The 144,179-nt window shown below is 34.6% G+C and overlaps 9 protein-coding genes and 2 long non-coding RNA genes across 14 annotated transcripts; 5 read left to right on the top strand and 6 right to left on the bottom strand.

The window, feature by feature from the left end:
- Nucleotides 1-27,666: 27,666 nt before the first annotated feature.
- Nucleotides 27,667-32,673, bottom strand: LOC144439441 (uncharacterized). The gene is made up of 6 exons (XM_078128730.1): nt 32,524-32,673; nt 31,488-31,709; nt 30,592-30,872; nt 29,379-29,562; nt 28,522-28,624; nt 27,667-27,767 (listed from the first exon to the last, which is right to left on the bottom strand). The coding sequence occupies exons 1-6, from the start codon at nt 32,671-32,673 to the stop codon at nt 27,667-27,669; spliced, it is 1,041 nt and encodes a 346-aa protein (XP_077984856.1).
- Nucleotides 32,674-41,375: 8,702 nt separating this feature from the next.
- On the bottom strand, nt 41,376-43,268 carry LOC144438596 (uncharacterized). Its single transcript, XR_013481068.1, has 3 exons — nt 43,167-43,268; nt 42,480-42,619; nt 41,376-41,434 (listed from the first exon to the last, which is right to left on the bottom strand). It is a non-coding gene; the product is annotated as an uncharacterized LOC144438596 (long non-coding RNA).
- A 6,808-nt stretch (nt 43,269-50,076) lies between these two features.
- On the bottom strand, nt 50,077-55,888 carry LOC144439440 (putative 37.6 kDa protein in cld 5'region). The gene is made up of 8 exons (XM_078128728.1): nt 55,739-55,888; nt 54,729-54,950; nt 53,838-54,118; nt 52,834-53,017; nt 51,988-52,090; nt 51,297-51,393; nt 50,856-50,957; nt 50,077-50,170 (listed from the first exon to the last, which is right to left on the bottom strand). Exons 1-8 carry the CDS (start codon nt 55,886-55,888, stop codon nt 50,077-50,079), a joined length of 1,233 nt encoding a protein of 410 aa, XP_077984854.1.
- Nucleotides 55,889-59,443: 3,555 nt separating this feature from the next.
- On the bottom strand, nt 59,444-63,543 carry LOC144438430 (uncharacterized). The gene is made up of 4 exons (XR_013481060.1): nt 63,478-63,543; nt 61,845-61,913; nt 60,587-60,796; nt 59,444-59,576 (listed from the first exon to the last, which is right to left on the bottom strand). It is a non-coding gene; the product is annotated as an uncharacterized LOC144438430 (long non-coding RNA).
- A 4,767-nt stretch (nt 63,544-68,310) lies between these two features.
- LOC144438531 (ankyrin repeat domain-containing protein 10-like) lies at nt 68,311-78,725 on the top strand. 2 transcript variants are annotated; one of them, XM_078127598.1, is made up of 5 exons: nt 68,311-68,638; nt 69,583-69,735; nt 70,565-70,656; nt 71,500-71,744; nt 74,425-78,725. In XM_078127598.1, exons 1-5 carry the CDS (start codon nt 68,435-68,437, stop codon nt 74,724-74,726), a joined length of 996 nt encoding a protein of 331 aa, XP_077983724.1. In that variant the 5' UTR covers nt 68,311-68,434; the 3' UTR covers nt 74,727-78,725. The 2 variants fall into 2 exon arrangements, with proteins under 2 accessions (XP_077983724.1, XP_077983725.1); XM_078127599.1 differs by having other exon boundaries at nt 73,866-74,560.
- A 5,257-nt stretch (nt 78,726-83,982) lies between these two features.
- LOC144439000 (ubiquitin-conjugating enzyme E2 A) lies at nt 83,983-95,959 on the top strand. The gene is made up of 6 exons (XM_078128239.1): nt 83,983-84,183; nt 84,344-84,424; nt 85,712-85,737; nt 89,840-89,929; nt 92,368-92,456; nt 94,087-95,959. The coding sequence occupies exons 1-6, from the start codon at nt 84,140-84,142 to the stop codon at nt 94,219-94,221; spliced, it is 465 nt and encodes a 154-aa protein (XP_077984365.1). The 5' UTR covers nt 83,983-84,139; the 3' UTR covers nt 94,222-95,959.
- A 2,600-nt stretch (nt 95,960-98,559) lies between these two features.
- Nucleotides 98,560-110,085, bottom strand: LOC144438966 (ufm1-specific protease 2-like). Its single transcript, XM_078128197.1, has 14 exons — nt 110,023-110,085; nt 109,526-109,691; nt 108,879-108,976; nt 108,271-108,484; nt 107,703-107,968; nt 107,076-107,157; nt 106,716-106,867; nt 104,635-104,737; nt 103,631-103,777; nt 102,917-103,095; nt 102,176-102,274; nt 101,762-101,864; nt 100,283-100,407; nt 98,560-99,822 (listed from the first exon to the last, which is right to left on the bottom strand). The coding sequence occupies exons 1-14, from the start codon at nt 110,071-110,073 to the stop codon at nt 99,736-99,738; spliced, it is 1,872 nt and encodes a 623-aa protein (XP_077984323.1). The 5' UTR covers nt 110,074-110,085; the 3' UTR covers nt 98,560-99,735.
- A 308-nt stretch (nt 110,086-110,393) lies between these two features.
- On the top strand, nt 110,394-113,531 carry LOC144439500 (solute carrier family 25 member 43-like). The gene is made up of 4 exons (XM_078128795.1): nt 110,394-110,996; nt 111,562-111,737; nt 112,614-112,748; nt 113,349-113,531. Exons 1-4 carry the CDS (start codon nt 110,477-110,479, stop codon nt 113,514-113,516), a joined length of 999 nt encoding a protein of 332 aa, XP_077984921.1. The 5' UTR covers nt 110,394-110,476; the 3' UTR covers nt 113,517-113,531.
- Nucleotides 113,532-117,695: 4,164 nt separating this feature from the next.
- Nucleotides 117,696-126,916, top strand: LOC144439439 (iduronate 2-sulfatase-like). Its single transcript, XM_078128727.1, has 8 exons — nt 117,696-117,702; nt 121,417-121,559; nt 122,515-122,692; nt 123,135-123,223; nt 124,086-124,487; nt 125,266-125,392; nt 126,102-126,238; nt 126,314-126,916. Exons 1-8 carry the CDS (start codon nt 117,696-117,698, stop codon nt 126,914-126,916), a joined length of 1,686 nt encoding a protein of 561 aa, XP_077984853.1.
- A 3,979-nt stretch (nt 126,917-130,895) lies between these two features.
- LOC144438614 (iduronate 2-sulfatase-like) lies at nt 130,896-137,016 on the bottom strand. The gene is made up of 7 exons (XM_078127712.1): nt 136,889-137,016; nt 135,615-135,757; nt 134,777-134,954; nt 134,402-134,490; nt 133,466-133,861; nt 132,392-132,518; nt 130,896-132,222 (listed from the first exon to the last, which is right to left on the bottom strand). The coding sequence occupies exons 1-7, from the start codon at nt 137,010-137,012 to the stop codon at nt 131,453-131,455; spliced, it is 1,827 nt and encodes a 608-aa protein (XP_077983838.1). The 5' UTR covers nt 137,013-137,016; the 3' UTR covers nt 130,896-131,452.
- A 176-nt stretch (nt 137,017-137,192) lies between these two features.
- Nucleotides 137,193-141,211, top strand: LOC144438723 (thioredoxin domain-containing protein 9-like). Of its 3 annotated transcripts, XM_078127874.1 has the most exons (4): nt 137,234-137,299; nt 137,456-137,516; nt 138,620-139,108; nt 139,791-141,211. In XM_078127874.1, the coding sequence occupies exons 3-4, from the start codon at nt 138,645-138,647 to the stop codon at nt 139,984-139,986; spliced, it is 660 nt and encodes a 219-aa protein (XP_077984000.1). In that variant the 5' UTR covers nt 137,234-137,299; nt 137,456-137,516; nt 138,620-138,644; the 3' UTR covers nt 139,987-141,211. The 3 variants fall into 3 exon arrangements, with proteins under 3 accessions (XP_077983999.1, XP_077984000.1, XP_077984001.1); XM_078127873.1 differs by lacking the exon at nt 137,456-137,516 and having other exon boundaries at nt 137,193-137,299; XM_078127875.1 differs by lacking the exons at nt 137,234-137,299; nt 137,456-137,516 and adding an exon at nt 137,689-137,787.
- The last annotated feature ends 2,968 nt before the right edge of the window (nt 141,212-144,179 follow it).

The following is a 144,179-nucleotide window of genomic DNA, read 5'->3' as shown; positions in this document are numbered from 1 at the left end:
TCTGGTAATTAGTAAGTAAACCTAGTGTTTTAGAACTTGCTGAAAACTTCAAAATTATCTATGTTTACAGCAATCAGTTGCCTGGTAACTGCATTTTAAGATTATAGACCATACACAAGATATCTTATAATTAAAGCTTTCTATAAATCACCCTACACATGAAATGTAGAGTTGGTCAGATTATGAGAAATATAACATTAATGATATGCCCACCTTTACACATGTAAACAATTGAACAACATAATGTAATGCATGTCATTTCATCATTGGCACCAACAATATCAGAAGACAATGTTTAATTTCATTGAATTATATGCACCGATGCTATATCTAATTAAAATTAATCATAATCAATGATATTTGACCCAAGGAACAAACTCATAAAACTAATATGCAATTTTAGGCTCATTTTTTGACATGTACCTACTGGTACTACATTGTCATCTAGTCTCACAGAAATACATATACTGGTGGTGTTGCAGTACACACAACTAAAAGCTAAAATGTATGTTGCATCAACTGTTGACAAGCATACACACTAAAAAGTATACAAAAGCACCTTGGTATGCAGAATCTTCCATTGCCATAGTAACCAGATTGACAAGAGCACTCGAATTGTGCTGGTTTTGTCTTGATACAAGTTGAGAATTGCCCACAGTCATGAAGGTCTGCAGCACATTGGTCAACGTCTGGTGATGACAATAGATAATGTTAAGTTAGTGTTAACGAGGAGAAAACTGAAACCTATTTCTTCTAACAGGAAACCTTCATTTATTTCAATACAGAAAAGTACAACTATCAAGTTTAGTATACAATGTACAAGGAGGTCTAGAGCACACTGATTACACATCTTGTAACGAACAAACTTTAAGGAAATGCCATGATTTAACTGATAAGTGGCTAGTGGACAGGACAAGGGGGTATCATCACTGGGACTATTGCTGCACTGTCTTGGACTAGTATATCTCCTAACAGATAAGTGCATGGTTAGTGGACAGGACAAGGAAGTCCGCATTGGAACAATTGCTGCCGTTGGACTAGTGGCTAGTGGACAGGACATTGGGGGGGGGGGGTGGTCAGCATTGGAACAATTGCTGCACTTGGACGAGTGGCTAGTGGACAGGACATTGGGGGGGGGTGTCACCATTGGAACAACTGCTGCACTTGGACTAGTGGCTAGTGGACAGGACAGGGGGATGTCCGCATTGGAACAACTGCTGCACTTGGACTAGTGGCTAGTGGACAGCACAAGGGGGATCAGCATTGGAACAATTGCTGCATTTGGACTAGTATTTTTCCTCGAGATACTTTTGCTATTTCTCTATTGGAAATGTTTCGTTCTTGATAAAAATCTCTGCAGTGTTGTATAGGGTTTGTTCATTGGTATTTTGTCAACAAAATATCAACATTGTCAAATGATATGTTAATCAATTCTTGACTTCACTGTTATGATACAGAGTTACTTACCAGCCACATATTAATTAATTCTTGTTTTCACTGTCATGATACACAGTTACTTACCAGCCACATAAAGTCCAGCTTCATTCCCCAAAAACTTCTTCTTCCATGTCTTTTGTGGTTCTACTTTGTTTTTCAGATACCCTTCACTATTGAATGCAACACATTCACCAACTTCTTGACATCTCTTCATTAAAGCCTAATGTCCAAACAAGAAATGTTAGTGACAGACATCATAATTATGGTTTGATTTTGTTAATTTACACCTATAGATATTCAAGCATATACAGCATGACTAGACAACACATGTCATCAAAGGAAAGATCACCGTCCACATCACCAAATACTGTCAACCTGGAATTCTTTCCTAAAAGACTTGTTTTCACTTATTTCACTGGACAACAAAAATGCAAAAGTAAGTGTGATGACTATGACTAAAATTTCTTCTTGAACATGAACAAAATATACCAGTCTGGTAATTAGTTACAATTAAGTCTCGAGAACTTCAGCCGGTAGCTGCCAAAAGAACCGCCTACTCTGCAAAATCTGCCAGCTAGTTTTTCATTAATTTGTTTAAAAATTCTGTTTCAACCAGTATATTTCCATCATTAGACAGATTTATGAGTCTTTCTGGTAGAATTATCACCACGTACTTTTCATATTTTACTGGCTACTCACTAAATGAACTACATCAAAAATAACTTCATAATTTGGAATAAAAACTAAACTACAGACACAGTTTTCATAGTTAATAACTATAAACAAGTTGTCTCTCTTTACCTGTATATCTCCACTCTGATTGTTAACTCTCATAATGTCATGGCCAATAGTATCCATGCCTAAATATAAAATTATACTATCATGAAATTGTTTGTAATTTTTTCACAAAATAAAACTCTCAAGGAAAATAACTTTTCAACAAGTACTGGTTAAAACCAAAATCAAATCAAGATGTCTGACAACTATGTTTAAATTTCAGTCAATCACTAAATATTATACATTATTTTAGTAAATTTTGGGTCCAAATTATATGATAGTATAAGTATTAATTATTAAAAGGGGAATGACACATCAAGAAATAAAGGCATTTTCATGAACTTTGGGTTCAGGAAAGTCATTTCGTGATTTAACATTAATGAAATTTACCTTGATGAAAGATGAACCTGTCTTTCTCTATAACTGGAACAGGAATGTTGTGTTTTTGTGCATATTGAAGAAATCTAAGAAATGAGCATATTATGTAACATAAATCAAGAACAGTGAAGAGGATCAGTGTAACCAAAGGACATTTATGTATTGAATAATAATGAATAATGATAATAAACAAGTACTTATTTGTGTTATATGTCCACATTGTGTTGAGAGGTGCTTAACAGAATTATTGAAAGAAATAATATTAAAATATTCAGAGAAATAGACTTAAAAAAAGAATTCAATCCCAAAACCTAAAAAACCAAAAGCTGAACATTTATGAATTGGAAATTTGCTTTACTGTAGAGTAGCAGGAGTATACAATTAAAATCATAAAACCTATAACAAAATGTCGTCTGACTCAACAAGAATCTTACTAACAGTGCTACATTTTGTCATCTTGCTCAACAAATATCTCTGTTGGTGAGATTTCTGTTGACTTTGCTGAGACAGACAATAAAATGTAGATTTTTGTTAAGCCAGACATTTTGTTTCGGGTTTTGTGATTTAAGTTGTAAAACAAACTGAATATAAAGTGACTGATTTTTGATTTAAGGTGAGTAAAAAAGAACAAAGTATAAATCAATATGAAGGCATACATTAGTTTTAAATCAATTCAATTTTTCAAATACTCCACAAATGAAGATATAGGAAAAGGATTGTTACAATTTTGTGTACAAATTTGAATATGTTCTTATCAATTGATAATTTTACTTCATATAATATTTTTTATTTCCTTACTTTTGTTTTCTTTCCATCAGCTTCAAATCTAACTCTTTATTCCTTCTCTTCAGTTTTCTGCTTTCTAGTTTTCTTTGTATTTCTGCGTTCTCAAGGGACAGTCTAAAATATCACAAATGAAATTATATGTAAACCATTAAACAAACAGTATTATGTTCCATGGAATAGGCCTTTCCAAAATTTACCATGGTGGTGCTCTACTTCCTGACTGTGTATACCTTGGGGGCATACATGGTTATAGGTTACTCGGTTAATCATAGTCCACTGCTGCTTTCCTCTGTGTCTGAACAATACAAAAACATCCTTGATTTACACTTCTACAGAATACCAAAGGACAAAGCTCTTAATAAACGGTGCTATGAAGTGCTGATACCCCCAATTTGAGAGAGGGCGCTGTATTATCAATTTCTTGTTTGCAGTGTGGAATGGCCTATTGTGATGAAAAGACAGCTATTATACTTCACCTATTACTAAAATCTTGACCACGCGACTTTCCAGAACTATCTTCCCTTTCTCTGGTTTTCCTATATTCAAGAAACCACTTTATAAATTTCTTAACTCCTAAAATAGAGTCAGAAAAAAAAGGGTGAATGAAAGGGTTAGTCTATTCTAGCCTTTTCTATCCTACTCTATTGTATTGTATTGTATTGTATTGTATTGTATTGTATTGTATTGTATTCTATACTATATCAATTCTATTTTATTCTATTCTATTTTATTCTATACTATTTTATTCTATACTATACTATTCTATTCTTTTCTATTATATTATATTCTATATCTATTCTATATCTATATCTATTCTATTCTATATCTATTCTAAGTTATTCTACTCTATTCTATTCTATATCATATTCTATATACCCTATGAAGCACAAAAGACAGAGAAGACAACATTGACAACACATTTGACAGTAACTGATTCCGTTTTGAATTGACGTTTTCCAAGGCATAATGACCACCTTAAAAGGAACTTTTTGACAAATTTGTCCTCATTTTCACCATACAGAGTTAACTTTTTGACAAATTTGTCCTCATTTTCACCAGAGTTAACTTTTTAACAAATTTGTTCTCATTTTCACCATACAGAGTTAACGTTTTCATAAATTTGTTCTCATTTTCACCAGAGTTAACTTTTTGACAAATTTGTTCTCATTTTCACTATACAAAGTATATTCATATGAAAGGTGTAAGGTGAGTCTCAAATTGAATTCACACACACCGTCAACGGTCATAAATCAGTCTAGACTTCAGTTTCTCTTTCATTAACGTACCACTCACCATCCTTCAATGATGTATAAGGTTTATAGCCCAACCTCTCTGTTGACAATCTGATGTCAGCATAGGTCTTCAACAGTTCAGTTGCTGGTGCTGGTTCTTCTTTCTGAAAAGTCAACGAAAAGGAAAGATTCAGAATTACTAGGAGAAATTAAAATGACAGTTCACACAGAAAAAGGGAATACAAATATAACTAATACTTCGAAAGTGGTAAACTTAAATCCACACTGTAGTTGCAATTAAGAACAGAGATAGCGGATGGAACAAAGGAGGCTATAAATAAGTAGTCTTATCTACCAGTGTGGTATCTACCAATGGTAGAAATACATCAGTTGCTAAATTCCAGATAGATAGAGGGGATGGAGAGGGTCATTTAGAACAGTTGACATAATACGTATATTGTAGTTAGATTTACATTGTCACTTAAAACAATGAGCATTGTCATGCTTCACGTCAAAATCATATATGGTTCTTAATGTAAATTGTCATTTTTGGGGGGTTAGTTTAGATGTGTTGTCAATTTCTAAATCAGGCAATGCTTTCAGATCACCTACTATAATTTGCTTTTATCATTATTTGAACACATACAAGATTGAAATGAAGTTTGGGAAAGGCTTGTATTATATAATGTCCGACTAGACACGTGTACACATGGATGTTGAACATTACATAATAAACATAATTTGCATATATGATTGTTTATAATATTCATTTGCAGCTGTGAATATTGATAAAGACAATTTGCATATCCTTGATTTTTAGTTTGGGTGTTTTGCATATGTGGATTAAATGGTGAATGTTCGAAAAGACTCTTGTAAAAATGTGGAATGTACTTACCATGATTGCTTGTTTATTTAGGGAGCTTTCAAGATATTGTATCAATGCTGGAACACTCTCAGGATGACCGCAACCAAGATTGAAAACTTCATTACACAGTTGTGGGAGGTATGACATTGACCTTATTACACCATCAACAATGTCATCAATGTAGGTAAAATCTCTCATGAGTGGAGCTCCATTACTGTCAAATAGAGCATACAGGCCTATCAATAATCATATGGAGGGAATAACATAACGTGGCTTGTAATGTTTCTAATGTTAACCATATTATATCAAGCAATTGGTGTAGTGGTTGGGCAATGATTGCTGTAATTTCCAGAGTTTGATTGATGGAATATTCTGTCTCGGTAAGTTGATCCATAACTCAATCCTGTCCCTATTGCTATGGGAATGGTCTTGTTGCTAAGCATATATGAGTTCATGTTTATACACTTGCCTACCCATCCCTGTTGTTATCTTTGAAATATACACCATCAGTTGCTAAGAGTGTGTTCATGGATGCTAGGGTCAGTTGTGTACCACATCTGCAGAATGACACCGCTAGAAAATTTCAGCCCAATCTACCTCATGCTTTCGAGATATAATTCTTTGGCCAAAATTCACATTTTATTAATAGAGTCACCATGTCCTGCATGACTATATATTCATCTCACATCCCCAGAAATATTATCACCAAATTTCAGCTCCAACTTCCAAGCACTTTCCATTATACACTTTTAAATCTAATTTAAATATCCATATGAACATCCCCATCTAACCATCCGATCAGCCCAGTCGTTGTTGAGGGTTATTTGACCAAGAATAACATTTTTTTACCCACATCACACACCTGTGGTGGGATCAGATTCATATGAACACCTTTTCACTTACAAGTCCTAGGTAATATCCCCATCTAATATCAATGCAATCAGACTAACGATTATGACTTTATGTTGTTTACACACACACACACACACACACACACACACACACACACACACACACACACATTTTACCATGCCGATAGCTCTACTGAACAAGTTCAAAGTGCTAAAATTACATGTCTATCTATATTTCCCATTCTACAATGTATATAAAATATTTTGATTGCAAACTTGAATGACACCTTAATTATCATATAAATACTTGTCATCTAAGACACTTTCTGAACTGGTCCTTTCCAACACAACTTTTAGACATTTCCTAAAACAGTTAAGGTATATCATACCTGGTAGTAAAAGCTGGAACTTCTTCCTTTGCCATGATTTTGTTGGCAAATTTATAGATTGCCATGTCTGGTCTTCCCCATGGACCATAAACAGTAAAAAACCTTAAGCCAACTGCAGAAATATTGTATTTGTGACAGTAACTTATGCTTTGAATTTCATTGGCCACTTTTGATGCAGCATATACGTTACCAGGAAGACTAAGAGGCTGAGATTCTCTAAATGGCATAGTACTATCTGGACCATAAACACTGGATGAAGATGCATATACAAGCGGACAGGACTGGAGTGAAAAAAGAAATACCCAATAAAATTGAAAATCAATCAAATAAAAAAATTAATATAATTGCAGTCACTAGATGATAGCCAGTGAATCATCTTGTATTTAAAGATTGAATAGTTAAAATCACCAAAATTGAGAATTTATGCAAGTTATACATGTTGAAAAGTTCATATTGGAGATATGTTGATAACACTGTGTAGACAGCTGCATCATCATCTGACAGTAGAATTTTACCGCATTCTGAATCAAATGTAAAGGAAACGGGCATTCTGGTTTGAAGCATGGTTACACTGCAAGTGATAACCCATTACTATCAAAGTCAATTTGCATAGACTTGCTTTTAGAGTTAATTTGTTTTTGACCCAGATGTCTGAAGTCAATATAAATATAAGTTAATTATATCTTGGCAAGAATACCAAAATATTATCTTAGCTAGAAATTCAAGAAAAACAAACATGTAGTCAATGACTCCACCCCGGTTCAAACAAATTTCACTTGATTTCAGACAATCTAATACTGACATTGAGAAAACAAGCATTAAAGTATTTGTCACACAGCTAACAAAAAATTAATATGGCAGCTATAATTTAATCCATCAATTTAATCCTGACTTACTCGATGATTTTTGAGGACTTCCATCAAATTAATAAAACACTGAATATTCTCCCTCACATACATTGTTGGATTTTGCACAGAGTAACGTACACCAGCTTGTGCAGCAAGGTGAATAACATTGGTGAAATTGTATTTTTGGAAAAGGTCTTCTAAAAACAGCGTATCACACACATCTCCCTGATAAACTTTGACACCAATCTTGAATATCTCGTATGCACGGTCCTGGAATTCAAATACAAAATCTATGATGTCCAGTGCTAGGAAAACTAATGATGTACATTAATTTAGTGGTATCATACATGATCTGTCATGTGCAAGATGTTTTCATATAGGGAGACATAGCATCATTTTGTAGGACCTTGAAATTTATCAGTTACAAACTTGTTCCCATGGTATCTAAAATGATAAGAGTTATCAATGCCATTTGTTACATAAATGGTACAGGAGATGGTCAAGTTGAATCTCTGATTTTATATTAATAAGCATTCTCTACAAAAAGTTCAACTGTGTTAAGAATTACATAGTGGTGAAGAGTTTGTCGTTCTTGGTAAATATCACTTATAAACAAGGTCAAAAACTTCCCTACAAAACATATGACCCATCAACATTAACTTATGGCTTGAAAAAGAAATTGTCTCATTCAATGAGAGGTAAAAATTATTCCGTACCATAGCTGTCATTAATCGTGGTAGAATTGTTTTTTTTTCCAGCCAATGGGGTGTATCCAATGACAAATTACCCCCAAAATCTACCAGAAACAGACAATCACACAGTACTTCAGCATGGGCAAATCTGAATAGACTCCCCAGTGGAGCTAAATAGCACATGTAAATGAATAAACATGTACCAAAAACCCATCTTCCTATAAAATACTAGGTAAAATCTACACTTAGGTCTCACGAGTATTTTATTTGGGTTCTCCATTCAAATTGTGGTAGAAGGTGTGGATATTTATGCAAATTCTTACCAGCTTTACCTGCTCTGTTTATGATAGGGTTCCAACTTTTAGTAAAAAAACATTGTCAATTTAATTCTCACCTGTTTAAGCCTTAGATCATAGTAATCATTGAATATGTCAATTCCTATTACTCTATGGTTGGATTTAAAAGCCAATGTTTTAGCAACATGAAATCCTATAAACCCAGCCACACCAGTAACAAGTACAATCCTTGGTTTTCCTCTCTCCATTTGCTTTGTAGGTAAAGCTTGTTTGGTATTCTCCTGTATTCTGCTAAGTTTATAATACTGTAGTATGTACATCAAACCCAACAGCAACCATGTCAACACTAACAGCAGAATGGCTATGTTTATGATGTTTACGTGGCGTCTTCTTGTACACATCATAACCTGAAATATGAAGAGATACACGTGATTTGATTCTGTAGTGAAACTAAGATACCACAGTTTAGCCTACCAATACCCTGTCTTCATATCCTATATACAGCTGCACATCAGCGTCACATGAAACCCTTTTGCAGTGTTTACAGCCCAGTATATTCCGTTCAAGCTCTAATACCATCGTGTCAAAAATGCTGTTATTCGCTCAGTTTCTGGGTGAATAGTGACAAAAATAGGGTTATCCGCCCATCCTCTAACAATCTTCATATCAGAGCCTCATGAATGCCATAGCAATAAAATATTTTCATGTGTTACTATCTTTTCATGTTTTATGACTACTATTGGCAAAAATCCATACAATATGGTGATTTTGGATACCATGGCAACTGTTATTCATGACGTGACCACTTTTTAGCATAACTGAATTGATAAAGTTCAGATTCTGTGCTATATAGGCAGTGTGGTCCATCTTGCTGTGTGTGTGTGTGTGTGTGTGTGATATTTGGTTGGGACATTACTTTTGGTATCTAGTTGGGAAATTGTTCAAATAAAAATACCGCCAATGGCGTTGTAGCACAACTGTACAGTTTTTAAAAATGTTTATCCCTATGCTAGTCCATGCTAACAATTGGTGTTCATTTGCTGAATGACTATCCAGTTGCCTATCCAACCATGTTGCTATCTTTGCGCTATATGTGATCATTTGGCTGTTGCTATGGGCATGGTCATGTTGTTAGATATATTTGTATACATACATTTTTGAATGTTTTTGTTCACTTGTGTATGAATTCCCAATCTGCTTGTTGGTTTTGGAATTACAGATTTTTGACAAAAAAACACATTTTAGCCCTAATTTGCATATCACTTATGAGCACATCATGTCATGAAGAATTCTTAGTAAAACACCCTGAAGAATGTTTCACCCAAATTTCAGCCCAATCTGACCAGTAGTTTTTGAGTTTAAGTTTTTTAACCAAAAATCACATTTTTTTTACCCAAATCACAAACCGGTAAGATCATTTTGATTTGAACAATTTCCCAACTAGACACCAAAGGTAACAGACCCACCAAATATCACGGCAATCGGTTCAGCGGTTTTTGACTTTAAGTTGTTTACACACACACACACACACACACACACACACACACACACACACACACACACACACACAGACAGACAGACAGACAGACAGACAGACAGACAGACAGACAGACAGACAGATACCGGGCGATCCCTATAGCACTACTGAGCCTCAGTTCAGTTGTGCTAAAAAGGAATGCACCACAGGTCTTCATTTTGGGTCAAAAATGTGATTTTTGGTAAAAAAAAAAGAAAGAAAAAGAAACACTGAGATTTAGTGAGGATGGAGATATGGGTGTGTGTGCACAAAGGATTGTTCATGACATGGTGATCCCTTTGGTGATATGTAAATGAGGAATAAAAATATGAATTTTTGGTAGTGTCAGCTGTTTTAGTATTATACATGTTCAGTTCTAACCAAGCAGTGCACTGTGTGAAATATTGTATCAGCTTGTTCGAATTCATTAATTTTATCTTATATGAGAAGTGACTATTAAAGTATCTCAAAGTACAGCCCAATGTGAGACCTTTTTCGCAAAGCCCATATATAATATTTGTAAAGGAATCTCTTATTATTATGTATGGATGCTGAAGTTGATTTTCACTGTTAGTTTGATGTAGTGCACCATACTGTACAAGTCTGGGGTGGGGGGGGGTTACTATGTTTTTCCACATTAAAATATGTGTTATGGTAATATGCTAATTTGGCAAATAGCCGACCAGTTTGTTCTTGGATTAGTTGTGCACTAAATAATTCAAAGTTGGTAAACTCTAATAAGACAATGATAACAGTAGGAATAGGGCAAACAGACAGAGAAAACAATAGATTAGATGGTAATATGTAATATTTAAAACTTTATGATCTCGACATGTAGCATAAATATGTAGAGCTTATCAAAACTTATCTATTTGGATTTAGGCAATCCACAAGCTGTTCTGACTTTTGCGCCTGCAAACACGATTCCCTGGTACAATATACTTTCTAAATATGGGCAAACACATTCATAGCAACCATGACAATGAGAAAAGGGACATATTCAGTACTGTTTTTACCTCCCGTAAGGGGAGGTAATGAAATAGCGATGTCTGTCTGTCTATGTCTGTCTCTCTGTCTGCATCACTATTTCATCTCACCAATTTGCTGTGTTAATTCAAATGAAAAAAATGAAAGAACTGATAAGGTTTTAGTAAACATATAAATATTAAATAGGATATTTGCATAATTAATGATTTTAGGAATTATGCAATATCTTTAGAATGCATTTTGAAATATAATTTGGTATTCTCATTGATGATCACAAAGCACAAGTGACCTATACAGCTTGTTGACGTAGTGGTCTGTCTCTCTGTCTGTAAAAAGTATGTCTCAATAATAATAACAACAATGTTAAAGCACAAGTGTTCTGTAAGGTTTGTAGCTTTGGATTTTTAATAATTAATTTACATAGTTAATGGTTTTCGGCAATACCTTTCTAATACATGCCTCATATCTCATTCCTTGATGTGTGAAATGATGCAGCTGATGACATCGAGTCATTACCAAAAGTGGCATAGACATTTAGATAGACAAAACAAATTTACTCCACCTATATCTAGGCATGCTGGACACTAAAATACCCATTATAAAATGAAAATCGATTTGCAAGTGCAAGTGGAAATGAAAAGGAATTTAAATTGGAAAAGAAACATTTTTCTTCTTTTTAAAAAAATCAAAAATTGATTTGTGATATCATATCATGAGCCTCCTCTGTTCCTGTATCAAAATCAGGACGTCCTGCTCCGCTATGATCGAAAAGAATTCTTCACCCACCCACTGAATAATTGCGTAAGAATAGCTTCGATGACTCGACTGCACCTGCTGATTGGAAGTCGGTACTCACCTATTTCATAAATAGTCTTGATCGAGTCTAGTCTGAAGCTCGTTGTAGAGTAGCTGTCGTTATAGATATCCGCACGCCGGTAGTACAATAACATAACGAGTGCATCCCTAGCGCATAGCCCTACGCATGTATATCATGCAGACGCTTAGTATATCATGTGATAGTATATCAAATAGCGCCACCGTAGTTGAGTCGGGGTTTTCTTTGCTTTTTGCTATAGGATGAGGGGTATGGGTAGGGCTGCACTGCGTAGTCAGATGTATCCACGGGGGACAGCAAATATGTGATTAATTAATTGATCGATCTGTCGATTTATTTATTTATTTACTCATTTGATTGATCGATTGAATGAAATCGAATTAATTTTTGTGGTGAAATAAAACTTATTTTTGTGTGATATTGATGAATTGACTTTTGATTGATTTTTGTTCCTTCTTTCCATCTTTTTCAGCTGTATATAATTCTCTCTTTATTGACTAAACAAAGACAGCTTGTCAATTCTTCTCCTCATATCTAAATTAAGTCCAGTCTATGACGATAGTGTTCAGGCAAATTTGTTGAACAACTTTTTCACATCGGTCTTCACTAGCGAAAGGTCAGACTCTTTACCTCAGCCAAAACAGATGTTTTTCGCCGGAGAGTTAAATGAGTTGGCCGATATTGAAATTCTAAAGTCTAGTGTACTTAATATGCTTAGACTGCTGAAACCGGACAAAGCAGCTGGGGGGGGGGGGGGGACAATATCTTATCAAGATATCTACGTGAAATTCGAGATGTTATTGTAGATCCACTGTGTGATATATTTAGAAAGTAAATTAACGAAGGAGATGTACCTATTGATTGGAGACGTGCAAATGTCACTCCATTGTTCAAAAAGGGGGCAAGGCCCTGTGTGGAAACTATCGTCCAGTGAGTTTGACAACTCAAATATGTAAAATATATGAAAAAGTTATACGTGACTGTATCGTCGATCATTTAGATAAATTCAAACTCATAAAGCTCGCCGAATCGCTTGTAGCACATAAAAATTGTGATTTTTGTGAACTAGGACTGACTCATACGTAATGCAGTTTAGCGTTCTGACGAGAACTTAAATAAACTACTGTATACGTAGCTGCTCGTACACTACCGATATTATTACGTGTGAATAGATAAAAATGCTACAACGCTTGTATTGACCATGCCTAGCATTGTTTTTTCTTCTCCTTTCATCTTCCATACAGTATAATTCACTCCGTGGTCCACGTGACCTTTTATTTGTATGAATGTTTACTTTATAATACATATAAATTATTTTCCATGAGCTAAATCATAAATGTAAACCACAAAGGTTGTCGGTGCTATTTACAGCTCTAATCATAGGCAATGGAGCTCCCCATCTAAGTAAAGACGATAGTCATGCATTCTAGCATCACGAATATATTAGTAGCTATTACTGCACAGACACATAGCTTACTTGTCTCATCACAACCACAGCCTCTTTCACGGCACGACGCACTGTCAAATAGGTGATTTTTCGACGTATTTTGTAGAAAAGGCCTTCCTTACACTTCCATTGTCCACAGACCCTCCACCAACGTTGGTGAAGAGTCACTGATTTACCTACCGTAAGGCCACGTTATGTTATCAAGCCTCAGATTATTTTCGTCACTTCGCGCAGACAAACTTGATTGAACTGTTGGTGATAGGGACACTTCTAGTCCAGTCTCAGGTCAAGTGTAGCTCTGGATGTATTTGCTACGAGCTTCGACACGTCTTCCCTAACAAGTTAACAACCTATAGACGTGTCGAACCTTGTAGCATATACACACAGAGTTAAGTCTAGTCATGGAAGTATAACCCACGTGGGTTATACTTCCATGGTCTAGCTAGTATAGTCCTGCTTGCATACGGAGTAAGTCTTCGGTGTTGAGCGAAACACGTGTACCATCTGCAAGCAGGACTAACTCTATTGCCATCCTTCATCGATTCTTAGGATCTCTCCAGGTGAATCGATACCACAGTTGGCATCCTGACTTGGACCCTCAGGACAGTGAGCTCAACTTGTAAAGAACAAATATCGACACACGAAACATAACATGGAATAAACTTTTGTTTTGTATGAAGATAACTTTATTCGAATTCCCCCAAAATAAAAATAAAGCTGTACCACCCCTCCCTCTCTCTCTCTCTCTCTCTCTCTCTCTCTCTCTCTCTCTCTCTCTCTCTCTCTCTCTCTCTCTCTCTCTCTCTCTCTCTCTCTCTCTCTCTCTCTCTCTCTCTCTCTCTCTCTCTCTCTCTCTCTCTCTCTCTCTCTCTCTCTCTGGTTTTACGGAGGATTCGCATGTAACACTAGTATGTAATATTAGCAGTTGATGATGCGACAAATTCTGCCTTGTTGATTTTCTACTACCCGATCTTTATTTTTCACCTGAAAACAAGTCACAATGGTTTCTAGATCATGTGATGAACTTTAATGTGAGATTTTAAGTACAATAATAACGTGTCAGTACGATCTTCCTGTTCTCTAGAGACCCATAAACTATGCCCATGTACTGGTAACCTTGAGTGCCTTCTGAGGCGTAATTATTCATTCTTTTACATGTATTACATACATATGTGACATTTACACACCCAGAATATTTTATTTAACCATGATAATATGACCCTAATTGACATTTGACACATTCATATACCTTGATGTATTGTTTAATCTTGACAGTATGACCCTGAATGACCTCTATGGCATTCACGCACCCAGTGTGTTTTGTCTAAGTCTGGCAGTATGACCCTGAATGATATCTGCAGTATTCAAACACCCAGAGCAATTTGCAGCTGTCACACACCTAGACTGTAAGATACGTTTCGCCCTCACCGGACTCCTCTCACACGACTGTACTACTCTGCACTAATATGTCGGAAACTTGTAAAGATTTTTCCCCACCCTGACCTAGTGCACACCCAGAGCAATTTGTTGCTGTCACACACCCAGAACAATCTGTAGCTCTCTCACACCAAGAGCAATTTGTGGCTGTCATATCCAGAGCAATTTGTTGCTGTCACACACCCAGAACAATTTGTAGCTGTCACACACCCAGAACAATTTGTGGCTGTCATACACCCAGAATGTTTCATTTACAGCTTGTAGTCTTGACAGTATGACCCCGAATGCTACCTGCAGCATTCAAACACCCAGAACAAGTTGTGACTGTCACACCCAGAACAATTTCTGGCTGTCACACTCAGAATGTTTCATTTAGAGTTTGTACTCTTGACAGTATGATCCTGAATAACCTTTGAGGCATTCACACATCCACAACATTTCATCTTTTGCAACAAGATTGGAGTTGGATACACATGTACCATTGTCTGAACACTGCTGTGGTTGGTATTTCAGCCAGTAGTCTCTGTACAGTGCCTCAGGATACCAAGGTTTGTCTATATGAAAAATATGAATGTAAATGAGAATGTAAGTGTACTGTTGTAAATGAAAACACCAAGGAGCATAAATACAGCCCAGTTTGACTCTTGCTTTTAGGCAAATATCTTACATTATATTTGGCAGTTATTTTTATACTAATGGCTGAACAGTGAATCGATTTGCGGGACCAGCAACCTGCTCAATATTTACACTCAGTTATGGATGGATAATTGTTCTATTCAATCTCATTATCACTATTTCTGTTTACATCCTTGTTAAATTATATAGTCATGTCTTGATCATCTGTAATAGGTTGGTTTAGTTTCCCTCTTGGTTCACCTACCTCAAAACTTTAATTTCTACTCAAGATTTAAGATGAATCATAACCAGTCTGTGGGGTGAATGACTATCAAATCAACTTACTATTGCCACTCCAGTGTAGTATTTTACCAGTATTTAGTAACTCTTTGTCAATATGTTTACTCCATCCCAATCCATCCACATTCCACTGAGAGTCAAGACTGGACCACTTGCCATGGTAGGCCATCAACATGACAGGTTGGGTCGCAAAATTCCACAGATTATGCTGTTTATTCTAAGTTTTGCAAGTTATGAAAATATTACACCATTTTTAGTAACCCGACTAGTCATAAGAAAAATGTCCTTGAAAACATGTCTCATGTATTTAAGGGGACCAGAAAAATTCTTTGTATTAACCAAAAGTTTTATTTTATTGACACCAAGCTGTAACTTTGAACCAATTAATTAGATGTGATACAACATAATAATAGTATACATATATGTAAACATATACACATATATATGTCCTTTGGGGTCCATGTTTATAGGTGTTTGTCACCTGAGTGGACTGGCTGACTATTGTCTCATAATATATATATATTATACATATATATATACTAGTATATATATACTAATATATATACATATATATATATATATATATATATATATATATATACATATATATATTTATATATATATATATATATATATATATATATATATATATATATATATATATATATACACCAAAATAGTGACTAGAAGAGATGAAACAGTTCAAAAGTCGGCCTTACTTCCAATCCCAAGATATATATATATATATACACACATATACTTATACATACCTGACTTAGCCAGAACTCTATCTCATCAATCATTCTTTGTTCTCTGTAGTGCTTCAAATCAATCAGAAAGACACCAGCATTGAAAGTCTTTTCTTTCTTGGAAAACTTCTTTCCATATCTAAATAAAATAAGCCATTTTGTGTAATGTACCTTAGAGGGAAAGGGTACCTTGTGAATTCAAGGTGTTTAATGAAAACATGAATGATCGAACAATGTTACACTTTAACACGAGAATAAAATAAAAGTTTTATCATTATTAGCAACAGAGTCAACTTGAACTCTTATTTTCCTTGTGTTTTGCAGACTTCAAGTACCTGACATAGGTCTCTAGGTACCAAGATGAGACAACAGGAAATATAAAATACTGACTGTTTTCTGAGACTGCATTTATATGTACAATAATGTACCAGGGTTCGATAAGGAAAATTATTAGACAGTGTTTGCAACTGTCTTACAGGGGGATCTGATTTCATAAAAATTACGTGAGAAAATCTTAAAACAAAGATATCAAAACAATAATTATTTGATAACATATTCCAAATTGCATGATTGCACCTTTCATAAAAGATATCCAGGACTCTGTTATGAAAGAAAATTCCATATGGTTTTGCTCTTTGTACTGCCAGCAAAGGTTTTAACTGAGTCAATTGTCCAGACAACATCCATAAATCTTCAATGGGGTGTGTGACAACACAGTCTGCATCAAGATAAATGGCTTTGTCAACAGATGGAAATATCCTGTAACGAAATGTACAATGATTTAAGAACAAAGTTATCTTGGGTCTATAATGGATAGAAATATCCTACAGCATAACATTTTTTTAATCATTGTAAAATTTATGTGCCGTCCTTTTGGTGATGTTTTACAATCAGGAATTCAAAGGCAGCTAGAACTGTCATACATCTCTTTAAAAAGAAGAAGAACATTTCATTTTTTTTGATGGACAACATTCCGTGGATGGGTCTTTGCTGCTATATATTTCCTTCATTTCTGTGTTCCCCATTCTGCTTTTTGGAGTTTCATTTATAAACATCTCTTTGTTCATCACAATTAATGAAATATTAATAAAATCAAAAGATATGATAATGACTCTGAAAAAAACAAAATACTAATTAATACAATAGATGGACATTGATATGTCATTTGAAGGACAACATACTTGTACTTTAGTTTCATTCTAAAATGTGTATCTCATTGGATCATTTCCTTGTGACTGATTAACATACTGTGCCCCTCAGAAGTGAATCTTAAAATTTGGTTGGTCTCCAAGAAAACTCACACCCATTCCTTTATTACAAACCCATAAATTACTTTAACATTTGATAAGGACCAGGAGCACGCTTCCATAGGCAGAGTTTTGAGTGATTTGGATAACTTTGAGTTTTTAAAGATACATTCTGTATATCTGAAGGAAGAAATCAACAGAATTATAATGATTCAGTGACAAAGGTGATATATTGGCATTCATAAACAGTGAAAAAGAAACATATTGCAATATCAAATAAGAATAAGTATGACTAAACGTACCTGTCAAAATAAAATCTGGCAAAATTTGCAGAATTTGACAGACGTATTTGTTTTGTTCTAGTGTATATATTCCTACTGATCCATTCCTCATTCAATTTCTTAATTTCAATCTGTTGAAGATGAAAAGGACACACTCTTGGTGATTTTTACATTTTGATCTGACTTTTCATATTGTCACATTGTCAATTTAATCACATTTGAATAAAAAGATACAGTCTCATGAATTGAATTTTTCTTAAGTATTAAAATGGTAACACTGACCCCTTGCTTTTGTGCAAACTGTTTCTGTGAACAATTATGTTTACAGTCATTCCAACAGTTTCTACGTGGTATACCAAGTATTCATATTAATTAGATATGACTTAATTCATCCATTAGTCTGAGATTTAGTTACCAGCACTGGAGTTAATATTGTTAATACATATAATGTTTATTGATAGTTCTGTTTTGGACTTCTACACAACCTAAAAATGGCTGTATTTTGACCAAATTACAGTCTATTGGGCTAGGTTATGGTGTGATTTTTATGAGAATTAATCTATGCAATACATCTATTCTTCAAGTCAGGATAATTTGTATATATTTGAATTCTGAAGTACATATATACAACTAAAAACTATCAAGGCTTTGTAAAGAATGTCCTCATAATGCAATTTCTTAATGAAACTCCTGAAATATGAAACTAACCATCAAAAATATTATCAATTATAACAGAAATACAAAGCAGTCTCCAAAAGTAAGTAATACAAAACTAATGTAATTAAGGATGTTGTTTGCTTATCAAAACAACTTTTGAATTATGAAATGTAACATAAACTTTACTATACTATATATTTATATTTACGTACTTGTTATCACTCACTCAACAAGATATCTTTACTTTTACTGCAATGTTTATTGATACCAAACTAATAGAAATCTACAGATGCAATACATTACTATTGTTATTATTATTATTATTACATACTATTACACATCACTTTATACATATTTAGTATAATGTACTCACCAGTGATGTTACTGGAACACCATGACATAATAGATACTCTTTGAAACTTCTTCCTGGTTCCCCAGCAACAACAATATGAAAATGAATGTTGCTAGGTGATCTAGCATTCATTAGAATTGAGTTAAGCAGTGTAGCTGCTCCTGTAAATAGGAAAAAAAATGAATAAATGAAATAATAGATAAATTAACATAATGCCAGCTAGTAAGGTGATCTGTTGATAGAGTAAATCATTATAGATGTTATTGTACATAAAAGAGTAAGGAAATAAAGAAAGAAAGAAATAAAACAAGCTAGGTGAACTCTTAATAGAAGCAAGATGTACATGAAAAAGTAAATACGTAAACAAAATTAATAAATGAATATGTAAATGGCAACACCAGACTTCATAAATTGTTCTGCAGTACTTCAATTACTGCATAAAATGTTTAAGTGACCATTACACTTCATGATTGTTCATGAATCAGGCTTGTGCAGGTATGACTATATTACTATTCCTCAATATCTTTACTCATGAAATTCTGAGAAAAAAATTAATCATTGACCTAATGGCTTTGTTACTTCTTGCTTTGTTACTTCTTGCCTAAAATTCGAAGTGACAAGGCCCCTTTGGTCACTCATGTTTTCCTTGGTTGAGCAAATACTATCTGCAGGTTATTAATTATAATTGTACATAAACATGTCAACCATAAGTGGAAATTGCCTTTTCAAAGCAATTATTACTCACCTTGAAAATCCTCTTTGTCTATTGAAATGATGATATGGATTTTGTCCTGTATATGATCCATGTCAGTAGCTGACAACAATTCTTCATTTGGGGTCAATTCTCTGTTGTTACTTTTCTGTTTCAACGGTTCCCTCTGATTTTTCTTGAAATCAGATATTTTTTCTTGATGATGTTCATATTGTTGTCCAGATTCTGTTCTATTACTTGCTGTGTTTTGTTTATGTCTAGCGTCATTTGTAATGGAGTCCTTAGTAACACATCTATAATCAGCTGCAGCTAATCGCTCACACCTAGTATTTTCTGGGCACTCAGTTTCACTCTTTTCACAGTAATTCAAATCTTTAATGGAAGTGAAACAACGTATATCAAATTGATTTGAGTGTTACAGAAATCTGTTGTTCATAGATAATACTGTAATATAAATATAAAAAAGCTGAAGTAAGAAAGAAAAAACAAGTGTTTTTTATGTCATTTTCAGATTTCAATAAAATCAGCACGAACGCGACAATGATTGGCTCCCTGTAGCGTAGTGGTTAGTGCTTCAGATTTGAATGAAATTAGCACGTACATTACAATGACCAGCTCCCTGTAGCGTAGTGGTTAGTGGTTCAGATTAGAATGAAATTAGCACGTACATGAGAGAATGATTGGCTCCCTGTAGCAGAGTGGTTAGCGCTTCAGATTTGAATGAAATTAGCACGTACATGACAAAGAAATTTGCTGAACAGAAAATTAAACAATACTGTAACAGTAATTTACATCTATGACAGTAAAAAAGATTTAAGTGAAATTAGCCTACACATGCCAAGAAATTCGTTGTACATAGATGATATAGTAATTTAAATATGCAAAAAACGTAAATAAGCAAAATCAACTAAGCTTTTATTAGATATTCATATTTGAATATGCAAAAAACGTAACTTGAGAATGATAAAGAAATTTGCTACTAACATAATACTGTCTACTTGAGAAGTAAAAAATGAGGTTTTATCAGCGTTCAATGGACACATGAATTTGATGTGCATAGCCAACACATGAATACAGAAGAGATCCCATCATTGCCAAATGTACATATCTAAATGTGTGTCTGATATAAATCTCTCTGGTTAAACAATTTTGAATTTACTTCAAACGTTATATTTAGAGTGAAATGACAATAACTGCAACTGATGTAGAAGTTGACACTTTACAAAATCTCTTATTTAGGCCCTTCATTTAATCTTGCAAAATTGAATGTATTTTTTTACACAAAGGACAATATTTTCTCAGCAACACCATTTATCAGAACACCTCTCCTACAAGATGGCAAATTGTATATGTTTTTATATAATTGAAAACTAGAAACCAGACAGGGAATTGCAACACACTTTCAACATTTTGAACAATTTGTCAAAAAAATAGCAAACAGCTGTTCTTTACCAGCTATATAAATACCACCAGTGTCCCCTCCAGTCCATTTTACAAAGTTGCCTGGATGATCAACCTTCATCTTGAGCAAACCATTGGTGTTGAAGGCTATAAGAAAAAAAATTATTAAAAGAACAAATGTCACTGATGGCATTGTAGTACAGTTGTATATACTTAAATTCATGATAACTCAAATGGAAAATGGAGAGTGTCAACAAAACTCAATGAGTGGTTTCCAAAATTTCTGCCTATAGCTCTTTGCCCATCATCAGGTCAGTAAAACACATTACAATTCATTATATCTAAAACAATGACATAAATTTGGAGCTTTTGACAAAAAGATAACGTACGTCCACATCTAAATTTACATATGATAAAATTGATCACATCTTATATTTGTTAATTTATCACTTGAACATTCCTAGGAACACACCAACGAACTATCAACCCTATTTCCCCAGAATTTTCATAGTAAGATATTTTTTGACCATATTTGGACATTACATAACTGCCCAAAATAAACACTAATTTTATGAGGGACTGTGTTATTGGTTAGAATTTTGTGATTGATTAACAAAGAAATGATGTTAATGACTGTGTGGGTGGCTGTGGATGAATTTAAATTGCATCTCAGGACTTGTAGAGCAAAAGCTTTGACTATACTCTGAGTGAAGGTATAAATCGCAACAATACTGTATAGGAACTAGATTATGAGTGAGGGTGCCCTGTCACGGCATAGCCCCGAAGTGTAGCTTACAGATTATAGGTTGAATCTGCATCTCCTCAAACATCATGCTAGCTCAACGCAACAGCTGGCATGTATTATAATAATTCTTTCTATGACATCTTTTCAGGACTAATCAACAAAAACCAATTGATTGATTGGAAACCATGGAAATATATTCAAACGTAGCATATTGTGTTTTGATAATGACCATAATTGTTTATATAGTTGGCGCATTTGAGGGCACGAACATTTCCTTTTTGTTCTTAAGGGAAGAAGGTGCCACAGTAGTTACAGCATGTAATTAAAAGGGGGTGAGGGGAATGAAAAAGGCTACCATACTTTTTTTAAATTTCATTCAACATTAAGTCATCAATAATATAACATCTTTTTACTACCGATTACATGATCCCCTTTATGGTAACCATGGAAACATGTCATGAAGGGAATATATGGTCTTATTCCAACACTGGAATGATTGCTTATATAAATCCACCTGTAACATGTTTCATTTAAACAAACATTGGAGTCATCTATAATACGCATAAACTATAATCAAAATTTTGACCTGCCTACAGTTTCAATTCAACTGTTGGTAACAGATTCAAACCAGACTATTGATATACAATTCTGACCTGCCTACAGTATCAACTGTTGGTAACAGATTCAAACCTGACTATTGATATACAATTCTGACCTGCCTACAGTTTCAACTGTTGGTAACAGATTCAAACCAGACTATTGATATACAGTTCTGCATTTAAGAAAAAATTGTCAAATCTATTTTTAAAAAATGTATAGAAATAAACTTGGGGAAAATGTGCAAGGATGGCAACAAGAGAAAAATAACAGATTTTAAAATTTAGTAAGTTCAATAAGTGACTCATATAGGCTGTACTGGGTTAGTGGAATGTGTGGAGCACTGCCAATGAATGACTGTGTTTTGCAGTCTAAGTGCTAAAAGTAATTCTGAATCAATGAATAAATTGTCAATTATCAGCATCATTAGCATATTTTAGATATCACATGATTATAAATTATTATCCCAAATTATCCTTAGTGTGCATATAATTATAGACATTTTGCTCTTCAAATTGTCAGTTTGCGCACCTACCGATACAATGTGTTATATTTCTACACAGTCTTTCCAACTCTTTTCTCTTATTCTTTAATTGTTCAGCTATCAATATATCTCCACCATTAAAATCTAAACCCTGCAAAGAATAAGTAAGATCATGGAGAAATTCACATATCATGAAAATGAAACATTGTCAACCTTGAGATATTGTTAGGAAGCCCGATTGCATTGTAAATGTGTCGGCCATTTTGGATATTTACCATAATCTCTAGCTGTCAAGAGAAAGAGATTGTGGGAATGGGGTAATAATGTAATCATTTCCTGCACGGTTTTCCCACAAACCCTTGCAGGACATCACCAAATTGGCAGTACACATGTAAGTACTGTAGAGCTTCTTCACAAGATTTCAAAATGGTGCAATTTACAAAAGTGCCAATTTATCGTCCAAAATCACAGCAGTATTAAATCAATACAAGTTTACAATGACTAATTTACGGATCTTTCCATAATTTTCCATAGTTTAAGTTGCTTTGCATCATGGGTATATACTTTAATATTCTAGTTACCTTAAAGAAAACAAACTTTGATTCCTTTTTTAGTTTGTCCATCTCAAGTCCATTGAAATGTGGCATCATAGCATCTCGCTGAACATGTATTGGTAAAGGTTTATGTGTATAGTACCTGAAAAATATCAATAAAATCATATTTGTTCCATCCTCATCCTTCTCACGATCATATTGGATTTCATATCTCATTTCCAAGAACTGAATAAGCTGGAAATTTTCACTAAAGATATACTACTTTTGGCTTATTTCGCTGGACAACAAAAATGCAAAAATAAGTACACGTGATGACTAAAATGTACCAGTCTGGTAATTAGTAAGTAAACCTAGTGTTTTAGAACTTGCTGAAAACTTCAAAATTATCTATGTTTACAGCAATCAGTTGCCTGGTAACTGCATTTTAAGATTATAGACCATACACAAGATATCTTATAATTAAAGCTTTCTATAAATCACCCTACACATGAAATATAGAGTTGGTCAGATCATGAGAAATATAACATTAATGATATGCCCACCTTTACACATCTAAACAATTGAACAACATAATGTAATGCATGTCATTTCATCATTGGCGCCAACAATATCAGAAGACAATGTTTAATTTCATTGAATTATATGCACCGATGCTATATCTAATTAAAATTAATCATAATCAATGATATTTGACCCAAGGAACAAACTCATAAAACTAATATGCAATTTTAGGCTCATTTTTTGACATGTACCTACTGGTACTACATTGTCATCTAGTCTCACAGAAATACATATACTGGTGGTGTTGCAGTACACACAACTAAAACCTAAAATGTATGTTGCATCAACTGTTGACAAGCATACAGACTAAAAAGTATACAAACGCACCTTGGTATGCAGAATCTTCCATTGCCATAGTAACCAGATTGACAAGAGCACTCGAATTGTGCTGGTTTTGTCTTGATACAAGTTGAGAATTGCCCACAGTCATGAAGGTCTGCAGCACATTGGTCAACGTCTGGTGATGACAATAGATAATTTTAAGTGAGTGTTAACGAGGAGAAACATATTTCTTCTAACAGGAAACTTTCATTTATTTCTATACAGAAAAGTACAACTATCAAGTTTAGTATACAATGAATTTTAATGTACAAGGAGGTCTAGAGCACACTGGTTACATATCTTGTAACGAACAAACTTTAGGGAAATGCCATGATTTAACTGATAAGTGGCTAGTGGACAGGACAAGGGGGTATCATCATTGGGACTATTGCTGCACTGTCTTGGACTAGTATATCTCCTAACAGATAAGTGCATGGTTAGTGGACAGGACAAGGAAGTCCGCATTGGAACAATTGCTGCCGTTGGACTAGTGGCTAGTGGACAGGACATTGGGGGGGGGGGTGGTCAGCATTGGAACAATTGCTGTACTTGGACGAGTGGCTAGTGGACAGGACATTGGGGGGGGGGTGTCACCATTGGAACAACTGCTGCACTTGGACTAGTGGCTAGTGGACAGGACAGGGGGAGGTCCGCATTGGAACAACTGCTGCACTTGGACTAGTGGCTAGTGGACAGCACAAGGGGGATCAGCATTGGAACAATTGCTGCATTTGGACTAGTATTTTTCCTCGAGATACTTTTGCTATTTCTCTATTGGAAATTTTTCGTTCTTGATAAAAATCTCTGCAGTGTTGTATAGGGTTTGTTCATTGGTATTTTGTTGACTTTATTGAATAGTCAACAAAATATCAACATTGTCAAATGATACGTTAATCAATTCTTGACTTCACTGTCATGATACAGAGTTACTTACCAGCCACATATTAATTAATTCTTGTTTTCACTGTCATGATACACAGTTACTTACCAGCCACATAAAGTCCAGCTTCATTCCCCAAAAACTTCTTCTCCCATGTCTTTTGGGGTTCTACTTTGTTTTTCAGATACCCTTCACTATTGAATGCAACACATTCATCAACTTCTTGACATCTCTTCATTAAAGCCTAATGTCCAAACAAGAAATGTTAGTGACAGACATCATAATTATGGTTTGATTTTGTTAATTTACACCTATAGATATTCAAGCATATACAGCATGACTAGACAACACATATCATCAAAGGAAAGATCACCGTCCACATCACCAAATACTGTCAACCTGGAATTCTTTCCTAAAAGACTTGTTTTCACTTATTTCACTGGACAACAAAAATGCAAAAGTAAGTGTGATGACTATGACTAAAATTTCTTCTTGAACATGAACAAAATATACCAGTCTGGTAATTAGTTACAATTAAGTCTCAAGAACTTCAGCCGGTAGCTGCCAAAAGAACCGCCTACTCTGCAAAATCTGCCAGCTAGTTTTTCATTAATTTGTTTAAAAATTCTGTTTCAACCAGTATATTTCCATCATTAGACAGATTTATGAGTCTTTCTGGTAGAATTATCACCACGTACTTTTCATATTTTACTGGCTACTCACTAAATGAACTACATCAAAAATAACTTCATAATTTGGAATAAAAACTAAACTACAGACACAGTTTTCATAGTTAATAACTATAAACAAGTTATCTCTCCTTACCTGTATATCTCCACTCTGATTGTTAACTCTCATAATGTCATGGCCAATAGTATCCATGCCTAAATATAAAATTATACTATCATGAAATTGTTTGTAATTTTTTCACAAAATAAAACTCTCAAGGAAAATAACTTTTCAACAAGTACTGGTTAAAACCAAAATCAAATCAAGATGTCTGACAACTATGTTTAAATTTCAGTCAATCACTAAATATTATACATTATTTTAGTAAATTTTGGGTCCAAATTATATGATAGTATAAGTATTAATTATTAAAAGGGGAATGACACATCAAGAAATAAAGGCATTTTCATGAACTTTGGGTTCTGGAAAGTCATTTCGTGATTTAACATTAATGAAATTTACCTTGATGAAAGATGAACCTGTCTTTCTCTATAACTGGAACAGGAATGTTGTGTTTTTGTGCATATTGAAGAAATCTAAGAAATGAGCATATTATGTAACATAAATCAAGAACAGTGAAGAGGATCAGTGTAACCAATGGACATTTATGTATTGAATAATAATGAATAATGATAATAAACAAGTACTTATTTGTGTTATATGTCCACATTGTGTTGAGAGGTGCTTAACATAATTATTGAAAGAAATAATATTAAAATATTCAGAGAAATAGACTAAAAAAAAGAATTCAATCCCAAAACCTAAAAAACCAAAAGCTGAACATTTATGAAATGGAAATTTGCTTTACTGTAGAGTAGCAGGAGTATACAATTAAAATCATAAAACCTATAACAAAATGTCGTCTGACTCAACAAGAATCTTACTAACAGTGCTACATTTTGTCATCTTGCTCAACAAATATCTCTGTTGGTGAGATTTCTGTTGACTTTGCTGAGACAGACAATAAAATGTAGATTTTTGTTAAGCCAGACATTTTGTTTCGGGTTTTGTGATTTAAGTTGTAAAACAAACTGAATATAAAGTGACTGATTTTTGATTTAAGGTGAGTAAAAAAGAACAAAGTATAAATCAATATGAAGGCATACATTAGTTTTAAATCAATTCAATTTTTCAAATACTCCACAAATGAAGATATAGGAAAAGGATTGTTACAATTTTGTGTACAAATTTGAATATGTTCTTATCAATTGACAATTTTACTTCATATAATATTTTTTATTTCCTTACTTTTGTTTTCTTTCCATCAGCTTCAAATCTAACTCTTTATTCCTTCTCTTCAGTTTTCTGCTTTCTAGTTTTCTTTGTATTTCTGCGTTCTCAAGGGACAGTCTAAAATATCACAAATGAAATTATATGTAAACCATTAAACAAACAGTATTATGTTCCATGGAATAGGCCTTTCCAAAATTTACCATGGTGGTGCTCTACTTCCTGACTGTGTATACCTTGGGGGCATACATGGTTATAGGTTACTCGGTTAATCATAGTCCACTGCTGCTTTCCTCTGTGTCTGAACAATACAAAAACATCCTTGATTTACACTTCTACAGAATACCAAAGGACAAAGCTCTTAATAAACGGTGCTATGAAGTGCTGATACCCCCAATTTGAGAGAGGGCGCTGTATTATCAATTTCTTGTTTGCAGTGTGGAATGGCCTATTGTGATGAAAAGACAGCTATTATACTTCACCTATTACTAAAATCTTGACCACGCGACTTTCCAGAACTATCTTCCCTTTCTCTGGTTTTCCTATATTCAAGAAACCACTTTATAAATTTCTTAACTCCTAAAACAGAGTCAGAAAAAAGGGTGAATAAAAGGGTTAGTCTATTCTAGCCTTTTCTATCCTACTCTATTGTATTGTATTGTATTGTATTGTATTGTATTGTATTGTATTGTATTGTATTGTATTGTATTGTATTGTATTGTATTGTATTCTATACTATATCAATTCTATTTTATTCTATTCTATTTTATTCTATACTATTTTATTCTATACTATACTATTCTATTCTTTTCTATTATATTCTATTCTATATCTATTCTATATCTATATCTATTCTATTCTATATCTATTCTAAGTTATTCTACTCTATTCTATTCTATATCATATTCTATATACTCTATGAAGCACAAAAGACAGAGAAGACAACATTGACAACACATTTGACAGTAACTGATTCCGTTTTGAATTGACGTTTTCCAAGGCATAATGACCCACCTTAAAAGGAACTCTTTGACAAATTTGTCCTCATTTTCATCATACAGAGTTAACTTTTTGACAAATTTGTCCTCATTTTCACCAGAGTTAACTTTTTAACAAATTTGTTCTCATTTTCACCATACAGAGTTAACGTTTTCACAAATTTGTTCTCATTTTCACCAGAGTTAACTTTTTGACAAATTTGTTCTCATTTTCACTATACAAAGTATATTCATATGAAAGGTGTAAGGTGAGTCTCAAATTGAATTCACACACACCGTCAACGGTCATTATTCAGTCTAGACTTCAGTTTCTCTTTCATTAACGTACCACTCACCATCCTTCAATGATGTATAAGGTTTATAGCCCAACCTCTCTGTTGACAATCTGATGTCAGCATAGGTCTTCAACAGTTCAGTTGCTGGTGCTGGTTCTTCTTTCTGAAAAGTCAACGAAACGGAAAGATTCAGAATTACTAGGAGAAATTAAAATGACAGTTCACACAGAAAAAGGGAATACAAATATAACTAATACTTCGAAAGTGGTAAACTTAAATCCACACTGTAGTTGCAATTAAGAACAGAGATAGCGGATGGAACAAAGGAGGCTATAAATAGGTAGTCTTATCTACTAGTGTGGTATCTACCAATGGTAGAAATACATCAGTTGCTAAATTCCAGATAGATAGAGGGGATGGGGAGGGTCATTTAGAACAGTTGACATAATACGTATATTGTAGTTAGATTTACATTGTCACTTAAAACAATGAGCATTGTCATGCTTCACGTCAAAATCATATATGGTTCTTAATGTAAAATGTCATTTTTGGGGGGTTAGTTTAGATGTGTTGTCAATTTCTAAATCAGGCAATGCTTTCAGATCACCTACTATAATTTGCTTTTATCATTATTTGAACACATACAAGATTGAAATGAAGTTTGGGAAAGGCTTGTATTTTATAAAGTCCGACGAGACACGTGTACACATGGATGTTGAACATTACATAATAAACATAATTTGCATATATGATTGTTTATAATATTCATTTGCATCTGTGAATATTGATAAACACAATTTGCATATCCTTGATTTTTAGTTTGGGTGTTTTGAACAGCATAATCTTAAAACTAGGCATATGTGGATTAAATGGTGAATGTTCGAAAAGACTCTTGTAAAAATGTAGAATGTACTTACCATGATTGCTTGTTTGTTTAGGGAGCTTTCAAGATATTGTATCAATGCTGGAACACTCTCAGGATGACCGCAACCAAGATTGAAAACTTCATTACACAGTTGTGGGATGTATGACATTGACCTTATTACACCATCAACAATGTCATCAATGTAGGTAAAATCTCTCATGAGTGGAGCTCCATTACTGTCAAATAGAGCATACAGGCCTATCAATAATCAGATGGAGGGAATAACATAACGTGGTTTGTAATGTTTCTAATGTTAACCATATTATATCAAGCAATTGGTGTAGTGGTTGGGCAATGATTGCTGTAATTTCCAGAGTTTGATTGATGGAATATTCTGTCTCGGTAAGTTGATCCATAACTCAATCCTGTCCCTATTGCTATGGGAATGGTCTTGTTGCTAAGCATATATGAGTTCATGTTTATACACTTGCCTACTTATCCCTGTTGTTATCTTTGAAATATACACCATCAGTTGCTAAGAGTGTGTTCATGGATGCTAGGGTCAGTTGTGTACCACATCTGCAGAATGACACCGCTAGAAAATTTCAGCCCAATCTACCTCATGCTTTCGAGATATAATTATTTGGCCAAAATTCACATTTTATTAATAGAGTCACCATGTCCTGCATGACTGTATATTCATCTCACATCCCCAGAAATATTATCACCAAATTTCAGCTCCAACTTCCAAGCACTTTCCATTATACACTTTTAAATCTAATTTAAATATCCATATGAACATCCCCATCTAACCATCCGATCAGCCCAGTAGTTGTTGAGGGTTATTTGACCAAGAATAACATTTTTTACCCACATCACACACCTGTGGTGGGATCAGATTCATATGAACACCTTTTCACTTACAAGTCCTAGGTAATATCCCCATCTAATATCAATGCAATCAGACTAACGATTATGATTTTATGTTGTTTACACACACACACACACACACACACACACACACACACACACACACACACACACACATTTTACCATGCCGATAGCCCTACTGAACAAGTTCAAACTGCTAAAATTACATGTCTATCTCTATTTCCCATTCTACAATGTATATAAAATATTTTGATTGCAAACTTGAATGACACCTTAATTATCATAAAAATACTTGTCATCTAAGACACTTTCTGAACTGGTCCTTTCCAACACAACTTTTAGACATTTCCTAAAACAGTTAAGGTATATCATACCTGGTAGTAAAAGCTGGAACTTCTTCCTTTGCCATGATTTTGTTGGCAAACTTATAGATTGCCATGTCTGGTCTTCCCCATGGACCATAAACAGTAAAAAACCTTAAGCCAACTGCAGAAATATTGTATTTGTGACAGTAACTTATGCTTTGAATTTCATTGGCCACTTTTGATGCAGCATATACGTTACCAGGAAGACTAAGAGGCTGAGATTCTCTAAATGGCATAGTACTATCTGGACCATAAACACTGGATGAAGATGCATATACAAGCGGACAGGACTGGAGTGAAAAAAGAAATACCCAATAAAATTCAAAATCAATCAAATAAAAAAATTAATATAATTGCAGTCACTAGATGATAGCCAGTGAATCATCTTGTATTTAAAGATTGAATAGTTAAAATCACCAAAATTGAGAATTTATGCAAGTTATACATGTTGAAAAGTTCATATTAGAGATATGTTGATAACACTGTGTAGACAGCTGCATCATCAGCTTAAATCTAACAGTAGCATTTTACCGCATTCTGAATCAAATGTAAAGGAAACGGGCATTCCGGTTTGAAGCATGGTTACACTGCAAGTGATAACCCATTACTATCAAAGTCAACTTGCATAGACTTGCTTTTAGAGTTAATTTGTTTTTGACCCAGATGTCTGAAGTCAATATAAATATAAGTTAATTATATCTTGGCAAGAATACCAAAATATTATCTTAGCTAGAAATTCAAGAAAAACAAACAATGTAGTCAATGACTCCACCCCGGTTCCAACAAATTTCACTTGATTTCAGACAATCTAATACTGACATTGAGAAAACAAGCATTAAAGTATTTGTCACACAGCTAACAAAAAATTAATATGGCAGCTATAATTTAATCCATCACTGACTTACTCGATGATTTTTGAGGACTTCCATCAAATTAATAAAACACTGAATATTCTCCCTCACATACATTGTTGGATTTTGCACAGAGTAACGTACACCAGCTTGTGCAGCAAGGTGAATAACATTGGTGAAATTGTATTTTTGGAAAAGGTCTTCTAAAAACAGCGTATCACACACATCTCCCTGATAAACTTTGACACCAATCTTGAATATCTCGTATGCACGGTCCTGGAATTCAAATACAAAATCTATGATGTCCAGTGCTAGGAAAACTAATGATGTACATTAATTTAGTGGTATCATACATGATCTGTCATGTGCAAGATGTTTTCATATAGGGAGACATAGCATCATTTTGTAGGACCTTGAAATTTATCAGTTACAAACTTGTTCCCATGGTATCTAAAATGATAAGAGTTATCAATGCCATTTGTTACATAAATGGTACAGGAGATGGTCAAGTTGAATCTCTGATTTTATATTAATAAGCATTCTCTACAAAAAGTTCAACTGTGTTAAGAATTACATAGTGGTGAAGAGTTTGTCGTTCTTGGTAAATATCACTAATAACCAAGGTCAAAAACTTCCCTACAAAACATATGACCCATCATCATTAACTTATGGCTTGAAAGGAAATTGTCTCATTCAATGAGAGGTAAAAATTATTCCCTACCATAGCTGTCATTAATCGTGGTAGAATTGTTTTTTTTTCCAGCCAATGGGGTGTATCCAATGACAAATTACCCCCAAAATCTACCAGAGACAGACAATCACACAGTACTTCAGCATGGGCAAATCTGAATAGACTCCCCAGTGGAGCTAAATAGCACATGTAAATGAATAAACATGTACCAAAAACCCATCTTCCTATAAAATACTAGGTAAAATCTACACTTAGGTCTCATGAGTATTTTATTTGGGTTCTCCATTCAAATTGTGGTAGAAGGTGTGGATATTTATGCAAATTCTTACCAGCTTTACCTGCCCTGTTTATGATAGGGTTCCAACTTTTAGTAAAAAACATTGTCAATTTAATTCTCACCTGTTTAAGCCTTAGATCATAGTAATCATTGAATATGTCAATTCCTATTACTCTATGGTTGGATTTAAAAGCCAATGTTTTAGCAACATGAAATCCTATAAACCCAGCCACACCAGTAACAAGTACAATCCTTGGTTTTCCTCTCTCCATTTGCTTTGTAGGTAAAGCTTGTTTGGTATTCTCCTGTATTCTGCTAAGTTTATAATGTAGTATGTACATCAAACCCAACAGCAACCATGTCAACACAAACAGCAGAATGGCTATGTTTATGATGTTTACATGGCGTCTTCTTATACACATCATAACCTGAAATATGAAGAGATACACGTGATTTGATTCTGTAGTGAAACTAAGATACCACAGTTTAGCCTACCAATACCCTGTCTTCATATCCTATATACAGCTGCACATCAGCGTCACATGAAACCCTTTTGCAGTGTTTACAGCCCAGTATATTCCGTTCAAGCTCTAATACCATCGTGTCAAAAATGCTGTTACTCGCTCAGTTTCTGGGTGAATAGTGACAAAAATGGGGTTATCCGCCCATCCTCTAACAATCTTCATATCAGAGCCTCATGAATGCCATAGCAATAAAATATTTTCATGTGTTACTATCTTTTCATGTTTTATGACTACTATTGGCAAAAATCCATACAATATGGTGATTTTGGATACCATGGCAACTGTTATTCATGACGTGACCACTTTTTAGCATAACTGAATTGATAAAGTTCTGATTCTATGCTATATAGGCAGTGTGGTCCATCTTGCTGTGTGTGTGTGTGTGTGTGTGTGTGTGTGTGTGTGTGTGTGTGTGTGTGTGTGTGTGTGTGTGTGATATTTGGTTGGGACATTACTTTTGGTATCTAGTTGGGAAATTGTTCAAATAAAAATACCGCCAATGGCATTGTAGCACAACTGTACAGTTTTTAAAAATGTTATCCATATGCTAGTCCATGCTAACAATAGGTGTTCATTTGCTGAATGACTATCCAGTTGCCTATCCAACCATGTTGCTATCTTTGCGCTATATGTGATCATTTGGCTGTTGCTATGGGCATGGTCATGTTGTTAGATATATTTGTATACATACATTTTTGAATGTTTTTGTTCACTTGTGTATGAATTCCCAATCTGCTTGTTGGTTTTGGAATTACAGATTTTTGACCAAAAAAACACATTTTAGCCCTAATTTGCATATCACTTATGAGCACATCATGTCATGAAGAATTCTTAGTAAAACACCCTGAAGAATGTTTCACCCAAATTTCAGCCCAATCTGCCCAGTAGTTTTTGAGTTTAAGTTTTTTAACCAAAAATCACATTTTTTTACCCAAATCACAAACCGGTGGTAAGATCATTTTGATTTGAACAATTTCCCAACTAGACACCAAAGGTAACAGACCCACCAAATATCACGGCAATCGGTTCAGCGGTTTTTGACTTTAAGTTGTTTACACACACACACACACACACACACACACACACACACACACACACACACACACACAGACAGACAGACAGACAGACAGACAGACAGACAGACAGACAGACAGACAGACAGACAGACAGACAGATACCGGGCGATCCCTATAGCACTACTGAACCTCAGTTCAGTTGTGCTAAAAAGGAATGCACCACAGGTCTTCATTTTGGGTCAAAAATGTGATTTTTGGTAAAAAAAAGAAAGAAAAAGAAACACTGAGATTTAGTGAGGATGGAGATAGGGGTGTGTGCACAAAGGATTGTTCATGACATGGTGATCCCTTTGGTGATATGTAAATGAGGAATAAAAATATGAATTTTTGGTAGTGTCAGCTGTTTTAGTATTATACATGTTCAGTTCTAACCAAGCAGTGCACTGTGTGAAATATTGTATCAGCTTGTTCGAATTCATTAATTTTATCTTATATGAGAAGTGACTATTAAAGTATCTCAAAGTACAGCCCAATGTGAGACCTTTTTCGCAAAGCCCATATATAATATTTGTAAAGGAATCTCTTATTGTTATGTATGGATGCTGAAGTTGATTTTCACTGTTAGTTTGATGTAGTGCACCATACTGTACAAGTCTGGGGTGGGGGTGGGGGGGTTACTATGTTTTTCCACATTAAAATATGTGTTATGGTAATATGCTAATTTGGCAAATAGCCGACCAGTTTGTTCTTGGATTAGTTGTGCACTAAATAATTCAAAGTTGGTAAACTCTAATAAGACAATGATAACGGTAGGAATATGGCAAACAGACAGAGAAAACAATAGATTTGATGGTAATATGTAATATTTAAAACTTTATGATCTCGACATGTAGCATAAATATGTAGAGCTTATCAAAACTTATCTATTTGGATTTATGCAATCCACAAGCTGTTCTGACTATTGCGCCTGCAAACACGATTCCCTGGTACAATATACTTTCTAAATATGGGCAAACACATTCATAGCAACCATGACAATGAGAAAAGGGACATATTCAGTACTGTTTTTACCTCCCGTAAGGGGAGGTAATGAAATAGCGATGTCTGTCTGTCTATGTCTGTCTCTCTGTCTGCATCACTATTTCCACTCACCAATTTGCTGTGTTAATTCAAATGAAAAAAATGAAAGAACTGATAAGGTTTTAGTAAACATATAAATATTAAATAGGATATTTGCATAATTAATGATTTTAGGAATTATGCAATATCTTTAGAATGCATTTTGATATATAATTTGGTATTCTCATTGATGATCACAAAGCACAAGTGACCTATACAGCTTGTTGACGTAGCGGTCTGTCTCTCTGTCTGTCTGTATAACGTATATCTCAATAATAACAAAAATGTTTAAGCACAAGTGTCCTGTAAGGTTTGTAGCTTTGGATTTTTAATAATTAATTTACATAGTTAATGGTTTTCGGCAATACCTTTCTAATACATGCCTCATATCTCATTCCTTGATGTGTGAAATGATGCAGCTGATGACATCGAGTCATTACCAAAAGTGGCATAGACATTTAGATAGACAAAACAAATTTACTCCACCTATATCTAGGCATGCTGGACACTAAAATACCCATTATAAAATGAAAATCGATTTGCAAGTGCAAGTGAAAATGAAAATGAATTTAAATTGGAAAAGAAACATTTTTCTTCTTTTTTAAAAAATCAAAAATTGATTTGTGATATCATATCATGAGCCTCCTCTGTTCCTGTATCAAAATCAGGACGTCCTGCTCCGCTATGATCGAAACGAATTCCTCCCCCACCCACTGAATAATTGCGTAAGAATAGCTTCGATGACTCGACTGCACCTGCTGATTGGAAGTCGGTACTCACCTATTTCATAAATAGTCTTGATCGAGTCTAGTCTGAAGCTCGTTGTAGAGTAGCTGTCGTCATAGATATCCGCACGCCGGTAGTACAATAACATAACAAGTGCATCCCTAGCGTATAGCCCTACGCATGTATATCATACAGACGCTTAGTATATCATGTGATAGTATATCAAATAGCGCCACCGTAGTTGAGTCGGGGTTTTCTTTGCTTTTTTCTATAGGATGAAGGGTATGGGTAGGGCTACACTGTGTAGTCAGATGTATCCACGAGGGACAGCAAACATGTGATTAATTGATTGATCGATCTGTCGATTTATTTATTTATTTACTCATTTGATTGATCGATTGAATGAAATCGAATTAATTTTTGTGGTGAAATAAAACTTATTTTTGTGTGATATTGATGAATTGACTTTTGATTGATTTTTGTTCCTTCTTTCCATCTTTTTCAGCTGTATATAATTCTCTCTTTATTGACTAAACAAAGACAGCTTGTCAATTCTTCTCCTCATATCTAAATTAAGTCCAGTCTATGACGATAGTGTTCAAGCAAATTTGTTGAACAACTTTTTCACATCGGTCTTCACTAGCGAAAGGTCAGACTCTTTACCGCAGCCAAAACAGATGTTTTTCGCCGGAGAGTTAAATGAGTTGGCCGATATTGAAATTCTAAAGTCTAGTGTACTTAATATGCTTCGACTGCTGAAACCGGACAAAGCAGCTGGGGTGGACAATATCTTACCCAGATATCTACGTGAAATTCGAGATGTTATTGTAGATCTACTGTGTGACATATTTAGAAAGTCGATTGACGAAGGAGATGTACCTATTGATTGGAGACGTGCAAATGTCACTCCATTGTTCAAAAAAGGGGGCAAGGCCATGTGTGGAAACTATCGTCCAGTGAGTTTGACATCTCAAATATGTAAAATATTTGAAAAAGTTATACGTGACTGTATCGTCGATCATTTAGATAAATTCAAACTCATAAAGCTCGCCGAATCGCTTGTAGCACATAAAAATTGTGATTTTTGTGAACTATCAACTATTTTCCATGAGCTAAATAATAAATGCAAACCACAAAGGTTGTCGGTGCTATTTACAGATCTAATCATAGGCAATGGAGCTCCCCATCTAAGTAAAGACGACGATAGTCATGCATTCTAGCATCACGAATATATTAGTAGCTATTACTGCACAGACACACAGTTTACTTGGCTCATCACAACCACAGCCTATTTCACGGCACGACGCACCGTCAAAAATGTGATTTTTCGATGTATTTTGTAGAAAAGGCCTTCGTCAATTCCTTACACTTCCATTGTCCACAAACAGTCCACCAACGTTGGTGAAGAGTCTCTGATTTACCTAACGTATTAAAGGCCACGTTATGTTTCAGGCCTCAGATTATTTTAGTCACTTCGCGCAGACAAACTTAATTGATCTGTTGGTGATAAGGAAATTTCTAGTCCAGTCTCAAGTCAAGTGTAGCTCTGGATGTATTTGCTACGAGCTTCGTCTTCCCTAACAAGTTAACAACCCATAGACGTGTCGAACCTTGTAGCATATACACCCAGAGTTAAGTCTAGTCATGGAAGTATAACCCACGTGGGTTATACTTCCATGTTCTAGCTAGTATAGTCCTGCTTGCATACGGAGTAAGTCTTCGGTGTTGAGCGAAACACGTGTACCATCTGCAAGCAGGACTAACTTTATTGCCATCCTTCATCGATTCTTAGGATCTCTCCAGGTGAATCGATATCACGTTGGCATCCTGACTTGGACCCTCAGGACAGTGAGCACAACTTGTAAAGAACAAATATCGACACACGAAACGTAACATCATCGAAAAAACTTTTGTTTTGTATGAAGATAACTTTATTCGAATTCCCAAAAATAAAAAATAAAGCTGTACCTTCCCCCCCCCCCCCTCTCTCTCTCTTAAGTACAACAACGATAACGTGTCAGTACGATCTTCCTGTTCTCCAGACCCATCAACTATGTCCATGTACTGGTAACCATGAGTGCCTTCTTATGTGTAACTATTCATTCTTTTACATGTATTACATACATATGTGACATTTACACATCCAGAATATTTTATTTAACCATGATAATATGACCCTAATTGACATTTGACATATTCATATACCTTGATGTATTGTTTAATCTTGACAGTATGACCCTGAATGACCTCTATGGCATTCACACACCCACTATGTTTTGTCTAACCCTGGCAGTATGACCCTGAATGATATCTGCAGCATTCAGACACCCAGAGCAATTTGTTACTGACACACCCAGAACAATTTCTAGCAGTCACACACCAAGAATATTTCATTTACAGTTTGTACTCTTGACAGTATGATCCTGAATAACCTTTGAGGCATTCACACATCCACAACATTTCTTTTGTAACAAGATTGGAGTTGGATACACATGTACCATTGCCTGAACACTGCTGTGGTTGGTATTTCAGCCAGTAGTCTCTGTACAGTGCCTCAGGATACCAAGGTTTCTCTATACGAAAAAGATGAATGTAAATGAGAATGTAAGTGTACTGTTGTTTACTGCAAGAAGCATAAATACAGCCCAGTTTGACTCTTGCTTTTAAGCAAATGTCTTACATTACATTTGGCAGTTATGTTTATACTAATGGCTGAACTGTGAATCGATTTGCGGGACCAGCAACCTGCACAATAGTTACACTCAGTTATGGTTGGATAATTGTTCGTTCAATCTCATTACTACTATTTACATTCTTGTTATATTATATAGTCATGTCTTGATCATCTTTAGCAGGTTGGTTTGGTTTCCTTCTTGGTTCACCTACCTCAAAACTTTTATTTCTACTCAAGATTTAAGATTTAAGATGAATCATAACCAGTCTGTGGGGTGAATGACTATAATCAACTTACTATTGCCACTCCAGTGTAGTATTTTACCAGTATTTAGTAACTCTTTGTCAATATTTTCAATCCATCCCAATCCATCCACATTCCACTGAGAGTCAAGACTGGACCACTTGCCATGGTAGGCCATCAACATGACAGGCTGGGTCGCAAAATTCCACAGATTATGCTGTTTATTCTAAGTTTTGCAAGTTATGAACATATTACACCATTTTTAGTAACCCGACTAGTCATAAGAAAAATGTCCTTGAAAATATGTCTCATGTTTTTAAGGGGACCAGAAAAATTCTTTGTATTAACCCAAAGCTTTATTTTATTGACTTTGAACCAATTAATTAGATGTGATACAACATAATAATACTATACATATATGTAAACATATACACATATATATGTCCTTTGGGGTCCATGTTTACAGGTGTTTGTCACCTGAGTGGACTGGCTGACTATTGCCACATAAAAAAAATATATATACATATACTTATACATACCTGACTTAGCCAGAACTCTATCTCATCAATCATTCTTTGTTCTCTATAGTGCTTCAAATCAATCAGAAAGACACCAGCATTGAAAGTATTTTCTTCCATGGAAAACTTCTTTCCATATCTAAATAAAATAAGCCATTTTGTGTAACGTACCTTAGAGGGGAAGGGTACCTTGTGAATTCAAGGTGTTTAATGAAAACATGAATGATCGAACACCACATCCCTGACAACAATTTCTCAATACTCAGCTCCAACCCAGAGAAATGGAAACGTAGAATCCGTGAAGCAATCGAGATTGAACAACATAAACCCAGTCTAAACAGAGACCCTGGACTTGAACTACCCAAAGTCCACTCCAGCATCATAGTAAATCCCACCCACTAAGGGGTGGGGTGGGTGGGGGGTGTTCCAATTTCAAACTACAGAGGGCGCACCCTGGTGGTGAATCACAGCCATGAGATATGGCCAAAACTGCTGTACACCTTTCACATGTACGGCAACGTTTTTGTTCCAAAAGGTATCTTAATTATACAATGTTTTGGTTTCATTCACTTTCACTTACCAGTATGAAATATACAATGTCAATCGTAATGTAGGTGAAGGTGACACACGAGCATAGAGGCAACATCCACCAACATTTTCAGAGCTCTTATCAATTGTTATTAATTGACATGATTTGCCTTAATTCTGTCAGAACTACCTATGTATGTAATTGTAAGAAGTCAACTTCCAAACTCAATTCAAATAATGTGATATAGTAATTATTGTTTTAAAATACCAAATACTATAAAGCTGTGTTTTAAACACACTTAGTTTATCATTTTTAGCGACAGAATCACCTTGAATTCTTATTTTCCTTGTGTTTGCAGACTTACAGTACATGACATAGGTCTCTAGGTAACAAGATGAGACAACAGGAAATATAAAATACTGACTGTTTCCTGAGGCTGCATTTATATCTACCATAATGATACCAGGGTTTAATAAGTAAATTTATTAGATAGTGTTTGCAACTGTCTTACGGAGGGATCTGATTTCATAAAAATTATGAGAAAATCTTAAAACAAAGATATCAAAACAATAATTATTTGATAACATATTCCAAATTGCATGATTGCACCTTTCATAAAAGATATCCAGGACTCTGTTATCAAAGAAAAATCCATATGGAACTGCTCTTTGTACTGCCAGCAAAGGTTTTGACCGAGTCAATTGTCCAGACAACATCCATAAATCTTCAATGGGGTGTGTGACAACACAGTCTGCATCAAGATAAATGGCTTTGTCAACAGATGGAAATATCCTGTAACGAAATGTACAATGATTTAAGAATAAAGTTATCTTGGGTCTATGATGGAAAGAAATATCCTACACCGTAACATTTTTTTAATCATTGTAAAATTTATGTGCCATCCTTTTGGTGATGTTTTACAATCAGGAATTCAAGAGTAGCTAGAACTGTCATACATCTCTTTAAAAAAGAGAAAAGAATTTATTTGTTTTGATGGGCAACATTCCGTGGATGGGTCTTTGCTGCTATTTGCTTCATTTCTGTGTTCCCCATTCTGCTTTTTGGAGTTTCATTTATAAACATCTCTTTGTTCATCACAATTAATGAATTATTAATAAAATCAAAATATATGATAATGACACTGAAAAAACAAAGTAAAAAAATGAAATCTGATTATTATAATAAATACATTTCAAGGACAACATATTTGTACTTTCTCATTTCATCATTTCCTTGTGACTGATTAACATACTGTGCCCCTCAGAAATATGAGTCTTAAAATTTGGTTGTTACTTTCTCCAAGAAAACTCACACCCATTCTTGAGTTCCTTTATTACAAATCCATAAATTACTCTAACATTTGATAAGGACCAGAAACACGCTTCCATAGGCAGAATTTTGAGCGATTTGGATAAATTTGATTTTTAAGATACATTCTATGTATCTGAAGGAAGAAATCAACAGAATTATAATGATTCATTGACAGAGGTGATATATTGACATTCATAAACAGTGAAAAAGAAACATATTGCAATATCAAATAAGAATAAGTAAATAAGAATAAGTATGACTAAACGTACCTGTCAAAATAAAATCTGGCAAAGTTTGCAGAACTTGACAGACTTTCTGTTCTAGTATATCTATACCTACTGATCCATTCCTCATTCAATTTCTTAATTTCAATCTGTTGAAGATGAAAAGGACACACTCTTGGTGATTTTTACATTCTGATCTGACAATTCATATTGTCACATTGTCAATTTACTCACATTTAAATAAAAAGATTTAAAATGGTAACACTGACCCCTTGCTTTTGTGCAAACTGTTTCTGTGAACAATTATGTTTACAGTCATTCCAACAGTTTCTATGCGGTATACCAAGTATTCATATTAATTAGATATGACTTAATTCATCCATTTGTCTGAGATTAAGTTACCAGCAATGGAGTTAATATTGTTAATACATATAGTGGTAGTTTATGTTTTGGACTTCTATACAACTTAAAAATTGTTTTTTTTGACTACATTAGTCTACTGGGCATGGTGTGATGTTTATGAGAATTAATCAGGCAATACAATCAATCAATCAATCAATAAATCTTTAGTGCATAAAAACATGCCATACAATCATGGTAAAGCATACAAAAATAACATACAGAAATAAAGTCAATACAATACAGTCATTTAGTCAACTGCTGGAGGTCTGTTTACAAGAAATTTTCCAAGAGGAAGTTTATCATCATAGGTCAAAATGTGCAAAAATTTACTTTTGTCCATTCAGGAATGAAAATTTGAATTATTTAATGACAGAGAAAAAAAAACTTACTTTCTCTCATTTGTATAATGAGAACAAAGAATTAAATGATGATACACCTATTCTTCAAGTCATTTTAATTGTATATATTTTAATTTTAAGTACATATACATGACATACTCAACCGAAATCTCCAATGCTTTGGAAACAATGTCCTCAATATGAAATTTCTTAATGCAATACCTAAAAATAAGAAACTAACCATCAAAAAGATTATCAATTGTGTATACGTACTTGTTATGACTCACTCAACAAGATATCTTTACTTTTACCGTAATGTTTATTGCTACCAAATTAATAGAAATCTACAGATGCAATAGATTACTATTGTTATTATTATTATTATCATTATTATATACTATTTCGCATCACTTTATACATATTCAAACTTGGATATTTAGTATAATGTACTCACCAGTGATGTTACTGGAACACCATGACATAATAGATACTCTTTGAAACTTCTTCCTGGTTCCCCAGCAACAACAATATGAAAATGAATGTTGCTAGGTGATCTAGCAGTCGATATGATTGAGTTAAGCAGTGTAGCTGCTCCTGTAAATAGTGAAAAAATGAATAAATGAAATAATAGATAAATTAACATAATGCCAGCTAGTAAGGTGATCTGTTGATAGAGTAAATCATTATAGATGTTATTGTACATAAAAGAGTAAGAAAATAAATAAAGAAAGAAATAAAACAAGCTAGGTGAACTCTAAATAGAAGCAAGATGTACATGAAAAAGTAAATACGTAAACAAAATTAATAAAAGAACATGTAAATGGCAACACCTGACTTGATAATTTGTTCTGCAGTACTCCAATTACTGCATAAAATGTGCCATTGTTCATGAATCAAGCTTGTGCAGGTATGACTATATTATTATTCCTCAATATCTTTAACTCATGAAATTCTGAAAAAAAATCATCATTGACCTAATGGCTTTGTTACTTCTTGCCTAAAGTCCAATGTGACAAGGCCCCTTAGGTCACTCATGTTTTCCTTGGTTGAGCAAATACTATCCGCAGGTTATTAATTATAATTGTACATAAACATGTCAACCATAAGTGGAAATTGCCTTTTCAAAGCAATTATTACTCACCTTGAAAATCCTCTTTGTCTATTGAAATGATGATATGGATTTTGTCCTGTATATGATCAATGTCAGTAGCTGACAACAATTCTTCATTTGGGGTCAATTCTCTTTTTTTAATTTTCTGTTTCAACAGTTCCCTCTGCTTTATCTTGAAATCAGATATTTTTTCTTGATGATGTTCATATTGTTGTCCAGAATCTTTTCTATTACTTGGTGTGTTTTGTTTATGTCTAGCGTAACTTGTAATGGAGTCCTCAGTAACACATCTATAATCAGCTGCAGCTAATCGCTCACACCTAGTATTTTCTGGGCACTCAGTTTCACTCATTGCACAGTAATTCAAATCTTTAATGGAAGTGAAACAACGTATATCAAATTGATTTGAGTGTTACAGAAATATGTTGTCCATAGATAATACTGTAATATAAATATACAAAAGCTGAAGTAAGAAAGAAAAAACAAGTGTTTTTTATCGATTTTCTGATTTGAATAAAATTAGCACAAACACGACAATGACCGGCTCCCTGTAGCATAGTGGTTAGCGCTTCAGGTTTGAATGAAATTAGCACGTACATGACAATGACCAGCTCCCTGTAGCATAGTGGTTAGCGCTTCAGATTTGAATGAAATTAGCACGTACATGACAAAGCAATTTGCTGCACAGAAAATTAAACAATACTGTAACAGTAATTTACATCTATGACAGTAAAAAAGATTTAAGTGAAATTAGCCTACACATGACAAAGAAATTTGCTGTACATAGATGATATAGTAATTTAAATATGCAAAAAGGGTAAATAAGCAAAATCAACTAAGATTTTATTAGATATTCATATTTGAATATAATTAACTTGAGAATGATAAAGAAATTTGCTACTAACATAATACTGTTTACTTGAGAAGTAAAAAATGAGGTTTTATCAGCATTCAATGGACACACGCATTTGATGTGCATAGTGAACGCATGAATATAGAAGACCTCCCATCATTGCCAAATGTACATCTAAATGTGTGTCTGATTTAATCTCTCTGGTTAAACAATTTTGAATTTACTTCAAAAGTTATATTTAGAGTGAAATGACAATAACTGCAACTGGTGTAGAAGTTGCCACTTTTCAAAATCTCTTACTTTTGCATAAATAGATGGCATCAGACCCGTCATTCAATATCTTGCAAAATTACAGTATTTTCTTTACACAAAGGACAATATTTTCTCTGTAACACCATTTATCAGAACGTCTCTCCTACATGATGGCAAATCGTATATGTTTTGATGTAATTCAAAACAAGACAGGGAATTACCACACACATTTTAAATAATTTGTCAAATAGCAAACACTGTTCTTTACCAGCTATATAAATACCCCCAGCGTCCCCTCCAGTCCATTTTACAAAGTTGCCTGGATGATCAACCTTCATCTTAAGCAAACCATTGGTGTTGAAGGCTATGAGAAAAAAAAAATTATGAAAAGAAAAATATCACTGGTGGTATATACTTAAATTCATGATAACACAAATAAAAAATGGAGTGTCAACAAAACTCAACTCAAAGGGTTTCAAATGTCCTGGCTATAGTTAACAGAGCATTATCAGGAGAGTTCATTATATCTAAACAATGACATAAATTTGAAGCCTTTGACAAAAAGATAACGTATGTCGACATCTAAATTTACATAATATGATAAAATTGATCACATCTTGTCTTTGTTAATTTATCATTTGAACACCACTACCAACTATTAAGCCTATTTCCCCAGAATTTTCATAGTAAGATATTTGTGACCAAAGATACATGTATCATTTTTTTTGACTAATTTGTATTTTGAGGATCATTTCATCTTGTATGAATAATTCACAATCTTTAACATCTCTAAACAAATTATCTCCACCAAATTTCAGACCTGTATGCCAGAGATCTTTGAAGTTCAAAATGTTTAGATCTAATTTGCATATCACCAATGGGATCATCATACCATGAACAATTCTTCATCTACACACCTCTAGGAAGAAGAAACAACTGGATGAATTCTACCTCCTATCCCCTGCCCCACCAACAGCTGATGTTTGAAAAAAATCTATATGTTAGTAAATTAAATACGGTGGTGTGGCATACAAAGGATTAGTTTTAAGCTACCAGAGCTATAGGTTGAATTAAACTGTAAGATAATGTCACGTTGCTCCACTCTCAACAGCCTGCTCTGTCTGGTGTTGAGCAATGTAAGAGGTAGTCTGGATGCCAACTGTGATCTAACCACAGTCTGGTCAAAGGCTGCAAAGCACAGAAAGTTGTTCATTTAATCAGTGAACCCCAACTGTTTATTGACATAAACAGTGCGTAAGTAACATTCTGAGCTGACAAATATACCATATTTGGACATTACACAACTGCCCAAATAAGCACTAACTTTATGAGGGACTGTGTTATTGGTTACTAGAGAATTCTGTGATTGATTAACAAAGATATGATGTTAATGACTGTGTGGGTGGACGTAGATGAATTTAAATTGCATCTCATGACTTCTAGAGCAAAAGCTTTGACTATACTTTGAGTGAAGGTATAAATCGCAACGATACTGTATAGGAACTAGATTATGTGTGAGGTTGCCCTGTCACGGCATAGCCCCGGAGTGTAGCTTACAGATTATAGGTTGAATCTGCATCTCCTCAAACATCATGCTAACTCAACGCAACAGCTGGCATGTATTATAATAATGTTTACTATGACATCTTTTTCAGAACTAATCAACAAAAACCAATTGATTAATTGGAAACCATGGAAACATTCAAACATAGCATATTGTGTTTTTATAATGACCATAATGTTTATATAGTTGACGCTTTTGAGGGCACGAACATTTCCTTTTTGTTTTTAAGGAAAGAAGGTGCCACAGTAGTTACAGCATGGAATTAAAAGGGGAGTGAGGGGAGGGGGATGAAACGGCTACTTTACTTTTTTAAAATTCCATTCAACATTAAGTCATCAATAATATAACATCTTTTTACTACCGATTACTTGATCCACTTAATGGTAACCATGGAAACATGTCATGAAGGGAACATATGGTGTTATACCAACACTGGAATGATTGTTTATATAAAGCCACCTGTAAATTTCTAAACATGTTTCATTTAAACAAACATTGGATTCATCTATAATACGCATAGACTATAATCAAAATTCTGACCTGCTCACAGTTTCAACTGTTGGTAACAGATTCAAACCAGACTATTGATATACAATTCTGACCTGCTCACAGTTTCAACTGTTGGTAACAGATTCAAACCAGACTATTGATATACAATTCTGCATTTAAGAAATAATTATCAAATCTATTTTTAAAAAATGTATAGAAATAAACTTGGGGAAAATGTGCAAGGATGGCAACAAGAGAAAAATGACAGATTTTATAATTTAGTAAGTTTAATAAGTGATTCATATAGGCTGTTAAAATGTACTGGGTTAGTGGAATGTGTGGAGCACTGCCAATGAATGACTGTGTGTTGCAGTCTAAGTGCTAAAAGTGATTCTGAATCAATGAATTAATTGTCAATTATCAGCCTATTTTAGAGATCACATGATTATAAATTATTATCCCAAATTATCCTTAGTGTGCATATAATTATAGATATTTTGCTCTTCAAATTGTAAGTTTGTGCACCTACCGATACAATGTGTTATATTTCTACACAGTTTTTCCAACTCTTCTCTCTTATTCTTTAATTGTTCAGCTATCAATATATCTCCACCATTAAAATCTAAACCCTGCAAAGAATAAGTAAGATCATGGAGAAATTCACATATCATGAAAATGAAACCTTGCCAACCTTGAAATATTGTTAGGAAGCCCTATTGCACTGTAAATGTGTCGGCCATTTTGGATATTTACCATAATCTCTAGCTGTCAAGAGAAAGAGATTGTGGGAATGGGGTAATAATGTAATCATTTCCTGCACAGTTTTCTCACAAACCCTTGCAGGACATCACAAAATTGGCAGTACACATGTAAATATTGTAGAGCTTCTTCACAAGATTTCAAAATTGTGCAATTTACCAAAATGCCAATTTATCATCCAACATCACAGCAATATTAAATCAATACAAGTTTACAATGACTAATATATGGATCTTTCCATAGTTTTCCATAGTTTAAGTTTGCATCATGGGTATATACTTTCATATTCTAGTTACCTTAAAGAAAACAAACTTTGACTCCTTTTTTAGTTTGTCCATCTCAATTCCATTGAAATGTGGCATCATAGCATCTCGCTGAACATGTATTGGTAAAGGTTTATGTGTATAGTATCTGCAAAATATCAATAAAATCATATTTGTTCAATCCTCATCCTTCTCACGATCATATTGGATTTCATATCTCATTTCCAAGAACTGAATAAGCTGGAAATTTTCACTAAAAATGTACCACTTTTTGCTTATTTCGCTGGACAACAAAAATGCAAAAATAAGTGATGACTAAAATGTACCAGTCTGGTAATTAGTAAGTAACCCTAGTGTTTTAGAACTTGCTGAAAACTTCAAAATTATCTAGGTTTACCGCAATCAGTTGCCTGGTAACTGCATTTTAAGATTATAGACCATACACAAGATATCATATAATTAAAGCTTTCTATAAATCACCCTACACATGAAATATAGAGTTGGTCAGATCATGAGAAACACAGGATTAATGATATGCCCACCTTTACACATGTAAACAATTGAACAACATAATGTAATGCATGTCATTTCATCATCGGCACCAACAATACCAGAAGACAAATGTTTAATTTCATTGAATTATATGCACCGATGCTATATCTAATTAAAATTAATCATAATCAATGATATTTGACACAAGTAACAAGCTCATAAAACTCATAATATGCAACTTTAGGCTCAATTTTGACATGTACCTACTGGTACTACATCATCATCTAGTCTCACAGAAATACATGTACTGGTGGTGTTGCAGTACACACAACTAAAACCTAAAGTTGATGTTGCATCAACTGTTGACAAGCATATACACTAAAAAGTGTACACCTTGGTATGCAGAATCTTCCATTGCCATAGTAACCAGATTGACAAGAGCACTCGAATTGTGCTGATTTTGTCTTGATACAAGTTGAGAATTGCCCACAGTCATGAAGGTCTGCAGCACATTGGTCAACGTCTGGTGATGACAATAGATAATTTTAAGTTAGTGTTAACGAGGACAAACCTGAAAACTATTAGGACTATTGCTGCACTGTCTTGGACTAGTATTTCTCCTAACTGATAAGTGCATGGTTAGTGGACAGGACAAGGGGGTCAGCATTGGAACAATTGGTGCACTTGGACTAGTGGCTAGTGGACAGGACAAGGGGGGTCAGTATTTGAACAATTGCTGCATTTGGACTAGTGGCCTTTTGACAGGACAAGAGGGGGGGGTCACCATTGGAACAACTGTTGCACTTTGACTACTATTTCTCCTAACAGATAAGTGCATGGTTAGTGGACAGGACAGGGGGGGGGGGGGGGTCAGCATTGGAACAACTGAACAACTGCTGCACTTGGACTCGTGGATAGTGGACAGGACAAGGGGGGGGGGGGTTCCTCCATTTGAACAACTGCTGCACTAGGACTAGTGGACAGGACAAGCGGGTATTTCTCCTAACTGGTGTGTGGCTAGTGGACAGGACAAAAATCTCTGCAGTGTTGTATAGGGTTTGTTCATTGGTATTTTGTGGACTTTATTAAATAGTCAACAAATATCAACTTTGTCAAATGAAATGTTAATCAATTCTTGATTTCACTGTCAGGATACAGAGTTACTTACCAGCCACATATTAATTAATTCTTGTTTTCACTGTCATGATACACAGTTACTTACCAGCCACATAAAGTCCAGCTTCATTCCCCAAAAACTTCGTCTCCCATGTGTTTTGTGGTTCTACTTTGTTTTTCAGATACCCTTCACTATTGAATGCAACACATTCATCAACTTCTTGACATTTCTTCATTAAAGCCTAATGTCCAAACAAGAAATGTTAGTGACAGACATCATAATTATGGTTTCATTTTGTTAATTTACACCTATAGATATTCAAGCATATACAGCATGGCTAGACAACACATATCATCAAAGGAAAGATCACCGTCCACATCACCAAATACCGTGAACTTGGAATTCTTTCCTAAAAGACTTATTTCACTGGACAACAAAAATGCAAAAGTAAGTGTGATGACTACGACTAAAATGTCTTCTTCAACATGAACACAATATACCAGTCTGATAATTAGTTAAAATTAAGTCTCAAGAACTTTGGCCAGTAGCTGGCAAAAGAACTGCAATGATCTGCCAGCTACTTTTTCATTAATTTGTAAACTTCTGTTTCAACCAGTATATTTCCATCATTGGACAGATTTATGAGTCTTTTTGGTAGAATGATCACCACATACTTTTCATATTTTCCTGGCTACTTTTAAAATGAACTACATCAAAAATGACTTCATAATTTTGAGTAAAAACTAAACCACAGACATAGTTTTCATAGTTAATAACTATAAACAAGTTGTCTCTCCTTACCTGTATATCTCCACTCAGATTGTTAACTCTCATAATGTCATGGCCAATAGTATCCATGCCTAAATATAAAATTATACTATCATTAATTTTTTTGTAATTTTTTTCACAAAATAAAACTCTCTCAAGGAAAAATAACTTTTCAACCAGTACTGGTTAAAACCAAAATCAAATCAAGATGTCTGACAACTATGTTTAAATTTCAGTCAATCACTAAATATTATATATTATTTTAGTAAATTTCGGGTCCAAATTATATGATAGGATAAGTATTAATTATTAAAAGGGGAATGACACATCAAGAAATAAAGGCATTTTCTTAAACGTTGGGTTCTGGAAAGTCATTTCGTGATTTAACATTTATGAAATTTACCTTGATGAAAGATGAACCTGTCTTTCTCTATAACTGGAACAGGAATGTTGTGTTTTTGTGCATATTGAAGAAATCTAAGAAATGAGAATATTATGTAACATAAATCAAGAACAGTGAAGAGTAACCAAAGGACATTTATGTATTGAATAATAATCAATAATTATAATAAACAAGTACTTATTTATGTTATATGTCCACATTGTGTTCAGAGGTAAGAAATAATATTAAAATATTCAGAGAAATAGAATTAAAAAAAGAATTCAATCCCAAAACCTAAAAAACCAAAAGCTGAACATTTATGAAATGCAAATTTGCTTTACTGTAGAGTAGCATGAGTATACAATTAAAATCATAAAACCTATAATAAAATGTCGTCTGACTCAACAAGAATCTTACTAACAGTGCTACATTTTGTCATCTTGCTCAACAAATACCTCTGTTGGTGAGATTTCTGTTGACTTTGCTGAGACAGACAATAATGTTGTAGATTTTTGTTAAGCCAGACATTTTGTTTCAGGTTTTGTCATTTAAGTTGTAAAACAAAATGAATATAAATAATCTGATTTTTTATTTAAGGTGAGTAAAAAATAAAGTATAAATTAAATATGACGGCATACATTAGTTTTAAATCAATTCACTTTTTCAAGTACTACACAAATGAAGATATGGGAAAAGGATTGTTACAATTTTGTGTACAAATTTGAATATATTCATATCAATTGATAATTTTACTTCATATAATATTTGTTATTTCCTTACTTTTGTTTTCTTTCCATCAGCTTCAAATCTAACTCTTTATTCCTTCTCTTCAGTTTTCTTCTTTCTAGTTTTCTTTGAATTTCTGCATTCTCAAGGGACAGTCTAAAATATCAAAAGAAATTATGTGTAAATCATTAAACTAACAGTATTATATTCCATGGAATAGGCCTTTCCAAAATTTACCATGGTGGTGCTCTACTTCCTGTCATGTATACCTTTGGGGCATACATGGTTATAGGTTACTCAGTTAATCAAAGAGCACTGCTGCTTTCCTTGGTGTCTGAACAATACAAAAAACATCCTTGATTTACACTTCTACTGAATACCAAAGGACAAAGCTCTTGGGGTGCTGATACCCCGAATTTGAGAGAGGGCGCTGTATTCTCAATTTCTTGTTTGCAGTTTGTCATGGCCTATGAAAAGACAGCTATTATACTTCACCTATTACTAAAATCTTGACCAGGTGACTTTCCAGAACTGTCTTCCTTTTCTCTGGTTTTCCTATATTCAAGAAACCACTTTATAAATTTCTTAACTCCTAAAATCAGAAAAAAGGGTGAATGAAAGGGTTAGTCTATTCTAGCCTTTTCTATCCTACTCTATTATATTCTATTCTATTCTATACTATATCTATTCTATTTTATTCTATTCTATTTTATTCTATACTATTTTATTCTATACTATTCTATTATATTCTATTCTATATCTATTCTATATCTATATATATTCTATTCTATATCTATTCTAAGTTATTCTACTATATTCTATTCTATATCATATTCTATATATGAAGCACAAAAGACAGAGAAGACAACATTGACAACACTTCTTAAAGTTGACAGTAACTGATTCCGTTTTGAATTGACGTTTTCGAAGGCATAATGACCCACCTTAAAAGGAACTCTTTGACAAATTTGTCCTCATTTTCACCATACAGAGTTAACTTTTTGACAAATTTGTTCTCATTTTCACCAGAGTTAACTTTTTGACAAATTTGTTCTCATTTTCACTATACAAAGTATATTAATATGAAAGATGTAAGGTGACGAGTCTCAAATTGAATCCACACACACCATCAAATGTCATTACTCAGTCTAGACTTCAGTTTCTCTTTGATTAACGTACCACTCACCATCCTTCAATGATGTATAAGGTTTATAGCCCAACCTCTCTGATGACAATCTGATGTCAGCATAGGTCTTCAACAGTTCAGTTGCTGGTGCTGGTTCTTCTTTCTGAAAAGTCAATGAAATGGAAAGATTCAGAATTACTAGGAAAAATTAAAATGACAGTTCACACAGAAAAAGGGAATACAAATATAACTAATACTTCGAAAGTGGTAAACTTAAATCCACACTGTAGTTGCAATTAAGAACAGAGATAGCGGATAGAACAAAGGAGGAGACTATAAATAGGTAATTGTATCTACCACAGTGTGGTATCTACCAATGGTAGAAATACATCAGTTGTTAAATTCTAGATAGATAGAGGGGATGGGGAGGGTCATTTAGAACAGTTGACATAATACATATATTGTAGATAGATTTACATTGTCACTTAAAACAAGGAGCATTGTCATGCTTCATGTCAAAATCATATATGGTTCTTAATGTAAAATGTCATTTTTTGGGGTCAGTTTAGATGTGTTGTCAATTTCTAAATCAGGCAATGCTTTCAGATCACCTACTATAATTTGCTTTTATCATTATTTGAACACATACAAGATTGAAATGAAGTTTGAGGAAGGCTTGTATTTTATAATATCTGGACACATGGATGTTGAACATTACATAATAAACATAATTTGCATATATGATTGTTTATCATATTCATTTGCATATGTGAATATTGATAAACACAATTTGCATATCCTTTGACTTTTAGTTTGGGTGATTTTGAACATCTTAAATCTGGGTATATGTGGATTAAATGGTGAATGTTTGAAAAGACTTTTTGTAAAAATGTGGAATGTACTTACCATGATTGCTTGTTTATTTAGGGAGCTTTCAAGATATTGTATCAATGCTGGAACACTCTCAGGATGACCGCAACCAAGATTGAAAACTTCATTACACAATTGTGGGATGTATGACATTGACCTTATTACACCATCAACAATGTCATCAATGTAGGTAAAATCTCTCATGAGTGGAGCTCCATTACTGTCAAATAGAGCATACAGGCCTATCAATAATCAGATGGAGGGAATAACATAACGTGGTTTGTAATGTTTCTAATGTTAACCATATTATATCAAGCAATTGGTGTAGTGGTTGGGCAATGATTGCTGTAATTTCCAGAGTTTGATTGATGGAATATTCTGTCTTGGTAAGTTGATCTATAACTCAATCCTGTGCCTATTGCTATTGGAATGGTCTTGTTGCTAAGCATATATGAGTTCATTTTATTAATGGAGTCACCATGTCCTGCATGACTATATATTCATCTCACATCCCCAGAAATATTCTCACCAAATTTCAGCTCCAACTGCCAAGCAGTTTCCATTATACACTATCCAGATGAACATCCCCATCTGACCAACCAATCAGCCCAGTCTTTGTTGAGGGTTATTTTACCAAGAGTAACATTTTTTACCAACATCACACACATGTGGTGTGATCAGATTCATATGAACATCTTTTCACTTACAAGTCCTAGATAATATCCCCATCTAATATCAATGCAATCAGACTAATGATTTTGACTTTATGTTGTTTACACACACACACACACACACACACACACACACACACACACACACACATTTTACCATGCCGATAGCCCTACTGAACAAGTTCAAACTGCTAAAATTACATGTCTATCTCTATTTCCCATTCTACAATGTATATAAAATATTTTGATTGCAAACTTGAATGACACCTTAATTATCATATAAATACTTGTCATCTAAGACACTTTCTGAACTGGTTCTTTCAAACACAACTTTTAGACATTTCCTAAATCAGTTAAGGTATATCATACCTGGTAGTAAAAGCTGGAACTTCTTCCTTTGACATGATTTTGTTGGCAAATTTATAGATTGCCATGTCTGGTCTTCCCCATGGACCATAAACAGTAAAAAACCTTAAGCCAACTGCAGAAATATTGTATTTGTGACAGTAACTTATGCTTTGAATTTCATTGGACACTTTTGATGCAGCATATACGTTACCAGGAAGACTAAGTGGCTGAGATTCTCTAAATGGCATAGTACTATCTGGACCATAAACACTGGATGAAGATGCATATACAAGCGGACAGGACTGGAGTGAAAGAAGAAATACCCAATAAAATTCAAAATCAATCAAATAAAAAAATTAATTCAATTGTAGTCACTAGATGATAGCCAGTGAATCATCTTGTATTTAAAGATTGAATAGTTAAAATCACCAGACTTGAGAATTTATGGGAGTTATACATGTTGAAAAATACATATGTTGATAACACAGTGTAGACAGCTACATCATCAGCTTAAATCTGAGAGTAGAATTTTACCGCATTCTGAATCAAATGTAAAGGAAACGGGCATTCTGCTTTGAAGCATGGTTACACTGTATGTGATAACCCATTACTATCAAAGTCAACTTGCATAGACTTGCTTTTAGAGTTAATTTGTTTTTGACCCACATGTCTGGAGTCAATATTAATATAAGTTAATTATATCTTGGCAAAAATACTAAAATAGTATCATTATATAGCTAGAAATTCAAGAAAAACAAACAATGTAGTCAATGACTCCTCCCTGGTTCCAACAAATTTCACTTGAGTTCAGACAATCTAGTACTGACTTTGAGAAAACAAGCGTTAAAGTATTCATGAGACAGCTAACAAAATTTAATATGGCAGCTATAATTTAATCCATCACTGACTTACTCGGTGATTTTTGAGGACTTCCATCAAATTAATAAAACACTGAATATTCTCCCTCACATACATTGTTGGGTTTTGCACAGAGTAACGTACACCAGCCTGTGCAGCAAGGTGAATAACATTGGTGAAATTGTATTTTTGGAAAAGGTCTTCTAAAAACAGTGTATCACACACATCTCCCTGATAAACTTTGACTCCAATCTTGAATATCTCATATGCACGGTCCTGGAATTGAAATACAAAATCTATGTCCAGTGCTAGGAAAACTAATGAATTACATTATTTTGTGCTATCATACATGATCTGTCATGTGCAAGATGTTTTCATATATGGAGACATAGCATCATTTTGTAGGACCTTGAAATTTATCAGTTACAAACTTTTTCCCATGGTCTCTAAATGATAAGAGTTATCAATGCCATTTGTTACATAAATGGTACAGGAGATGGTCAAGTTGAATCTCTCTGATTTTGTATTAATAAGCATTCTCTAGAAAAAGTTCAACTGTGTTAAGAATAACATAGTGGGGAAGAGTTTGTCGTTCTTCGTAAATATCACTTATAAACAAGGTCAGAAACTTCCCTACAAAACATTGACCTATCATCATTAACTTATGGCTTGAAAAGAAATTTTCTCATTCTAAATTATTCCCTGCCATAGCTGTCATTAATCATGGTAGAATTGTTTTTTCCAGCCAATGGGGTGTATCCAATGACAAATTACCCCCACAATCTACCAGAAACACACAATCACACATGGGCAAATCGGAACAGACTCCCCAATGGAGCTAAATACATAGCACATGTAAATGAATAAACATGTACCAAAAACCCATCTTCCTATAAAATACTAGGTAAAATCTACACAAGGTCTCATGAGTATTTATTTGGGTTCAACATTCAAATTGTGGTAGAAGGTGTGGATATTTATGCAAATTTTTACCAGCTTTACCTGCTCTGTTTATGATAGGTTTCCCAAATTTTAGTAAAAAACATTACCAACTTAATTCTCACCTGTTTAAGCCTTAGATCATAGTAATCATTGAATATGTCAATTCCTATTACTCTATGGTTGGATTTAAAAGCCAATGTTTTAGCAACATGAAATCCTATAAACCCAGCCACACCAGTAACAAGTACAATCCTTGGTTTTCCTCTCTCCATTTGCTTTGTAGGCAAAGCTTGTTTGGTATTCTCCTGTATTCTGCTAAGTTTATAATACTGTAGTATGTACATCAAACCCAACAGCAACCATGTCAACACTAACAGCAGAATGGCTATGTTTATGATGTTTACGTGGCGTCTTATTGTACACATCATAACCTGAAATATGAAGAGATACACGTGATTTGATTCTGTAGTGAAAATAAAATACCATAGTTTAGCCTACCAATACCAGGTCTTCATATCTAATACTTTTCTTTTTTTTAAATCAAAAATTGATTTGTGATATCATATCATGAGCCTCCTCGGTTGTATTCCTGTATCAAAATCAGGATGTCCTCTCCGTTAATGCGTTATGATCGAAAAGAATTCCTCATCCACTGAATAATTGCGTTAGAATAGCTTCGATGACTAGACTGCACCTGATGATTGGAAGTCGGTACTCACCTATTTCATAAACAGTCTTGATCGAGTCTAGTCTGAAGCTCGTTGTAGAGTAGCCGTCGTTATAGATATCCGCACGCCGGTAGTACAGCAACGAGTGCATCCCTAGCGTGTAGCCCAACGCATGTATATCATGCAGACGCTTGGTATATCATCCATGTGATAGTATATCAAATAGCGCCACCGTAGTTGAGTCAGAGTTTTCTTTCCTTTTTTCTATAGGATGCGGGGTATGGGTAGGGCTATAATAGTCAGATGTATCCACGGGGGACAGCAAACATGTGATTAATTGATTGATCGATCTGTCGATTTATTTATTTGTTTATTTACTCATTTGATTGATCGATTGAATGAAATCGAATTAATTTTTGTGGTGAAATAAAATCTATTTTGTGTGATATTGATGAATTGACTTTTTGATTGATTTTTGTTCCTTAATTCTTTCCCTCTTTTTCAGCTGTATATAATTCTCTCTTTATTTGCTAAACAAAGACATATTGTCAATTCTTCTCCTCATATCTAAATTAAGTCGAGTCTGTATAACATGCACCCTAGGTTAGGGTAAAAAATCCTGTATCTTCAGTGGAATTCGAATCCATGTCCTCAAGACTGCTAATCCCACACTCTAATTATTCCGCCATAATATATAAGTACCAATCGCCGGTGTTATAATCTTGTTTTTGAAATATTTGAACGGTGGGGTGGGGTGGGGTGGGGAGGTATATATATGTTTTAGAGAAAGGAAGTTTGGTGATGGCCACTTTTTAGCCCAACGGGATGTGGAGGGGGGGGGGTCACATTAATGACGCAACAGAACAAGCTTGTACCTTGTACCCGATAATTTCTAAGGCCTTCATATTGAAAACTGACGTGTCTGATGTTGTCTAGATGATCGAATTTGATGACGGGAAATTTCCATTAATATAATTATGTATATGTTAGTAGAAAGTTACTTCCTAGGGAGAAATCATCGTTCGTACATACATACATACATACATACATACATACATACATACATACATACATACATACATACATACATACATACATACGTACATACGTACATACGTACATACATACGTACGTACGTACGTACGTACGTACGTACGTACGTCGTATTTGTAGTAGTGATTTGGATTTCAGAGAAAGGTCTGCTGAATTTTGCACGTACTTCCATCAACGTGGTTATCCAGAGTCGGTTACCAATACGGCTTTACTTATGTCATCTTTGTCTAGGGAAGCTTGTATCAAATCACATGATCAGAAGAGTATCAACGATCGTCCCATATTAGCTCTAACATACCATCCCTTTTCCACTAGAGGTAAGAACTAGAACATTATATGCAGGCATTTTAATATCTTACTTTCTAATAGGGTTACCAATTAATCATTTCCTGAAGTACCTTTAACAGCTTGGCGTCGTGATACCAGTCTTAGAGATATGGTTGTCCATACAGAACAACATGAATTGGAAGTTAATGCTGGTTCATTTCCATGCGATCGTACTCGATGTGGTACATGTCGTTTCATTATTAATACTAATCATGTTTTGGGCCCAAAGATCAGTGTGCCTGTTACGAGTAGATTTACTTGTATTAGTACTAATGTAGTGTATTGCATTACATGCCAGAAATGTGGGTTTTTTTATATAGGTTTGACTGTACGTCGTCTTGTGATCGTTTCGTCGAACATCTCCGTCTGACCAGACAAAAGAATCGTAACTATATATCCCGTATCTATGCATTTTATTACCAACGATCACAGTGTATCAGATATGTCTATTTCAGGAATTTGTAAGGTTTCTGGTGATGAGAAAGTGTTGAGGTTGAAGGAAGAGGGAATCATTTTCCGTCTCGGAACGCTGGAACCACTTGGAATTAATAGATTATTCACGTCATTTCCGGTCTAATCAGGTGGTGTTTTTTTTAATTTCAGGCGTGTTCTATTGGGTTCTATTTGGTTCTATTAGAACTTTTCACACGTTATAACCGTTAATCACGCGCGGTTGGCGTTCTGTTCTAATTCCATAACATTCAGATATATTCAGGTGTTTACCTAATATGTCTGAAGCTTGCCGATAAATACATTGAAAAAGAATTTTTATTCGAAACGTCGGATTTTACATCTATTTTTTCGGAGTGTGTACAAGACAGAGAGACAGAGAGGCAGAGACAGGCAGAGAGAGAGAGAGAGAGAGAGAGAGAGAGAGAGAGAGAGAGAGAGAGAGAGAGAGAGAGAGAGAGAGAGAGAGAGAGAGAGAGAGAGAGAGAGAGAGAGATTGTCAGCGGAAAATCACTGTCTTGGGTATGTGGAGCCGGATGGAGGGGATGGGGGCTGCAAATCAGCAAGTCGGTGATTGGTTTAACAGCAATGACAGTTCAACAATTGCAAATCACCGTGTCTGTTGAACTTCTAGAAACTACCAATAGCATGATACACGTACATGTACTAGTATTTTGTTTCAACTAAACCTATATATCATGTGAGTAGAACTGCAGCTGGTCATGCATATCCATGCGGCTATCTTGTCACAGTATGAGACGACAACTAGTATAATTATAGCATGCTCAATACTGTTTAAGTAAAGGCCCCTGTCGGATTAGAATGAAAGCTGGCAGTGAAAGACATATGTCTGGCAGAGATTTCGAAAAAAAGTCGGCCCTGGGGAAAATAATGACCCTATAGTAATCCTGGCCTCTAATATATGGGAGAGCAAGGGAAATGAACCGCAAGCAACTTTTGTTTATGTGTCAAAGAGAATTTTGTCTTACTATACCCAAAACTTTGGAAAGTCATGAATACATAATGATGAAAGGTAGGATTCCTATTCGTAATGGCTCTCATTGTCAAGGTCTTGACAAAAGTGAACATGATTTTGAACGATGAAGTTCGCGGTGTCAGTATGAACTTAAGATGAGTTTTATGTACTCTCGATTATTTCAAAAGTAGATCTCAGAACGTATTTTCTATAATGGTCTGAGGGTAGATTAAACAACACAAAACAAAACAAAATATATACAGAATAAACATCAAACGCATTATCTCAACAATAGAAATCAAACCGACTTTCTTGCAATGACTGAATTACCAATATATACTCGCTCTTCAATATGCTGTTACATAATTCATATTTATTGAATATAATCTAAAGGTACGACACGGGAGAGTAAGATAAATAAAGAGTAGGTAATCATGTCTTTTCTTCTTCCAGTATTATCCGAAGCCATGTATGGATAAGTGTAACCTGCAATACAACGAGAATAGAATGCTGTTATTAGCATTTTTACAGTGAGAAATGATGGCTTGAAGTTTCACTGATGAGACGTGATGTTTGTGACTCAAAGATAGACTGATTTCAACCATAGACTAACATTATAACAGAGACAAAACACACAGCAGGGCCCTTTAACAAATCACATTCATATACATAACATACACACAAAACTAAATAATACACCACAGAATTCAGAATTATTTTATTTACTTGGATTTGTTCCCATAAATATTGATGGCAATGATCGAAAACATGGAAACTCCATTCATAAACTCAATTTCTTGAGTATATTTGCGTACATATAATTAGCCTATATTTCTGAGTTCTCCTGTCTAATTTGAACTGTATATTGTATTTGGTTACATAACTGTGTGTGTAGGTTTTAGAGAGGTTTAGATACACGTTAGAACGCCTACGTGTAAGGGAGCAAATCTAAATTAAAACTACTAATCTTGTAATTGACGAGAGATCACTTACATTAACAGTTTGCTTTATCTCTCATCTGCTGGGAGATTATCACACTGGACAAACATTCGATCATGCATATACTGGTAAGAAAGAGAATTTCTTTCTTACCAGATAAGAGTGAAGAATGGACAAGCAAGGCGTCTTTATTTAGTCAATAAAGCAAAGAGAGAATTACATACAGCCTCAGACTTTTAGTGGTCTGAGATACATATAGCTGAGAGCAAAGTAACCAGGGAAAGAAAAAGAAATAGTTTTAAAATTCAATGAGTCAATTGATCAATATCACACACAAAATAAGTTATATTGCACCACAAAAATAGATCATTCAATCGATCAATCATTCAACCAATGCTCGCTGCCCCCTGTGATCGCACAGGCATATACGTAATGACGCGTACAAAGTTGTGTTTGCAAAAATGTGAAACAATATGTTACGATGTGATACAAACAATTATAATATTGTAAAAAATATGATATATGACATGATATGATATGATATGATATACACTGACCTTTTGGGCTGCTTCACCGTTACTAGCAATATAAAGCAGAATTACATCCAGCAAAACATGCACCTGTTGCGCACTGATGAGGCGGAACATTACAGCAATCAGAGGCTACATTAGCACCGCCGGTCAGAATAGTTTCAAGCATTTGGTCATTCAGTTTGTTTTCAGGCGTCAGCGTAATAACAATACCGAGGGATGCTTCTTCCAGCTTTACTGAAAGGATAAAAGATATATATATATATCCATTAGAGCAGAGTCATGCCTGTGATTGTATATTTCGAAGTATTTCAGAAGAGGTAAGAAATCCATGATTTTACGTTAAAGATCGAATTTAGACCTGGAAGCTAGCTGCTGTGTATTGAAAAGATGAAAGATATTATAAAACGTGTACGATCACAGTCATGCTGAAACCAGTAAGGGACATATTTGAAAGGATGAAAGATATTACTTATCAGATATCGTTGTGGTTGTTTTATTTATCTATTTTGATACATTGTATATTATTTTGTAGAAAAGATTTTGATATTTTTGTACGTTTTACATTTTCTACCAATATATATTATAATTGTTATTATGAAGATCAAAGCCATGCATTTTGACTATTGGTCACTCAAGCCGCAAATGAAAATGTTGTCCTTGTTTGTACACTCTTTATCATTATTGTTGATTTTAAAATTATTTTAATCAAACCAAAACAGATAGCTAATATCGAAAGGAGGTTGTGATACTGATCAACACAGGAATGGAATTACAAAAATTGACAGGTGTCCTTTTATGTCCTATTTAGAAATTTATATTTAGACAATATCTGATGAATGCACGTTTTAAAACTCAGTATTTGCATCGATGATCAACAAATACACGTGGCCTACAAAAATTCGTGGTGCATCGCAGCCAGTCGTGATCAATTTATCAATTTTAAATTGCAATAAAGGAAACTAAATTTAGGCTAATCACTATTTTTGAGAACTTATTTCATTGTAAAGATCAGTTACTGTAGATTTTTTTGTTTGTTTTTTATGTTTGTTTTTGTTTACTTCTATTTTCACTTAAAATTAAGTGAATACAATGGATAATGATGAATACCATGTAATTTCAAACCTTCACACCCCCCCCCCAAAGAGATAATGTATCATAGTATATCTTGTCTTTTTAAACAATCAATCGACAAAAGGAAAGCAGTGGTGACACACAATAGATTAGTGAATAGTCAGTTATTTTAGCAGAAAATAAACAGAACAGAAATACACTATGTTTTTACCTGCACTCTCTACAACCACCACAACCAAACACAATGCAAGTAAAACACACAGAGTCTTCATGATTGATGCTAGAATTAAATAAAACAAGAGGTGATATATAAAAAACTAAAAGGACACTGCAGTCACCCTACGAACCGTTTATCTATATTTCCTCCCAAATGAATGTATGTATGTATGTATGTATGTATGTATGTATGTATGTATGTATGTATGTATGTACGTACGTACGTACGTGTGTGTGTGTGTGTGTATGTAATGTATGTATGTAATGTATGTATGTATGTATGTATGTATGTATGTATGTATGTATGTATGTATATATGTATGTATGTATGTACGTACGTACGTATGTATGTATGTATGTACGTACGTACGTACGTACGTACGTACGTATGTATGTATGTATGTATGTATGTACGTACGTACGTACGTGTGTGTGTGTGTATGTAATGTATGTATGTAATGTATGTATGTATGTATGTATGTATGTATGTATGTATGTATGTATGTATGTATGTATCATTCTCGCAAACCAGAGTTATTATTTCTACCACTACATTTCGAAATAAGTGGGAGGCTCGTTAAGAACGTTGCCGTAAAACAGGCCGTGGTTTGCGACGATGGTATGTATGTATGTATGTATGTATGTATGTATGTATGTATGTATGTATGTATGTATGTATGTATGTATGTACGTACGTACGTACGTACGTACGTACGTACGTACGTACGTACGTACGTATGTATGTATGTATGTATGTATGTATGTATGTATGTATGTATGTATGTACGTACGTATGTATGTATGTATGTATGTAATGCGAGACATAAAGTAGCTAAGTGATATCGGTATATCATATCACTTGGGCCACTTTATGTCGTTTTTATCTTTTCGAAAAATGAATGGTCGTGTGTACATTGAATTTTTGAAAAATCGCAATTGGATGAAATTTATCCAAGATATTTAGAAAAACGCAAATGAAGATTTTGCCTAAATATCGATATTCTATTTGACATTTTAAATAGTTCCAAAGCTAAAGCCATCCAAAACTGTTAATGCTCGAACCTGCAGAGTCCAAGTTGTCTACTCTAACCAATTGACCATCATGACTCCATAACTATGATTCAATTTATACATGTAAATCATTATTGCGAGAAGGGAAGGTAGACGTCCAACTCCATCGCTGATTTACTCTACACTGGATTTTTGGAGTGAGACATGTCTTGGTCAAACACATACTCCATGCACAATTTGTTAAGACTTATCCGCTATATTAGTACTCTCTGTTTAAAGCCTAGATACATGTGATAAATGGACGTCTCTGTATTCGTAACATCATCTGCATTGAATCTTTGTTTAGACATCTGCCCTATATCTAATTGGACTAAAACCCAAAGAGATATATATAAAGTCAGACAGTAAACTACCTTAGCCTCTGCCCGATAGGTTAAATTTAAATCTCATTTTGTGCGCACCCCCACCTCCTCGCCATCGCTCAGACTATCTCGTGGTTTATCCTTAATGTGAATATCTACAAATCCAAGTTGTCATTCACACACTTGTATTGAAGGAAGACGAACTATGAAAATCTCACGAATATAGACTAACGTGCATAAAAAGTGACGACGTACCTGAACTGGCGAGAATAATCGTCCTAGCAAGTAAGTATAGAACGGTGGTGATGACGTCGTGGGAGGTAGACACGGTATAATCTGAATGTGTGAGACTGGTCCTTGTTCTTATATACACTATATATGCGTGACAAGAGCATCGTTTCATAGTCGTTAAATTGACTTCTTTCAGTAACAAAATACAAAACATGACATGTTAAATGGTATTTTTTGCATGCTATGATTAGCCTTTCTTTTAAACTTCGCGTGCCGTTTTATTTTATGAGTAGTCATAAATATATATATATATAACATGAACAGTCATTTATGGACAATTTATCAACAGTGTAACGTATTGAAAAGCTATCCACGTCAGTGAATTTACGAAGTTTAGCAGAAAATGCTTGGAAACACGCAAACGTTTTTGATATGGGGGAGGGGGGAGGGGGCTGTTGAAGTTTACAGTAATTTACAATTTGAGTAACCATCAATACTGGTACATGGTAATGTGGTGTAATATCAGACGTCTCAGTACGTATGTGGTATGATCGCGTTAGCAGAAGAAAACCTTGTACTCTCCAGCATTATTAAATGCATGCATATCTTTTGAAATGATGTAGAAAACAATAGTAGCAGCAGCAGCAGCAGCAGCATCAACAACAACAACAACAACAACAACAACAACAACCACAACAACCACAACCACAACAACAACATCAAAGTATCCCACCATGGGAGAAGAAGTCTGACTCGTGGATATGTATAAATACTGATAAGGCGTTTAGAGGCACCTGAATAAGAGCAGTAAACGTTGAGTGATTGTTTGCATTATATCAAGAAATATATATACTATCATATTCAGCCAGTATTTCCTTCTACAAACTATCCTGTTATTCACCTATCAAAAAACTTGTGTATCATAAGTTTGCATCTCCGCCAAAAAGTTATATCGTGCTTGTGACCATAGACTTTACTCCCCAGTGCTAGTGTCTATGCTGGAACAAGGTCCAACATTGACATTACTGATGACAGAGTATTGAGGTTGATATTTGTCTTGTAGTGATTAAACTGGAGTGCCATACAATATAGTTTTTTTTCGAAATCCACTATTAAACAATCGTTGGTATGTTTCGACATCGTAGGCCTGAGTATAATAAATAAATGACTGCTAATATGTTATGTTACCATTTTCAATGATATATTAAATGCAATAAAAATGAATGATTGCACACACTTGATTATTGTCGACGTTTATTACACTTAATAAGTAAGTAATTTAAATTTACTACATCGTAGTATTGTCCGGTGGTATCAGTTTTTATCTACTCTTCGTGATACGATGTACAATCATATTTGTCCCCATTTTGCTCTCACGATATTTCAGAGTGATAATCACGAATATAGTGAATAGCTTTTGATTTCCGATTTGGTCGTTTGGCTTTATGGGAATCATTCAGAACAATGGAATGACGTCATCATGCGCGAAGACAGAAAACAACTTTTGGCGATGGTTATTAGTACATTATATGCGACCAAATACAAAGATTATCTGTGTAATATGGTGGAAGTGAAACTCGACAATTTCTTTACAGGGTCAGTAAGACGGTGGGCAACGTTCATCTAAAAAGCATTTAATTGAAGAAGAGAGATATTGTACACTTGTTTGTGACTTAGTACTAGACTAGTGTATTGAATTTTGCATTTGGAATAACTTCTTCATATCATCGTACCCTATCTAAACGTATCCTAACTGGTTGAAGGTTGGGGAATTAACACATCGGATGTTTCACTTCAAAAATAAGGGAAAGTTTAGTAGCTTGTACTAGTTGTAATTCTAATGCGTTACTTATAATGAGTTCAGTATTTAAATTATATTTTGAGAGTGCACACTTAGTGTGTACATTATTTACAGTTTTAACGGGTCGTTTGCATAATTAATAATTTTCAGTAAGTAGGCAATATCTTAATAATAAAATCAATTCCGTCATAATTGTGTACAAAACGTCAAGAATAAAAACGTGAACACGTCCTATAAGGTTCGTTGACGTAGCTTTTAGTTTTAACGGGTCATTTGTATAATGATTTTGGTAATTACATGTAGGTTATATCTTATAATTAAGAATGCAAGATTCAAATTTCATACAATTTGGTACACACATTACTAGTAACAAACCGTACGTGTCTGATATACTTTGTTGAATGTACTTTTAGTCATTTTGTATAATTAATTATTTTTTGATTATTAGGTAATATCTTTAGAATGCAAACTTCAATTTTCATATAATGTGTTTGATACACTAATGAAAACGAAGTGTCCTATAAAGCTTGACGAGGTATCTAGTATCTTAATGATTTATTGGCATAATTGATTATTTTTCGGTAATTAAGCAATATAGTAAATTTGTAAACTTCAAATTTCATATAGTTCACACATCATGTATGATATATCCATATCTCAGGATTTTGCATTCCAACAATATGTGTAGGAATTCGAACAAAACTCCAAAGACTTTGGCATTCAGTTTATACATCTGGTCACACTGGCGTTTGTTTTATTTAATTCATGCTGACTGCCATCTGTCATATCGCAAATGTTAGCTAGCTATAGCCGGAAGATGGATAGTTGAAAATAATGTGTGCAGCTATGAGGGCGGGAATGGGCATTTTCGTACTTTTGTCTGAGACCAGTATTTCAATATTTAAGCTTATCATATCAGCAATTTCTAATAATATTACACTTCTAAAATTGAGCTACCAGACAAATAATTTTAACCCCGACTCTAATCGGTTATAAAAATGTTTACAACAACTTAGAAATTTGTTGACGAGCTCGTGTTGGGCCAATCATCATAAACAACCCGATGACGTCATCGTCACCTTGTATCCAATGATATTGAAGATACTGTGACATCATTGACAAATAATAGAAAACCACGTAATGTAAACTTTTAGTAAAGGCCAGAGAAGAGAATGAACTGGGTTAAGAATAAGTTACCATCTCTGCTTGGGAGGTAAACTAGCGAACCTCATGCCTCGGCCGGTCTGTTGATTAATTCCTGGGTGCTCGTACGCGTATGTTCTCGGTATGGGAATGACTTGATTTACATAGCATTAGCACTGTATTAAAGCTTACAGTTGTGTGTACATTCGCCACATCGTTACATGTAAGTATATGGTGTCCAATCCATGACAAAATTACAACTCCTCATTTTGCTATTCTTATTTCAATTTTACAACTCAAATATCTATTTTTCTGTTCTATATTCCATTTTACAATTCGTCATTCCAATTCTTATTTCAATTTTACAACTCAAATATCTATTTTTCTGTTCTATATTCCATTTTACAATTCGTCATTCCAATTCTTATTTCAGTTTTACAACTCAAATATCTATTTTTCTGTTCTATATTCCATTTTACAATTCGTCATTCCCACTCTTATTTCAATTTTACAACTCAAATATCTATTTTTCTGTTCTATATTCCATTTTACAATTCGTCATTCCAAAACTGAATGCAACTAAACAACTGAACTTTCATTTCTGAATGAAATTTTACAACTCAACTTTCCATTTTTTAATTTTGTATTCTATTTTCCATGTTTAATTCTCTTGTACAGTTCGACATTCGATTACTCTGCTTCCTGTTTCATTCGACTACTCATTCTTTCCATGTCAAATTCAATCTGTAAGTCAAGTGTATCAGCGCATTTCGAATATCCAAATTCAAATTTGTTATGTTAATTGTGAAATCAAATTTAGAACACTAAGATTGAAGGTAGTGATGTTGATTTGTAAGATAAAATGTTGAATCGTAGAACCGTGAAATCAAAATGTTGAACTGAGAAATAGAATGTTGAACTGTGAAATACAATGTTGAACTGAGAAATAGAATGTCGAATAGGGAACCCTGAAATCATATGTGTAACTGTGAAAATTGGGTTTAGAAGAATGAGTAGTCGAATGAAACAGGAAGCAGAGTAATCGAATGTCGAACTGTACAATAGAATACAGAATTAAACATGGAAAATAGAATACAGAATTAAAAAATGGAAAGTTGAGTTGTAAAATTTCATTCAGAAATGAAAGTTCAGTTGTTTAATTGCATTCAGTTTTGGAATGACGAATTGTAAAATGGAATATAGAACAGAAAAATAGATATTTGAGTTGTAAAATTGAAATAAGAATAGCAAAATGAGGAGTTGTAATATTGTCATGGATTGGACACCATACTAAGTATAGAGAGAAAGAGTAGCGACTCTTTCATACTCTCGTAAAATTATACAACAATGCAAGAAAGCCTGTAATATTGTAATTCAGTGGGCGCAGTACTGCGAAATCAACTGTCTAGTTTCACATTAATCCGTAGAAAAGCACTAAATTGTTCGTAGACGGTGATCATTCGTACTATGCAATCGGGCCATTTAATTTTTTCCGGGAGAAAATTCACCCTCTGCCCTTGAAAATCCTCAATCCCTTCCCCCAGAAGTTAAAAGTGATTACTCCCAAAAGTATTAATCAATAAATTTACATTATTTCATTATTTTTAGGCCTCGCATGGTTTAAGCCCTATGAATAGAGAATATTTTCATGTTACATGTAATTGTTTATCTGAACTTCAATGAATAACAGACAACATATTTTCAAGTACCCCCTTTCATCTCACAAGTCAGTATGTCCGCCACCGCCACATAGGTTTCAAAAATTGTAATAGTAAATTTAGTTTCGGTCGTATGACAAATGTTTACTACTAACCAACCAAAGAGGGCGATAACACAAAGGGAAGCGCAGCAGCCTTGTTGAAGGCTTACAAATTACAAGACCCGGATGCTCAGTCATCAAATATGCACAAGCGTGGTTATTGTTTATTTGGGTAATTCACGATCTCGCTGATCGTGCAGTCTGTTCCCCCAAATTGACAAGATTTCATTTCTTTTATCCCCAGTTACATTTTAGAGATTTAGATAAATATATCCCACATGGAAGTATCTCACTCATTCGGTTCTTGGGGAGCAGAAAGTGAGGCCATTTTACGTCGTATTTATCCAGTGCATAGAGCATGCCGTGATGGAGACACGGAAACACTCGCGTTATTGATCGCAAATGGCCAGCATTCTGGAATTTACCAAGAAGATCAGTTCTATGGTTGGACGCCGGCACATTGGGCTGCTTATTTTGGCAAGGTATGGAATTTTATTTTATTTTATTGACACTCAGTCGGCAACTTTAAGTTTTCACACACACTGGCCACCCTTTTTGTTTATTGACAAGCAGTGAAACGTGCTTCGGAGGACACTATATATACACAATGTACGCCAGACGGCGAGACAGTTGGTCGTTTCTATTTCGGCGCCAAAATGGCGGTAATGAAGTACCATCATGGGTTAGCTTTGTAATACTTGATAATGCCATCAACCTAAATGTTGCCTCTACATTCAAATATCTATAGTGTAAACAAAAAAGAGTAAATTTATTTAAAAGTTTACCGTCGTATTGATATGCTAATTTATGGCGCTGTATTTGAATTTTTTGAAAAGAGGCACATCGCGGCATGTACACCGCCACCTACAGGTGAAGTGTTTATGTTTTTTGATATGGTGATATCCGCTATCCACAGATCACCTCACAGACATCAGACGGTTTGGAGGGGTAGACTCTCTTGTTATGTTCAGCATGTCTCTTGCTCAGTATCATTTTTTTTATCAGACAACCGCAAAATACAATGTATTCACTGAAAATTATTAAAATAACAATAATTCGACATTGTTATTGTTAATCTGTGATCGATATTATTATTATTCCATGAGTAGTACATAAACAGGTTGAAATCGTGATTACCATTAGTGCTGATTTTGGATGTGGACCGAAAAATAAATTTGATTTGATTTATTATTATGTGTATACACAAGACTGCACTAGAAAATATGTGTACTCAGTGAGTCACTGACAGGAGATCCAATATTTCATTAAGAGTAAGTTATTGTACCTAACAAAAATTTAAAAAAAAAGAAGAAGTCTAAATTGCAGTTAGTGTAGGGTTTTAAATAAGATATTTGGTTATATTCCATGTTTGTATAAAATTGAATTAGAATGATTGTTTTTATTTCATTCTGATAATTCTATATAGTTGGAATGCTTGTGTAATCTGGTCAGCCATGGTGTCAACATTGATATTGCGACCAAAAGATTCAACCAAACACCCACCCACATTGCATCATTTGCAGTACAACCACACTGTCTTCTGTGGTTGATCAAAGCAGGTGCTGATATAAACAGACAGGTATGGTTTTCACTTTCAGCTGTTGCCAATGGTTTCACAAACATGCTTTGTAACTGATTTGAGATGTTGCTGCTATTTTAGAATGTTTTTGTCTTAGTTCTTACACTTAGCATTATTACAGTATATATAGATGTGATTTCAAAAACGTAGGTCTCTAAGATAGAAATGTTAACAGAAAGCATGGATAGACACTATACATGTATACAGTATAGGACTATTTTATGTTTTGATGAAATATCATTTTAAACTAAACTCATATTAATTATATATTATATATATACATTGTTATATATATATGTAAGTATATACGGGCCTGTATACTACTGAAATAATATACTATGTTTCTATATACATGAATACTCACCCACACAAACAACTTGTATATGGATGAGTGTGTGTGTGTGTGTGTGTGTGTGTGTGTGTGTGTATTAGGTATGAATGAAAAGGGGGGCATTCAAATCAAATACGTGTCTACATTACATCCATTCTCAATTCCCTCTATTTCAATTATAGGTTCTTACATTACTGTTCGTTTTTCAAGGGCGCCATGAGGATTATTCTTTCATTTTGTACCAACTTTTTCCATAGTGCTGCTTGACAGTGGTTTTTCACACCTAAATTTTAACTCATAAAACAGGGTCGTTAATAAAAATTTGAAAGTTGACTTTCATAGTACCTTATACATTTTAGCCTAAAACAAGATTGTATTAATATTTATAGGCCTTGTCAGATTATTATCTACGTTTGAGAACTTGGGATTTAGATATTGGATTTCAAGTCTATGAAACTTTAATTTACCCACCTTTGCATTTGAAAAACCTTTGCTTAGGATTACCTGGGTGAAACAGCAGTCCACAAAGCAGCTCGAAGTGGTACAGTAGAGTGCCTTGGACTACTTCAAGCCCAAGGAGCATATCTTCGGTAAGTACAAAATCTCTGTTGAAGAGGGAGTTCAATCCCATAAATTAATCATGTGCTGGGGAATAACCACCAATCTTACAAATACCTTCTTTCATTTTGATGCTTGGTGGATGCAATTCTCATGACTTTGAAAACGATTTTACCTTTCACTCAAAATTTGTAGATATTTCTTGAGCATCTTTATTATGTACATGTGTTACGAAATTTTTAGATGGATGCAATTCTCATGACTTTGAAAACGATTTTACCTTTCACTCAAAATTTGTAGATATTTCTTGAGCATCTTTATTATGTACATGTGTTACGAAATTTTTAGATGGAAGAGTGGACCCATGTTTAGTAACTTTTAGATAGAAGAGTGGACCCATGTTTAGTAACTTTTAGATAGAAGAGTGGACCCATGTTTAGTAACTTTTAGATAGAAGAGTGGACCCATGTTTAGTAACTTTTAGATAGAAGAGTGGACCCATGTTTAGTAACTTTTTAGATAGGAGAGTGGACCCATGTTTAGTAACTTTTAGATAGAAGAGTGGACCCATGTTTAGTAACTTTTTAGATAGAAGAGTGGACCCATGTTTAGTAGCTTTTCATGAAACGTGACCCTTTTGAATGACGACTCATTATGATCTGCCTTTATCTGGGCATATCCAACCCCCAACCCACCTAACACCCCCCCCCCCCCCACCCACTGACCTATGAACCCCCTTTTTCTGTGACTACAAATGTATGGGAGAGAAGTCTGTGTAAGTCCAATACTTAACATATGTGTAATTTAGAGTATTTGTTTTAGTAGATTTTATAACATGTGGTGTTTAGGATTTACATATTTATCCTTTATTCCAGTGCTCCTAATAATAATGGACACACACCTTCACAATTGGCCATTTCATGTGGAAACCAACACTGTGCTTTGTATATTGAACAATGCAGTCCTAAAGAAATCACCCACAATGGGTTTCATCACAATGGACACCAAAGTAATGGTTTCCATCCTTGTAACGGAGTTAACAAACTACCACAGTTTATAAGTCGGAAGAGAGCTTTAGAGGAAGAAGAACCTTGTCTCTTTAAGAAATCCAGAACAGACGGTGAGATAATCTCTTATCTCGCATCTAACCACAACACTTCTGTTAGTAGTCTTGTAGGAAATGGATACTATTAATATCTCATCATATGCCGTGAACAACTGCATCTGGTGAACTGCTTCATCCAAGGAACTTTTAACTTTAAAATCTGTCAAGTGAGGGCGCTATAGGACTTACGACCTGTTTAATCACTAAAGTTGGTTTCAGAGTATTTAGACCACAAACATTTTGTATGTCAAAGAATCTAATTTCCTCTATGCATCAAAACCAATTCAAGATTATTGATCCAAGGGATGGTGTTTTCTATATGAAGGAAACCCTTTTCTATTGTTAGCAAGTCGTTGCAAAATAATATAATTTTATTATTAAAATTTGTACACAAATTTAATTAAAGTCATATTCTTTTTTTGCTATTTAGATTCAAGTACATGAAAACTGTATGTTGGGCTCTGATTTTGAATAACATAATGTTTTTAAAGCAACCTTGAAGTCTTGAATATAGAATTATTTAAAGTCAATGTTGGTTGAATATGTTTAGGCATTTATTGATAAAACTATCAATTTTCGACAAATATGCCACAAGTGTGTTCTTACAAAAAATTGAAGATCTGTCTGTCGGAAACTCGGGTAAACTGAAGGTATCTCTTGCATGTCTGTAAAATTTATGTCATATTGAAAGTGATGACAAATGATTTTTATTAGTAATTGTATTTCAGTTTGTCTTTTTATATCTATTTAACATCGCATGTAGATTTTTGGTGATTTTGATTTTCTGTCAGTGTGCCCTTTTTTATGAGAATATATGTTTAGTAAAATCAAATGTGTCAGTAATTCAGCACATAGCCACTTCTCAGTTTACAAATGTTATGTACATATAGAAATCATCTGATTCAAAGTTACTTGCACAGACTTCACTTGTATTTGGTGTGAGTTACTAAAACATACCACAGTTGCAATCAAAGCTTGGTGACTTTCGAAGATAGAAGCAAACTAAAACTACCGTTGCAACATGTTGATATAAGCCATTGAATTGACACTGGATTAATTAGATTCACAGTAGGGTAGTGTTTCTGATAGCTAGATTTTCTCAAGTGGCCACACACTATCGTGATTACAGAGAATTCCATCCACACAATAGAGGCTGCATTATCACCCACTTGTGGAACATACCACATCAAACAACAATAATTTTAGTTTATGTCTATAGCCGAAACCTTGATTGCCAGAGTAGTAAATCATTAGTTACAGACCTTTTTTAATAGCTCCAGTGTTCAAATGAGTTGATAGGATACAGACCTATACCATATCATTTCAGCAAAATAAATATGTAGTGTTTCCTCAATATTTTTCTTCATTCAGCCAAGGAAATATGAGTGAGCTAGGGGCCTTATCACTATGATTTTATAGCCAAGTAGTGACAAAACCCTTAAATTACCCTTAGATTATGAAGAAAAATATTGGGGAATGATGTCATATATATCCTCAAGCATAGTGTATGAAAACTAGGAAAAAGAAGTGTGATTTGGAACATTTAAACTCAGCACCATTGAACCAATGATGTAGGTGTAAGTTGTCATGATGTAAAATGACCAGGGTATAAAACCCAAATGTTTGTAAGATCTTGTTCACCCTGGGTTGTGTTTAGTACAATAGACATTAATCAACATAAGAAAAGATGGCATTCATATGCAAATTAACTAATATGCTATGAGAAATTCCTGGAGAGAAGAACACTGGGCTCATTTCTGTATTTTTACAGTATTCTGACATTATAGGCATGTGCTGTGGTTTGTATTACTGGTATACTGTAAACTGAGATATTTTCGCCACTAGAAAATTTCATTATTTTACATATCTTAAAATTAGTTCTGAAAGACTAATTTTTACAAATTACTTAGCCAGGTGCAGTGTGTTTATACACAAGAAGGCATTTTTAGCCACTTCTTATTTTCATGGTTTTCAGTGAAATAAGCAAAAATAACTTGAGCGAAAATTTCCAGGCTTACAGTATTTGTGTAGTCACCGTTGTCTAAAACCTTTGATATACACATGTTGCATGTCTTGCTTCCAAACTCCGTAGGAAGCTGACCATACATGTCTTTGTCTTTGACGTTTCATGTCCAGATTCAAGAATTGGGGATATTCATGATGTAGCAATGACAAGTGCTGAGCCAGCAGAGTACACCAAATGCTGCAGCACATCATCAACACCATCATTGGGAGTGAAACGACATATTACATCTATGCCACAGGCTTTGGGTGGTCATTTCATGTAGACACCTTATCATACATAAGCTGTAGATGTATGTTTCTGTCCCAGGTGTAAGCCACTTGATAAAGCCCTACAATATGCCCCAGTTGGGGTTTAGTTATTGTTTGATGAACTATCATGAAATCATTTTCCAAGAAAGGCAATCCACAGTAAAAGGAATATCAGTTGATAACTCTTTATGGATGATTTCATATCATACAGGACATTGTTCCAACATCTTGTTTTGTGTACAATATGCAAATTATATGCATATTAGCAGTAGTCAACCAATCAAATTTAAATCCTGGTTTTATAATTACTGTAGGAAATAAATATAAATACTATGTTATTTTTGAAGTGATAAGAAATGCCATAAAACTTCAACAAAATATTTTCAAATTTCTACTTTCCTTTTATATGGTTATTTCTTAGGTTTCTGTAATGATGGGCCTCCAGTGGCTGCACACTGTGATTGTGGGACAGAGGCATACAATGCTATAATCACAAATAACAATTCACATGAACCAAGAGATAGTAATTTGGAAAACCATAAGCTATCTTTCCAAAATGGATGCCATCCAATTGGACTTTCTTCACATGGAGTGGAGTTTTCAAACAGCATGCTCAGTGGAAACAATACAGAAAATATCTTTTCTACCAGCAGAGTGGAACATCAGAAAAGTGTCCAGTGTGAACAGAGATACTACAATATGATGATAAACGGATTGTTTTGACTCTAGATGAAAAATTGAAAAATGTGTAATCTGACCAGAGCAGGTATAATGCAGTATTTGTTGAACGTACTTGTATTTAGTATTGTTCACCTCAGCTATGCATCAAGGCATCAATAATGTCATAGGGCGCCTGTCGTGTAATCTGGACATTCATAATGTTTATCTGGGTATATATGATGGTGTCATCTTAGCATTGATGATATCATCCAGGTATCTATGATGTCACCCCGATCTCTATGATGTAATCTGGACATTTAAGATATCATTTGGGCACCTGTGGACGTGACAGAACTAGGTGTTATGATGTCATCTCAACATCTGTGATGTTATTTTAAGATGTATGATGTCATAGAATTGTAGATTGACTTAAGGATAAAGTTATTGTGATATGAATACATGGTGATGCACTATGTATTCCTGTTATCTTTTTTTCATTGTCTTTGAAGATGAAAATATAGGATTGCTATCAAAAACTGTACTTTACAGTTTAAATTATGCACAGATATTAAAATAGAATTGTTAATATGTACTTTTAAATCACTGAGACAACACAAAATGCACCCATACTCTGTCCTGATATAGGAATTTTTCTTAATCAACAGGTCAAATGCAAACAAAATTATTAAACTAAGTGTGACCTCTCCAACCTAAGTCAAAGATATGTCAAAAGTATTAATGATTATATTGTATGTAAACTTGTGCCCAAATAGAAGTTGTAATGACACAAGATGGTCGTTGAGTTTATAAATAATGATATCTTTTGAAACACTTCCATTTGATAAAAGTCATCCTAAAGCAGTTACATTGCATTTATGGATGTTTGTGTATGTCCTCATGGCTAACTATTTTGAAGAGTCAGAGATGGCAATATCACTGTCTACTTAATCTGATATGCACCTTGCACTGCCATTGTCACAAATTATCCTGAGTGCCACAGTGTGTTTATCACATGTATATCACCATATTAGATATTCTCAGATGTGTAAAGAAAAAATTCAGTTTATTTTCATTGTGTGCTGTTGTGATTATGTGTCTGTAATACAGCTGTTGAATGACTAGCATTAACTTTGCTGGTATGAAGTGACATAAGGAAGGACTTCAAACAAAGATCACTGACACAAAAAACACTGGATTCGTGTGATGTAGATAAATATGACATTCTTATCAGCTTGTTAAATCTGTGAAAACTTAACACAAATAGTGCATCTATCTACATTTTATCATAACTGCACAAACAATCGACTTCTCAAGTATCAATAAACGTGATAGGATCCCTGGTGTTTTTGCTCTGATCAATTACCTGACTCACACAACATGAATATATCTCAGCATGAAACTTATCTCATTTCTTATGGCCATGGATAGACAAAGTCATTGCTATTCATTCCAGCGTTGTAATTTGGGAACATGAGTATGACAACTGTGTCTGAGTGCGATAATGGAAATGTGAAAGATATATTTGTACTCAATGCAAAATTAATCAAAATATGATTATTCATATTAAAAGGTCACATGGCAATCAAGAATCCAAATATACCATCAGGAGCAGTGATTAAATGATTTCTTGCAATTAAATTTAAGCCATAGCAGAATTTATTTATTAGGTTATTATTTTACATCACAACAATTCAAAAAGTATGTTATTTCCCTGTAGTTGGAGATGCCAATAAATGTAATTCAATGCTTCACTGCATAAAAACCCTGTGATGTGTGAGTAGGAGTGTGCTGTACTTAGGAAATATGTGCAAATGCTTATGATGTTCTCTGCAACTGTACTTTCACAAACATAACAAGTGAAACTATAGAAGAAGAAATGGCACAAGCATGCGTGCAATACTGACAGGTTACCCACACTGACACTTGCACTTCATGGGGTTTTGTCATTTTTACACATATTTATCCAAAGCAGCAAATTTTCTGTAAAAAATACCTTGTTTGGGTGATTTTGTCTGCGTGAACTGATAACATGCTCTTTTGCATACATGTATACAGTAATGTTGTCGATTTTGCACTTCAATGCAAATACTTGTACCATAGTATGTGCACACACTGATGTAAGTTATACATATGTAACAAAAGTGACTGAAACTCACTGTACATTATTTTGAGTTAGAATAATTTGATGTTTTAATAATTTAGTATTTTAGTACATGAGCAATAAGTATCCATCCAATTTTCCAATATAAATGATATATTGTTTCAATTTCTTTAATTGTGAAAAAAATCTGCCAATTTTGTTTGCCAACACTTTCTCAGTATGGCAAACCTGTATTGACTGTCTTTTTTTTAAGAATTTGTTTTATACTTTCAAAACTGAATTGCTCACTTATCAAATACTAACAAGGTATTCATGAATATTAGTAGAACTCTGTCAATTGAATATTACAAGTGCTCTGTCAAATGATAGTGTAAATGTCAATCATGCATATGGCTGGTTCATAGTGCAGGCTGTAAGCTTGAGTACATTCCATTGCCAAGGATTTTGCTGTGTGTGAAATGTAAGTTACTGGGCACAATCTCTAATGATATCACAGAACCCCATGGTGCTTGAGTGCAAGTGTGGTATACTGGAGGTATTTGCAAGAGAGCTTGTGGCTACACTTAAAGGTTGCAACAGAAACACTGCAAGCATGAGTGTAAATACTACTGGCTACCCACATTGGCAATCAGGTGTTATGGGGTAGTTATCAGTATTATGTGTATATATATAGCAAATTTCTGTAACAATCATACTGTGCTATGATGCAACTTTGTGCACAAGGAACAATCACACATTTGCATATGTTTTCGACATTGCACTGCCATTCAAATACCACTAGTATGCAGGGCACCGATGCAAGTAATGACGGATATACATGTAAATAATACAATTTATTCTCTGCATGTAAAAGATAGAGAACCAAGTTATCAACAAGACTGTTCTTGCTGTGCACATGGACATTTTACAGTGTATCTATGTTTTGGCAACATGTTGACACAATTAGCATATGATATGATAGAGTGCCAACCTAACAACCTTTTCTTTCCTGGTCAAGAATCAAACTATACATCCACCATGTAAAACAACACACACATAATCAAGAAAAAAGCTTTTTATGTGATATGTATGTTTGAAAATTGATACAAAGATGTGAGAGAGAAATACAGTACATGGAACGTTATGAAATTATATAACGAAGAAATTTAGTATGAAATATTAGTAATAAATTTATGAAGTTTTGCTTTCACATGCCCTCTTGCAATGTACTAGTAATTTCAAAGATTATATTGCTATAGTATTTGTATCTCTATACTTGATCATATCAATGCCATTAAATGTTACAATTATAATTTTTACCTCTCAGTTTTAAAATATATGAAAACACATAAATTGTCTAGTGTCTCTGTTTACGGGTGACAAACCTGGTAAAATTTGCAGTAAAATCTGCCATAACTTTGGTGAGGAACCTTTTTTGAATTGTATAAGCAACTTATTTAGATTTTACAGATTTGTCACCCTTAACAAAGACACTGTTGTAGTACTTAATAAATACAATCATTTTTATTGAACTTAGAGTTGATACCTAAACTTAAAAATAGTTACCACTCTCACTGATAGTACTATGTGTTTTGTTTTCCATTTACACTTAGATTTTGTTGTATTTTCACAAATTTTGAGTAAGGTCATTCTGCTTTATTGTAGTACTGTAATATATATATTTTTTTGCCTTCTAGTACTAGATTTTGTAACCTTCACTAAGCCAAAGAGTTCATTCAAACAATCACAACAATTTTATGAAACTTATACAGGGATTATATAGACCTTACCTACTGATAGTTGTATTTCCCCCAGTAGATATGGAACTCAGTAATTTCTGTTTGTATACAGACATTTCAAAAATCCTGGGTCTACCAGCAAAAGCCCCACTACTGATCCCTCTAATGACAAAAAATGGACATTTAATGTACAGTGGGTTGTACACCCTAATAAATATTATGTATTTTTACTTATATATGCAAATGCAGTGATGGGGGGGGGGGGGGGGGGGGGGGCTATATCAGCCTGTTCCAGTATACGATATACAACTTACTACTCCAAACCTCTGCCTCATTTTTGTTTTTAATTTCTACAGACATGGTTATAAACCTTTTTATGCCTTTTGTGTGAAGCGTTATGTTTCGTGTAGGGTCTATGGTTTGTCCAAAAGAACTGATTATCATACACTTTGTTATAGCTGTGAAATGGTTAAGTAAATACTGAATTTATGTCAATTCCTACATTCAATCAGTTGGAAGATTGGCCAAAACTATACTTTACGTTTAGATGAAGATAATCATAATAGTTAACAAAAGTGAAAAGCAAACCACATTGATGTATGAATGGTACTTTTGAAAGTTTTCAAAGCTGAACCCTGCCAAGTTCTTTTTACATGTTTCAAACATGTACACATCTGGAAGTACAAAGATATACTTTATGCTAGTATTTTATGGACTGTTGAAATACATCTATAGACAAAAACTTAACAGTTTTGAAGTGAATTGTGTTCTTTTATTTTGCAATGTTGATGAAATGCTCATTGGATAGTTATTAATTAGAAGGTTCTTATAAACCAAATAATGTATCTATCTGGTCACCCTTACAGTTCAATCAATTTCAATGTATTATTACTCTGAAATGTTTGTGTTGAAGGTATGGAATGGTCAGTCAATGCCATTTTTATATATACGGTATTTACTCCTAGCTTTCGATCTTCAAGAGAGTTTCCAGGCCTCGTTGTTTTAACAATTGAAAATCTAGATTATTTGGTTAATAGAGGTATTTTATGAGGGCAACAAATTTAATGTTAGATAATTTACAACTTGTGTCAGGTCACACAAAATGAAAATTTTGTTGGTACTTTTCAATTACTAGCATTTTAAAAATGATATTTTCATAACACAGCCTAAACCTTGAACTGTGTCAACTGACCATAGTTTTACCTATGATTTTAATTGTCATACATTTTTGAATAAAATGTTGGTGTACAGTAGATTTTAACATTGTTGGCAATCACTATCAGTATATAATCTACACCTTAAAGGTCCAAAACTGTTGTTTGCCAGAGCTATAGAAAAAGTTGGTGCAGAACAAAAGTATGATCCTATGTATTCCTTATGGCTCCAGTGATTACACTGGTGTGAGAACCTGGCATTCAAAGACTGGCTTTTATTAAAAAATGGTAAAAATAGTTAAATATTATGTTTGTGTTTGGGTGAAAATATGTTCTATTTATCATGCTACACAACAAACAAATTGCAGGTTATTAATACATGTATATTGCCTTGTTGAACACCTTTTGTATTTTTGAGTACTTCTGTAAATAGTCATATTACTTGAAAGTATATGTGAACTTTTTAATGTTTATGAAAATTTGCCTGAAATATGTTTTTTTGGTATGTTTCTGCCCTGTCAATATTATTATAATAAGAAATAAATATCTCTTATGTAAAAAGTTGTGAAGTGCTGTGTTGTAATGTATTTCTCCTGCATAAGTTTGCTTAGTCTGTAAGGTACACCTTGTAAAACGCCCTCGTGCATTGGTGGCCAACACTGTTGAACGCAGAGTGTATCCACAGTCTTTGCTTTGTCACATGAAAGGAAATCATTAAATTTCACTTGAAATCTCATTCCACTGATGATGTGTGATGCAATAACTTGAAATCTATTCCATTGATTTGTGATACAGTGTATGTCAATTGAAATTCAAACCTACTGAAGTGTGATAGTGTGTATCTCACCTCAAATCCATTCCACTGATATATGATAAAATGTATCTCACTCAGATCCATTCTGATGTGTCGTACAGTATCTCACTCAGATCCATTCTGATGTGTCATACAGTATCTCACTCAGATCCATTCTGATGTGTCATACAGTATCTCACTCAGATCCATTCTGATGTGTCATACAGTATCTCACTACAAATGCATGCTACTGATGTGTCATACAGTATCTCACTACAAATCCATTCTACCGATGTGTCATACAATGTATCTCACTACAAAGTTTGAATTACTGCTATGATTTATTCACCCTTAATATACTGAATGAGTCGTAGGTATTTGAGTGATCATGTAAACAGTAGGAAAAATGCATTGGACTGTTTTTTTGGAATCACAGGGTCATTCATATTCATGTTTGTTGTTGTTAATCTATTTTCTGTGTTGTTTGTTTGTTTGTTTGCGTGTTAATTTTTCGTGAACATAACCAATTAAGACTGCCTGGAATCCATGCGGATTGGTTTCCCCCTCACTATGTTTATATATATATATATATATATATATATATATATATATATATATATATATATATATATATATATATATATATATATATATATATATATATATATATATATATATATATATATATATATATATATATATATATATATATATATATATATATATATATATATATATAATATATATAACTCGGTGAGTATCAATCTGCTAAGACAGTGCTCTATACCGCAGTGGCAGAGCGCAATAGTTTTGGTAGTACTGGAACTCTTTCTTGGTTGTAACTCGGAGTTTCACACATAGTGCGATCATCAGACAACTGAAACTCCGAGTTACAATTAAGAAAGAGTTCCAGTATTACAAAAACTATATATATAGTATCATTTTAAACTAAACTCGTATTATATATTATATATATATATATATATATATATATATATATATATATATATATATATATATATATATATAATATATATATATATATATATATATATATATATATATATATATATATATATATATATATATATATATATATATATATATATATATATATATATATATATATATATATATATATAGAATATATAATACGAGTTTAGTTTAAAATGATATTTCATTTACCCATGCATATTTGTTTGGTTGTTTGTAAGGCAAAAAAAATATATCTGGTTCTGGTCAGCGCGCGCGTGCCCTGAATACACTCGCGTCGATCCTTTTTTCCCGATAATTATTGCTTTCCCGTTCCTTATTTATTCCTGATATCAGGAGAACAAGCAGCTGAAATCTACCCTACATGCCAAGACTGCTTAAATACAAAGCCTAAACTGCTTCGAAGAAAAAGGAAGTTTTTCAAGAGATAGATATGATAGAACAGAGTATGTAAAGTGTCAAAAAAATGTGTATTTACTAATTTGGAAAAAAAAAAAATTACCGTAGGAAGAAAAAAAAACTCGCGTCGTCGCACCACTTTAGAAAGTTTACTCTGACCAGAACCAGATATTTTTTGGGGGGCCTAACATGGTTCCTGGGCTCCCTATGGTTTACCTGGAAATCTATGTCACATATTTATACCTTGTAACAAATTCCTATTCTTGTGTGGAAAAAATAATTAATTAGTGAATTAATGCTCACCACAAAATAGACTAACCTACCTGTAGACTTGAGAACGGTTATAGCTACAGACATTTTGAATTTTTGAATTTACGTTCCGTTCCGTTAGTTCAAGCCTACAGGTAGGTTAGAAATGGACTCACTCAAACATCGATTTATGTCAAATAGCTAAAGTTGTATTGAACATTATAATATGCACGTGCGTGATACACGCATACCTGAAGGAATCCGTCGACCCTTTGTATTTTACTTCAATGCCAACAATCAAACAGTGTCAAGTGAAGGTGGTGAACAATTCCTCACTTCTCTGATTTTGATTGGTAAATGCACAATATCGCAGATACTGAAAAATATTTCAAGTGGTGGTTTGTTGAAGTATTAGTCTAGGCCCTGACAGGGACCGTATTACTTACTACTGTACAGTGTACTTCATCACTATATCCCATAGTGCTGTGATGAAGTACATTGTAGTACGTAATACGGTCTCTGTCAGGGCCTCAGTACGCTACTGAAGTATGAACTAGTGCACAGTTTACATTAGTCTTGCTGCTAGACGTTCGGGCTTTGATCTTTCGATACTATATGCGAACGAGGTTCGCAGTGAGGGCTTGCCCGAACAGTCTAGCAAATGTCATTTTCAGACCGGACATTCCATTGAGATTAGTGGGTTGGGCCATGTATGCATATACCGGGGGGGGGGGGTATATACTTTAATATATTCAATCTCTGCATGCAGGTGTTGACAAACACATTTACGTCATTACTATGTCTTTATCAGTTTATGGTAATTGTGTTTGATGAGTGTGTAGACGTTGTCATTCACGCATTGGTGGTTATTTTTACAAGCTCCTCCTTGAGATGAATATGCATGCAATTTGGCTATTGTCCTCTGTTTGTGCTTGTCGCTAATACGGATCTCTGATTGGCAGTTATTTATATCCTGATGACATTTGCTAGACCTCGGATGTTCCATCCTCGATTGCGATGTTCGGGCGTGTGTCGTATTCTATCGGAAGAACATCCGACGGTCTAGCAGATAGACTAAGTTTACATGTAAAATACACTTTCTATTATAATGATACATATAAACACATGATTAATTAACACTTGAACTCGGAACTATTTATCAACAATATGTATTTTATTTCGTATATATTGTAGGGTTTTTTTAATTTAAAAGATATGAAAAAATATATACCAACAACATACACAAATACACAATGTTATGTAAGCTTATGTATGTACGAGAGTTATGCTTTTTTCGTCACATTTCTTCCTTCTTTTTACTTTCGAAATATTAAGTTCTGTGAGCGATATTAATTTTAAGATTTACTATCGCCTACTCAAACTCAATGCATTTCAGTTCTCGATGTCTTCGTTTTCGTAAAAAAAAAAATCGATATCGAATTTCACCCAAAGAGATGTCATGTTTGCGACTTTTATATTAATTATTACGAAACGGAGATTGGAAAATGCACTTTAACTACTAAAATAAAAACAAAGCCCTTTCCCAAACACAGATATGCCAACTCGACACAGTCACTTGTGAGCTAATACTCTATTCCAGGATGATCATTATACAAAATAATGACGAATTTACGAATATCATCATTGGTGATTGCATTGGAAAAATACCAATGTACTAGTATTTTCCGATGCAATCACCGGTGGCGGTATTTATTGAATATTCAGAAATACCTAAAAAACTTCCTTATTTGTATTATGATCATCCTGGAATAGAATATTATAATCCAGTGGTATAGAATATTAGCTCACAAGTGACTGTGCAACTCTAGAGTCAGTCTGAGAGTGAGTTGCGTTACAAGTATCCTCAGACTAAACAGGAAACGTTCCTATCGCATTGTGGGAATGACGCTTGTCATTGTTAATGGGCAAACTACCCGGATGAGTGACGTCATACACCACAACGGGTTTTTACAGTGAGGAAGACGGGAGGAAATACACATTTTTTATTTGTATTTCTCATCTTTTGGTACATAGTTTCTAAGTTATAAATATTTCTATTTTACTTTACAATGTCAACTCCGGCTAGAAGGCGGTTGATGAGAGATTTTAAAAGGTAAGTTGTTGATTTGAAGGCCGAATATCGCATACAGTGTTCGGTGTTTGTTTTGACCGGTGAAGGGAAACCAATATGGCGGAGAATCAGTTGCATTATATCACCGTCGGTATCTTTACGAGACGTCCTCGCAAGTAAATGATACTTTTCTGTTCAACAGGCTTCAAGAAGATCCCCCAGCGGGTGTTAGTGGTGCTCCTTCAGAAAATAATATAATGCTATGGAATGCTGTAATATTTGGGTAAGTGTGCACTGTCTTCATTCGTCAACTTTAAAAATAGTATCTTGCATCATTCCTCGTCGACTTCAACTCTAATTAAACAGGAACGCTTTGAAAAGAACTGCCAAAAGTACTGTCATTTATGTTAAAATTGGATTTGTCAGATATTATTTCAATTAACTATTTCCATGTGAAATCAAAGCAACATTTGTAACGTGATTGTTTTGACATAGTAATCGCCACATCCAGAGCTTTCGAAAAGTCATCAAGTTCGTCTGCTGCGTCACCGCTAGCTTAGATTTCCACCCCTCTATGAACATTATTTTGTTTTGATAACAATAATCAACTTGTTACTTTTATTTTATCTCACAATAAAACAAGTCAAATAAAAACGAATGTGTCCATCATTGCAACGTTAGATACTTGTTGCGTCAAACCTCGTGACTAAGCGTGATTCGTTGTTTTTGTTTTCATCCACCCTATTCTTTGTGTGCCTGGTGAATCACAAGACTTGTCGTGTCATCGTGTTTACATTTGGCTAGTCCTTCCTCACTAACTCTACACGGAAAACCATACAATAAGGAAACATTTCCCAGATCCTTATTGTTCCCTCTATCCTATCATTGTTTATCAGATGTTATGTTTTCTAAGAAAGGGGGGATTTTGTAGAGAAACCACGATGTGGGTGCATGGCATTCCTTTGTATCCCATATTGTGATTTAAATTAAGTATTTAAATGGGCATAGACACAGACATACACAATAACACTGGCATGGGAAATCTCTGATCCTAATGGATTGTTGTATTATTATTCAAGTTAATCATAAATACACATGGAAATTGATTAGTGAAGATATAAATATTTTGCAGTGTAGCTCCTTAACTTATTCCTAAAGATGACAAGATTGGAAACATTTTCTTTGTTGAAATTTGTTATTCAAATTTGCACAAAGGGTTTTTGTTTTCCCTTTTATTTTTAATGTTAAAATTCATTGCATAACTACAACATTCTTGACCTAGTTCAAAAATAGTAAAGTGTGTGTGTCTCCCCATTACTGTGTTGGAAGTAGGTCAAAGCATTTAACAGTTGGTATAACAATTTGTTTCAAGCACATTTATGTGTATAAGGATGTATGAAATTTATATATTTGCTGAAATGTGAAGATTGGGTCGATTCAAGCAGTACTCTGTCTATCACTGTTTATGGTACAGTTGGTTTTTTTTTTCTAACGGTTAAGAGTTTGGTTCAGAAGATCCACCAGTGAAGCCATCCCCTAATGTTAACCATTGTTTTCTTTCCATTTGCAGGCCACATGATACACCTTTTGAAGATGGTAAGGAGCTTTATTAATGGTATTAGATAAGTTGTTAAATGAACTATGATTAGTCCTATTATGATTCAGATTTGATAGATAGACAATAGTCACATACATATTTACAGTAAATATTACAAAGGGATAAAACAAACCACACTTGATTTTCAACAAATATATGTGCAGTTGCTTTTTTTTAGTCAAATTGTGAACAAAGTTGAAAACAAGTCAATGCCTGTCATCAAAATGTCTCTAAGTCAGCATATAGTATTACTTGTTTACTTGTATTTAATGTAGTACTTTGCACTCCTATAGTATAGTTGTAGTTTCAGTTCAGCCTGACACTCTATAGTGTGTTATAAATGTATTTTTATCATATTTCATACAAAATTGGCAGATAAAGACAACATTTCAGACATGAAAAGGGTTGTCGGTGGCCGAGCGGTTAGCTCGTACACCCCTTACCTCTGCAGTCTGAGTTCGAACCTGCCAGGTGTTGGCTGGGTTTGATTAAAATATAACCAGGTCTGTATGTAAGAAGGGTGATGCTCAGTTTGACCCTGCCGAACAACGCAGGTTTTCCCCGGGCACTCCAGTTTCCTCCTGCTTCTTTTACACTAGGGCGCTGCTCTTGCGGCGACCATTCAAAACAAATTTCCGAATTTATTTGGACGAATAAAGATTATTATTATGTCAACTCATTACAAATGAAAACAAAATATAAATAATTGCAGTAGACTACATAAAGTTTAATATGTATATTTTTCTAGACCAATGACTTCGGTGGTAAGAATGTGTTACAATTACTTGTACTTTGTTTTCATTTGTGAAGAAACTATGTGTCTGAAGTGCTGTCGTTATCTACCTAGGCTACGGTGTGTGAGTACACCCTGTTTGGTGAGGTTAGGTGAAATTGGCTGTAACTCAATATCATTTGTAATTGCAGAGAGTCCACATCTGTAGTGGAACGTCATAAACATGATATAGACAATTGAAGGGTTCTCGGTAGCACAGATCTATGTATGTCCACTGTGTGTGTGTCACTATGTCAGCAATAGAAAGTTAAAGTAATCACTCACTTTCCGACCTTTGCCACTACTGTATGCATTTTTAGACTCATGAATTGTTGTAAGGAAGCCAACTCGAACACATTCCTCAGTTTAGAAATAAATTCTTTGGCAGATCAGTTTTCGGTACATGTATATTCATGATGATGTAGTAGTCTCCAGTTGTACACGAGCACAAAATGTGCTGCAGGGTACAGTATCACTATCCAACTTATGGCCAGTACATCATGTAGTGGAAACTGTATTTACCTGGAAATCATGTGTTGTTGATTGTTTATTTATTTCTGCATTTCCATTGTGTTGTTAACTGCTTCTAAGTATTGGATTGAACGATAGTATGTATATGTCTACTGCTTCCTTGCAAGTGGGTTATATTTCCCCATGTTGGATGTTGGCGATATCCTGTATCTATCAAAATTATCAAGAGACTAATTCAGTTATATGTTTAAGCAATCTCAGGTCAGGGAGGTGAATTTCTTGAAGTGTAGAACATCTTTGTTCTTGCTTACTCTGAAAATTCCCTTAGCTGGCTGTTATTCAGCTCCAATAATACGGTGTATTTCTCTTATTTTGATACTGTGGGGTTGTAGTACAAAACCAGTAATACTATGAAGCGAATGAGTTTTTTAGCACAACTGAACTTGTTCAGTAGTGCTATAGGGATCGCCCGGCGTCTGTCTGTCTGTGTGTGTGGATGTGTGTGTGTGTGTGTGTGTGTGTAAACAACTTAAAGTCAAAAACCGCTGAACCGATTGCCACGATATTTGGTGGGTCCATTACTTTGGGTGTCTAGTTGGGAAATTGTTCAAATCAAAATGATCGCATCACAGGTGTGTGATTTGGGTCAAAAAATGTGATTTTTGGTCAAAAAACTTAAACTCGGAAACTACTGGGCAGATTGGTGTGAAATTTGGTGGGAACATTCTTAAGGGGGTGTAAAGTAAGATTTGTTCATGACGGGATGATTCCATCAGTGATATGCAAATTAGGGCTAAAAATGTGTCTTTTTGGTTAAAAATCTTTAATTCTAAAACTACTGAGCAGATTGGGCTGAAATTTAATGGGAATGTATCTAGGGATGTATGGACGAAGAAATATTAAGCATACCATGATTCCATGAGTGATATGCAAATTAGGTGTAAAAATGTTCATTTTTGGTCAAAAACTTATATCTCAAAAAGTACTTGGTCAATTAGTCTGAAACTTGGCAAGATGTTTCTGAAACTGTTATTCTGCAGATTTTCTTAAAAACATTTTGACAAAATTGGCCCTAGCAACCATGACCACACCCTTTAGCAACAACCAAATGGCAGTATATTTTGGTCAAATAACAACATCATCTGGTAAGCAAGTGAGTAAACATTCAAAAAATGTATGCAAATACCCTAGCAACCATGACCACGCCCATAGCAACAGCCAAACGGTGGTGTATTTCACAAAGATAACAATAGGGTTTAATAGATAATTGAATAAACATCCAAAAAATGTATGTAAATTTGCATAGCAACAAGACCACGCCCATAACAACAGCCAAATAATCACGTATATTGCAAAGATAACAACAGGAATAGAAAGACAGATGAATAAACATTCAAAAAATGTATGCAAATACCCTAGTAACCATGACCACGCCCATAGCAACAGCCAAACGGTGGTGTATTTCACAAAGATAACAACAGGGTTTAATAGACAATTGAATAAACATTCAAAAAATGTATGTAAATTTTCCTAGCAACAAGACCACGCCCATAGCAACATAGACTAGCATATGGATAAACATTTTTAAAAACTACAGTTGTGCTACAATGCCATTGGCGGTATTTTTTTAAAAAAAACAGTTGAAAATTCAGCGATAATGAAAAGAAGTCTATGCTGTGTTAGCAGTCCTGTTGAAAACACATAGTACAATCAACAATACTCAGCAGTGTGACCTGTAATGATAGTCAAATTTTGTTGTTGTGAGTCAAAATGAGAAAAACTGGCATTTCTTGTGAATCACCACATAGTAAGAGATGGGGAATACCAAATTTTGGTGTGTCACTAGAAATTGTGTGCGTCAGTGTGCATCAAATTGGCTTGAAGGGCACACAGGTACTTAGACTAGTAAAGTGTCTATTACTGGTGTATAGTAATATTGTCAGATATTTCATTAGACTACAAACACATTTCTCCAAAAGAATTTGGTATTTGGTACAACCTGGATTGTATTTACACTCACACCAACATCGAGAATGTATGCTGACCATCTTTGTTAATTTGGCAAAGATTAATATGGAGGGAAGGGATTTGTTCAAACTGGATGTGTACACTGAGAGATACAGTAGTTGCCTATCAATGATCTCATATTTCCATTATAACCCTTGACCTCCTGGTTTCATTATAGAAACTACTGTGCAGTGACAACCACTTTCACTGGGGGAGACTTGTAGAAAAATCTATAGTGAACTTTTTAAAAACACCCCTTCCTCAGACTTTAAGTACACATTTATGGCTGTGGTAGTCATAAATTTCTATTCTTAAAATGCAAAGTTTCAATCCCAGGTTCTCTAATGAGTTTTATCTTTTGTGAGTAACGACACGAGGATGACTTAGGACTATTCTTTTATTGTAGCTTTGCCAGATGACTTTTTTTTCACACCTTAACTCGGCCTTTAAACCTATTGCCCAAATACAATAATTACTGGTAGATGTTATTCCCCAATATTTTTCTTCGTTAAGTCAAGGAAAATACAAGTGATGAGTTGCTAGACGAGTATTGACAACCCTTAGGTCCTGACTATTTTCCAGGTGAATGAAGAAAAATATTGGAGAGTAACTTAGTTATACCAGTGCCAGTAATATCAAAGGAAAATAATGGCAATTTTGAACGTTTTGACTCATATTTTGAACACAGCAGAATTAGAACCACTAACATAGACACCCATTGTCATGACATCATACAAGTGTTGGTGTGACATAGATCGACTAGAGTATATATTCCATATTTTGTGTTCAACTTGGCTTGTGCATGGTGTAATGTATTTATATCCTTGTCTTGTTATTTTTTTTGTGTGTAGGTACTTTTAAATTACAGATAGAATTTACAGAAGAATATCCTAACAAACCACCTACAGTTAGATTTATTTCTAAAATGTTTCATCCAAATGGTAAGTCATCTCTGGTACAGTTCATAACAATCTGTGATAAAATCTGCCTGAAATCATAATAGCAAAGTAACATGTATATGTTATTATTTTGAAAGTCTTTCTCAGTCAAATACTAGGATTATTCTAATAATCTAATGTTATTTTGTTTATTAGTCCTATTTGGACTTGTCTATAAATATTAAATACAGTGCAAAGAGTCTCAATCACTCCTACAGGCTTTTATAACACATCATGTTCATATACCTTTCAGTGATTGGCTTAGATTGTATCATGTGGTATGGACTCTTGATGACCTCAATTTACATATATGGGTCACTATTTGCATTCTATGTTCCCAAGGTTATTCATGTAGAATGGATCAGGGATATGCTTTGACTATGGAAAGATTAAGTGCCTGAGAATGTGATGTGTTGTAAAACAGTTATTGCCTGGCCTTATTCAGGCATTTGTAGGCATCATAACCCCCCCCCCCCATACACATGCACACACACACACACAAACACACACACACACACACACACACACACACTTGTGTAGAAACTATTTTCCCCTTCAGCTTTCAGTTACTATATAACAGATATTGTGGTAATCGATGTCTACTAGTGCCCTTATAATCCGACAATAAGTGTATAATAGGACACAATATACAAAAAAATGAAGAAATAAATGTTGCATGTTTGATTTGTGCGTGGTATTTCCTTATAGTTCATTGCCTTGTAAATATAGTTTTATGGTATCAATGGGAAATTTTGACCTTTTAAAGACAGAACTGCCCTATATAAAGAGGATTATGGCTAATCTATGCAAATGCGGGAAATTCAAACTGCTGTACTGTGCACTAGCTTCTGGGTCTTGTTTTCAGCATTTTTTCTGTGCTTCGAGAAACACACAGGTCATGTCATCATGTACAAATTGTTTGTGAATGTGGTAGGATGGTAACTTGATACACAAATTAGTTGAAAATCAGTCTGTTTGTTTCGTAGAATGAAAATACCTCTCCAAATGAGACAAATTCCCCTGCAAACAGCTGCTTAGATTGTGTGTCATTCAGGATTATTCAAATATGCGGCATTTGCATGCGAAAAACCCAGATATAGGGAATGTTTATATTTTGGTGATTAGGTGCCAGTGAGTCATCACAAGTTCTCCACCTCCAAACATACAGTCAGTCATATGCAAAAATGGTCCCAGGCGCCGCCAGTTGCATGTTTAATAGTCTGTGTAACTTATCCTGCATTCCTATATGATTGTAGTTTGGCAAATTACAAATGTCTAAAGGTTGGGTAAATAAGCCATCGTTTACTCCACTTTAGGGACTATGGATCGGTGAAAGCTTTAGCTAGTGCATATACACAATGACAAGTAAAGCTGTACAAATGTACTTACAGAATGAAATTAAGTTTGCTTTGTCAGCGTATGCAGTTAAGAAATAGATTTAGTATTATAGTAACTGAAAGTTGTCATTTTGATGACGAATCGTTGCCAATACACATGAAAATCTCAACGTTATTGACAGAGTTGAACTATTTGTACATTATTACCTTTATAATTCAGACAGAGATTTGTTGTTACCGCAGTAAATAATGAAAGCTCTTGAAAATAAAGTAATGATGAAATCAAATGAGTATTTTATCAAAAGTTTTTAAGTAAATATTGATAACAAAGGCGGATTTGAAATGAGAGTCATAGACCTTGTTTACAGATCACCAGATAATGTGCAAAGTTCGCATGCAATGTTTTTCTCGCCATTTGCAGTCAAGTGTTGTGTTTTGAGCAACTTGTTCCCATTTTAGGACATAGCCAGAATAACAACAAATTTTAGAACACACTTATACTACATCCTGTTTGTGTAAGCTGAAATGTTATAATAGATATAGTTGTACATTTCTTATACTTTAACTTTAAAACTTAAAAAAATCATTATTGCAATTATGTATGTTGGCTGCACCAGGTGTATTATGTGAACAATCAGTGTACTTACATGTATTTGCCATTATAGTAATGTGTGCGATAGCAGATAACATATTAATATGCAATGTAGGAGGTAGTCATAATTTGGCCAAGTTCTTGTAGTTAAAACAAAAATAAGAGACTCAGTTTTATTCACTAAAATCCTGCATCATTCACAGTATTGGTATGACTCATTGATGTAAATATTATAGTTTATAAATGCTTTTAACAGATTATTTTAATTTATTACTTCCGTATGGTAGAAATTTTACACTAATTTCACCCTTGTTCTTTGTTTGAAGAAGTATTTACTTCCCTGTCCTGTAGGAATGAGATGTAGTTGAGGTTAAAACACTCACAATATGTCAATATTAAACCTGTGCAGTGCAAACAACCTGCTACCATTATATACCAATAACCATAGATTTTGTCATAAGATACTGTATTATTGCAAGCCATTTTCATTATTTTTCTGTTGGTTGTTTCAGTTTATGCAGATGGTAGCATATGTTTGGATATCCTACAGAATCGTTGGAGCCCCACTTATGATGTTTCTGCAATATTAACATCAATACAGGTACGTCTCATTTCAGAAAAATTACCCACATGATAAGAAATAGATGAAAAATGATATACATGATGTATTTCAGAGTGATAGTTCTACTTTACCAGCAATTTCCTAGTATTGTTAGCATCTGCATGGACTCTATTCTGTTGTGTTCAAATCTTAAAATGAATCAGATTGCAGAATTAGGGAAGTCTGTATTAGTAACTAGGATGAAACAGTGTTTTGGAATGGAAGTGGAACGTGTTCTCCCCACTTACTATAGAGAAAGCATGGTACAAACACTCTGGCCTCACCATCTAGGCCACAATGCTTGGCAGGTTTCAACCATGCTTCAGAAGTATTTTACCATCCTTGAGCTGTAGTAATCTTTGAATGTCAAAATCATAATAATACTTTCACTTGAAGAGAAATGGCTGATCCCCAATGTATATGTGTGTATGTGTTAAAATAAACAGGTCAGAGTTTGTTCCAGTGTTGAAGACATGCACATTATATACTGATCACTATGCAAACCAATATGCAAATTACATGCTATTCATATGTAAATTAACATGCAAATTAGCCACCATCCTTGCAATCTGTCCTTGGGAGAACACTTTATATTCTTTCAGCCCAGACTACATTTCTATATTATAAGACAAACGTGATAAGAGTGTTTAATTTTGTTCAAAATGAAATATTCATGTATATTGTCAATGTTGATATACCCAGTGTCCCTGAAGTGGTATATGATCTATTTTCATGTTGACAGTTGAACAATCTGATTAAAATCTAATGTGGTGAAAGCAGCTGTATTATTTTATTTACCTCTGATTCCATCGCTTAGTGTTGTTTGTTGTCGATTTTTGTTGTTCCGGGTGATCACCAACTTTCCACACCCTGAACAACAAAATGCAAACAAACGACAATAAACGTAGAAATTAGAGGGAATTAAAGAAATTGAGCCATAGTTCACCACATCAGAGTTTCATCAGATTGGCAGTAGAGCTACATGTATTGTTATAGTAGTGTATAATAATAATATTGGGTCCTGAAGTGTGGCAATCCAACATCTGCTTTGCTATTAGCTTAGTAAATTTCAGTAGGGTAATAATATGTCATTCACCTCTACAGCAGAACAAACAGTTGTAAGTTTGGGGTTACCGTACATATGATGTTACACACAGCTTCTTATTGTCAGTGTAATTTCATCTGCTTCCCTGTTTTATCATTTATCATTTTCTCATTGCAAAATATGGTGTGTTCACATTTATATCACTGGAATGTCCTGTGGCCTTCTCCTGTGGATAAACTATTCCATTCAGTTGGCAGCGTGCCCTCTCTCTGCCAGATTCTATTGAAAGCAGCAATGCTAATAAGAACTGTCAAAAATAACAGTGTTAAACAGGTCTGTGTGTGTGTGTGTGTGTGTGTGTGTGTGTGTGTGTGTGTAATAAAAACCAACACTATCTATACTGATTAAATAATATTTTAATTTTATTGAATTTTTTATATCAACAGGCGTAATTGATAATTATTTTTGTTTACTTTAACATTCAGAATGTCACTGTAGTGTCAACTCCCAGCTCTTTCTTTCTCATGATGATGATCGTGGAAATATTTTTCTAATGTAAATTATTTTGCCTTCTTCTATTTTCAGTCATTATTGGACGAACCAAATCCAAACAGTCCAGCAAATAGCCAGGCAGCTCAGTTATACCAGGAAAATAGAAGGGAATATGAAAAGCGAGTGTCGGCCATAGTGGAACAAAGTTGGATGGATTCAAGCTTATGATAACTGCTCCCTGACGTCAAATTTCTATCTGGAACTAACTGTGGACAGCGAGGCCCTGAAATTTACTGAATTGTGCATATGTATGACATGACTGCTACAAAACTCAATCTTAGAGAAAACTCCTCGTACTTGTGTGTCCCTTCACATTGGCTGTTTCACTTCTGCAAGCATTACAGACTTGCCTTTATAAAACCCAACTTTGGGGAAAGGAAATATGAAGCTGTTGTTTTACCTAAAACAAAAGACATTATGTAAGTTTAACAAGAGAATGACTTTGACGGTGCCTTCAGTTGTATGACTTCCACTGTGAATTAAATGGATGCATTGTATGGCATGGTATGATATGGTGTGTAGAAAGAACAAATAGCTTAATTGCAAATTGTAACAACTTAGAGAGTGTACGAAGTGTAGACTGTTGCATTGTCTTGCTGGAAAAAAGAAAATGGATCTCAAAGTTAATATACCACCACCAGGCATATCTTTCACTTTGCTTACTAATATCCCAACCAATCCTGGTGGCTATCTCAACTTTAAAATTGTTTTTGTTTACTAAAATTATTGTTACGTACACAATTATGCAAATCCTGGACTGTTTTTCCACAAGATCAGTACCTTTGGTCAGTGCATGGTACACCACACTTTGAATGTACCAGGTTTTTTTTGCATGCATGAAAGTCTTGTTTCAATAGCAGATGAAATTTGTAAATGGTGAAAAAATGCATACATACTGCCAAACATGAAGAATTTCACATGGACTGGACAGTTTTCAACAATTACCTGTAACCAAAAAATTGAATGAGTGTGAGAAAGTTTGTGGTCCAGTTTACGCTTTAGTATATAGTTGCCATCTAATATTAGACTTACAAGATACTGACAGTTCAGCTTGTTCAAAGTTTATCATTATTGTCATGAGAATGTTCTGAGTTAATTTGAAGAGTTAAGTAAATCTAATATCCAATCAGCTGTCTGCACTACTTGATTGACAGTTACAGTAACCAATCATACTGCAGCATGTGAGTGAGTTACAACACTCTTTTTTGTGCACCTGAAAGCTTACATACGTATCTCAGGTTATTATGATTTAAGTTTTATTTGTTACATCCCAAGTGACAAAAATTTCCTGCTAGCTGTACTCTGTGTTGAGGCTGACTTACCATAGTACCATGTAAATGGTCTTTGATGCTTGTGATGTGTGTTCAAAAAGTACCAGTATATGCTGTCACAAACGTTTTGTTACTAAAATGCTTCCATTGATCAAAGAGTGTTGTGTTCATGAACAATTTATAATACTAACAGTCAGTTTTATCAGATGATATGTATTCCTCTAAGATACATACACAAATTCTCAGGACCTCATGACAATAATGTAACTTTCACTTAGCCAATCCATGAAACATTAACCAAGTACAAACAAGTAAGAAATAAAAAGAAATATTGAGCTTCATCTGTTCAAATTTAGCAGCTGGCTAGTCGTAGATGGTAACTTCTAATGCTTCAGTTCAAACTGTTTTCATGACAGAATGTTAATACACAAGCTAAATCATGTTTAATTTATTTAACAAGATTTGTTATTTATGATGAAGAGACCTGTATGGTTGAAATGAAGTCATACTGAGTGTATTCATGGCATCTAAAAATGTATCACCAGTTTCATCCTGTATATAGTCTCATTTACTCTGCTGTGATAATATTATTTTGGTCTTGTATCATGTAGGGACAAAATTCAAATAAAACGTTTCATCAATATGTAAACTTGTTTGTCTTGCTGTCTGTAGATAGGAACTGTGGTTGATGTATGTCCAGGCTTGTCCTTTCTACTCTTTTACCACCTATATGTACGTGGCTCAAAGGCCTAGTTCAGACTAGACTAGGATTAAAATTTAGGCGAGTTGGTCCTGAACAGAAGAATGTTGCTCTTTTATCCTTTAGGGCTCCACAGATTCTATAGTACTAATGTGAGATCCAGTGTTTGAATCATGGGCCGGTAAATGACTGTTGTCGTTAAACCACTGCCTTAGTCCAAAAGAAATAACTGCTTTGGTTTGTAAGAATGGTAGATGATCTCTGCACAAGGGTATAAGAGTTGATCTTTGTAGATTAGGGAATATTTTCTGGGTGATGACCAGGGATTTAAACCTAGCCCTTTAGAGGAACATGTTGGTGAATAAGATATACCCGGTATCACATGTGTCGGTATCTGTAAAACAAAGTTGCGTACAATGTCACTTTGCTATCCCTGAATCAGGCATCTGAACATTTCCAATTTGGAATTTTGTTGACATACTAGAGATTTTCCCAGGAAAATTAAATCGTAATGGGAGATTCCTTGACCTTAGTTATTTTTTTTGTGTCTGTGGAAAACAAAGTTGTTATGGTACTTTTCATTGACATTTGATAGCAGTCCTCATAAACCTTGGATGTTTCCTCTGCTCTGATAACCTTGTATTAATTCATCAACTTGTCTACTTAGTAGTAGTTGTGAGAAATGTCTGACATCTAATGTCAGCATAACATGTATCTGGGTCACAATTTGTGTACAAGCACTTCTCTGTCAACTATTCATCTCCAATATACAACCCTTTAGTTTCATTCTCAGCAGATAGAATGTTCAAGCCCTAGCTTAGGCAAACCCAATGTACCAGCCCTAGCTTAGGCAAACACAATGTTGAAGCCCTAGACCCCACCCCAAGCAAAAAGTGTACCAGCCCTAGCCTAGGCAAACCCAATGTACCAGCCCTAGCCTAGGCAAACACAATGTTGAAGCCCTAGACCCCACCCCAAGCAAAAAGTGTACCAGCCCTAGCCTAGGCAAACCCAATGTACCAGCCCTAGCCTAGACAAACACAATGTTGAAGCCCTAGACCCCACCCCAAGCAAAAAGTGTACCAGCCCTAGCCTAGGCAAACCCAATGTACCAGCCCTAGCCTAGGCAAACACAATGTTGAAGCCCTAGACCCCACCCCAAGCAAAAAGTGTACCAGCCCTAGCCTAGGCAAACCCAATGTACCAGCCCTAGCCTAGGCAAACACAATGTTGAAGCCCTAGACCCCACCCCAAGCAAAAAGTGTACCAGCCCTAGCCTAAGCAAACCCAATGTACCAGCCCTAGCCTAGGCAAACACAATGTTGAAGCCCTAGACCCCACCCCAAGCAAAAAGTGTACCAGCCCTAGCCTAGGCAAACCCAATGTACCAGCCCTATTCTAGGCAAACCCAATGTACCAGCCCTAGCCTAGGCAAACCCAATGTACTAGCCCTATTCTAGACAAACCCAATGTACCTGTCTTGTCCCCATCCTAGACAAACCCAATGTACCTGTCTTGTCCCCATCCTAGGCAAGTACAATGTACCACCCATGGGCAACACCAATGAACAACCCCTCCCAATCCTTCAATACCTCCAAACATAAACCAAGGAAAACTTACCACTACCACCTTTATACCCCACCCTAGACATCCAACTACTTTTCAAGACACAGATTTAGATATATGGTATAACTAGATCTAAAATGATAACATGGGGTGTGTGTATTTGTCACACGGACAACACACACCAACAAAGTCTGAACAAAGGTGACCCCCCCCCCTCCCACCACCACAACCGCACCAATCTCCACACCACACACACATGGTGGGGGGAGGGGGGCATATTTGAATTGACTGACTTAATGTCATTACCATGGTTGTAATTTAATAACCAAGGCTAGACTGGGAAGAAAGCCTCAAAGGTTCATATAATCCCTTCTAGTACTCATGTACTGGTCCAGTCTAATTTTAAAGTCTACAACAGTTTTGGCTTGGATGATGTGTTCTGGTAAATTGTTCCATTCAGATATGACGTGCTGTGAGAAAATTTTTTTCCTGATGTCCAGTTTGACTAGATTTTGCAAGTCTTTTGTGAGTGTCCTCTTGTTCTGTTTATTTTCATACTTGAATAATAATCCCTGGTTAATTTTGTCAAATCCCTTGATAAAGCAAAACACTTGAATCAAGTCACCTCTACTCAATTTCTGCCAATGTAGCGAGGTTTAGTGTCTTCAATCTGTCCAGGTAACCTAAATTTCTTTGTTCTGGTATTAGCGTTGTCATTATAATGTTTATTTTATTTTGAATAAGTCAATGTCTTGCTGAAAACTCTATTCTCAAATTCAAATTGAAATTATAAAATGCTGTTCATATCAACATTGTATATAAATCATCCACAAATTACAAAATTAATCATTTGAAAATATTAAAGTTTTGAATATATATTTTAATATTTTCTGAGAATTCATATATTTTACATTGCAGTCTTAGAAAGGTAAATTTTCTAACGACAAAGATTACTAGGACACCATCTCCTTTCAGTTCCATGATTAATGACTGAATTTATTTCACAATAGTCTACTAAACATTGTGACAGTATATTGATGAATGTGAGAAAGTGCTGCAAGCTGAGAATTCTATGTGTTTGTTTCCATGCCACATCTGCAGACTTACTGAGGCTTGTATGTTGATTGCATGTCATTTCCCTACAGAACCAGATGTTTTATCACAGTACCTCATGTCATTGATTATTCATACAAATGTAACAACAAATTGTGATTAAATTCCAACCCCTGGGTCACATTATGTCCTTGATTGATTCATATAACAAATTAGTAATACACAAGTCTAAGTAATGACCTTGACCTACTTTCTGTAAATACAGAAATAGAAAATGGCCTTGATGTATTTCTTTTCACCACACAGCGCCCTCTATGGTTGGAATGTTGGAATGTGTAGCCAGATGACCAACATTTTGTACTGAGTTACACTATGCAACTCAATATGCTAGGCACCTATTGTGTGAAAAGGAGACTTTGCATAGTATTTCTGGTTTACTGGTGATAAGCATATATTGATAATTCAAATGTATAAATTTGTAATACAAGAATGAGACTGAGATAAAAATGCATTTGATATTTTTAATGACATACACGATAGTATATGCTAGAATTTACAGCTGATTTCATCTACAAAATATCCTTTGACATACAGTAGACTATAGATTTAGAACCCCAGTACCTATAACTTATTCTGTTCCTATTTCAACTAAATGTTGTACTTGTAAGTTGTACACACTAAAGCATGTATGATTACCTTGTGATCCTTGTCAGTATCCAACAAATCATAATTTGTTGACAAATAATTTTATTTGTACTGTTTACACATGGACATCAAGCATGAGTACACAGTATCAGAAATGACTAATAGACAGGTAATTCAAATGTTTTTATTTCCTGGAGTGGCATTCTACTTTTAAATTGATTGAACTGACACCATGATGAAGTATTTGGTGTGTTTTTTATCAGATAAAATTTGACAGAAAATAGTAAAAAGCTACCACTGCCAGGGCTTTACAGGATAATATTTATTTGGTAATCGTAGTAACATCTGTATTATCAACAAACCTCACTGATTCTGAGAATCAAAATATAAGTTGTTTTTTGACATTGATTTGTCTGCAATTATTTACTAGTAAGTTTCTATATATTTTCATATCACAGCAGGACTTTGTGGCATACATAAATTGTAGTAAGCCTGTTGATCCCAGAAATCACTGCCTTTCCATCCACACCAACCCTGTGAAAAATTAGAAGGAAAAATATGAAAATATACATAGCCATGAATTTATACATTACTGAGAACTCATGTAGCATTACAATGAAATTGTGTACATTACATTTTTTCCCCCCAAGTGATTGAAGTACAGTGTATGCTCTACTTATAGTGAGTTTTAAATCATTAGTTAGACTTTAGGACTATGAACTAACACATTGCAGTCCAGTATAGATGTACAATTTTGTTGGTGCAAGGGGTTAGAGGTTACAGATGGGAGGGTAAAGACCACCTACCATAAACCATGTGTGTATAGCATACCATTGTATACTGTTCTACAGAAGCTAAATCTTAGTTTGTTTTGTTTTAGTTTGGATACAAGGACTATACATGTAGTTTGTGATAGCAGTCTATTTATCATGTTTTATTAGATGTAACCTAGACAATGCCTAAAATGAATGAAAAGTACCCATCACAACCTTACCTTATCTTGGATAGTCTTCAAATCTTCACTTCCAGTATAATGAGGATCAAGAATCAGAAACTTGACTTCACCAGTGATATCGCTAAACTCTACACCAAGTATTGTATGTGCCAATACTCCACCACCTGGGGATGGTAAACAATAATTGTAATGTCCTTTACAACTGTATGGTACTAACACACAGATATTGTATTAGCCAATACTCCACCACCTGGGGATGGTAAACACTAATTGTAATGTCATTTACAGCTGTATGGCACTAACACACAGATATTGTATGTGCCAATACTCCATCACCTGGGGATGGTAAACAGTAATTGTAATGTCCTTTACAGCTGTATGGCACTAACACACAAATATTGTATGTGCCAATACTCCATCACCTGGGGATGGTAAACAGTAATTGTAATGTCCTTTACAGCTGTATGGCACTAACACAGATATTGTATGTGCCAATACTCCACCACCTGGGGATGGTAGACAATAATTGTAATGTCCTTTACAGCTGTATGGCACTAACACAGAGATATTGTATGAACCAATACTCCACCACCTGGTGATGGTAGACAATAATTGTAATGGTGTTTACAGCTGTTACACACTTGTATGAGCCAATACTCCACCACCTGGGGATATTGAATAATCCATTTCAAATGGTGAGAGGGACTGGCTTGTTATCTGCACAGTGCTGGTTTGATCCTCATCACTACTATTTGTACTATTCATTGCCATTGGCAAGATTGGAACTACTGTAAATATATGGGAACTTGGTAGGAGATTAAATCGTTTGTGCTTATAGAGGCAGTATGGTTGGTTAACCGTTTCACCACCGATTCCCTCAATTGAGGGAACGCGCTAGGGCGCCCACCGATTCCCTCAATTGAGGGAACGCCAAAGTTCATTCACCTACCTCGTCATTATGCCGTTAAACGGCTGCTATTGCTGCAAAAATTGCTGCCATAACTAGTTCCACACATGCGTATTAGCCTTGTTTATCTACACAGCCATTTCAAAAGCATGACAGTGAACGATATCGAGAGTACGATCCAAATGATGAGCGATCGTAATTTTATGTGCGTTTTTCGCTCACAAAATCGAATTTCAACATGGTGGAAGTAATTAACGGCTCTCATAACATGGTCTACGATATAAACTATGTCACTATCTTTGGATATTTCGACAGAATTTGACTCGAAATACATCATTGAATACAAGTATTTAGGTATGGAAACACGTACTTGAGTGTAAGCATCAAATTCCCGCTAAGGCCGTGTGAGCTGCCGACGGTTCAAATTTACGCAATCTTGTGACCGCGCCGACGCCCATGCTAACGTTCTTGGGGTAATTTTTGGCTATATCATGGATTATTTTGGTTTTATTTCTTTTTGTTACGGCTCAATAATGACTTGTATTTGTATTAGCTCACTGTGTAGAAAAATGTATATTCAGTCATGATTATTATTTATTTATTTCACATACCTATCATTATTGGAGTACCTTGTATTTGGAAGTGGAGTGCAAGTTCCCTTCCTTTATTTCCCAACTCAGCACCATTGTTGACAAACATTATCTTTGATGTAATCTACGAATGATGAAAATCACAACAAAACAAAGTTAAACCAATGGCATCAGGTATTTTTTGAAATGATAATTTATCGTATAATGTGTCAGCTTTGTGGCATTGCAGTCAAGTCTTTTGATATAGTATACCACACACAAGCCAAGTTGAACATATTCAAACAAAAATATGGGATTTATACCCTGGTCTGATGATACAATATACCACAGCTGATAGGTATACAGTAAATGAATGACATGGTCCAAAAAGATATCAATTTTTCTAAATTTTGAAACCTAAGGACTTGTTCACTGGTGTGATTAGACAATACTTACACCTAGTATCTGATCTAGACATGTACTGACTTCAATAGAACCAATCCACTGTCTGCTACCAACAAACTTAGGTGTTTTATCACCAACATCAACAAGTGCCTGAAATACAAAAATATTGGTTGTCACTATGACTTCACACACTGTGATCACTTTATTTATATCTGGTGCATACTTTAAACTTAATAGGAAAATATGAGTGTACAAGTCACACAGTTGTAATACCCTGTGAAAGTAACTATAGAAACATGTTTGCACAAATTTAACAGCATTAAATCCCCTGTGACAGTAACTAAATATGAGACTATGTGTTTATAATTATAACTTGCATAGCTTACTCTGCACAATCACCTATACTATAATTAGGTAAATAGAAAGCCATAACACAACACCTGATCACCTGAGTATCATCCTCACAAAACTACAGACTGTTTTTATGACAACTGTACAAGACCTGCTGCCACAAGGTATTATTGTTCATTGTGTCAGTGGAAAAATATGCTTTGGCACACTTTGAACTATAGGATCCTACAGGACCAAACATGCAAACATTGGCTTACAAAAATGTTGAGTACATGCAACAATGAAGTAACATGTGACTTGGTCTGGTGAGTGCGCCCTCTATGTTGAATGACTACAAACTGTACTAATGTAGCTACACCTTAGGCAGTAAGGCTTTTGATGAAACATAGAAAGTGTTGTTTTTGTTGAAAATAATACTGAAAGGCTAGTTATATATCCAACCTGTTGTATCTCTCTATGTGTTGGTATTGATTTCTCTGTGTAACCTTGGTGACGAAACCAGGAACAGATAGTCTGTAATGATCTGTAAGCACATCCCCAGCCATTGTCATCCATATGGTCCTGCATATAATGATGGTATGCATATGTTCCATGTACTAAATATACTCTGCCATCATCAACTGTAAAGAAGGGTAACTGTTAGCCTATACCTGTAGTCTTGAATGCTACTTCATTATTTCAGCTATCCTAACTGCCATTTTGATTTTTTTGAATTTTGCCTATCCTTCAAACCATAATCTTGAAGGAATAATGATACTACACTATTTCAGCTATCCTAACTGTGGCCTACCTGTAGACTTGAAGGACTAATGCTACTACACTATTTCAGCTATCCTAACTGTAGTCTACCTGTAGTCTTGAACTGAAGGACTAAATGCTACTACACTATTTCAGCTATCCTAACTGTGTCCTACCTGTAGTCTTGAAGGACTAACACTACACTATTTCAATGATTCTAACTGTAGCCTACCTGTAGTCTTAAATTGAAACTACTAAATGATGTACACTTGAAATGAGAGCATTTTGTTGGAAATCAGTAAGTGGTCTGAGAAAAGTAGTCCATGGAATGATTATCAACAATCTTTATAGTTGGAAAAGTTACATCCAAAGGAGACTGAAATAGGAAGAATTGAGAGAGAGAAAGAGTGTACATACCTCCTGAGGGCGGTAGACCTACATGAGTGTTCTTCAAGTAAACACTCTTGTTTGGGTCATCTGCAAATACAAATCTGTTGGCCCTTCTCAACATTGGTCTGTCAACGGGTAACAACAACTTACAATGTAGATCTTTTCGGTAAGACTCTGAAAATATGACAGAAGGAAGTTAAAATATGTTTGAACCTGTTTGACATATTACATGAAAACTCCCAAGACAAAATTTAATAGCAATCACTTTATATGTGGTAACTGTATAATAATACTAGATTCCACAAAAAGCCTACTTAGGTGTGCTACAAATCAGAATGCAAACCATTTATGGACTCAATTACTGCAGATATATCATGTATAAGTAATAATTGTACTCTTTCAGATCTGAATTTGTCATAATTCTTTACTGCTATATTCACTGATTGTTAGTATTTAGTTTAATAATTTAAGACTGAAACTGAGAAAGAAAATGAATTGCTACTTGATGTTTTGTTCATCAGCACATGTCCTCAATTACAATTCAATGTTTTTGTGAGTGGAAAAAAATACCAAACACACACAACACTGTAGTTCTCAGTACTTGCAATAGCATTTTACCCCATGCTAGAGGGTCAAAATAGAACAAGAAGGTTGACTTAATCTCAGTACTTTCAATAGCATTTTACCCCATGCTAGAGGGTCAAAATAGAAAAAGAAGGTTGACTTATTCTCAGTACCTGTAATAGCATTTTACCCCATGCTAGATGGTCAAAATAGAACAAGAAGGTCTACTTATTAACAAGCATGCACCTAAAGTAATGCATGTGAAGCAGAAGTTATGACACTGACCAAGAAATTGAATGTTTGTTATTTTTATAATGCGTCTAGGCAGTAATATTCTATTTCAGGTACCGAGAATTGGTCCTCTTTCTACCAGGAGGTGTTTGTTTGTGCACAAACAAACAAACAAACAAACAAACAAACAAACAAACAAACAAAACTACAAATTTGGAAAGACAGGACTAACATACCTAGTTCATCTTCTGACTTCCCCTTTGGATAAACTGTGGTTATAAAATGAGGGAAAGTGGGCAGGCTAAAATGAAATACCTCTGGTAGTGAAAACTCTCCAGCCTGAAATATTACATAAATAAAATACAGTTCATCAAATTACTGCTTCACAGACAAGGATGACTTCATTACTTATTACTGTCAAAATAATTCACATACTTTATCAATATCGCCATTTTGACATTTATGTAACTTGCCTGGCCCTCGTTTGACCTTGACCTTCAATCACCAAGGTCATATGCTCAATGTCTATATTGAAAGTATATGTACACAAATTTACATCATGCAAATACTAGTATCTATCCTAATTCAAAGATATTGAGATTTACAAGGGGAACTAGTTAGGTAAATTTGGAAGGCGGTTGCCATAGTACCTGTTTAGAAAGCTTAATGTCACTTTTTTGAAAAATGTAGCAAATATTTTCAAAAATTTTCATATGGAGTTTTCGGAAAAGGTATGACAACCTTTGCCCCCTTGAGTAGTACCGACCAACCCCTCTAGCACATGGACTTTGTATGTATGTATGTATGTATGTATGTATGTATGTGTGTGTGTATGTATGTATGTATGTATGTATGTATGTATGTATGTATGTGTGTGTGTGTATGTATGTATGTATGTATGTATGTATGTATGTATGTATGTATGTATGTATGTATGTATGTGTGTGTGAATGTGTGTGTGTGTGTGTGTGTGTGTGTGTGTGTGTGTTTGTGTGTGTGTACATGTATCTAGTACATGCATTTATTACTAGATTTGAGATAGAGAAACAAATGAAGTGCGTGTCGTAATTAAAGATCTAAGAGAACACACAACACCAAATCATTCAGTTTCTACATCAATTTATCACATTGTTTTCACTCATTGGTTTGACCTTTATGAAATATCATGTTTTCGCCAACTATCAACTTTCGGGAAGTAAACATGTGCTTACTTATTATCAAAAGATCATTTTTGTAAAAGAAACTGTAATTCTCATCCACAAACAATATTATAGAACAAAGGGTGAAACACATCCCATGACCAAGTCAAAGTTTAAACAACAATAAAAACAATTTAGGCCTTGGTATGCACTGTAAAACATACACAGTAGGGGACAGACTGTCTTTACTATAACAAAGCCAGTTATCTCAACTTTATCACTACTGATTTCATTTCATGATACTTTGTGCAGTATTTTGTTACATTGAATGGCTCATTATTAAACTGATGGCTTTGACGTCAATGTCATGAAATATACAAGGATTGTTTTCGGTTGTTCCTTCAAAAGAACAGACAATAAACATTTTATGATCAGTTGAATGGATTCAATCAATATTGTATAATAGTTTGGACAAAATAAATGAGAAACTGTCTGTTTATGATACTATGGACCAATGTAAACAGTATTTATCATCTATGTACAGCTAGTAGAGACAGAATAATACACTCAAGGTAAATCTGACTCACTATTTCTAGTGTCATGTGACAGTCACATGATTCTTTCCACTAGAGGTGACTTACTGTAATAAATTTCATGAGAGTGTGACTTACTGTAATAAATGTCATGAGATAGTCACATGATTCTCTTCAATGTCTGGCATAGTGCCATAGAAGATGACTCCAGTCAAGCAAAAACCAAGCTTGCATTTCTTGTGGCACACTCTATAGGGTGCTATCCCTAACCCTTACTAATGTCATGTCATTTTCTCTCTTTTATTGTGAATAGGTCTGATGTCCAGATTTGGATAAGGATACAATAAAGAATTATTTTTATTAATATATTATGTGGTGACTCACAAGAAAACCCATTTTTCCCCATTTTTAAATCCACAATAGAAGTTTATCTGCCAGAGTTGACACTTGTAGTCTCGCTGCCAGACTCGCGACTATCGTCCCTAATCTTTTTATGTATGCCGAGCAGCTTAGCTGTGAGAAGAGAAGGACTTGTCCCGACAAGTTCCTCTCTTCTCGTGGCTGTGCCGCTTGGCATACAAAGCTTTGGGATGATAATCACGAGTCTGGCAGTGAGACTAAGACACTGGTTACTTCCATACATACCTTATAGTATAGAAATAAACACTCCTGCATTGCTTTCAATTGATTACATAATCCATTTGAGAATAGTGAAGGTAACTGTGAAACTGGTGTATTTTTATCTGTTATAATGACAGCATGGCAAGGTAGATTGATTGCTATACTCTTCAAATCTCCTATAACAAATGGACAAGAGACATGAAGAGTTACAGAAAGTATACTCGAACTGTGTAAGACAGTAAAAGTCTGTCAGTCGAATCTATAGATGTAAGGTATGACATGCCATACTGACATATCAGGTATGACAAAAACACATCATATCTTGCACACTGAGCCTAATACACGTGAACACTTCCTGTGAGCCTAATACATGTGAACACTTACTGTTTTCATACTGCAGTAGTGGTGTAGTATTGGTACCATTAATCCTACTAAGGTTTGACAACACTTGGACATTGATACTTTCCTACAAATAAAGATTCACATTCAAATTAGGAAATGACTTCAACAAAAAACATATACAGTCAAGTTATGGACAAACCATTGCTAAAAAAAAATGTTTGATGAGGTAAATTGTGGAAGCTAAGAGTTTTATACTTGTTTTCAGCAAGTTTAAGTATCCTCACACCATAGCCTTTATTAGTACTTCTCAAATAATAGATTATGTTATATTATGCTATATTATGTTAATGTGTGTTATGTTATGTTATGCTATGTTATGCTACCGGTATATTATGTTATGTTATGTTATGTTATGTTATGTTATATTATTTTATTACATTAGCTACATTAGTTATGTTGGTTCGCTGCATCACATATCCCATCACACCACATTACATTACACCGCATTAGATTACATCACATCACATCACATCACATCACATCACATCACAGAATATAACACTACTATTAAACTCCAGAAATTGACAGAAACCATAAGCAATAGAGCAATAACTGTTTGGTAGGAATGATAGTACAATAAAAGTAGTGTTTTTAACACTTTACACTTACCACTGTTGTTTTAGTTTTTTTGCCTCCTTTTTTACCACCTTTCCCCTTCATACCAGGCACATCAAAGCCATCATCATTTTCTATCTGTATGTATTCCAGTATTTTTACACATGGAGCATCTTCAGATATTTCAGTAACTCGACTTTCTTTTTTCTCTTCATCACAGTGTATAACAATGTTGCTATTCTTAACATGATACACTGTATCCAATGATGACACCTTTTCTTGCAATATTTCCATCTCCAGAGCCAGAGATTCTAAGACGTCTGTAGTTAAAAAGACAACTACTTGTCACCTCCAATTCCCACATTAACAATCACATAGCAGGATATATCGCAGGATATATCCAAAGTGTTTTATGAAGTTACTTTCATAGCTGGAAAACAGAGTAGGTATTGTAACAGGATAGACTGCAGGAAATAATTATAGCGTCAGAGATCATGAAATAAACTGCAATGTGAATCCTCATGGTACTAAATCTATAATTCTCATAAAATCAAATATTTAGCATTTTAATCAAGTTGTATATGAATCAACGATAACATTTGAAATTAAAAATCTAGTGTACCTTGTTTCTTTTCAAAAGCAAATTCTACTGTAAATGTAGGTTGTACACGGAACATCAACATTGAGTCATGGAGAGGAGCATCATCTATAATTTCAATATTACAATCATCAGCTTGGTTTTGGTTGCTATGATACCAGAAGAAACTTGATTCTTCTGTAATCTCATTTCCATGTTGAAGATGAAGAACCAGAAGTTTATCTACATTAATGAGATCCTGAAAAAAAAATACAGGAGTATTCTGACATACTGTGAAATAACAACATTTTCATTTTGCAATTTATTTTCACTATTTTTTCACTAGATGTTTCCCATCTATAAAAACAACATCCTATCAAATATTTTTTCTTCCTTTTCTTGTCTGTAGTCATAGTGACAATACACGTCTTCCTAAAGCTACCAATTTCTGTTTACAATGAAAATACACCCATTAAAATGCTGTACTTGTTGCCATGGTAATTAAAAATATGGTTAGTTGAACACCTTTTCACAGTACAAGTATTTATATATCTATCTTTATACAGTAGTCTAATTAAATCAAAGAAACAGAGATTCAGATATAGAAAATTTACTTTCAAGACAACACATATTTTCTAGCTGACATAACTTACCTGACATTTACTGGATAATAATTTTTTACATTTCCTTAACACATTTGCAGGAGATGGTGGACATCTTTCAACATAAAATAAACCACAAATTTCCAAACCTGATAAAAAATAGAGAATGTACTCCCAATAATGTATACAAACACACACACACGTACACACACATATCCATACATACATACATACATACATACATACATACATACATACATACATACATACATACATACATACATACATACATACATACATACATACATACATACACACACACAGATGTACATATACATGCACACACAGAAACAGAGACTGACAGACAGACAGACAGACAGACAGACAGACAAACACACAGACAAACAAAGACAGACAGACAGACAGACAAACAGACAGACAGACAGACACGTGCATGCATATATTTTGTATATATACTGTATTGGTTGAAATATAAGAGTTTGGGGCTCAGTCTCATTGTTTGTTACGTTTCAAGTGGTATCTATCTAAAATACACATTGGATAGTGTGTGCATGCATGTGTGTGTGTGTGTGTGTCACTGTGTGTGTGTGTGTGTGTGTGTGTGTGTGTGTGTGTGTGCATGTGAACGTATACCGTAGGTGCCTTTGTTTTTGTCTGTGCCATTGGTTAACACTTACCAGCTGGAATGAGATATTGTGTCTTTTTCAGTTCTTCACTAAAACTTTGCAACTGTTTACAGGCAGTACAGCTCACAATGACACGACTTGTATTGGTTGTAATACCAATCAGAAAACCTATGACATCATCATCCTCATCAACTGTAGTTACATATCTATTTACTTTCTGTACAAAAAGAAGCAGTTAAAATTGTTACTAATTGACAGACTGACTGACTGGTTTGTGGAGAGTAACAGCTATTATCATAGACAGACAAAAAAGGTGACAGACAGACAGACAGACAGACAGACAGACAGACAGACAGACAGACAGACAGACAGACAGACAAACAGACAGACAGACATGTTTTGATCTAAAATTAAAAATAACCATATGTTGCATCCGTTTACTGCACACACCATGTAATAACATATTTTAATAAAAATTTTCTTCAAAGTCACCAATAATATGAATGAATCACAGTCAAAGTGTTACTACAGGTATCTACGTTACGTACATTAATGACACTATCCTGATAAATTTTCACGCTGCCTTTGGACGTTGCCATCTCAGCTGCCGACTAAACTCCCAGATATGGAACGAATCACCCCTCTAGAGAAATTGTAAAATTACGCTATGAGAAAATATTATTTTGAATAATGACTTCCTCGAATCTTTTTAAAAGAATTTTATTTTCGGTAATAGAAATAACTATCAATATATATCTGAAATGTATATTGTCACGAGTGACGACGCTAAATATGCTAAATATTGCACAAGATGCCCTTGCGTATGAATCAGTAGGGAGGTCACCGTGTGAGCGGGTCGATATAAAGTTGAAAGGTTGACCCACTGAAGTTAGAAAACGTGAGCTGTGTGTGCATCTCATTGCATGTATTGCGAGTAGCGAGCGGTGACGTTGTTACGCAAGTTTGAAGCGGAAAGGCCTACGGGAAAGCGAAACCGTCGGCATGGGAAGGCCAAATAAGGACCACAGGTTGACACATCTTCAAAATTTTGCGTGTGGAGGAATTGCGGGTATTGCTAGCCGAACGTTAACCTCTCCTCTCGATGTTGTAAAGATTTTAGCTCAAGTCGGTACCAAAGATACGAAACAGGGATTCTTGAGAACATTTCCTAATTTGGTGAGAAATGAAGGTATCAGGGCGTTCTGGAAAGGAAATCTATTGGGGTGTCTTAGACTGTTCCCATTTTCTGCCGTGCAATTCGCAGCTTTTAATTATTTTAGGGAACATCTCCACGACGAGTACGGACGTTTGGGTCCTGCCAATGCTTTGATAGCGGGAACCCTTGGTGGCGCTGTTGCAATTATCGTGACTTATCCAACTGACATGGTCAAAACTAGACTTATAGTTCAGCACCTCCACCCAGATAAAGCTAGGTATAATGGCATAGTACATGCTTTCAAATTGATCCTGAAACAAGAAGGATTTTTTGCATTTTACAAGGGAATGTACACGTCACTGATAGGTAAGAAATATTTGAATGACATCCATCAATTCAAAAGTGGCACAAGCTGAGTTTATAAGTTATAACTTTTTTTTTTTGATTTGGGGGTCTACCCAGATGTGATTCCTGTAGTACAATGTTAACATGGATGCATGCATTATAGATTTACTGAAGTATGCTATTGAATTCAGTGTTCTTGTTAATTGTGGTAAACAGGTAATCTACCCGAGTTCCCCAATCATTTTACTGCGGTTCCCACCAAAGTTGTGGCACATACTATGGAAAGCTTTGCAAATTTTACCAGCTTTCCTTCTTCTGTTACCAGTGTTCACAGACGTTAAAAAACCACTGGAATTGTTCATATGTTGTATTGAATAACAGGTTTTTATTGAATCTCCCCCACCATCACCACAACCAAGTATGAAGCCCATCGATGCCCTATCATGAAATGTTACATTTTATTTTATTTCATATTATATTGAAGTAGAAAAGTATATAAGTATAATTATATCCCATTAATGCAACATCAATATTTCTATATGATTATTTAAAAGGCTGAAATAATTTGTATGTTCACTATTCACAGGTACACTTCCATTTGCTGCAACATATTTCATGGCATATGAAGTTATTCATGAGGATATTTGGAGGAAACCCAGATACCTAATGACACCTAAAGAAAATTTCTTCACAGGCTGTATGGCAGCTGCTTTTGCTCAGACTGTCTCATACCCTTTTGATACTATTAGGAAAAAGTTACAGGTAGGTATCCATGGCAACATGATTTGAGATTTAATAACTGCACATTTTGATGTGTGTCAGCTGACTAAAGTTTTGTAGTGTTCAACAGAAATAGTTTGGTGTTTGGTTCTGAATAGTTGAATTTTCAGAATAATTTGAAAGTAACTGCATTCTTAGAACATAAAATGTAGTGTTTGATCACTTTTCATATAAGTTTGTCCGATAAATCGTAATACTTCAAAACAAAAACACACAATGAAGTATGATTGGACAGGCGACATTTAAAATATTGATTATATTATACCTGTATATTGATGGTGCAAATTGAGAGATCTGATTGGTCTAGACATCGAACTAGTGTGTCTAACTCTAAAATGGGCGATAATGCACAGTTGGCACGCGTCCAAATTTTGATGTTCACTGTTCATCTATGAACGAACAGTGAACAGTCCATGCAGGGATGGGGGTGCAAATGAAACCAGAAAACATTGCGTCTTATCTTGTTTCTGATATTTTCAATATACTGGTATAATATAATAGTGATAAACCACCCCTGGCAATGGTATACCACTCGGTTTTGACCAGTGAACTCAATATATGCACTCACTATCGCTCGTGCATATATTTCGTTCACTGGTCAAAACCTCTTGGTATACCACCCCCAGGGGTGGTTTATTGCTTAATTGTATACAGTTACAGACTAGATATTGGTTAATATTTCACAATGGGCATGCCTCATTATGCCATTTCTGTGAATTAGTACTATCATAGTCATGTCATACGATTTCTGTAAATGGGTAATTAGTACAATCATAGTCATGTCACAATTTCTGTCAATGGGTAATTAGTACAATCATAGTCATGTCACAATTTCTGTGAATGGTTTATTTCATATAGGCACAGAGTCGAGTCATACCAGGGGGTGGTGGTGGTGATGTCAGGATTTCTGGTATGATAACAGGATTTAAAGTTGTATTTCACAAATATGGATTAGCTGGTTTATGGAGAGGTATTACTGCTAACTTGCTGAAGGTAGGTAGCAACAAAGTTACCTGTTTGAAAAAATCTTTGTAAATCTCAGTTCAAAGATAAAACAAAAAAATCTGTATATAATTGTGAGAATTTTCACTGAAAGTGAACTTTGACCATGTTTGAAAAGGCCCAATCCAACACGTTGAGCATGACAGGAAGCCTTTGATATGATACACTGATCAGGAATGGAGAAAAAATTGTTGCTTATAATGGTAATTTATAATAACAAAGTGTTGTTGTCAGTGTTTGCCAATCAATAGGATCATTATTGTACATATGAAACTCTCTGTAAGGTTTGTTTTGATTGTGTAGAAAGCAATGGAAGATGTGGCGACATCATTTGTCTGTATTATTGATGATAGCAATTGTCGAGTAAGAAAGTATACATACATATGCTTTCCAATCAATGTGATCCTTCCAAGGGCTTCATATAAAGCCTGTCAAACAACTTATCGGTTGGAACCTGAAAGGCATGTATTGTCTGTGAAGGAGACATGAGACCATTTAGCATGGTAAAGAGCACTGAGACATTGTGTAGTGTGCTTTATGATCAACAGACAAGCTTCCCTGACTGACATATCGTGTTCTCTTTCTCGCTAGGTCGTACCATACCATGGTATCATGTTTCTGGCTTTTGATGGAATGAGGACATTCTACCTGTACAAGAATGGATACACAGTATCTCCACTAGACGATACGCCAAAACCTGGTATTGATCAAAGTCTTAAACCTTCTGAACTCAAATTATTTACCAGTAGGAATGCCTAGATGTGTAGTGTACACAGGGCACAGGTAACATGTGTTGAATGGCGCCCTCTATAGTTCATTGCTGCTGCTGCTGCTGCTGCTGCCAGTTCAAGCACCATCATTTTCTAAATGCCTTGGTTGAAATGAACATATTCCAGCAGGTGTAGTGCTGTTGCATGTAAATGCCTGATATGTTATTGATGGAAATGAACTCATCCAGCAGGTGTAAAACTTTGCATGGACATTTTACCAGCTTGCTGTGCACTAGTTTGATGTATCTCAGAACAATATCATAGACTGTCTGACTGAAAGGTTCTGTTTCATATCCTCAAACCAGGGCAGAAATTACGAATTATCTTATGTGTGCTTGGAATAGTTAATGAATGTTTGCTTTACACATTAGTTTATATTTGTGACTGCCCAATTGTTACCTGGGTGAAGTCCTTCCTATAAGTGTGTCTATTTCTCCATGTGAGTGTACCTAACTATATAGAAACAACATGTGTTGGCTGTGATGTTTGTAGTGTTCTGTAAATCAAATCAAATATTGTAACACTTCATTTTCAAGAGAGCATTTGCCACCAAAAACCCCCGTCACCTGTTTTACTCCAATTTGTTTGTATACATTCAACATTTAGTGTAACATTTAAATAATCTTATGTCTTGTATTTCTGAGACGTAAGTAACAGGAACAAAACTAAAAGTCAAGCAATAAATTGAATTCTACAATGTTCAAGTTGTTATTAAATTGGTCAAATCAGTTGACGAATTATATGATAAATCCCTCCTGAGCCAAACCATGAAAGTCAGTTTTAGTATCGGTTTATTTGGTGTAACATGAAATTACACAGATTAAGTCAACTTATTCAGCTTTGTATTTAAAACTGATATATCAAAAACATCAAAATAAAATCAGAAAAGTACACACAGTGGTATTCAGTATATTCATTCATGTCTACCTCATTGAAGGTAGAATGCACCTTGAGAAGACAAAATTCTCTCCAAATTTTGGCATATGAAAGCTTGTTTCTGATCCTTTTCAAATTTGGTTGATTCACTGTCTTGTTTTCAAGGAAATCATCAATTCTTTATTTTTCTATAGAGTATAAACACAGTAATTGGTGGCCATATTGGATTCCAAAATGACTAGATTTTGATGTCAATTCGACAGATATTTAAAATAATTTGTGTGTTTCTTAATGGATTTGAATACTATATATTGTGTGGAACCCTGATAAAATACATTTGGAATTTAGGTACATTTTACCTAGCTACTGCCAATAACAATATTATGATATTATATTCATGAATAATACAAAACAAGAAGTCATATTTAGAATTTTCTAAAGTGTTACTTTATGTATTTCTGACTTAGATTACATTGGTTTGTACATCTTTGATTGCTACATTCAATGATGTTGTCATTTTATTTTTAATATAATGTTATAATTTTAGGTGAAACTTCATCTATATTTGTGTTAAAACTCAGGATGAATCAAGATATACAAAAACTTTAAAATATACAACTACTGTCAACTCTGATTAATGTCATGTTCATTTGAAAATGGCATATTTACAAAGTACACATTTCCAGTACCTCATAGTCATACTAAATATTTGGCATTGATTGCCAAAAATGTGGAAATTTTATTCCAAGAATAAGGGTTGTTTATTGAGCATTATGAATTGTACAGTATCTCAAGTTTCTGCTTAATGTTTGTGTACAACTCTTACATACAAGTACTTTAGTTAAATGCTTTAAAACGCTTGTGAATGATGTGAATTCTGTGTGATTGAATATGCAATTGTATGCATAGCTAAGCATGGCTACCATGTGTAACTTACACACTTTGAGGGGTACACACAAGATGGACACCTCACCAACAATATTCATTTCATTTGCTTTGATTATGCATGGGAAAGCACATTGATAAATAGTGTTCCCTGAGTCAATTTGATTTGACTCTGATGTATATAGAGATTTCTCATGATGCACCAGTCCCTTATTGTGTGGCAGGCAACTCACTAGAAAAGACAGATTTTGTCACTTTGAACATAGACCCTCCACCAACATGGTGGAGGGTCTTATGCTTTGAACCACAACAAAGACTTTCATCAGAGGCCACTGTATGTTGATGACCTTGTTAATGTAGGCTCTGTTTATGTAGGCTCTGTATATGTGGCAATAAAGTTATTATTATTATTTATGCACAATCTGAAGATTTATAATATGTGTTACACTGATGCACCTGTACATGAGGATCTCAAGATTACATGTTAGTCCAAATATCTACATCAACAATATTTCTTGATATAAATGGTGACTTTTGTGTCTTTGTAATCCATCTAAAAATCCCTGTGTGGTGTGTTGATTAATATCAATGAGATGTCAAAAGTCCAGGGTTTGATATAGGCCACATTAAAGTTGCCATATGGATGAGAATTTGGTATTTATTTTGGATATTTATTTGATAAAACAGCTTCACTATGTTTTTCTACTTGAAAAAATAATGTGAAATAACATATACCAAGCCTATGTTTGCAACTCAATAAACTGCAAAAGATTAAACAGTGTGTAAAATGTTTGTTATTGTACGTACAATAACAAACTTTTTGCATCTTTTTGCAATGTATTGAGTTATGAACATGGACTTGGTATATGTTATTTCACATTATTTTTTCAAGTAGAAAAACATAGTGAAGCTGATTTATCAAATAAAAATCCAAAATAAATACCAAATTCTCATCCATATGGCCACTTTAATGCTCTCTCTACTAGAGGGATATTTGGTACACAAAAAATTAGAAATTCAGCAAAACAGGATTAACTACAGAACATTGTATATAGACTACCAAATTATAATAGTAATCTTTATTTATACTGGATATATAAGTGTTTTTCTGTCAAGAAATCCAATGGGCTGTCTTTCATGGATTTAATCTTACTTGTATAAGGTGTTAGTCTGTGTACCAATGGAAATCAATAGAACAAGTTACATTATAGCATGTATTCACCTGGCTGAATCTGACTACCAAGCTTATGTGTTAAATTCTAGTCCTGTAAGAATGACCTGTCCAGTGGAGAAAACCTAATGTTTAGCCATACAAATGTCTCAATAATTAGTATGTATAAATATGGTTAGAAAGCGCATGATACAAAAGACGAATTGCTCTGCTATATTTTGCATTAAGCCTGCTCTTTGCATAGATTTTGCAGTGATTTTGATGGTAAACAAACTCAAGAGTATAGGTTTTTAATACAATGTATATTTTACTTGTTTCTCAGGGAAATAACTCAGTGGTACCTGGAAAGCTGTTTTTATAGTTTTATAAAACTGTGCTGTTGAGTGTAACAAATGGAATGTTGTGGTTAGAATTGTAAAAAACTTTGATTTTGCAATAAAATTTTATTTATATGAAAACAGTGTTGTGACCTGTGATACAGTCTGTGATTGAGATCAATTGCAAAATGCACTTACTTACAGGTACTTACAGGTCATCTTCTGACTCTAGGCCTTGCTTGGCCTCTAATGTCAGCTCTGTTTGATTTTGTCTAGGAGTGGGTTTATCTTCATACATGTTAAATTTAAGGGGTTGATCCTTCCATAGTTGGTCCAGTCTCTTTTCAAATGTCTGAACTGTTCTTGCTGTGACAACGGCATTGGGTAGACTATTCCAGAAGTCCACACTTCTATGGATGAATGAGTATTTTCTAATATTTAGTCTTGTAAATTGTTTGTCATGTCAATTTTGTACTGGTGTCCTCTAGTGTCACGCCTTGTCTTGTGTAGATTGATAAAGTTGGAAACTTCACTGTCATATCATCACTCTGGATACACTGTATATGTATGAGTGGACATAGTATGATAGAGGTAGTTTAGTATTGACACTATAGTATATTGTGTTCTTGATACGACAAGCTGATTGGGCAATTATGCGTTGAGAGATTTTCAAACTAGTAACAGCTTTTGGCAACTATATACAGCTGGTATGGATTGAACATTATTGTTTATGGTAACGTTGGGGGCACACTATTCATCCTGGGTCAAAGACAGGTCAATGAGGAGGTGCCAGAGGATGTCGTATGGTGTTTATTTCTAATGATCGAGGTTTTTCTAATTTGGTGTAATTATGTATTATTTTGGAAGTTACTGTATACTTATTTTACAGTTCATGATAGTTTTTCATATTTCTCAGATAATGAAAGGTAAGTAGGTGATGCTTTCATTCAAGAATTATCGATAGCGGTACATACATAACGTCTTGTACATGTACTTGAAACACCACCGTGACCTGGACAGATCAGGGTACTCTTCCTCCGGGATCCGGAAGGACTTCCACTTTCTACCTTCTCTGCCTTCTACCGCCAAATCGAGTATTGCGATTTTAATAATGCACGTTATGTTTTCCCGTCTAGTATACGCTGATAATTTCATGAGAAGCATGAACGCAATGTGATGATGACTGCTATTGTGTCAAATACATGTTGTATTTCATGAATAGGGGAGAGGGGTCGGGTGAGCTGGAGAGTACATCCATGGATATATCGAGTAATTAGTGCGTACTCAGACCAACAAAGGTCTGGGGTGCGTACGTTACGTCGGACTGAAGGAAGGCTGTATTGTTTTGGAAGTTCCTGTAAATTATTTAGTACTTGGACAATGTGCACACTGCGAGGGACACACAAGTTAAGTCGAACATAGCTGCAATAATTGTAGCGTCTTGTTGCGGTTTTGTGGGTTTTTTCGTCTGTTTTGGTGACTTTTTAAGTTTTTGTGTTTAACCCGCACCTAACCTAACGGTGCGGGTTAAACACAAAAACTTAAAAAGTCACCAAAACAGACGAAAAAACCCACAAAACCGCAACAAGACGCTACAATTATTGCAGCTAAGTCGAACACAGTCCCGCTTAGAGTTAGACTGCGTACTGCATTTCCTCCTTCTACAGTCAAAGCGAGTATGCATGGTACGCTATGTTTTTCCATCAATGCAACTTTCAATAATAGACACTATAAAAGTAATGTATTGTAAAGTAATAATGACTGCTATTGTGTCAGACCTATTGTCTAGTTCTAACTCAGACCACAGGGAACAGAACAACTAAATAATTTTGTTCTTGTGATTTTCTGGATTTCTAAATATTATTTGCTCTATATTTCAAATAAAGTTTTAAATATTGCCATCTTCCTTTGACTGTTTTCCCTACTTCTTACTTCCATTAGTGGATCAATAGATGTTACAGTCATTGCCGAATGTGTTAATTGGGCAAATAAGTTTGTTCATAGACCCTCTGGGGCCATGGTTTGTTCTAGGATCAGCAATCTCATGATTCTACTAATTAATGCAAAGCTGGCAAACTCTGATAAGACCCAGTGATATAATGGGAGGAAATAGGAAAAAACCAGTCACAGTAAGCTTGGGGTAATTATATTGTCAGTATAATTACTCCAAGGAGTAAACAATATTTATGATGGCAACATTGGAAACGTTATTTGAAATATAGACAAAATAAGAAAATAATATTAGAAATCCGGAAAATGACAAGAACAAAATTATTTATTTGTCTTGTTTCCTGTGCTCAGACTACCAAACAAGATCTGAGGTGCATAATGTTATGTACTCAGTGGCCATCTAATAGTAGCAACATACCACATAATAATTGACATATTTGTTTGAAAACAACTAAGTACATGTACAAGTTAGATTGAAAGTGGCACTTGCTGAGTTTAAAACCTTTTATATAAAATCTTGTTTTAAATTCTTATAATATAAAATTAATATTGATGTATGCCTTCTATGACATTATAATGGCCATCTTGCATTGTTAGAACAGTTGATTTCCTGTATGGATCCTGACTTTTTTTGATAAGTATAGAAAATTTCATCATCAGATCGTTTATAAGTTATTTGGAGTATGAGATTTGAGTTCAGTCGATTGCAAGTGAGCTGGATATGATAGTTATGTTTCTTGCACTGGTGTGTGCACATACTAATGGTATTACTACATATATACCAGAGATTACTTACACTGGTGTGTGCACATACTAATGGTATTACTACATATATACCAGAGATTACTTACACTGGTGTGTGCACATACTTGTGGTATTACTACATATATACCAGAGATTACTTGCACTGGTGTGTGCACATACTAATGGTATTACTACATATATACCAGAGATTACTTACACTGGTGTGTGCACATACTAATGGTATTACTACATATATACCAGAGATTACTTACACTGGTGTGTGCACATACTAATGGTATTACTACATATATACCAGAGATTACTTACACTGGTGTGTACACATACTAATGGTATTACTACATATATACCAGAGATTACTTACACTGGTGTGTACACATACTAATGGTATTACTACATATATACCAGATATTACTTACACTGGTGTATTCACATACTAATGGTATTACTACATATATACCAGAGATTACTTGCACTGGTGTATTCACATACTAATGGTATTACTACATATATACCAGAGATTACTTGCACTGGTGTATTCACATACTAATGGTATTACTACATATATACCAGAGATTACTTGCACTGGTGTGTACACATACTAATGGTATTACTACATATATACCAGAGATTATTTACACTGGTGTGTACACATACTAATGGTATTACTACATATTTACCAGAGATTACTTGCACTGGTGTATTCACATACTAATGGTATTACTACATATATACCAGAGATTACTTGCACTGGTGTATTCACATACTAATGGTATTACTACATATATACCAGAGATTACTTGCACTGGTGTATTCACATACTAATGGTATTACTACATATATACCAGAGATTACTTGCACTGGTGTATTCACATACTAATGGTATTACTACATATATACCAGAGATTACTTGCACTGGTGTGTACACATACTAATGGTATTACTACATATATACCAGAGATTATTTACACTGGTGTGTACACATACTAATGGTATTACTACATATATACCAGAGATTACTTGCACTGGTGTATTCACATACTAATGGTATTACTACATATATACCAGAGATTACTTGCACTGGTGTATTCACATACTAATGGTATTACTACATATATACCAGAGATTACTTGCACTGGTGTATTCACATACTAGTGGTATTACTACATATATACCAGATATTACTTACACTGGTGTATTCACATACTAGTGGTATTACTACATATATACCAGAGATTACTTACACTGGTGTGTGCACATACTAATGGTATTACTACATATATACCAGAGATTACTTGCACTGGTGTGTGCACATACTAATGGTATTACTACATATATACCAGAGATTACTTACACTGGTGTGTGCACATACTAATGGTATTACTACATATATACCAGAGATTATTTACACTGGTGTGTACACATACTAGTGGTATTACTACATATATACCAGAGATTATTTACACTGGTGTGTACACATACTTGTGGTATTACTACATATATACCAGAGATTATTTACACTGGTGTGTACACATACTAGTGGTATTACTACATATATACCAGAGATTACTTACACTGGTGTGTACACATACTAGTGGTATTACTACATATATACCAGAGATTACTTGCACTGGTGTGTACACATACTAATGGTATTACTACATATATACCAGAGATTACTTGCACTGGTGTGTACACATACTGGTGGTATTTTTCTTCATACTTTGGAACACAGGAAATATTAATAACCACAATTACCATTCAACTATTCTACAAATTGAAATAATTGGCGAGTCCAAAGCCAAAGTCTGGTTTTTTTGTCGTATTGCTTGCCAAGTAGTACTGAGATTTGTTTGTTGAGACACTCATGTTCCATTCCTAACACCTTCATAGTAAATTTCATAAAATGTTTATATTTTTGTTCACAGCATCACAATACAATGTATTGTTTATTGTAATTGATGATCTAAGACCAACCCTTGGTTGCTATGACAACAAGACACCATATTTTACACCAAACATTGATCAGTTAGCAAAGCAATCTGTTTTATTTACCAATGCACATGTACAGGTAAGTTTTATTTGATACTGCTGGCAAATGTTTTTGATGCTTGTCATTCATTAGTGAGTGTTTTGGTTGGAAATAATTACTTTCAATGATGTTGCTCTTTTCTTAAGCCTTCTAGAAATATTTCTTTCCCAGACAGTTGAGACAGTATACAATCAAGCCAAACAAGCTTAGCTGTAGTACTTTGATTTGTACATAAAACAGATCTCAGTCAACTGCAGATAGTGTAGGCACACCTTATAAATCTTCATGTTGTGACTCAATGTGTATATTACTAGATTTGATCTCAAAATAATATTAAACCTTCCATTTTCAGTGAAATTTTGTTATGAGAGAAATCTTTTCTCAGAGTAAAGATGTTGATGATTTAATGAAGGCTTTGATAAATGATTGATAATGATGGCGTAACAATTTGCACATCTGAAAGACATTGCAGCAAGCATGGACATATGATAACAGTGTTGCATTGGGTGAAGCCTCTAAACAATAAAGCCTGTATTCTAACATCCTTTAACCAGAATGTTACTTGTCTCCTTCATTTTGTATGGATTACAAAAATGGACTATGGTACACGTCATGTAAACAGTCATACCAGGGTCCCTTGTTCTTCCCTACTCTGATGTTACCTGTCTCCTTCATTTTGTATGGATTACAAAAATGGACTATGGCACACATCATGTAAACAGTCATATTGGGTCCCTTGTTCTTCCCTACCCTGATGTTACCTGTCTCCTTCACTTTCCTTGAGTTCTAGACAGGGATTAGATACATGACATATACATTGGGTCCTTTGTACTTTAGTCTTAACATACCATGTTGGGGCGCCCTCACACATTTACCCTTAGAGAGGGCTGAATACGACTGAAAAACATGATATAATTTACAGTCCCTTTATCATGGTGATAGAGAGACTGTAGTCTTGCCTAACAACGTTGTATTTCTTTTTCTTCTTTCAAAGCAAGCATTATGTGCACCAAGCCGTGTGTCGTTCCTAACTGGTCGTCGTCCAGACACAACACGACTTTACGACTTTTACTCCTACTGGCGAGATCATGCCGGTAATTTTACTACCCTACCACAACATTTCAAGGAGAATGGTTACTTTGCATCATCAGTCGGCAAAGTATTTCACCCAGGTTTGTTACCATGGCAATCATTCATTGGTTGAAGAGTATTATGGTGACATTGTTCATTAAAAGGGAAACAATTAATCCGGGAAATGAAGGTTTCATAAACTTTGAATTCTGGAGGAAAATTTCATGATTTCACATCACATAAATTTTGTGCAATTTCCAAGAAACACCAAATTGAACCTCATACTGGTCCACTATTGCATCATGGGATACATACATATTTATTAGCTGCACATTGAATACTGTATTTATGACTATTTACCTAAAGGTAATAAGCACTTATGAGTCATGAATATTCAGTGTGCATCTAACACATATGTATTTCTGCTAAGTTCCATGATAACAAATGCGATTTTTGGCATATGATATTTACAAACACTGTATTCACACTACCCATGGTTTAGTATGTATCATGGTAATAATATAACTTAACTTTTACCAACAGGTTTACCGTCAAATTATACTGATGATTACCCATACAGCTGGTCTGTACCTGCGTATCATCCATCAACTCAAAAATACAAAATGAAGAAGGTATGATTACACATATTTGACTAAATAATTATTGTTAAAGTTGAAATGCACCCCGAAAATAAACTGTTTAAACTTTTGCTGTTACTATGTTCATGAAAATTCCTACTCATTCTCAGTTCAGATCAAGAAAAAAATAAGGGGTTAATTTATTGAACAAATTTTTGAAATAGATATCAAAATTTTATCAAAATTAAACAATTGTATAATCCAATATGGCCACTGAATCCAATATGGCCACTGAATATGTGTGTTAACTCTGAGAAAATAAAGTTTTTGTTGCTTTCCTTTAAACAAGATGGTGGATGCTTTGTTATTTGGTGTACATATCCCTTGGGGGAGGCTATTCTGGTTTGTTCATGGCAAGTTGATACAAGTCATTTTCTAATTTTAATGATTTTTTTGGTATTTTTGGTCAAAAATTATATTTTTGATATTTTGTGGTCAACAATGATATTTTTGACTTTGAAGAAACTGAAGAAACTGGAGGTTGGATTGTTTTGATATTTGGTGTGCATGTGCCATTGAGGGAGTCTGTTCAGATTTGCTCATGTCAAGTTGATATGAATCATTTTCTATTTTGGCAAAAAGGTTTTGGTATATTTGGTCAAAAATACCCATGCCCATAGCAACAGCTAAGTGGTGGTGCATATTGCAAAGATGATAACACTGTTGGGTGGGCAAGTGAATAAACATTCAAAACATGTATGCAAATATGTAGCAACAAGAACATGCCCATAGCAGTAGAATTGATGATGCATATTGCAAAGATAAAGACAGGAATGGGTAGGCAGAGTGGAACGGAGCTATTTCCCTTGTGAAATCATTGTAATACTGACTAAATTTTGGTCTTGTGTTATTTAAGGTATGTCCAGACCAAGATGGCAGCCATCATATGAACCTTGTATGTCCTGTGGATGTCAAAACACAACCAGAAGGATCTCTACCAGATATACAAAGTACACAATATGCTTTACAAATATTACAAAATATATCAAAACAGTCACATGACAGTCTCAGGGAGTCCAAGTCTTCACAACCATTCTTCTTGGCTGTAGGACTCCATAAACCTCATATTCCATTGAAATATCCCAAAGAATTCCTGGATTTGTATCCACTGTCTTCCATTAAACCACCACCGGATCCACACTATCCACCAAACTTGCCACAGGTCGCCTGGAATCCATGGACAGATGTGCGTAAAAGGGATGACATTAAAAAATTGAATGTCAGTTTCCCATATGGACCTATGCCAAAGGATTATCAGGTATGTTTCTGTCAGCTTCTTTGCTGTCCTGACAACATTTTGGCAATATTTACTATCTGAAAAATTGAATTGTTCCTCATTTGTTGTTCAGTGGCGATGGTTGTCATGGACACAGTGTAATGGAAGACAGTAGACATTCATATATGCTTGTCATGGAGACTCTGTCTAATGGAAGACAGTAGACATTCATATATGGTTGTCATGGACACACTGTCTCATGGAAGACGGTAGACATTCATATATGCTTGTCATGGACACACTGTCTCATGGAAGACGGTAGACATTCATATATGTAATAGCATATCATAAATAGTCATGATGATTTTATTTAAATGTAACAAGCACATAGGAATCATTATATTTCAGTGCTGTATTTCTTGGCATGCATAATTTATGTGATCATAAAATGGTCCTCCAGAATCCAAAAGTTTATGAAAATAATTGCAGTGGTGTTCCTCATGAAATATACTTTCTAAAACTTAGGATTATTATTCTAAACAATGAATGTAGATCATAACATGAAAGTATAATTCTTGACTTTGCCTACAAAAAGCTACATTTCATCCCTGAAACAAACTAGTAACATAACATGTCAAAGTTTGCATTAAATTCATTTTAAACTGAGATTCTTTGTATCACTGAATTCACAGAAAATCAAGTAAGTTTTGAAAAATAATGGTATTGTACTTGAAAAAGTCATTTAAAATATGAATAGAAAGTAACTCACACTGGAGATACAGGAATCTTTTTTAATAACGATTTTTCCCCCTTTTTTCAGTTGTTGATCAGACAAAGTTATTATGCTGCTACATCCTACATGGATAGTTTAGTTGGTCAGTTATTGTCAGGACTGGATCAATATGGCTTCTCTGATAACACAGTTGTTGTGTTTGTTGGTGATCATGGTTAGTACTTTACTCCAGTACTACATTAGAATACATTACATTTCTAAATTTAGTAACTAACAAGTACTTACTCTCAATGATATTAGTCATACAGGGCCTTTGACAAATGAACAAGTACTTCACACTCAATGCCAATGGTGTTATAGGGCCTTAACCCAATGCTATTAGTCTCACAGGGTCTTAGATTTTCATCATGATGTGGTTCCATTGATAGAGTACTCTAGGTGACTTGCATGTTTATTTCAAAGTATGCTATAGGTATGTAATTGTATGGAAAGTGCTAAGTTAACAGGGTAATAAATTAAGATCTTCAATGAATCCTCAACAAAACAGAAACTATATTAGTATGTATACAGATTGTCAGAACTGTACAGTGGGGAAGTAGATGGGGAATGTGGGGATGGTGTAGGGGGAATGGGAGGGGACCATGATGACTTTCAAATCGCAGGTGGTTCTTGCACTGTTTCCAGATAACTCTAAAGTCCACCTTGATAGTTTGTCTTTAGATTTGGGACTGACTACTTTTAATTAAGTGACTAAATTGTTTTGATTTGTGAAAGTACAAATGAAGTCTATGGGTATCTGTTCTTTATAATTGTCAAATTCATTGTAATCAAATTTTTTCAGTGTTACCATAAATTCAGGCCCAGTGGCTGCTTTTAGTTTTATATTATCTTTTAATTTGTATTTTGTTTTGTTCCTTCACCAGGTTGGTCACTTGGAGAACACCAAGAATGGGCCAAGTACAGTAACTACCAGGTTGCTACCAGGGTGCCGCTATTGGTTCATATACCAGGTGTAACAGATAGAAATAAACCAATCAATTCCAAGTTTCCTTTCAGAGATGTTCTTCAGATGATACAAAGTGGGGAATTTCAAAATACAACACAGGATGACTGGAAAGAAAGATACAGCAGACAGGAAAATGTTAATAGAGGAAACATGAACAGGATGTCTGGCCTCAGAAATACTACACAGGAAAGAGATAGTAAAGATTTCACAAGTGGAAAACTGATCACAAACCTAGTGAGTGATAACCATATTGAACTTGTGGACTTATTCCCAACCTTGGCTGATATCTGTGGACTTGAAGTTCCTCCGTTGTGTCCACAGAACTCATTCAAAGTTGAATTCTGTACAGAAGGTCTTAGCTTTGCACCAGTTCTCCAAAATATAGCAAACAGTAAACCCAACAAAATTCATTGGAAAAACGCAACATTTAGCCAATACCCACGCCCATCAGATGAACCACAAGAAGACAGTGACTTACCACATTTGAAGGATATCCAAATTATGGGATATTCAATGGTTACAGATAATTATCATTATGTCGAATGGATTGGTTTTAATCCTGAAACGTTTACACAGAATTGGGAAGATGTCCACGCTAAGGAATTATACATAAATGACACAGACCCCTTAGAAGATAAAAATGTTGTTGATAATCCACAGTATAAAACTATTGTACAAGAAATGTCAGACTTACTTAGGAAAGGATGGAGAAATGCTTTACCTTCAATATAGTAGTAGTTTTTAATTGTCATATTTTTATATTTTTAGAGTTGAAAGTTTAAATGACATAATTATAAAATAAATCTTATTTTCAGATTCGAATTTTAAAAAAGTGAATTAAAGTGTTTTAAGAGTCGAATGGAAAGTTCATAACAAACAGTTTTCATATGAAAATTACTGTTTTAACTACTTACATTTATAGAACCATATCTTAAAATTTTGACTTTAGAAATATTACTTCAAAATTTGAAAATTATATTACAGAAGTAGATTCACTAGTAACTGTCAGGTTGCAAATAAAATTCAAACAACAGAAAAAGTTTTAATGAAAACTTGCTGTTAGAAAATGTACATTGAATGTATTGATGTCTAAATTTTATCTTAACATTTCATGTTAAACATACTTTAATGTAGTGAATTTTATCTTAACATTTCATGTTAAACATACTTTAATGTAGTGAATTTTATCTTAACATTTCATGTTAAACATACTTTAATGTAGTGAATTTTATCTTAAACATTTCATGTTAAACATACTTTAATGTAGTGAATTTTATCTTAAACATTTCATGTTAAACATACTTTAATGTAGTGAATTTTATCTTAACATTTCATGTTAAACATACTTTAATGTAGTGAATTTTATCTTAAACATTTCATGTTAAACATACTTTAATGTAGTGAATTTTATCTTAACATTTCATGTTAAACATACTTTAATGTAGTGAATTTTATCTTAAACATTTCATGTTAAACATACTTTAATGTAGTGAATTTTATCTTAACATTTCATGTTAAACATACTTTAATGTAGTGAATTTTATCTTAAACATTTCATGTTAAACATACTTTAATGTAGTGAATTTTATTTTAACATTTCATGTTAAACATACTTTAATGTAATGAATTATATAATGCACTGACAAATCATTTTGGCAAACAGACAGTCATTTTGACGACAGAGGAACTAATGATTATAATATGATTACTTTATCCTTTATATAAAAAAAAACGCGGAAAATTATAGAATTATATACAGTTATAGAGTTATATAAAATGGTGCTATGTTATAGAGTTATGTACAGTTTTATAAAATTGTGCTATGTTATAGAATTATAGAGTTAAATAAAATTGTGCTGTGTTACATCAGAGTTCTTTCTTGTTTCGGAATAATTTTCTTACTCGTCTAGTTCTATTTGAAACTAGTTTAGAAGTAAATGTCATACTTGTTAATCAGTATCCCAAATACTGACTGAATCTGTCACTCCACCACACTCATTCACTATAGCCTGTCTACTGACTAAATCTGTAACTCCACTACATTCATCCACTATAGCCTGTCTACTGACTGAATCTGTGACTCCACTACACTCATTCACTATAGCCTGTCTACTGACTGAATCTGTGACTCCACTACACTCATTCACTATAGCCTGTCTACTGACTGAATCTGTGACTCCACTACACTCATCCACTATAGCCTGTCTACTGACTAAATCTGTGACTCCACTACACTCATTCACTATAGCCTGTCTACTGACTGAATCTGTGATTCCACTACACTCATTCACTATAGCCTGTCTACTGACTAAATCTGTGACTCCACTACACTCATTCACTATAGCCTGTCTACTGACTAAATCTGTGACTCCACTACACTCATTCACTATAGCCTGTCTACTGACTAAATCTGTGACTCCACTACACTCATTCACTATAGCCTGTCTACTGACTAAATCTGTGACTCCACTGCACTCATCCACTATAGCCTGTCTACTGACTGAATCTGTGACTCCACTACACTCATTCACTATAGCCTGTCTACTGACTAAATCTCTGACTCCACTACACTCATTCACTATAGCCTGTCTACTGACTGAATCTGTGACTCCACTACACTCATTCACTATAGCCTGTCTACTGACTGAATCTGTGATTCCAATACACTCATCACTATAGCCTGTCTACTGACTAAATCTGTGACTCCACTGCACTCATTCACTATAGCCTGTCTACTGACTGAATCTGTGATTCCACTACACTCATTCACTATAGCCTGTCTACTGACTAAATCTGTGACTCCACTACACTCATTCACTATAGCCTGTCTACTGACTAAATCTGTGACTCCACTACACTCATTCACTATAGCCTGTCTACTGACTAAATCTGTGACTCCACTACACTCATTCACTATAGCCTGTCTACTGACTAAATCTGTGACTCCACTGCACTCATCCACTATAGCCTGTCTACTGACTGAATCTGTGACTCCACTACACTCATTCACTATAGCCTGTCTACTGACTAAATCTCTGACTCCACTACACTCATTCACTATAGCCTGTCTACTGACTGAATCTGTGACTCCACTACACTCATTCACTATAGCCTGTCTACTGACTGAATCTGTGATTCCAATACACTCATCCACTATAGCCTGTCTACTGACTGAATCTGTGACTCCACTACACTCATTCACTATAGCCTGTCTACTGACTGAATCTGTGACTATACTACACTCATTCACTATAGCCTGTCTACTGACTGAATCTGTCACTCCACTACACTCATCCACTATAGCCTGTCTACTGACTTAATCTGTGATTCCAATACACTCATTCACTATAGCCTGTCTACTGACTGAATCTGTGATTTCAATACACTCATTCACTATAGCATGTACTGACTGAATCTGTGACTCCACTGCACTCATAAACTATAGCCTGTCTACTGACTGACTCAACATCATGGTTTCCCAGGCAGCGTGTGGCATCTTGGATTGAACAGTAGGATTTTGAACAGCTTGATACTGGATAATGGCTAGAGATCCTGGAATTCTTGTGGGTACTTGAATAAGATGTGTGGTTTGTGATATCCTGAAGTCTTGAGATGCCGAGATGCTTCTTATTGGCAAATAATAAAAAATCAGATAAATAAAAGTCACTGAATGTATATCTAGTCTAGCCATTTTGATTTATTTTGCCATAATATGGGGACATAATATTTTAGCATTTATACCCACAGACACTGACAATTAGTCAGGAAGTGTGAGTAAATATCAGTAAATGTTGGTTAATAAGACATGTAGAGTGTAGTTTTTGTTTACTGATGTCTATTACAACCACCAGCAATGCATTTTTTCACAATGCTGTTGAGTTTTATTCACCTGTTGACTACGCTCATCATAGGCTACATGCTAACCATGTCTCCTTATGACGTCATAAAATCCCGTGGTCTAGGTGTGACCGGAAATACCCGAAAACTCTCGAAGTAAATCCGAAGGGAACTGACTGAAAAAAGGTCATTTTAAGGTGTTTGCAGACGCTTTTGTAAAGTTTTAAAACCAGAATGCGTTTCACAAACATGTCGTCTAGCAAATTAGCGATAGTGAATGTGAGCATTTTGAATCACCTTTAAAGGTGATTCAAAATCAAATAAAAACGTTGGTGGTGCACTCACTCAACATTCATCCTCTCTCTTTCTATAACTCAAGTACAACATGGCCCTCCACCAACGTTGGTGGTGCACTCATTCATTCATTCACTCACTCACTCACTCACTCACCCACTCACTCAACATTTATCCTCTCTCTCTCTTTCTATACCTCAAGTACAACATGGACCCTCCACCAACGTTGGTGGTGCACTCACTTAACATTCATCCTCTCTCTCTATAACTCAAGTACAACATGGCCCTCCACCAACGTTGGTGGTGCACTCATTCATTCACTCACTCACTCACTCACTCACTCACCCACTCACTCAACATTTATCCTCTCTCTCTCTTTCTATACCTCAAGTACAACATGGACCCTCCACCAACGTTGGTGGTGCACTCACTTAACATTCATCCTCTCTCTCTATAACTCAAGTACAACATGGACCCTCCATCAACGTTGGTGGCGGGTCAATAGGTACAACATATAATTTAAAATTTATTATTTAAATATTTTAATTGTAACATACAAAATATTTTATTTTAGGAGTCACATACATTGAAGATTATACACAAATCACTGTCATTCTCAATCAACCAATCAAATCTGTCAGTCTCAATCAACCAATCACTCTGTCAGTCTCAATAAACCAATCAAATCTGTCCATGTCAAAGGTTACATACATGTCTATTGGACTATAATACCATATTGTAACCATATCAATAGTAAATGTACTTTAAAAGCCTGTGTAAAAATGTCTGGTTGTTTGTACTTTTCAGCAACTGTACTTTGTTTAAAGGTTTGTAAGAAAATAACATGTATACTTAGTGAGTTTACAGACTAGAATCTGGGTTAATATGAGCACAAATAGATCATAGAAGAAAATACAACAATATGAAATGCCATAAAAGATATGGTAACCATGAGCCAAGTTTCACTCGTTCATAGCAAAATGCAAGACTGTAGAACCGAGGACTGACTACTGTACAATAGTACACATATGTATTAACCTATGGGTAAGTTATTGATAGGAACTGGAGTAGACCCTCTAGCATAACCCTGATTTGTAGCATATGCAATGAGTGGACACTATTCTACTTGTGATCCCTTCAATCTACTCTGTATGATTTAGGTAGAGCACTTCTCCAACCAAGTCTTAATTTCTGAGACAACTCCTGGCATAAATCCTGATATTGCATCTCTCCAGCTACATTGTTATCTTCATTCACATCAGAACTATAAATATATAATTCTCTGCCATGTACTTCAGACCAGTCAACTTTAAAATGAGTGGGGTCAAAGCCTAGCCATTCAGTGTACCTGTAGTCTACAGTTCTCATAGTGTACCCCATTATTCTGATATCCCTCAAGTCAGGTAAGTCAGAATTGGGTTGTGGTTCATCTGATGGTCTGGGGTACTGACTAAAACTTGCATTCTTCCATAGAAATTGGCGTCCATACTTTCCAGTCACTACATTTTCTATGACCGGTACAAAACTGGTTCCCTCTGTGCAGAAATCAACTTTGAATGGATTTTCAGGACACGTTTTTGGAATCTCTAGTCCTGCTAATTCTGATAATGTTGGGAAGATATCAACTAACTCAACAAAGTGTTCACTGGCATATCCCGATTTCTGTGGTTCTACATAGTCTCTCTTTGGGTCATATTTCTTAGGTTTCAAATCTTTGTCATTCTGGTGACTATCTGGTAACTTTGGACCATGTTTCAAAGGATCAATAAAGGGAAACTTTTCTCCTGATGGTTTTGGTTTGAGTCCTTTATCAGTCAGTCCTGGTACATAGACTATCATAGGCACTCTGGTAGTTGTCTCAAAGTTTTGATATTTCTCAAATTCTTGATGCTCACCAAGTGACCACCCTACAGGTGAAAAAGAAGGATTTTATACACTGATAATCAATCAAGTAATTGCGCATTTTTTAGTGAATACATTTTTTTGGTTCTTTGATGAAAAAAAAGTGTCCCTGATGCAGGTAGTAGAGCTTTAACTGAATTATTGTTTATGGACTTGATTTTGACTTTGTCTTACCATGGTCACCAAAGACTACAACCACTGTATCATTAGCAAAGCCCAGCTGGTCCAAGTGTGATAACACTTTACCAAGTTCACTGTCAACATATGTAGTTGATGCATAGTAGCTCTGTCGTATCTTCAGCTGAACAAAACAAATACATATAAAGTTTAGTTTTGTTATGAAAGTTTTCACTTATCTACATTTCAACAATCTCCAAAGATCTATTCACTAGTATCTGCTTTGTTCCTTGGTTCATAATTTTTTAGATTTTAGATTTCCTAAGTTATAGATTAAGAAAATTGTGATAATAATGACCTCTTTGAACATAAACTAAAACATGATAACACCCCCACCCCCACCCCCGGCGCTCATGTATGAAGTTTTGTTAAGATTACCATCAAATGTGACGGAAGTATTTCCATAGTAGAGTGTTTTCTCAAAACATAAAACATCATTTATACATGACCACTTACTGTCACTCAATGTGAAACTGCTTTACACATTGGTATCCAATAGATTTATATTGTTAAACAGAAATAACAAAATCTGGTATTTTTTATTTCTTTTCTCAAATCTTTTCCTTATAAATATCGCCCCCTAGTGGCAGGGTGACAATTTTGTGACATGATAGAGAGGTACCAATACTTTCCTCATAGCATGCATAGCTGTCCATGTATGTTGTAATTTATGGTATCATTCAAATATAATGAAGTCAATTATGACTGATTCATCTCAAGAGGGCACTGTCTAACACAAGGTCCATGAAAGTTTGAAATAGCATGAATGCTTTCTACAGAATATTTCTGCTAGACTAATTTAGTTAACACAACCAATGGTGCTCTTTTATGAAAACTGGCTTTTTTCCCCAAATCAATACAAATGAACACAATCAAAAAACTGCCATAAAAAGAAAAGTTTGTTGTTACCATGGTGTTATCTTGTGTTAATTTATTCAGTCCAAAACTAGAGTGTAAATATATGGCATAAATTGACTGGCTGACACTGTATATTTCAAAACTGACTCCAACTGTCATGTGTGATTGACCCCTTCCCCTGGCATAAATTATGTGACTATGTATTAGTGTTACCTGGAATTCATCTGGTACATGTGCCCATGGGTAGCTCAGATTTAAAGCTTTCACATCATCCCTCTTCCGTATCATCATCATGGTTTCCCAGGCAACGTGTGGCATCTTGGGTGGAACAGTAGGATTTGGAGCCAGCTTGATACTGGATAACGGATAAAGATCCTGGAATTCTTGTGGATACTTGAATGAGATGTGTGGTTTGTGATATCCTAATGCCAGAAAGAAAGGCTGTTTTTCTTTGGTTGACTGAGTCTTTTGTTGTTGGGATATATTTGTTAATAATTCAATGGCGTACTCTGTACTTTGGATATCTGGTAGAGTTCCTTCTGGCTGTACTTTTACATCCAGTGGACAATTAAGATTTCTGTAATGGTTGCCACCTGGACCAGGACATGACTGTTGATTTAACAAAAATTGCAAATAATGATATAACATAATAATAATAATAATAATAATAATCTGTAAAATAAGCCTTGTCAGAGCGCCCTGAAGTATCAGCCTACCCCTTTCATAGAAAGAGAAGGCAATGAGGTGGAATGACTTGAGGTCAGTGAGGGTGGAATGACTTATATCTTAGTTTATATACTGCAAGACATAACACTTGGAATTGGTATTACGCAAAAGACAGGTATTTTTTGAATGTAAGGGGAAACAGTACAGGATTTCACATGTTTCTTGTTTATTTGTACATTGAGTAAAATTTGGCTATGAGCTTACTTTTGCATTGTTATTTGAATGTATTTTTGAATACTCTACAAGAATGACATAGTTTTCTGTTTATTTCTGTTAACCCCTTTTTTTTAAATTCTTAGCTATAAATTGCCTTTTCTCTGATTTAATTTTCTTTCTTATTGTTATTGTTGGGTTTCACTTTTATAGTAAGAATATCAAAATATCTTGTGAACTCAGAGAAATAAAAGAAAACATTCAACTGACTGGTGTCCAGTGATATTTCTGTGATGATGGATGGTAAGCAGGTTGTGACCAGCTGTATGGATAGTCATCTGAGTTATTGGAGGCAATGCCTGTAAATAGAATGAAACGGAATGTAAAGTGATGGAAAATAAACAGATAAGTAGGCAGGCAACAAACAGATAGATGGAGTATTGACAGACAGACAGACAGACAGACAGACACACACACATACACAGACACACACATATACACAGACACACACATATACACACACAGACAGACAGACAGACACACACACACACACACACACACACACACACACACACACACACACACACACACACACACACAAATGTTTATAATAACATGCCGCAATACAAAAGAATACCTGTTTACCTGGGTGCATGACTTTTCCCATTGAAACTGTAAAGTATCCATTTTCTTTGAAATGTTGTGGAATTGTGGTAAAGTTGCCAGCAAACTCTCTCCAATATGAACCAAAATCATACAACCTAGTGGTATCTGGACGTCTACCAGTTAAGAAAGAGGTTCTACTTGGTCCACATACTGCTTGCTGAAATCAAAATGATTTTGGACATTTTCAAACACCTCTGAACCCATTTTGTATTGTTTGCTTTCACTGTTTATTCACTCACAAGTAAAAATATGAATATTTTTTTTTAAAGTCCTTGGCCAAGATTTAAACCACACTGTGACTTGGGTTTACTGAGTTGTAGAAATTGGTATCTAATAGGATGCAATTGTTATGTGACAGCTGATCAATCTATGCTCTTATAACGCTTGTAAACTCTCCAAGGAATCTAGAAAGTACAACAGATTGTCTCATTAAATTGGTCTCTATAGTAACAGGTTACAAGTGTTGAAGAACTTTGGACGTATGGTGGGGAAGCACACCATACAATTTTCTTCATTATAATCATCGAACAGACCAGTAAAATTTGCTGTTGTGAAGTACATTTGAACGTGAAATAGCTTGTATCTAAAAAGATGCAGTATGCTCCGCCTCTTTTCCAACTGACATTTTTGGAATGGCATAAAATCTTGGACACATTGTAACTTATTAATTACTAGTATTACATGTACTTGTCTGGGGTGGTTGTCTTTTTTATGAAAAAATAAACAATATAAATGCCTTTATAATTTCAGTACCAACACATTTTCAATACTCATGGGCAAGTTGTTCTTCTTGTTACCTGGTATAATTAATACTTACCTGTGCATAAGCCCTATCAAATCGGACTGAGTATTTTGCTAACTGATCAAGATTGGGTGTAATGTATGGATATTCCCCACCATAACACCCTACAGTTGGTCTCAAATCATCATACACTACAAACAGAACATTGGGTTTACTACCTGCAAAACAGAAATTATAAACTCAGTAGTTACAGAGCAAAGTTCTGATTTACTAGCACTGGTATATCTTACCGGCTATCACTTTACTGTTGGCCGATTTTGTCCGAGTTGTCTCAACCAACATTGTTAAAATCAGTACATAGATTACTCACAAGGCTATCACCTAGCAACCACATGTGTCTGAACATATGGATAAGATTATGATAAGTATGATTTTTTTCTATGTTTCATCAAATACACTGAATATTTTAGCATGTCTACTACTAGTTGAATCTGAGAGACTTTGACGTGGACTCACTCAGTTTTAATAGTATACAAGTTTAGCAGTCACAGATTCATCCAGAGACAAGATAAGAATAGCAAAGTTGGAATAAAGATGTGTTGGAATGAATGACAACATATTTCCAGAGCTAATAATAATGTAGCCTAGAGACTTAGCTTACAGACTGTTAGTCTGACTTGAAATATTGGCCCAGAGACTTAGCTATCTGACTTTTTTTGTTTTGTTTTGTTTTTTGCTTGGCAATTTATTTGAACATGTAATAATTGCCAAGGAATTACAAACAGTTACAAAGCTCAAATGAAAAAGAAATTAGTAAAGGAAACTAAAATAAGTTAAAATAAGCAGAAAACTTTAGATAGAACATGTGGCATTCTATACAATGTAAATTTCTAATTTCTATGGTGCCACTGCCAAGTGTAAAAAGTGAAATATAAAACACTTTTAATTCTTCTTTCTTTCTGTACAGTATATGCAATATTTGTATTGTTGGTTTTACTCTCTTCCTCATGTTTTATAGTTATAAACATTTACAATCATCTGTAATTCTATGTTGTTTTCGTAGTTTTTTTCTCTTTCGACACTCAGTATCTAAATATACTGAGGGGGAGTGGTAAACAGTCTGTACCACAGGCACTCGAATCAGTCTGTATGATTTTTTTTAATGCATGGTAAATGAGTCTTATTTGCCATACATAAAAAAAATACAGATTGATTCGAGTGCCTGTGGTCTGTACAGTAAAATATACTGAGGGGGAGTGGTAAACAGTCTGTACAGTAAAAGTATATGTTTTTTATCGAGTCTTATTTGTTCCTCCTTGCCCTCACAGTCAATGCTGTTTATGTCTTACCTTCAGTTTTGCTGGACAAACTCAGTATATGACCGATCAGAAGCATAAGTACGACAGAAGCCATTGCTAAAAAGCAAACTTTCAGATATCGACAACAAAATCTTCGTAAAAGTTTCAGAGGCATGTAAATAACATACCAGTCACATGACAAATGAAACATGACATGACATGTGATCCCGACCCCGTAACCTTTCAACTTTATATTGCACCCTGGGATATTTTCTTCTTTACATAAGCCGTACGTTGATTGGCCTATAATCATATTTGAATAATCTTAGCCAATCAATAGTCGTGTTTCATGTGTACGCAATTTGACAACCTGAGCTGAGAATTTTCAATCCGGACAGTGAAGAAAAATTTCGAAGCTGAGCAGTTTGTGGAGATCGATAGCGAAAATATCGAACTACAGAGGTAAGACGGGTATATTTTAAACATTATACACGGTACAGATGTGATGATTAACACATAATGTACAAAAACGTATTTTATGTAGCTTTAATACAGCAAACATTGTCCCCAAACAACGAGTTGATTTGTTGGGTATCTGTTTCTACATGTATGATCTAGGTGCATACGTATACTTGTACGACCGATGTGGAACACATGTTTGAAGATCGGCACATTGCAGGTTTGTAAACTTTGCAATTTAGAGTTTATGATATCTGACCAAAGTTAATTCTTAGCTGTAATGTACAAGAAGCCCTGAAGTTTAACTGAGAATAAATACAAATGGATACCATGACAACAACCAAAATAAGAGTGCCGGTGGTTGACACCTTGAGTCATTGATTATAGTGACATCATCACATCACAGCATACGTTCCAGTGGGAGAATACTCATATTGCCAAAGACTTGGGAGAAAAATGATTTACAGTGATGCATGCCAATTTCGTCAAAAGTACGTCCTAAGTTGAAACAATTGCATTGATTTGATAATGAAATGCCAAATTAATATTCTCTTCTTATATTCTTGTTTAATACATGTTCAAAGTAAACTAAATATATTGTATAATAAGTTAATAAAGTATCCTCTAGTATACTCAAGAACATTCTTTATTTATGTTGAATTTCGGAATCTTAGCTATCAAAGTTCATTTGTCTGACAAGTTATTCACATTGCAATGAGTAAATTACAGTTTTCATACTTTATTATATTATCAAGGTAAATTTTCCATACCAAGATTTTTAAAATGATAATATCTAACACCTTCAGTTGTTGTCCTCTGGATTGTTGGTGATGACACATATATGACAAAAATTGACAATAGTCTTGTCATGACTAACTAAATGACTGGTATTATAACTTAAAGTTATGTCTTGGTATGGAAATAGCTGTTTGGGGTCATCAGATACAATGAAATTATAATTGCATTCACTTTCAATGATTAATATGTTTGATAAGAGCTACATCCAACCAAGAAACATCAACACAAAAACTGAGATAGTAACCAGTGTCCCACTAGTGGAAATGATAAACCTTACTGGGTATGAAGTACAACCAGATCTGTACGATAAACAGTACTATAAGTGTGAAAATTCAAATAACCCACACAATGTTAGAACCAGTACAGTGTTGTGTTGTGTTGTGTTTTAGGATGCTATTGTTTCCCCAAATATGAAAGGAATAAGAATGAAAACCATAAAGGTTTAGGATGTAGTGTTTAAGTTTCTTTGAAAACAATATCCTTAGCAAAAGTTGTATAATTTGTTTTTTTTTCTTCTTTGCATAGTTGACACTAAAGGAAATAATCCAATATGGCTGGTAACATGGAGCAAGCCCTGGAAAATCAGATATTGCAGGCGACCAACATTATAGAAAGTCAGGTAGATGCAGAAATCAATCGCTTGGATGAAATGGATGAGGATGAAATGGAAATATTAAGACAAAGGCGACTTGCAGCAATGAAAAAGGCACATGAACAGAAACAAAAATGGCTGCAAAATGGACATGGACAGTACATGGAACTACCAGGGGAAAAAGAATTCTTTGAAGAATGTAAAAAGAGTAAACATGTTGTTTGTCACTTCTACAGAGAGAGTACTTTCAGATGTAAAATTATTGACAAACATCTTGGTATCCTGGCACCTAAACATATTGAGACTAGATTTCTGAAAATCAATGCTGAGAAGTGTCCATTTCTGGCTGAAAGACTTCGTATTAAAGTTATTCCTACTATTGCTTTGATTAAAGATGGCAAAACATCAGATTACATTGTTGGGTAAGTATTAACAGCTGGTTTCTACCAATGATGTAGTGATATAGACTACTCTATGATTCTGTAAGATTTTCTCTCTATTACCCTTTTTTAGAGTAAGCATGGTATATTACATCAAAAAGAGACACACAAGTCATGCTCTTGAAAATGATGACACAAAGTGAAGTTACTGAGAAGATAAGATTCATCTTCATAATCTTTGATGAGAAATTGAACTTCTCGATGGCAAGATTTTAATTCTCTGTGTGCTTATAGACACAGCAGTGATGTATGCTTGGCAAGAGTTGAGGAAGTCAAGTGGGTTGTTGTGCTAGGGCTGTGCTAGGTCTGTGCTAGGAGTAATATACTGTCCTTTTACAATGCTTTGAGCACAGTGTGATAAATTACTTTATTGGAGCATGTATTATTATAATTTATATCAAACCTAGACTGTAAGATACATTGTGACATTTCGCCCTCACCGGCCTCCTCTCGCCAATGTGTGAGGGCACCCCGTCACGGCATACCTTACAGACTATATCAAACCCAGTCCCAATCTTGAAAGTAGATGTAATATATTTAACTACAAAGTAAATGAATCAAATTGCTAAATAAACTACTCTTTCTCTTTCTGTTTACAGCTATTCTCTTTACTAACCAACCCATAATATGTAAAATTGACTTAATTTAATATTGTGTTTTGTAGATTTGATGATATGGGTGGAAATGATGACTTCCCAACTGAAATGTTGGAGTGGAGACTGGGATGTGCCAGTGTCATTGACTACGCTGGTAACTTACAAGATCCACCACTACAAGGTGCTCAGTCAAAATCAATTTTGAAAAACCCCAAGAAAACAATCAGAGGAAGAGTAGACGATGACTCAGATGAAGACTGGTAATCAAAGACCTTTCAACTTTGGCCTATGACCCTGTAATATTAACCAATAGGAACACTGAAAACTTTGGGGTAGGGGTGGGGAGGGTGATATCAGCAACATCAAATATAAAGAAACAGTTGGGTAACTTCTGCAACTTGTATATTGCAATTGAATCATTGACTTTATCTACAGTGTTGGTCACTGCCAGAGAGAGCTGAAGTCAGATAAAATACTTAATGTAGAGTGATATTCAAATAAAGATTGTCTGAAAAGGTATTATGAAATCTGTGTACCTCTACATACAAATACTTACCATTTGTAAATCTATGGGAAGAATGTGTTCCATGCATAGTTTGACAAGAATTTACTGTATCATGCATAGTTTGTTGCAATGGAAATGTGATAAAAGGTGTTAATTAATGTCATGTTTAAAGCCTAGAAAATATGATTCATTAAAATGACAGATTCCCTTGTGTCGTAATATTCATGTGAAGTCATTTTGAAGCAGACACAAAATATGGGTTGAGGGACGGTTGCACTTGGTTGCATCAATATTAAGTTTTATAAACAGTTATTGCACTTTATTGTGTGCTGTTACACATTATTTATTTGTTGACAAAAATAGACTCTTTTTTATAAGTTTGATCAAACTGTTTTCCTTACTATCAATCCAACTCTTCCCTCTGTAATCACTCTATAACCTCCAAGCAAAAAGTGAACTACTCCTAGTAAGTATGTGTGTGTGTGTGTGTGTGTGTGACAGAAAGACAGAGAAGTAGTAGTGTATTGATATACAAACCTTCTATTTCTTGTTTTTGATAGAAAATGAGAAATATTGATACACTTGTACAAATACCCCAAGGGCCTCCGATAAGCATTACCTCATACAATGTTATAGAAAAAAGATGGCATCTAGCCATAGTATGTGTGTTAGATATAGTCTAGATAGCAATAGATAGTACTGTATGTTAGTTGTTTTACATATCATATTACCTGATGATCAGTTTAGTCAGATCAAACAGACCACTTCCTGTCAAAGTAATTTTATACAGCAGCAATATTAATACACATGATTTAAGTGTGAGGTGGCCAATTTCAATTTTTATGCCACTATTATTTTGGATTTTTTTTTGTTTAAATTTATCAAACATGTGTGCCTTCTTTGTAATCTTATACATATGAAATTGGGGTGAAAATTGTTTTTATTTGCTGTATTTTTTGATTTGGTTTAATCGGCGAGATTGAAAATGCAATTTTATTTCATATTTTTTCTATGTTGTAATGTTAAAAAATGATGTTATTAAACAATGTTATGCTGTAACCAGTAGATACAGACTGGCAGACTTGTCATTTCTATGGCTGTGTGTTTCTCTGTGGATGTATGATCATAGCGTTTCTCTGTGAATGTATGATCATAGTGTTTCTCTGTGATGTATGATCATAGCATTTCTCTGTGGATGTATGATCATAGTGTTTCTCTATGGATGTGTGATCATAGTGTTTCTCTATGGATGTGTGATCATAATGTGATGTGTGATCAGTGTTGTACGGTGGTTTTGACCGTAATATTGTTCTGTGGCTTTGTGTCCATAGTGGCTTTGTGACCATAGTGATTATCTGTGGCTTTGTGACCAGTGTTCTATGGATTTGTGTCCATAGTGGCTTTGTGACCATAGTGTTGTTCTATGGCTTTGTGACCATAGTGATTATCTGTGGTTGTGATCATAGCATAGTGTTGTTCTGTCTAGCCATGTTATCACAATGTTATTCTGTAGCTGTGATACGTGCAATCAGTGTGATACTCCGGCTGTGTGATCAGTTTTGTTCACGTCTATGGCTGTGATCAATGTTACTCTATGGATATCAGCGTTATGCTATCTTTGTGTGATCAGTGTTTCTATGACTGTATGACCAGTGTTATTCTATGGCTGTGTGATCAGTGTGTTACTGTCATGTGCCCAGTCATGTGGCATTATATTTCTTTTTATTTGCTGCACAGGACTACACATTATGAACAGGATTTCATTCAATATCTGAATACTTGACATCTCCATGAAGGTCTGCGATACATTATTCATACATGAAATAAGACATTATATTCAACATCTCTATTCTAAAGATAGACATCTTAGTTTTCCAAACGGTCACAGAGAAAGACCGATGTAGTTTGACACCAATTTCATAAGGAAGTGGATATTACGTTTGAGATCTTATGATCACAGTGGATACATTTTGTATTGTGAACTAAACCTAATCCCAGACTGGCTCTAGGCTAAATGAGTGAAATCACACCACGCGTTACCATGGGAATCCAGACTTAATTGTCAATAAACACCCCAATTTTCCTATTCCCTCATGTCATATCTTCTGATTTCATGAAAACAATGCAGTTTCAGAACAAAATGTTAAATATTTCAAGTTATGTGTGTACTACTGTACTATATATGCCTGTAATACTTTTCCTAGCATACAGTACAAAACGTTAAGGTTGTTAAAAGAATCGTTGCCATGGCGATGTAATTTCCTGATTGACTGGCAGAAGAGATTGTATATTTATCTTTACTAGTTCAGCGTAAATGTACAATTTCTTGGTTGTTACATTAGGCCTTTAAAAAATTGGTTCCGGTTACCCTACCCCACCACCTAGGTTTTCACTGCCAACCCTAAACTTTTCTTATGTATTCAAGAGAAAAAATAAATTTGTGAAAATTGTGAAGTCTCGTGAGAAAGTGGATGTGGTAACTGACGTAACTTAAAAAGACAATATAAAACTGTTCTTCCAATCTGTAATGGCTGTAAATCTGATGGAAAGAAACCAATAACACAGAGACGATATGGAAACAACAGAAACCATAACTGCCTGAAAAAGAAATCTACCTTCCCAACCTATTCTAAAGTTGAGTGTAATTGGAACAACAATTTTTTTTAGGCCTTACTTGTGTTTTTGAGTGAAGAAAGATTGTATTTTGTCTCACAGAATCTCAACGCACTCGTAGCAAATTTTCTATATTTTATTTACACTTTTTCAAAAGTAGAACAAAAACAGTACATTAATTAAAGTATAAACAACATTTACAAGCATGACATCACCTTGCTTGGTATTGTATTGCACTGACACTGGCATGCACAAATATGTCAAAATTATATTAACAGAAAAACAACAAAATGAACAACTTGTATGCATTACAAACTCTATATTGCTTACTGGATTGATTTCAACACTTCATACAAAAGGCCAGCCAGACTTAATTCTACATTTCTCGTGACCTGACTTTCCATATTATATTTCTTCAATCTGGTGAAATTAAAAAAAGAATCACTGCCCTCTATGGCATGATTAGGAAAATATTACATCATCACTGACTATAAGGTCGCACCCATGCAAACAACTAATCGAGCAAAAAATGAGCATTTATCGGTGAAATTTGATAAATTTAATAAAATGAATGGTTCAAAGTTTCGTTCTGATTTTAATTGTTATTTCTAAGTCTGTTAAAGTATGATTATTAATTAAAAATATCACAAACATGTACTCATACACTTACTAGTACTTTTTGTATTTTTAATCGACCTACTGATCCATCATGTACATGAACTCTTCACAACGTTTTACACAGGACATCTCAAAGATAGAATTATGTACGGGTGGTCTACTGTACATGAACTCTTCACAACATTTTACACAGGACATCTCAAAGATAGAATTATGTACGAGTGGCCTACTGTACATGAACTCTTCACAACATTTTACACAGGACATCTCAAAGATAGAATTATGTACGGGTGGTCTACTGTACATGAACTCTTCACAACATTTTACACAGGACATCTCAAAGATAGAATTATGTATGGGTGGCCTAATGTACATGAACTCTTCACAACATTTTACACAGGACATCTCAAAGATAGAATTATGTACGGGTGGTCTACTGTACACGAACTCTTCACAACATTTTACACAGGACATCTCAAAGATAGAATTATGTATGGGTGGCCTACTGTACATGAACTCTTCACAACATTTTACACAGGACATCTCAAAGATAGAATTATGTATGGGTGGCCTACTGTACATGAACTCTTCACAACATTTTACACAGGACATCTCAAAGATAGAATTATGTACAGGTGGCCTACTGTACATGAACTCTTCACAACATTTTACACAGGACATCTCAAAGATAGAATTATGTATGGGTGGCCTACTGTACATG

Source organism: Glandiceps talaboti, chromosome 8 (assembly GCF_964340395.1).
Source record: "Glandiceps talaboti chromosome 8, keGlaTala1.1, whole genome shotgun sequence".
Lineage (NCBI taxonomy): Eukaryota > Metazoa > Hemichordata > Enteropneusta > Spengelidae > Glandiceps > Glandiceps talaboti.
This window is presented reverse-complemented; position numbering and strand designations above follow the sequence as displayed.

Excerpts from the sequence above, each read along its gene's own strand:
- LOC144438531 (XM_078127598.1), top strand. The coding sequence starts at position 68,435 with ATGGAAGTATCTCACTCATTCGGTTCTTGGGGAGCAGAAAGTGAGGCC. Across the intron at positions 68,639-69,582 it reads GGGCTGCTTATTTTGGCAAG|TTGGAATGCTTGTGTAATCT; the intron begins GTATGGAATTTT and ends AATTCTATATAG. Across the intron at positions 70,657-71,499 it reads GCCCAAGGAGCATATCTTCG|TGCTCCTAATAATAATGGAC; the intron begins GTAAGTACAAAA and ends CCTTTATTCCAG.
- LOC144438723 (XM_078127873.1), top strand. The coding sequence starts at position 138,645 with ATGGCTGGTAACATGGAGCAAGCCCTGGAAAATCAGATATTGCAGGCG. Across the intron at positions 139,109-139,790 it reads ACATCAGATTACATTGTTGG|ATTTGATGATATGGGTGGAA; the intron begins GTAAGTATTAAC and ends TGTGTTTTGTAG.
- LOC144439441 (XM_078128730.1), bottom strand. The coding sequence starts at position 32,673 with ATGGAGAGAGGAAAACCAAGGATTGTACTTGTTACTGGTGTGGCTGGG. Across the intron at positions 30,873-31,487 it reads AAGTCCTCAAAAATCATCGA|TCCTGTCCGCTTGTATATGC; the intron begins GTAAGTCAGTGA and ends TTTTCACTCCAG. Across the intron at positions 28,625-29,378 it reads TAAACAAACAAGCAATCATG|AAAGAAGAACCAGCACCAGC; the intron begins GTAAGTACATTC and ends TTGACTTTTCAG.
- LOC144439440 (XM_078128728.1), bottom strand. The coding sequence starts at position 55,888 with ATGGAGAGAGGAAAACCAAGGATTGTACTTGTTACTGGTGTGGCTGGG. Across the intron at positions 52,091-52,833 it reads TAAATAAACAAGCAATCATG|AAAGAAGAACCAGCACCAGC; the intron begins GTAAGTACATTC and ends TTGACTTTTCAG. Across the intron at positions 51,394-51,987 it reads TTATACATCATTGAAGGATG|GAGTTAAGAAATTTATAAAG; the intron begins GTGAGTGGTACG and ends TTCTGATTTTAG.
- LOC144439439 (XM_078128727.1), top strand. Across the intron at positions 123,224-124,085 it reads AAAAATACAAAATGAAGAAG|GTATGTCCAGACCAAGATGG; the intron begins GTATGATTACAC and ends GTGTTATTTAAG. Across the intron at positions 126,239-126,313 it reads CCAAGTTTCCTTTCAGAGAT|GAAAATGTTAATAGAGGAAA; the intron begins GTTCTTCAGATG and ends TACAGCAGACAG.
- LOC144438614 (XM_078127712.1), bottom strand. The coding sequence starts at position 137,012 with ATGCCTCTGAAACTTTTACGAAGATTTTGTTGTCGATATCTGAAAGTT. Across the intron at positions 134,955-135,614 it reads TTGATAGGGCTTATGCACAG|CAAGCAGTATGTGGACCAAG; the intron begins GTAAGTATTAAT and ends TTTTGATTTCAG. Across the intron at positions 132,223-132,391 it reads TGTAGTCTTTGGTGACCATG|GGTGGTCACTTGGTGAGCAT; the intron begins GTAAGACAAAGT and ends TTTCACCTGTAG.
- LOC144439500 (XM_078128795.1), top strand. The coding sequence starts at position 110,477 with ATGGGAAGGCCAAATAAGGACCACAGGTTGACACATCTTCAAAATTTT. Across the intron at positions 110,997-111,561 it reads AATGTACACGTCACTGATAG|GTACACTTCCATTTGCTGCA; the intron begins GTAAGAAATATT and ends CACTATTCACAG. Across the intron at positions 112,749-113,348 it reads TTACTGCTAACTTGCTGAAG|GTCGTACCATACCATGGTAT; the intron begins GTAGGTAGCAAC and ends CTTTCTCGCTAG.
- LOC144439000 (XM_078128239.1), top strand. The coding sequence starts at position 84,140 with ATGTCAACTCCGGCTAGAAGGCGGTTGATGAGAGATTTTAAAAG. Across the intron at positions 85,738-89,839 it reads TGATACACCTTTTGAAGATG|GTACTTTTAAATTACAGATA; the intron begins GTAAGGAGCTTT and ends TTTTGTGTGTAG. Across the intron at positions 92,457-94,086 it reads CAATATTAACATCAATACAG|TCATTATTGGACGAACCAAA; the intron begins GTACGTCTCATT and ends TTCTATTTTCAG.
- LOC144438966 (XM_078128197.1), bottom strand. The coding sequence starts at position 110,073 with ATGGCAACGTCCAAAGGCAGCGTGAAAATTTATCAGGATAGTGTCATT. Across the intron at positions 107,158-107,702 it reads AAAAAACTAAAACAACAGTG|GAAAGTATCAATGTCCAAGT; the intron begins GTAAGTGTAAAG and ends CTTTATTTGTAG. Across the intron at positions 103,778-104,634 it reads GAAGTCAGAAGATGAACTAG|AGTCTTACCGAAAAGATCTA; the intron begins GTATGTTAGTCC and ends TCATATTTTCAG.